This window comes from Natator depressus, chromosome 7 (genome assembly GCF_965152275.1).
Source record: "Natator depressus isolate rNatDep1 chromosome 7, rNatDep2.hap1, whole genome shotgun sequence".
In the NCBI taxonomy this organism is placed as follows: domain Eukaryota; kingdom Metazoa; phylum Chordata; order Testudines; family Cheloniidae; genus Natator; species Natator depressus.
In genome coordinates this window covers 49104068-49247162 of record NC_134240.1, presented here as the reverse complement: position 1 = coordinate 49247162, position 143095 = coordinate 49104068, and the positions used below count along the sequence as shown (strand labels likewise).

Genomic DNA, 143095 nt, shown 5'->3' with positions numbered 1-143095 from the left:
ACTTGCGGAACCTGAAATGTAATTACTGTGGCTAAAAAGGACACAAGGTGGTGCAATGCCTGAAGATGAAGGAAATGGCAGCCAAGCAGAACCCGCGGGGTGTCAACTGGGTGGAAGCCCACCCAGAGGGGGCACCGCCAGTCTAGGGATCCACAGTAAAGAGGGCTATGCCAGGGGGAGGGGACCGCCAGGCCAGGCCAGCAGGGGAAGGCGGGGCTCCAGGTCCAGAGTGCCCATACTCAATCTGCTGGATGAGTGTGGGACAGGCCCTGTGGGACAATTGCTACATCATCCCCATTGAGGTGGGGGGAAGGAGTGTCCAGGGATTCTCAGACACGGGCACAGAGGTGACACTGGCACAGCCCCAGGTGGTGGACCCAGACCAGCTAGTGACTAATGCATACAAAACCCTGAGGGGAGTGTTTGGGCCCCCCATCAAGGTGCCTGTAGCGAGGATACACCTGAAATGGGGGGCTAAGGAGGGACCCAAAGATGTTGGGGTGCACAATCACTTGCCTACCAAGGTGCTAATGGGTAATGACTTGGAGAACTGGTTGGATGGCACTCAGAGTGCCCTGGTCCTCACCCGGAGCCAGGGCCAGCGAAGGACGTGGGACCTCCGGAAGGGGGGACTGAAGCACAGAGGGTAGGGATTGACAGGGCGGGGCCAGATCATCCATCCCAAGGTGGGGAAACTGAGCCACCGCCAACCAGGACTGTACCGTCAAACCCAGCAGCTGAATTCCAGATGGAGCTGCAGGAGGATCCCTCCTTAGAGAAGCTAAGGTCTCTTGCTGGCCACAGCCGTGCAGGATCCCAGGGGGAGGACTGCCAGGAGAGATTCCTGTGGGAGAAGGGATTCCTGTACCGGGACCGGGTTGGTTTGGGGCAAACTGAACCTTGGAAAGCCAGGAGGCAGTTGGTGGTTCCCCAGAGGTACTGCCACAGACTGTAGTACTTGGCCCACAATATTACCCTTTCAGGGCATCAGGGCATCCGGCGCACCAGGCAGAGGCTGCTGCAGAACTTTACTGGCCCGGGATCTTTGACGCTGTCCTGCTGCTGTGTTTCTCCCTGCAGGACCGTTGTGGGTTCTGGCCCGGTGTGCGCGACCGGCACTGAAACAGCATGGCGTGGCACCAGGGGCTGTCGAACCCCATACTGGAGTTTCAGCTGACCTTGGAGGAGAACGCGGTGCCTCCCAGGTCGACAATGGCGGAACGGAAATGGAGGAGCCGTAGCATCCCAAGCCAGCCCGTGACATGGGGAGCAGTGAAAGCATTGGTCGCTGCGGCTCAACGAAGACTGGCAGCAAACCAACAGCCAGAGACTCCTGAGACTTTGTTTGTGGCAATTCTCGCCCAAATTACTGCTAATTCTGTATTGATTGTATGCCTTTTGTGTCTGCTATTTCCTGGAGGGGTTGACTCGGGAGCGCCTCCTCCTTTACGGGCCCAAATGACATATAACCTATGTGAAAGATTGTCTTCAATAGCAAATGTTACCCACTTTTGTTTATTTGATTTTGTAGCAGCTGAAGAATTGTTAGGTACGTGCCTTATTCCAGTATGTCATCACCCTGAGGAAATTGGGAATGAGATGATGCTCGCTGCTTACTCAAACCTCTCTTCCCAGTACTTTAGCATGGCTAATTGGGGCCCGGCCAATCACACTTTACCTTTTTAAGCTTATTTTTTGCTGTTGCTGTGTGCAATGTATTTCCTTTTTGTTAAGGCTTTGTCGAGACCCGCCCTGGCAGGCTCCACGAGTTATGACCTTGTCTGTCTGGGAGTTAATTGGCTTGCAAAAGCAAATTGATGGCTACCATGAGATGGCCGAGCACAAATAAACAAAAAAGGAGGGGATGTAGGATTCATACAAGGTTCATGCGCTTGGCAACATTCAGGGCACACCCGGAGTGTTGTGCAGGAGCTGCGCACACACAGCTCCTCTCAAGGGCATGAACCTTGGAATCTCGCCCAGATGACATGAACCGTGTGAAGCCTCCCAGGACTGGGCTCAAGGCCCGAGAGCAAGGAATGCGGTAGATAGAAATTGGTAAATAAGAATGTTAAACAAAGCCAGTGTATTCCTTTTATCTGTTGGAGAATGTAATGCGCGGGGGGAGAGAAAGAATAAAGGGGGAAGGTGGAAAGCTGACAGGCAGAAGTCGGTTAGCAGACCAGCCGCTTGCTTGCTAAAAGCTGTGTTCCGTCTTGTCATTGAACCGCAACACTGTCCAACAGTATTGCAGGTCCTGTGACTCCTGCCAGAGGGTGGAGAAGGCCCGGAATAAGTGTAACGCAGATCTGAGACCTTTGCCCGTCAGAGAGGAGTCTTTCCAGAAGGTTGCTATGGGCATAGTGTGGCCCCTCAGCAGGGTGACCTGGTCGGTGAAGAAATACATCCTGGTGGTGGTAGGTTTCACTATGAGCTACCCCGAGGCAGTGGTCTTGTCCTCTATTGAGGCAGACACCGTGGCAGACGTGCTGCTGACCATTTTCAACAGAGTGCGGTTCCCCAAAGAGGTCCTTGCAGACTAGGGCTCCAACTTCATCTCAACCCTGCTCCAATGCTTGTGGGAGAAGTGTGGTGTCCGACAAACCTGGACTTTGGCGTACCACCCTCAGTTCAATGGGCAGGTGGAGAGGTTCAATGAGACCCCAAAGATGATGCTGAAAAATTTATGGACCAGCACCTGCAGGACTAGGACAAGTATTTACCCCACCTGCTGTTCGCATTCAGGGAAGTACCCCAGGAATCCACACGGTTTTTCCCATTAGAGTTGCTGTATGTGAGGAGAGTGAGGGGACCCCTCAACTTGATGCGGGACGAGTGGGAGGAGAAGGCATCTCCTGATGGAAAATCATAAATGATCTGGAGGATGGTGTGGATTGCACTCTCAGCAAATTTGCAGATGATACTAAACTGGGAGGAGTGGTAGATACGCTGGAGGGGAGGGATAGGATACAGAAGGACCTAGACAAATTGGAGGATTGGGCCAAAAGAAATCTGATGAGGTTCAATAAGGATAAGTGCAGGGTCCTGCACTTAGGATGGAAGAATCCAATGCACCGCTACAGACTAGGGACCGAATGGCTAGGCAGCAGTTCTGCGGAAAAGGACCTAGGGGTGACAGTGGACGAGAAGCTGGATATGAGTCAACAGTGTGCCCTTGTTGCCAAGAAGGCCAATGGCATTTTGGGATGTATAAGTAGGGGCATAGCGAGCAGATCGAGGGATGTGATCGTTCCCCTCTATTCGACACTGGTGAGGCCTCATCTGGAGTATTGTGTCCAGTTTTGGGCCCCCCACTACAAGAAGGATGTGGATAAATTGGAGAGAGTCCAGCGAAGGGCAACAAAAATGATTAGGGGTCTAGAGCACATGACTTATGAAGAGAGGCTGAGGGAGCTGGGATTGTTTAGTCTGCAGAAGAGAAGAATGAGGGGGGATTTGATAGCTGCTTTCAACTACCTGAAAGGGGGTTCCAAAGAGGATGGCTCTAGACTGTTCTCAATGGTAGCAGATGACAGAACGAGGAGTAATGGTCTCAAGTTGCAATGGGGGAGGTTTAGATTGGATATTAGGAAAAACTTTTTCACTAAGAGGGTGGTGAAACACTGGAATGCGTTACCTAGGGAGGTGGTAGAATCTCCTTCCTTAGAGGTTTTTAAGGTCAGGCTTGACAAAGCCCTGGCTGGGATGATTTAACTGGGAATTGGTCCTGCTTTGAGCAGGGGGTTGGACTAGATGACCTTCTGGGGTCCCTTCCAACCCTGATATTCTATGATTCTATGATTCTATGAAAATCAGTGGTGGAGTATGTACAGACTGTAACAAAGCGGCCTCTGGTGGGACACTACTGAGAGGATCAATTCAGGACAAATTGCTTAGAGCAGGGTAGTCACAGCCCAAGGCTGGGTTTCCTTTACTATTAAGGCACACCAAACCAGCCAAACAGAGAAGACTTCACTTTTAAGCCACTGGCTATCAGAAGTCATACAAGCAATTCCCTCAGACACTCCAGTTTCCCGGTATCACCAGCTGCACCACTCCTTATGGGGATGAATGGTTATAAAAACCAATATCCCAGTAAAAGGAAAAAGGTTCTCCGGACCCCAAAGGACCAAACCCCAGACTCAGGTCAATATACAAGTTAGATCTTACCCACAAATCATGCTGTTGGCCATCCTTTAGAATCTAAAATCAAAAGGTTTATTCATAAAAAGAAAGAAATGTAGAGGAGAGTTAGAATTGGTTAAACGGAATCAAATACATACAACAATTGCTAAGTTCTTGGTTCAGGCTTGTAGCAGTGATGGAATAAGCTGCAGGCACAAATCAAGTCTCTGAAGTACATCCACAGCTGGGATAGGTCATTCAGTCCTTTGTTCAGAGCTTCAGTTTGTAGCAAAGTTCCTCCAAAGGTAAGAAGGTAAGAATCAGGATTGAAGAGAAGATGCAGCGCTATGCAGCCACAGAGAAGGAATGCCTGGCCATGGTATGGGTGTGACTTTGCACTCCACATGATTTTATGAAAATATGCTAATGAGTTTGACTATAATGTGACTGGAATATGCTTCATGCAAAAGATATCATTACAAAGTTTACAATCTACTGAGTGTGATCATCCTATTTGTATAAATGTATCATTCTTGTATCTGAAACTAGAAATGTATCATTCTTGTATCTGAAACTAGAAATATGAAATATAGCTCTGAGGTCCCATTGTAGGAAGGAGTCCAGTCTGTGAAAGAAGCTTATTGGAACATCTCTGAGAGTGAGATTTTATATGTATTCAGTTTTCTACTGTATTAGTCTTAGACACAGTAGCGGAGTCGAGCAGGATGTGTTCATAGCTGATTGCTTTGAGATACTGCTAGTGATTTTAAGTGAGTTTTAAGTGTGCTGGCTGGAGAACAGACAAAGTGGTTACTGGTTTGTTATTTTCTATTTGCTTATTTCGGGTAAAGGAATCAGGGACAGAAAAGTAAGCAAAATAAGTAGGAGTGAAGACCAGAAGAAGCTAGAACTCCACAGGTTACAAATTGCCCAGAAAGGCTGAACACTGGGCACTGGGAAAATCTCTGTTAACCAAGAAGCCCCTGAGCCGAGCGCATCTCAGTTTCAGTGAACTGCAGAGGGGTGTGGCCCAACCTCTGGGTCTGTGCTGAAGCTGACTGAAGTGTCTAACTCAGCAAGACAGGAGTGGAGGGGCGCCTGTTCTGGCAGGAGGGGGTTCTCAGTGGTATCCCAGCGCATTGAGTGACAGTCTCAAGGAGAGACAAATGGAAATTGATGCGCTATTTGCCTGGGAAAAGGCTGCCATGGAGGCAGAAGCAGCCAGACAAGGGGCTGCACACCAGCAAACCCTGACAAACCCAGACAAAGAAACTGAGGCCCAGAGACAAGCACAAATTGAGACCCAGAAGCATGAACTGGTTGTAATAGAGTGGAAGAGGTACACAGAGACATATATCCTGGAAGTGGAAGTTGGGGTCCTAGTGATTGCTGTGGTGGGAACAGACCCCAAGGACTCTGTAGCTGGAAGTATGCCCAACCTGAGTGAAGGGGGGGGGATTTTGCTGGCAATTAAAGGGTCTGTCATAGCTGGTAGCTGTGAGTCCACAGCTGGATCAGAATTGATCCTCAGAATTGATCCTCATTCCTTTTTGGGGGACACAGGAGTGTCTGCCCCAGAGGGGAGCCCAAAGAGGAATTTTAGGTATACTGCCTCTGCCATGGATAGTGTCGAAGTCTCTGGCAGTAAGTTCAGGAGGAGAGTGTGATGTTGTACTCCATATGATTTTATGAAAATATACTAATGAGTGTGAACATAATGTAACTGGAATATGCTTCATGCAAAAGGTCTCTTGTAAGGTATCATTACAAAGCTTATAATCTTCTGAGTGTGGTCATTCTATTTGTATAAATGTATCATTCTTGTATCTGAAACTAGAAATATGAAATATAACTCTGAAGTCCTATTGTAATTATTCAAAGTGTTGGCCATTAATGGTGGTTTGGAATCTTGATGGCTCCCATTAACCAGGACAATTGACTGTAGATGGCTCTGTTTACTTGCAAGCCTTCCTGTGACTCAGGCCATGAAGAATGAAGGCTAGGAGGTCTCACAGGACATGTGACCATGTCACCTGGTACTGAAATCCATCTTAAACCTAGTACTTTTCCATTTAGAAGAAGGGATGGGGACCCAGAGAGACAAAAGATTCATGCCTTATGCCAAAGCTGTAAAAGGGGGTGGAACAGAACAAAGGGGGCTGCAGTCATGAGAAATCCCTTAGCTACCACGTGAATTGGAACAAGGACTGTACCGGGGAAAGGATTGGGTCCAGACTAGGAAGGAGTTCAGTCTGTAAAGGAAGCTTATTGGACCATCTTTGAGGGTGAGATTTTATGTGTATTCACTTTCCTACTGTATTAGACTTAGAATTGCGTGTTTTATTTTATTTTGCTCGGTAACTAACTTTGTTCTGTCTGTTATTACTTGGAACCACTTAAATCCTGCTTTTTATATTTAATAAAATCACTTTTGCTTATTAATTGACCCAGAGTAAGTAAGTTATTCCTGGGGGAGAAAACAGCTGTGCATATCTCTCTATCAGTGTTATAGGGGGCGGACAATTTATGACTTTACCCTATATAAGCTTTATACAGAGTAAAATGGATTTATTTGGGGGTTTGGATCCCACTGGGAACTTGGTGTCTTGGCACTAGAGACAGGAGCACTTCTTAAGCTGTTTTCAGTTAAAACCTGCAGCTTTGGGGGACGTGGTTCAGACCTGGGCTTGTGTCTGGCTCAACAAGACAGGGTACTGAAGTCCCAAGCTGACAAGGAAAACGGACTCAGAGGTAGTCTCAGCACATCAGGTGGCAGTCCCAAGGGGGTGTCTGTGATCGAAACCATCACAGTGGGCCCTTAAAAAGCTGCAGCCATATCTATTTGGGTGGAGCGTCACTGTGTACACTGACCATTCACCCCTGTTGTGGCTGCACCAAATGAAAGGGGCTAATGCCAAGCTGCTGAGATGGAGCCTGCTTCTCGAAGATTATGACATGGAGGTGGTCCATATGAGGGGGAGTGCCAATGTTATAGCTGATGCTTTATCACGGGGTGGGGGCCTTGAACTTCCCCAGGTCACTGGCTAAGTGACCCCGCTCAGTTCAGACTCAAAGGGGGGAGATATCATAGAATCATAGAATATCAGGGTTGGAAGGGACCTCAGGAGGTCATCTAGTCCAACCCCCTGCTCAAAGCAGGACCAATCCCCAATTAAATCATCCCAGCCAGGGCTTTATCAAGCCTGACCTTAAAAATATCTAAGGAAGGAGATTCCACCACCTCCCTAGGTAACGCATTCCAGTGTTTCACCACCCTCCGAGTGAAAAAGTTTTTCCTAATATCCAACCTAAACCTCCCCCACTGCAACTTGAGACCATTACTCCTTGTTCTATCATCTGGTATCACTGAGAACAGTCTAGAGCCATCCTCTTTGGAACCCCCTTTCAGGTAGTTGAAAGCAGCTATCAAATCCCCCCTCATTCTTCTCTTCTGCAGACTAAATAATCCCAGTTCCCTCAGCCTCTCCTCATAAGTCATGTGCTCTAGACCCCTAATCATTTTTGTTGCCCTTCGCTGGACTCTCTCCAATTTATCCACATCCTTCTTTTAGTGGGGGGCCCAAAACTGGACACAGTACTCCAGATGAGGCCTCTCCAATGCCAAATAGAGGGGAATGATCACATCCCTTGATCTGCTGGCAATGCTGCTACTTATACAGCTCAAAATGCCATTAGCCTTCTTGGCAACAAGGGCACACTGTTGACTCATATCCAGCTTCTCGTCCACTGTAACCCTTTGTTCCTTTTCTGCAGAACTGCTGCCTAGCCACTCGGTCCCTAGTCTGTAGCGGTGCATGGGATTCTTCCTTCCTAAGTGCAGGACTCTGCACTTGTCCTTGTTGAACCTCTTCAGATTTCTTTTGGCCCAGTCCTCTAATTTGTGTAGGTCCCTCTGTAGCCTATCCCTACACTCCAGCATATCTACCACTCCTGCCAGTTTAGTGTCATCTGCAAACTTGCTGAGGGTGCAATCCACGCCATCCTCCAGATCATTCATGAAGATATTGAACAAAACCAGCCCCAGGATTGACCCTGGGGGCACTCTGCTTGATACCGCCTGCCAACTAGACATGGAGCCATTGATCACTACCTGTTGAGCCCGACGATCTAGCCAGCTTTCTCTCCATCTTATAGTCCATTCATCAAGCCCATACTTCTTCAACTTGCTGGCAAGAATACTATGGGAGACTGTATTAAAAACTTTGCTAAAGTCAAGGAATAACATGTCCACTGCTTTCCCTTCATCCACAGAGCCAGTGTGATAGATTTCTGTTACCAATCTGCCTGAGGCGTCAGGTGATCAGGCTGAGGCCACGGGATCATTGGGTGGCGGAGATGACGGAGCACATCAAGCAACTGAGTTTTAAAGCTTTATTGATAAAATAATAAAATAAGAGCAAAAAGAAAAGGAGTACTAGTGGCACCTTAGAGACTAACCAATTTATTTGAGCATAAGCTTTTGTGAGCTACAGCTCACTTCATGGGAGTGATAGGTGCTCCCCATGTCACTCAGAGGAAGGAAGAAAGCATTGTTGCCCGTAGCCCTAACCCACTTTCATACTCACACACGCACTACCCGAGGCTGGCCAGGCCTGGGTGTAACGTCGGAAGAAGAGGGGAAAGGGTGGATGGGAGTTCTGTCCTGTGCACCCAGGTCGTCCAGGGTCCGCTGCCAATCTCCAATTTGCTTCAGCTCTTGGGAGAGTTTTAAACCTTAGGGTCCTTTGGGGGCATCTCAATCTGGGAATTCTGCCCCCCCACCATGCTCTTTGTTCCAGTTCAAGCCTGCCTTTTCTGGCTTCTTTGGTTTTTCCAAAACATCCTGGCTTTAGGGACTCTACATCAGTTGTTTTCCCCCTCGTTGGCCTTTACTGTCTTCCTCGGTTTTGCAGCCATTGCAGGTTTATGCAGTGGAATCTTCTTTTCTCGCAGCTGGTCGGAGTTGGAATCCAGGCTCCCCTCCACCCCCCGTCTTTCTTGGCAGGCCACTGAGCATCGGTTGTGTGCTGTGGCCTTGAGCTGGAGCCAGCGTCTTATTTTCGGACCGAGCTAGCTGAACGTTGAGTTAATTCATTCTCTGCTCTCTTTCTCCTTCCCACTTTGGCCTCTTGCAGCCTGCAAAAGAATCTTCAACTCCCCACTCACACCTTTGACCCTTCCCAAATTGCTCTGCGATGCTTGCAACAGCGTTAGCAATATACAATACACATACAATGCTGATCTGCCTCCCCCAGGGGACCCTCTGGGGGGGCCCTTGGGGTGTGACAGTCCCCCCCTTGATGCTGAATCAACATTTTGTTGGGAGGGGTCACCACTTAGGTTTTTGTTTTTATTTTTTTGATATGGTGGCAACGGTTATTGTTAGTTTTTTATATAAACAGCAATATAGGATGCACAAAATTGTTAGGACCACAACAATTGCATACACTAGCCAATAATGGCTTTTGGCTTTATTAGTAACATAGCATAACATCTTCCCGTGTTGGCATAGATGCCCCATCCCTGTTGGCATAGATGCCCCATCCAAATCTTTCTCCAGATTAAACGTGTGCTGCAACATGGTAAAGGATGAGTCATTTAAGTTAGTCAGGCATGACTTGCCCTTGGTGAATCCATGTTGACTGTTCCTGATCATTTTCCTCTCCTTGAAGTGCTTTAAAATTGATTCCCTGAGGACCTGCTCCATGATTTTTCCAGGGACTGAGGTGAGGCTGACTGGCCTGTAGTTCCCCGGATCCTCCGTCTTCCCTTTTTTAAAGATGGGCACTGCATTAGCCTTTTTCTAGTCATCCGGGACCTCGCCTGATCACCATGAGTTTACAAACATCATGGCCAATGGCTCTGCAATCACATCTGCCAACTCCTTTAGCACCCTCGGATGCAGTGCATCCAGCCCCATGGACTTGTGCTCATCTAGCTTTTCTAAATAGTCCTGAACCACTTCTTTCTCCAGAGGGCTGGTAACCTCCTCCCTATACTGTGCTGCCCAGTGCAGTAGTCTGGGAGCTGACCTTGTTTGTGAAGACAGAGGCAAAAAAAGCATTGAGTACATTAGCTTTTCCACATTCTCTGTCACTAGGTTGCCTCCCCCATTCAGTAAGGGGCCCACACTTTCCTTGACTTTCTTCTTGTTGCTAACATACGTGAAGAAACCCTTCTTGTTACTCTTAACATCCCTTGCTAGCTGCAACTCCAAGTGTGATTTGGCCTTCCTGATTTCATTCCTGCATGCCTCAGCAATATTTTTATACTCCTTCCTGGTCATTTTTTCAAGCTTCCACTTCTTGTAAGCTTCTTTTTTGTGTTTAAGATCAGCAACGATTTCACTGTTAAGCCAAGCTGGTTGCCTGCCATATTTACTATTCTTTCTACACATTGGGATGGTTTGTTCCTGAAACCTCAATAAGGATTCTTTAAAATACAGCCAGCTCTCCTGCACTCCTTTCCCCCTCATGTTATTCTCCCAGGGGATCCTGCCCATCTGTTCCCTGAGGGAGTCAAAATCTGCTTTTCTGAAGTCCAGGGTCTGTATTCTGCTGCTCTCCTTTCTTCCTTTTGTCAGGCTCCTGAACTCGACTATCTCATGGTCACTGCCTCCCATGTTCCCATCCACTTTTGCTTCCCCTACTAATTCTTCCTGTTTGTGAGCATCACGTCAAGAAAAGCTCTGCCCCTAGTTGGTTCCTGCAGCATTTGCATCAGAAAATTGTTCCCTACACTTTCCAAAAGCTTCCTGGATTGTCTGTGCACTGCTGTATTGCTCTCCCAGCAGATATCAGGGTGATTGAAGTCCCGCATGAGAACCAGGGCCTGTGATCTAGTAACTTCTAGTTGCCTGAAGAAAGCATTGTACCTCATCCCCCTGGTTTGGTTGTCTATAGCAGATTCCCACCTCGACATCACTTTTGTTGCTCACACTTCTAAACTTAATCCAGAGACTCTCACGTTTTTCTGCAGTTTCATACCAGAGCTCTGAGCAGTCATACTGCTCTCTTACGTACAATGCAACTCCCCCACCTTTTCTGCCCTGCCTGGCCTTCCTGAACAGTTTATATCCATCCATCCATGACAGAACTCCAGTCATGTGAGTTATCCCACCAACAGTTATTCCAATCACATCATAATTCCTTGACTGTGCCAGGACTTCCAGTTCTCCCTGCTTGTTTCCCAGGCTTCTTGCATTTGTGTATAGGCACTTAAGATAACTTGCTGATCATCCTGCTTCCTCAGTATGAGGCAGGAGTCCTCCCCTCTTGCGCTCTCCTGCTCGTGTTTCCTCCTGGTATCCCACTTCCCCACTTACCTCAGGGCTTTGGTCTCCTTCCCCCAGTGAATCTAGTTTAAAGCCCTCCTCACTAGGTTAGCCAGCCTGCTTGCAAAGATGCTCTTCCCTCTCTTCGTTAGGTGGAGCCCGTCTCTGCCTAGCAATCCTTCTTCTTGGAACACCATCCCATGATCAAAGAATCCAAAGCCTTCTCTCCAACACCACCTGCGTAGCCATTCGTTGACTTCCATGATTTGATGGTCTCTACCCGGGCCTTTTCCTTCCACAGGGAGGATGGATGAGAACACCACTTGCACCTCAAACTCCTTTATCCTTCTTCCCAGATCCACGTAGACTGCAATGATCCACTCAAGGTCATTCTTGGCAGTATCATTAGTGCCCACGTGGAGAAGCAGGAAGGGGTAGCTATCCGAGGGCTTGATGAGTCTCAATAAACCCTCCTGTTTTACACTAGCTGAGAGTCTCTCCGGTCTAGAGTACGGGGTTGCATTATTTCCTAGGGGAGGGGGCCCAGGGCGAGAGACAGGTGTGCTAAGGCTCAGAGAAGTGCGGTTCCAGGAGGCAGAGGGGCTTAACCTCTGAGAGAGAGTGGACATCTGAGAAGCGCTGTCATACTGAAGAGGGTTCCCCCCAGCAACCGTACGGGCCAAGAGTGAGCAAGACTTGTGAGTCCGTGACACTGGGCACCCATGGATATGTCTCTAAGCACTTAGTGCTCACGGCTCTCTCTGTGGGTATAGGGCACATGCGGGTCTCTTTGTGGGTACTGGGTGACCACAGGTGTGCCTCTGGCTACTGGGTGCCTGTGGGTCTCCCTGTGGGTACTGGGTGCCTGCAGGTCTGTCTGTGGGTACTTGGTGCTCACAAGTAGGTCTGTAGGTACCTGGCACCTATGGATCTGTCTGTGGATACTGGGTGCTCGTGGGTCTCTCTTGGGGTACTGGGCACCTGTGGGTCTGTCTGTGGGAACTGAGTGCCAAGAGGTCTTTCTGAGGGTACTGGGTGCTGGCGGGTCTCTCTGTAGATACTGGGTGCCTGCGACTCTGTCTGTGGCTACTGGGTGCCCAAAGGTAAGTCTGTGGGTACTGGATGCTATGGGTCTCTCTGTGGGTACCAGCCATGCTCGTCTGTCTATGAGTACTGGGTGCCCACGGGTCTGCATGTGGATATTGGGCACCCACGGATCTGTTTGTGGTTACTGGCCTGTAATGAAGCGGCCTCCAGTGGGACACAACTGAGAGTATCAATTCAGGACAAATTGCTTAGAGCAGGGCAGTTACAGCCCAAAGCTGCCTTTCCTTTACTATTAAGGCACGCCAAACCAGCCAAACAGAGAAGACTTTGGTTTTACCCCACTGGCTAACCACAAGTCACACAAGCAATTCCCTTAGACACTCCAGTTTCCCAGTATCACCACCAGCAGCCACCCAATGGCCCAAAACAGAAAACCAATACCCCAGTAAAAGAAAAAACAATTCTCCCAATCCCAAAGGACCAAGCCCCAGACTCAGGTCAATATACAAATCAGATCTTACCCACAAATCACGTTGTTGCCAATCCTTTAGAATCTAAAATCTAAAGGTTTATTCATAAAAAGAAAGAAATATAGATGAGAGCTAAAATTGGTTAAATGGAATCAATTACATACAGTAATGACAAAATTCTTGGTTCAGGCTTATAGCAGTGATGGAATAAACTGCCGGTTCAAATCAAGTCTTTGGAGTACATCCACAGCTTGGATGTGTCATTCAGTCCTTTGTTCAGAGCTTCAGTGTAGCAAAGTTCCTCCAGAGGTAAGAAGCAGGATTGAAGACAAGATGGAGGAGATGCAGCTGCCTTTTATACTGTCTTGCCATGTGGCCTGTGCATCCTTTGTTCCAAAACAAGCTACCCAGCACATAGCATGGAAAAACCTTCTGTCCATAGGCATGTCCTTGCATGCCTTGCTGAGTCACAAGGTGTATCTGCCTTCTCTCAATAGGTCAGTTGTATAACTGATGGTCCTTAATGGGCCATCAAGCAGGCTAGGCAGTGCTGATGCCAAATTGTCTGGGGTGTCACTCAGAAGCATAGCATAAGTTTGAAATACAGAAAGTATAGAGCCAATACTTATAACTTTAAATACAATAATGATACATGCATACAGCTAGCATAATCATAACCAGCAAATCATAACCTTTTCATAGACACCTTACGTGACCTCCTTTGTACAAGATTTGGTGCCACTATAGGACCTTGGTTGTAACAATGATCTATACAGTCACAGTTCCTGTCAATAATGTCACACTCCCAACACAAAATTGCTGCAGGAAGGGATGACACAAACATCACTGACTGCATCCCAAGAGCTCCCCACCCTTGGTTCTGTCTTAGTACAGCTAATATTGGTGTACAACAGAAATGGTTTATTCAAGTCATGTTCAATAACATGATTGAAGCTCTTTACAAAACTTGGTTAGAACAACAGTGGATTGGATCTGCTCTTGCATCATGGTTCCTGTATGTCTCATGTGATCTTGCCAAGAGCTAAAGAACAAAGCTACTTTATTCATACAAGCTCTAGCAAATGTTTGGAACCCAATTAACATCAAGTTAATGTAGATATTAATGTTGTCCATACTACAGGAATCTTGGCATTTAGCCATGAAAGCAATATGGTAGTGTGCCTTAGTTTCCCTTTTCATACAGCACATTAGGTTTGGAATGTCTTTTCCTCTGTGAAAAGTTCCAAGACTGTTTACAGGCACTAACTGTGCACATCAGCATTATAAGGCCATTTAACATAAAGTGTGTTCTTATGTATCACTCTTACAATGTTCAAGGGATTTTCCAAAAGATTAGGCACATTGTACATTTTTACAATTCTTGGTAATAACAACACATTAGTTACAAAAATTACCATTAGCAATAACAACAAATTCATTGCAAGTGTCCATTCACAATCATGTTTGTCATGCCACACCTTTGGCTCAATACCATTGGGTTTTTGGCATTTTAGGGTTAACCTGTGGGTTCCTTTTGCAAAATTAAGTTCTCTCTTTCCTCCTTGTCCTGAAGGATCAAACCCTGATTTCTCTTGCTCAACAGAATCCATTGGCTTGGTGGTGGCAGCATAGGGTACAAGGACAAGGCAAAGTTTGTACCTTGAGGAAGTTTTTAACCTAAGCTGGTAAGAATAAGCTTAGGGGGTCTTTCATGCAGGTCCCCACATGTGTACTCTAGAGTTCACAGTGGGGAAGGAACCTTGACAGGAACAAAGAGTAAGAAGATAAATATATATAATGTGACAGGGTCGGGCCAGATGGCTACAGGAAGGTAATTTTTTTTGAAGCAGAAAAGAATTTTATTTGTGTAACACTTACAAGGAAATCACCAAAAAGGATCAAGCAAAACTGTGCAACAAAACAAAAGCAAATGCAGGGTATAACACAGCAGCCTTCAGGAGGGAGAAGTGTTCAGGCTAGCCTGGGCCCAGAGTGGGGGAGGCTTCCTCGACACTCATGGTCTTCCACCCTCCTGAGTTACCTGGTGGCCTAGAGCGGGGGGGCTTCCTCGACATTCGTGGTCTTCCACCCCCTCGAGTTACCTAGTGCCACGCCCAGTGTCACCGATTATCCCTCTCCTGAGAGTGCCCGGCAAGATGGGCACGGCTGAGGGGTGGGCGGTTTGGGGGTGGAGGGGTAGACACCCACGTATTATAGGACCCCTCCTAGATGACAGTAACGATGGTATCCACAGCGGCAACGGCTGGGGCTGGTGTCTCTCGCTCTTCCCCTCAATCAAAGGGTCAGACGGAGGGAACCGGACGGGGTGACCGAGCAGAGAACCCCGGACAGCGCCCACCGCTCTTTGAAGGTGTCAAGGGAGTCGGTGGACGCCGCCCAGAGGAACTCCGCCCGGATACGTGAATGTACTGAAGATTGGAAAAAGGCCCTACAATCGCAGGACGTTTCATGGGCCAACCTCCTCTCTCTGGTTTTATAAATGGCTGTTTTAGCCAAGGCTAGGAGGAGGTTAACCAAGAGATCCTGCGATTTTGTGGGGCCACGGATGGGAAGTGTATAGATAAAAAGGTGAGGGGAGAAATGAAGCCAAAAGCGCAATAGAATATTTGTGAGGAGCCGGAAAAGGGGCTGCAATCTGACACACTCTAAATATACGTGCTCCAGGGTTTCCCTCACATTACAAAAAGGGCGAGTATCCGGGATGGGGGTAAACCGTGTCAGAAACATGCCCGTGCTCACAGCTCCGTGAAGGAGCCGCCAGCTGATGTCCCCGACGGGCCTTGGGACCAAGGTGGAGTACAGGCTGGCCCACCGAGGTTGCTCACCCTCCAAAGGTGGCAGGAGGTCCCGCCACTTTGTATCGGGGCGGGACACCAGGGTGTGGGCGTGAAGGGTGTGAAGCGTGAGTGTGTATAAATATTTCCGTGGTGCAAGTTGAAAACTGACCGGCTGCAGTTCATGCAGCTGGCTTGCAGTGAAAGGGTGAGGGGTTTGTTGGGATCGGCAGGGTAGGTGTCCAATGGAAAGGTCCGGCGGGCCTGGGGTAGAGGATGGGCGGGGTGCGCCCTCACGCAAGGCTTGGTTGACATAAGCCCGAGCAGCGGGGGTCAAGGCGGCCTTCACCTCCTGAAGTACGCGCCGGGCAGTACGAGGGCTGGAGAGCCCCATGCTCTGAGCGAGCTTCAGGGGATCCAGCCAGTCTCTCCGGTCGTAGTCCAGGAGGTCTCTGACCCTCGTGACTTCCGCCAGGACCAACCTCTGGCGCACCGAGCGGGACTCTGCCACCTGCACACGGAGTTGGGGGTTGTGTAGCAGGGGCTCCGTGAGGAGATCTGCTCCCACGGTGGCCGCCACGGACCTGGTCGTTAGAAACAGTTTCCAGGTCCGGAGGAGGTCCTGGTAGAAGACCGGCAGCCTGGAGAGGTCTCGCGGAAAACCTCTCGGACAAAGATAAAAGAGCTGCCGGTCATATCGGAGCCCTTGGAAGCGTTGCAGGAAGGCGTGCGCCAGTATGCTCCACACTGGACTACCTGCACTGTAAAGGAGCCTCTGCAGGGCCTGGAGGCGGAAAATGCGGACCTGAATGTACAGACACTTCAGGCCCTGCCCTCCTTCCTTCAGGGGTAAATGAAGAACTCCGACAGGGGCCCAGTGCATTCCTGACCAAAAGAACTCTAGAATCAATCTCCGGAGGTGGGTCAGGAAACCCGGGGCCGGGGCCAGGGTGTTGAGCCGGTACCAGAGCGTGGACAGGACTAGTTGGTTAAGCACCAGTGCTCTCCCTCGGAGGGAGAGACATCGGAGTAGCCTCGTCCATTTCCGGATCCGCTCTATCACCCCGCCCTCTAAATTTTGCCAGTTCTCCAGGGGGGAAGGGTGCGTGGCGGAAAGGTAAACGCCGAGATAGAGCAGAGGACCCGCGCTCCACCAGATGGTCTGAAGCGCGGGTGGGAGGGAGCTTACCTGCCACCAGTCCCCCACCGCCAAGCCAGAGCTCTTGACCCAGTTGACTCAGGCGGAGGAGGCTGCCGAATAGATGGCCTGGCATGCCTCCTAGCGCCAGGTCGCCCGGGTCCTGGACCACGAGAAGTACGTCATCGGCGTACGCCGACAGGACCAGCTGCAGCTCCGGCTCCCGCAGCACCAACCCCGTCAACCTCCTGCGGAGGAGACAGAGGAAAGGCTCGATCGCAAGAGCGTACAGCTGGCCCGAGAGGGGGCACCCCTGTCGCACTCCTCGCCCGAAGCTGACCGGTTCGGTCAGGGTCCAGTTGAGCCTAACCAAACACTCCGCAGAGGCATACAGCACCCGGAGAAAACTCACAAACTGAGGTCCGAATCCAAATGCCTGCAGAGTGCTCAGGAGGTACCCATGGTCTACTCTATCGAACGCCTTCTCCTGATCAAGAGACAGGAGAGCGAACGACAGACCATCTCTCCGCCCGAGTTCCAAAAGGTCTCGGACTAGAAATAGGTTGTCAAAAATGCTGCGACCCGGGACAGTATAGGTCTGGTCTGGGTGGATCACGTCCGCCATCACGGACCCTAGCCACAGGGAAATTGCTTTCGCTATGATTTTGTAATCTGTGCTAAGGAGTGAGACGGGACGCCAGTTTCATAAATCGCGGAGGTCCCCCTTCTTCGGCAGCAAGGCGAGCACCGCTCGCCTGCACGACAGAGGGAGGACCCCGCCCTGCAAGGACTCAGCCCAGACAGTGACTAGGTCTGGGCCGAGGATGTCCCAGAACGCGTGGTAAAACTCCACAGTCAGCCCGTCCATGCCCGGAGATTTATTGGTGGGCATGCGGCGGAGGGCTTCCGAGAACTCGGCCAGGGTGAGAGGCAGCTCTAGCCGGTCTCAGTCGCCCACGCTGACCGTGGGGAGTTCCTCCCAGAGCACCCCGCAAGCGCCAGGATCGGTCGCATCCGGGGAGAAAAGGCTTGTGTAGAAGTCGCGGGCCCTCCCACACATCTCCTCCGGATCCGTGAGGGGGGTGCCGTCTTCCGCTAGGAGGCAGGTGACGTGTTTCTTGGCCCCCCTCGTTTTCTCCAGGGCATAGAAGAAGCGGGAGCCGCGGTCCATCTCCCGAAGGAGGCGGATGCGGGACCGGACGAAGGCACCTCGGGCCCGGTGGTCCTCGAGGGCCCGAAGCTCCTCCCGCTTCTCCCGGCACGCTCCGCAGAGGGACGGGTCCTCGGGGTTGGCGGCCAGGCGCCTCTCCATCTCTAAGACCATCTCTAAGACCATCTCTAAGACCTCCCGTTCCAACTGCTCTAGATAGCTTCCTGACGGCCTTTGAGAATGTCTGCAAGATGCACAGGGTTGACCCTGCAGACAGGCTCCAGTTCCTCACCCCCTTACTGGACCCCAAAGCCATGGAGGTGTACAGCCGAATGACAGGGGCGGAGGCAGGGGACTATGAACTGTTCAAACAGGCCCTGCTCCGTGAATTTGGGCTGACCCCCGAGATGTACCGGAGAAGGTTCCGGAGTCAGCGTAAAACGCCTGAGGTCACCTACCTACAACTGGTCAACCGGATGTAGGGATATGCCCGCAAGTGGACAGCGGGGGCCCAAGCTAAAGAGAACCTGCTTGACCTAATCGTACTGGAGCAACTGTATGAACAGTGCCCTTCCCACCTGAGGCTGTGGCTGGTGGACAGAAAGCTAGAGAACCCCCAGCACGCAGGGCAGCTGGCTGACGAGTTTGTGAACAGTCGGTCAGGGGGTAGCCGGGAGGAGTCCCAAAAGAACAGGCCCCCCCCGATGCAGAGAGAGAGTCACCATGGGGCCTCCCAGTGGGGAAATAGGGAGAACCCCCTCCAAAGGGGAACGCCTGGCGTCGGGCCCCTCCGACCCGCTCGAGGGGACCAACGTGACCTGAGCTGCTATCACTGTGGCCAGAGAGGCCACGTACGGACCCAGTGCCCCAGGCTCAGGGACAAACTGAGCAGACCCAACCTACCCAGAGTTAACTGGGTAGGGACTCAGCTGGACGAGGGGCAGACGACCCAGGAAAGGGGGGCTACCAGTTTACCACCTGCGCAGGAGGAAGGAGTACCCCAGGCCAGCTCCGCCAGAGGGCTGGAGGCTCTGGACTCAGGGTGCTCGGTTTACAGGGTGTGCGCGGGGCTGTCCCTCCGGAGAGAGTGTCTTGTTCCCCTGGAGGTGGATGGGAGGAAGGTCAATGGATACTGGGATATGGGCGCGGAGGTGATGCTGGCCCGGCCCGAGGCAGTGGCCCCAGATCGGGTGGTGCCCAACACCTACCTGACCCTGACAGGGGTGGGCGGGACCCCATTTAAGGTGCCCGTGGCAAGGGTACACCTGAAATGGGGGGCCAAGGAGGGCCCCAAAGATGTGGGGGTACACCACCATTTGCCCACTGAAGTTTTGATGGGGGGAGACCTAGAGGACTGGCCAAGCAAGCCCCAGACCGCCCTGGTTGTGACCCGTAGCCAGAGCCGGCGAGGGTCACTGCGCCCTGACCTTGGGGAGGGTACCACACCGGAGGCGCAGGACCCTACCCTGGTGGGGAGGGAGCGCCGAGGGGCACGGCTCAGAGAGGCGGAGGCCTCAGACCTGGCCACTGAGGGGGAACCGGGCCCCATCCCTTCCCCAGCCGCTGAGTTCCAGGCCGAGTTGAGGAAAGATCCCTCCTTGCGGAAGCTCAGGGACCTGGCTGACCTCAGGGTGGGACGGACCATGAGGAGAGGCTGCCAGGAGAGGTTTCTGTGGGAGAAGGGGTTCCTGTACCAAGAATGGGCTCCCACAAGGGAAGTAGAGTCCTGTGGGATCAGGAGGCAGCTGGTGGTCCCCCAGAAATATCGCCGCAAGCTCCTGTACCTGGCCCATGACATCCCCCTCGCAGGGCACCAGGGAATCTGGCGCACCCAGCAGAGGTTGCTACAGAACTTTTACTGGCCCGGGGTCTTTACCACCATCCGGCAGTATTGCCGATCCTGTGACCCCTGTCAGAGGGTGGGGAAGGCCCGGGACAAGGGGAAAGCGGCTTTGAGACCTTTGCCCATCATAGAGGAGCCTTTCCAGAAGGTGGCCATGGACATCGTGGGGCCTCTCAGCAAGACGACCCGGTCGGGGAAGAAATACATTCTGGTGGTGGTAGATTTTGCCACCCGCTACCCCGAGGCAGTGCCCTTAGCTTCCATTGAAGCAGACACCGTGGCAGATGCGCTCCTGACCATTTTCAGCCAAGTGGGGTTCCCCAAGGAAGTCTTGACAGACCAAGGCTCCAACTTCATGTAGGCCCTGCTCCGGTGCTTGTGGGAGAAATGTGGGGTCCGGCACGACTGGGCCTCAGCTTATCACCCCCAGTCCAATGGGCTGGTGGAGAGGTTTAACGGGACGCTAAAGATGATGCTGAAAACCTTTATGAACCAGCACCCGCAGGATTGGGACAAGTACTTACCTCACCTGCTGTTCGCGTACAGGGAGATGCCCCAGGAGTCTACTGGATTTTCGCCTTTCGAACTGTTATATGGAAGGAGGGTGAGGGGCCCCCTGGACCTGATGAGAGACGAGTGGGAGGGGAAGGCCACTCCCGATGGAGAGTCAGTGGTGGAGTATGTCCTGATCTTCTGAGAGAGACTGGCTGAACTCATGGGCCCGGCCAGGGAGAATCTGGCCAGAGCCCAGAAGAAGCAGAAGGTCTGGTATGACCGCACGGCGCGGGCCCGCGCCTACGCCACCGGGGATCAGGTGATGGTTCTCATCCCTGTGAGAAAGAACAAACTACAGGCCACCTGGGAGGGCCCTTTCAAGGTCATCAAGCAGCTCAATGAGGTAAACTATGTGGTGGAGCTGTCGAACCGGGCGCACCACCGCCGGGTGTACCATGTGAATATGATGAAGCCATATTATGCCAGGGGGAATGTGATGTTGGCCATGTGTGGACAGTGGGAGGAGCAGGGAGATGACCCTTTAGTAGATCTATTCCCTGGGACCAGAGCTGGTTCCCCCATGGAAACAATTCCCCTCTCGGATCAGCTAACCCCTGCCCAGCAAGCTGAGGTCAGGGGGGTGCTGCATCCGTACTGACAGCTGTTTTCCAACCAGCCTGGACGCACTAATCTGACTGTCCACTGGGTGCAGACGGGGTCACACCCGCCGATAAGATGCTCCCCCTTCCGAGTCACAGGGAAAACTGCTCAGGACCTGGAAAGAGAGGTCCGGGACATGCTGACTTTGGGGGTGATCCAGCCATCTGCCAGCCCTTGGGCCTCGCCGGTGGTGCTGGTCCCCAAAAAGGACGGGTCGGTCCGGTTCTGTGGGGACTATCGGAAGCTCAATGCCATCACTGTATCTGATGCCTACCCCATGCCCAGGCCGGACGAGCTCCTAGACAAGCTGGGAGGAGCTCGGTACCTCACCACCATGGACCTTACAAAGGGCTACTGGCAAGTGCCGCTGGATGCAGATGCCCGGCTGAAATCGGCCTTTATCACCCCTCTGGGGCTCTATGAGTTCCTGACCCTGCCTTTCGGCCTCAAGGGAGCGCCGGCCACCTTCCAGCGCCTAGTGGACCAGCTACTGAGGGGGATGGAGGGTTTTGCCGTGGCGTATATTGATGACATCTGTGTCTTTAGCCAGACCTGGGAGGACCATGTGTCCCAGGTTAGACAAGTGCTGGACCGACTCCAGGGGGCTGGGCTGACTGTAAAAGTGGAGAAGTGCAAGGTGGGGATGGCGGAAGTATCTTACCTAGGCCATCGGGTGGGGAGCGGCCGCCTAAAGCCGGAACCAGCCAAGGTGGAGGTGATCAGAGACTGGCCCGCTCCCCACACCAAAAAGCAGGTCCAAGCCTTTATTGGGATGGCAGGATACTACCGAAGATTTGTGCCCCACTTTAGCGCCATCACCACCCCCATCACTGAGCTATGCAAGAAGGGGAAGCCAGACAAGGTGGTCTGGACCGAGCAGTGCCAGGAGGCTTTCCGGGCGCTGAAGGAGGCTCTGGTCAGTGGCCCAGTTCTGGCAAACCCAGACTTTGACAAGCCCTTTGTGGTGTTCACCGACGCCTCAGACACGGGACTGGGGGTGGTGTTAATGCAGGAGGATGAAAAGGGGGAGAGACACCCCATCGTGTACCTGAGCAAGAAGTTGCTACCCCGGGAGCAACACTACACGGCCATCGAGAAGGAGTGCCTGGCCATGGTGTGGGCCCTCAAGAAACTAGAGCCCTATCTCTTCGGGCAACACTTCACCGTCTACACTGACCACTCTCCCCTGACCTGGCTGCACCAGATGAAAGGAGCCAACGCCAAGCTCCTGAGATGGAGCCTGCTCCTGCAGGATTATGACATGGACGTGGTCCATGTGAAGGGAAGTGCCAACCTGATAGCGGATGCGCTGTCCTGGAGAGGGGGCCCCGAACTTCCCCAGGTCACTGGTCACAGTGACCCTGCTCAGTTCAGTCTTGAAGGGGGGAGAGATGTGACGATGTGACGCAGCAGGGAGAGGGGAGTGTTGATCTGGGAATGTGCCCTGGAGATGGGAGACCTGAGAGCCTGTCACCTGAGCCAGGAGGGGGAGGGGGAGGTAACACCTCTGCCCAGGAATGTGGACAGAGGCTGCAGCAGGGAACCTGCTGAGTGGGTTTAGTTTCAGTTTGGGGCTGGGTGGAGGAACACAGGGAACCCCAGGGCTGGGGTCTAAGCTCCCTGCTCCCCGAGAAAGACTTGACGGAGGGGTCCTGGGTGTACCCACAAGCTCTGTTTTGGACTGTGTTCCTGTTGTCTAATAAACCTTCTGTTTTACTGGCTGGCTGAGAGTCTCAGTGAATCCCAGGAAGAGGGGTGCAGGGCCTGGACTCCCCCACACTCCGTGACAGATGTGCAGGTGAACGAGCCCTGATGGCGTGGCTAATGTGATTAGGTCTGTTATAAATATAAAGGGAAGAGTAACCACCTTCCTGTATACAGTGCTATAAAATCCCTCCTTGCCAGAGGCAAAACCCTTTCACCTGTAAAGGGTTAAGAAGCTAAGATAACCTCGCTGGCACCTGACCCAAAATGACCAACGAGGGGACAAGATACTTTCAAATCTGGAGCGGGGCGGGGAACAAAGGGTTTGTCTGTCTGTGTGATGCTTTTGCCGGGAACAGAACAGGAATGCAGCCTTACAACTCCTGTTAAGTTAGTAAGTAATCTAGCTAGAAATACATTAGATTTCCTTTTGTTTAATGGCTGGTAAAATAAGCTGTGCTGGATGGAATGTGTTTTTGTGTCTTTTTGTAATTTAAGGTTTTGCCTAGAGAGATTCTCTATGTTTTGAATCTGATTACCCTGTAAGGTATTTACCATCCTGATTTTACAGAGGTGATTCTTTTACCTTTTCTTTAATTAAAATTCTTCTTTTAAGAACCTGATTGATTTTTCATTGTTCTTAAGATCCAAGGGTTTGGGTCTGTGCTCACCTGTACAAATTGGTGAGGATTCTTATCAAGCCTTCCCCAGGAAAGGGGGTGTAGGGCTTGGGGGGATATTTGGGGGGGAAGACGTCTCCAAGTGGTCTCTTTCCCTGTTCTTTGTTTAAAATACTTGGTGGTGGCAGCATACGGTTCAAGAACAAGGCAAAGTTGTACCTTGGGGAACTTTTTAACCTAAGCTGGTAAGAATAAGCTTAGGGGGTCTTTCATGCAGGTCCCCACATCTGTACCCTAGAGTTCACAGTGGGGAAGGAACCTTGACAAGGTCCTATGATGGTGTCACTTGAATAAATATGTGGACAGAGTTGGCATCGGGCTTTGTTGCAAGGATAGGTTCCTGGGTTAGTGTTTTTGTTGTGTGGTGTGTGGTTGCAGGAGAGTATTTGCTTCAGGTTGGGGGGCTGTCTGTAAGCGAGGACTGGTCTGTCTCCCAAGATCTGTGAGAGTGAGGGATCATTTTTCAGGATAGGTTGTAGATCTTTGATGATGTGCTGGAGAGGTTTTAGTTGGGGGCTGAAGGTGACAGCTTGTGGCCTTCTGTTGTTTTCTTTGTTGGGCCTGTCCTGTAGTAGGTGACTTCTGGGTACTCTTCTGGCTCTGTCAATCTGTTTTTTCACTTCAGCAGGTGGGTATTGTAGTTGTAAGAATGCTTGATAGAGATCTTGTAGGTGTTTGTCTCTGTCTGAGGGATTGGAGCAAATGCGGTTGTATCTTAGAGCTTGGCAGTAGACAATGGATCATGTGGTGTGTCCTGCATGGAAGCTGGAGGCATATAGCAGTCAGTAGGTTTCCAGTATAGGGTGGTGGTCATGTGACCATCGCTTATTAGCACAGTAGTGTCCAGGAAATGGACTGCTTGTGTGGATTGGTCTAGGCTGAGGTTGATGGTAGGATGGAAATTGTTGAAATCATGGTGGAATTCCTCAAGGGCTTCTTTTCCATGGGTCCAGATGATGAAGATGTCATCAATGTAGTGCAAGTAGAGTAGGGGCATTAGGGGATGAGAGCTAAGGAAGCATTGTTCTAAGTCAGCCATAAAAATGTTGGCATACTGTGGGGCCATGTGGGTACCCATAGCAGTGCCGCTGACTTGAAGGTATACATTGTCCCCAAATGTGAAATAGTCGTGGGTAAGGACAAAGTCACAAAGGTCAGCCACCAGGTTTGCTGTGACATTATTGGGGATACTGTTCCTGATAGCTTGTAGTCCATCTTTGTGTGGAATGTTGGTGTAGAGGGCTTCTACATCCATAGTGGCCAGGATGGTGTTTTCTGGAAGATCACCGATGGATTATAGTTTCCTAAGGAAGTCAGTGATGTCTCAAAGATAGCTGGGAGTGCTGGTCTTTCTTCTCCCTGTCAGCCAGGTAATTTGCATCAACACAGACAGAAGCCTGTTCACTGGTTTTTAGATCCTTAACTGCTACCAATTCCAAGGCTGGACTCTGTCTTAAAGAGGTACCACAAAAATCCAAAGAGTCTGAGGGTGAGAGTTTGCTTGCTCTCCCCTGCATTCTTAAGCATTTAGCCATAAAACTGTTCTGTTCTGAAACACCAGTAACCAAATCTGTACTCAGACCCTGAAGCACAGACTGCTCACTTAAAGAATCAGCATGGAGACATTCCTTTCTCAACAACCTTGTCTCCCAAACAAAATGGTCAAAAACAGCCACTTGGTTATAGGGCTGTTTAACTTTCTTAACAGCTTTTACTCCGAGACCTTAAAGCTATCCACACTGGATCTTTCAAAAGGAAAGTCAGTGGATCCATTCACAACATAAAATTTCTGGCTGTTAGGAACTGAAACTTCCTTGATTAAATCACTTCCACACCCTTCAGTTGCAGCAAACTGCAAAAATTTTTTCTTCAGGAATCTTTCTAAGCACCAGTTCCTCTTTACCTTGCTCCACAGAAGCATTGCTCTGCTAAGCCACTACCAACTCCTGAGTTTCACTTACATCCAGAATCACCTCTGGCTTATCAGGAGGATTCCTACACAATCCCTTTTCAGGCAAACTGCTAGATTTCATAGTCAAAAGCTCAGAAGCATTCTCCTTCCCTTTGCCACACACAAGCTCAGGAATCTTTTCCTTCTTGCTACAAGTTTTCAAACTGTCAGTAGGTAACACAATCAAATCACCTTTATACTTTTCTTGTGCCATGGCTAGGGTATCACCCTGATCAGACAGAGTTGCTACACCCTTTCCCAGCAACACACTAACAACAGACAAAATACAAGCACCAGAATTGTCTGGTCTCTGGGATTTTGCTAGGACACTAACTGGACACAACCTAGTTATAGTGCCATTCTCCCTAGCAGACACAAACTTAGGACCATTCCCTTCCTGGGCTTTAGTTGAATCCAGAACCAACTCTGAGACAACTGCACTACCCTCAACCATCACAGGCTAAAAGGCACCTTCTGTCTGCTCCACTGACAAAGGACTGGAGACACATTCTCCTTTACCAGACACAGAGCTTGGGATCTTATTTCCCTTGTCCCAGCACACAGCGCTGTTCACAGACAACTGCTTGGAGACTGGGGTAGCTCCCTCCATGGGCAACTCATTACCCCAACTGACACAGGCACGTTTCCTTCACTGTCACAATTCTCCACACAGGTAACAGGTAAGGTGTAGGGACACTTGTCTTCCACTATTCTTGCCTTCCCAAACTGCTGACTAGCAGGACCGGATTAACTTTTTGTGGGCCCGGCACCAAACATATTTGTGGGCCCCCTGGGGAATGATTGTAAAAGGGTCTGGGGGCAAAAGCACAGTGGGGCGGGAGCTAGGGTTGGTCCCTGGAGCAAGGAGGGGACAGGGGTAAACTGCAAGTGCAGCAGGGCTGGGGAGGGGGTAAACAGAATCCCCCCACCCCACTCCTGCCCACATAGAGTGGGTACCTACCTGGTTCTAGCCCATTCTCTTAGTCTCTCTCTGCACTGAGCTGTCCCTCCTCCCGCAGGGCCATATCTGCTATACTGCCCAGGTAGCTTGGAGACTCTGGGGATCAGCTGACACAGTATCCCCAGCCCAGGTGACGTGACAGCCGGTGGTGGATTTAGAGTTAGTGGGGCCCCCTGGCCCTGTCCTCAGTTTCATTTTTGGGGCCCCTCCTTGGGACCCAGCCAAGAAAAAGAACATTCTCTCTTATCTCTCCTCACCCCCGTTTTTCATTCTTTTTTTCTTTAGCCTCCTCCTATAAGTAATAGCAAGTAAATGAAAATAAAGTGAGGTACCTTGATTGTTCTTGTAGTCTAACTTATTTTTCCACAGATCACTTGAAAATCGCGGAGGGTCTCGATGGACCACTTAATGATCTTTCCAAATATTGTAAAAAAAACATTGGAGTGCAGGGTCTGGCCAGGAGCCAAGGTAAGGGAGGGGGCTCAGGAGGTTGGGGTGTGGAGTGCTTACCTGGGGCAGCTCCTGTTTGGTGCAAGGTGTGCAGGTGGGAATGGGGGGGGGCGCGGTGCAGGAGCTCTGTTTGGTGCTCAGAATGGGGGTAGGGATGTGGGGGGGTGCAGGATTCAGGTCATCAGGTGTGGGGGGCTGGGTATGTGTGGGGGGTGCAGGAGTCAGGGCAGGGGGCTGGCAGTGTGTGAGGGGGAGCAGGGGTCAGGGTGGGCAGAGGGCTGGGGGTATGGCCTGGGTCGTGGGGGTGCTCACAGCAGGGGGCTGAAGGTGGTATGCCCCAATTCCAGCCCCTTCCCCAAGGTCCCGCCCCCGCCTCTTCTCCTCCTCCCTGGAGCGGCGAGCGTGCTGAGGCTCTGCTCTTCTCCCTCCTTCCTGCCGGCAAACAGCTGATTGGCGGCAGGGAGGGGGGAGGGGCGGGAAAGAAGCACGCTGGGGGAAGAGGCGGGGGAGGAGCTCGGCTGCCGGTGGAGCCTGCCCTGCTGCAGCAGGAGCCCCAGGAGCTGGCAGCATCAAGCTTCTGCCCCCTACAGGAGAAAGCGGGGGGCGGAGAAGAGTGGGCTGGGCCCTCTTAGGACCCTGGGCCCAGTGCCATGGTAAATCCAGTACTACTGACTAGACAAAGCCATCAGCTCAAAAGGCTGCCTAGGCTCATCCAAACTTTCCCTGCCTTCCTCTCCCTTGTCCCAGAACACAGGGCTGGTTACAGACAAGTACTGGGAGAGTGGGCAGCTTCCTTACCAGGTAAACTGCTGTTCTCCACACTACACTGAGCTACTTCCAGCAAATCACAGTTATCTTTTTCAGGTTCACTTTATAAGCTGTACTAGCCAACAATCCATCACGCATCAAAAATCTACCCTTTCCTTCCTCGGTTAGGGCTTTAACCTGACCATCCACTTTAATCTGCTCCCAAGAAACATTTTCCTGATCAAGGAGATCTTTCTGTGCTTGATCTAATTCCAGCTTCACTTCTGAGACATTAGACAGACATTCCAAAACTTCATTCCCGGACAAACTGCTTTTTTGCTCAGACAAACATCTATTTCCCACCAGGCTAGAGTCCCCCTCCCCCTGGTCATAGCATAATGGGTTAAACACAGAAAACTGCTTACAGTCATACAACATACCAACATTGTTATAAACAGGACTTCCAAGAGGATACAATTTCAGCTGTTCTTCCCTTGCTTTTTTGACTTTGAGCCTAAGTCTGGCAACCGTCTCCTCAGCAGCTATACACTCCATCTGCCTTTTATGAGCCATTTCCTCTATTTCAGCAGCTTCCTTCTGCGTTTCAGCAGCTTCTTTTTCCAATTCAGCCTTTCTTTCTTTAGGTTTCAGAGTAGCAGCCGCGTTAGTCTGTATTCGCAAAAAGAAAAGGAGTACTTGTGGCACCTTAGAGACTAACCAATTTATTTGAGCATAAGCTTTCATGAGCTACAACTCACTTATGCTCAAAAGCTTATGCTCAAATAAATTGGTTAGTCTCTGAGGTGCCATGAGTACTCCTATTCTTTCTTTAGCTTCTCTCTATCTTTCAGCAGCTTCTCTTTCTAATTCAGCATTCTTTCCTTAGCTTCTTTTTTCAGCTGGGCCAAGGCTTGCTTCTCTCTCATTCAAATCTCTGCCAGTTTTTGATTATGCTCAAATAGCAGGCTGTCTTTCAGGGCTTGCAGTTTCATTGTTTCTGCTGATGCTTTCTGGCTCATGGCCACTGATCTTTAACCCAACAAAACTCTCAATCCCAAAATTCAAATTTGGATAGCGAGGGGTTCTGATCCAAAGCTTAATTGACCTGGTTCTGTGGATCCTACGACTCTGTAACGATGCTGCCTTTGGTGGGACACTACTGAAGGTATCAATTCAGGACAAATTGCTTAGAGCAGGGCAGTCACAGACCAAGGCTGGGGATTCTTTGCACACCAAGGCAAACCAAACCAACCAAACAGAGAAGACTTTGGTTTCAACCCACTGGATAACCAGAAGTCATACAGGCAATTCCCTCAGACACTCTAGTTCCCAGTATCACCACCAGCAGTCACTTCTTATGGGGATTAATGGTTATGAAAACCAATACCCCTGTAAAAGAAAAAACAATTCTCCCAATCCCAAAAGACCGAGCCCCAGACACAGGTCAATATACAAGTCAGATTTTACCCACAAATCATGCTGTTGCCAATCCTTTAGAATCTAAAATCTAAAGGTTTATTCATAAAAAGAAAGAAATATAAATGAGAGCTAAATTTGGTTAAATGGAATCAATTATATACAGTAATGGCAAAGTTCTTTGTTCAGAGCTTCAGTGTAGCAAAGTTCTTCCAGAGGTAAGAAGCAGGATTAAAGACAAGATGGAGGAGATGCAACTGCCTTTTATACTCTCTTGCCATGCGGCCTGTGCTTCCTTTGTTCCAAAAACAAGCGACCCAGCACATAGCATGGAAAAACCTTCTGTCCATAGGCATGTCCCTGCATGCCTTGCTGAGTCACAAGGTGTATCTGCCTTCTCTCAATGGGTCAATTGTATAGCTAATGGTCCTTAATGGGCCATCAAGCAGGCTAGGTATTGCTGACACCAAATTGTCTGGGTTGTTACTCAGAAGCACAGCATAAGTTTGAGATACAGACAGTATAGAGCCAATACTTATAACTTTAAATACAAAAATGATACATGCATACAGTGCCCCAAGGGTTGGTCCTGGGGCCGGTTTTGTTCAATATCTTCATTAATGATTTGGAGGATGGCGTGGATTGCACCCTCAGCAAGTTTGCAGATGACACTAAACTGGGTACATACGCTGCAGGGTAGGGATAGGATGCAGAGGGACCTAGACAAATTAGAGGATTGGGCCAAAAGAAATCTGATGAGGTTCAACAAGAACAAGTGCAGAGTCTGCACTTAGGTAGGAAGAATCCTGTGCACTGCTACAGACTAGGGACCGGGTGGCTAGGCAGCAGTTCTGCAGAAAAGGACCTAGGGGTTACAGCGGAGAAGAAGCTGGATATGAGTCAACAGTGTGCCCTTGTTGCCAAGAAGGCCAATGGCATTTTGGGATGTATAAGTAGGGGCATAGCCAGCAGATCGAGGGACGTGATCGTTCCCCTCTATTCGGCATTGGTGAGGCCTCATCTGGAGTACTGTGTCCAGTTTTGGGCCCCACACTACAAGAAGGATGTGGAAAAATTGGAAAGAGTCCTGAGGAGGGCAACAAAAATGATTAGGGGGCTGGAGCACATGATTTATGATTAGGGGGCTGGAGCGGCTGTGATTGCAGAGCCATTGGCCATTATCTTTGAAAACTCGTGGCGAACGGGGGAAGTCCCAGATGACTGGAAAAAGGCTAATGTAGTGCCAATCTTTAAAAAAGGGAAGAAGGAGGATCCTGGGAACTACAGGCCAGTCAGCCTCACCTCAGTCCCCGGAAAAATCATGGAGCAGGTCCTCAAGGAATCAATTCTGAAGCACTTAGAGGAGAGGAAAGTGATCAGGAACAGTCAGCATGGATTCACCAAGGGTAGGTCATGCCTGACTAATCTAATCGCCTTCTATGATGAGATTACTGGTTCTGTGGATGAAGGGAAAGCAGTAGATGTATTGTTTCTTGACTTTAGCAAAGCTTTTGACACTGTCTCCCACAGTATTCTTGTCAGCAAGTTAAAGAAGTATGGGCTGTATGAATGCACTATAGGGTGGGTAGAAAGTTGGCTAGATTGTCGGGCTCAACGGGTAGTGATCAATGTCTCCATGTCTAGATGGCAGCCGGTGTCAAGTGGAGTGCCCCAGGGGTCGGTCCTGGGGCCGGTTTTGTTCAATATCTTCATAAATGATCTGGAGGATGGTGTGGATTGCACCCTCAGCAAATTTGCGGATGATACTAAACTGGGAGGAGTGGTAGATACGCTGGAGGGCAGGGATAGGATACAGAGGGACCTAGACAAATTGGAGGATTGGGCCAAAAGAAATCTGATGAGGTTCAATAAGGATAAGTGCAGGGTCCTGCACTTAGGACGGAAGAACCCAATGCACTGTTACAGACTAGGGACCGAATGGCTAGGCAGCAGTTCTGCGGAAAAGGACCTAGGGGTGACAGTGGAAAAGAAGCTGGATATGAGTCAGCAGTGTGCCCTTGTTGCCAAGAAGGCCAATGGCATTTTGGGATGTATAAGTAGGGGCATAGCGAGCAGATCGAGGGATGTGATCGTTCCCCTCTATTCGACATTGGTGAGGCCTCATCTGGAGTACTGTGTCCAGTTTTGGGCCCCACACTACAAGAAGGATGTGGATAAATTGGAAAGAGTCCAGCGAAGGGCAACAAAAATGATTAGGGGTCTGGAACACATGACTTATGAGGAGAGGCTGAGGGAACTGGGATTGTTTAGTCTGCAGAAGAGAAGAATGGGGGGGATTTGATAGCTGCTTTCAACTACCTGAGAGGTGGTTCCAGAGAGGATGGTTCTAGACTATTCTCAGTGGTAGAAGAGGACAGGACAAGGAGTAATGGTCTCAAGTTGCAGTGGGGGAGGTTTAGGTTGGATATTAGGAAAAACTTTTTCACTCGGAGGGTGGTGAAACACTGGAATGCGTTACCTAGGGAGGTGGTAGAATCTCCTTCCTTAGAAGTTTTTAAGGTCAGGCTTGACAAAGCCCTGGCTGGGATGATTTAATTGGGGATTGGTCCTGCTTTGAGCAGGGGGTTGGACTAGATGACCTCCTGAGGTCCCTTCCAACCCTGATATTCTATGATTCTATGATTCTATGATTTATGAGGAGAGGCTGAGGGGACTGGTATTGTTTAGTCTGCGGAAGAGAAGAAAGAGGGGGGATTTGATAGCTGCTTTCAACTACCTGAAAGGGGGTTCCAAAGAGGATGGATCTAGACTGTTCTCAGTGATACCAGATGATAGAACAAGGAGTAATGGTCTCAAGTTGCAGTGGGGGAGGTTTAGGTTGGATATTAGGAAAAACTTTTTCACTAGGAGGGTGGTGAAGCACTGGAACCAGTTTACTAGATAATATAGATGAGAGCTAGAATTGGTTAAATGGAATCAATTACATACAGTAATGGCAAAGTTCTTGGTTCAGACTTGTAGCAGGGATGGAATAAACTGCAGGTTCAAATCAAATCTCTAGAGTACATCCACAGCTTGGATGGGTCATTCAGTCCTTTGTTCAAAGCCTCAGTTTGTAGCAAAGTCCCTCCAGAGGTAAGAAGCAGGATTAAAGACAAGATGGAGATGAGGCAGCTGCCTTGTATCGTCTCTTCCAGGTGTAAGAACACCTCTTTGTTCTTACTGTGGAAAATTACCACAAAATGGAGTTTGGTGTCACATGGGCAAGTCACATGTCCATGCGTGACTTAGTTCAGGGGTGGCCAACTTGTGGCTCCGGTATAGGCACCGGGGCTGGAGCTACAGGTGCCAACTTTCCAATGTTCTGAGGGGTGCTCACCGCTCAACCCCCGGCTCTGCACCCACTTCACCCCTTCCTGCCCCCTCCCCTGAGCCTGCTATGCCCTCACTCCTCTCCCTTCCACTCCAAGCCTCCTGCATGCCATGAAACAGCTGATCAGGAGATGCTGATCAGCAGGGCTGCCGGAGGGTGGAAAGCTCTGGGAGCGGGGGGAGATGATGGGGGGGCTACTGACATATTACTGTGGCTCTTTGGCAATGTACATTGGTAAATTCTGGCTCCTTCTCAGGCTCAGCTTGGCACTTAATTTGCACATTTCTCTCTCAAGAATCTGACCAAATGCTTTACTAAGTCTACGTCAGAATCAAAACACATTTTGATATTCATAACTTCAACTACAAAAACTATACACAGACAGATAGCATAGTCATAATTAGCAAATCATAACCTTTCCATAGACACCTTACATGAAAACCTTTGTACAATATTTGCTGCAAATATATAACAGTGGTTGCAACAATGATCTATACGGTCACAGGTTATGTCAGTAACGTCACACCATTACAGACTGCAGTCTGCCCCAGGGAAAGGGGACTGGATGATGATTGGCAGTAGCCACTGAGGCAAGGTGGGTTTAGAGGGTTGGGAGTTCCCCAGGGAGGGGAAACCCAGAGTAAGGGGGTACTGCTGGGGGCAGAACCCAGAGGTAAACGGGCATCGTGGTCTGGGAGGGACACAGGGGGCCTAAGGCAGGTGAGACACCAGCCTACAGAGAGTGCTCCAGGCTGTACAAGAGCTAATTCCCAAGAGACCAGCAGGAGGCACCGCGCCTGTGAGTCTTTGCTTCGCTACAGTCGGTCTGTGGGTACAAGGTGCCAGAAGGTTGGTCTGTGGGCTCAGGTCGCCCGTGGATCGGTCTGTGGGTACTGGGCACCCTGGGATCTGTAGGTGGATACAGGGCACCGGCAGGTCTGACTGTGCATGCTGGGTGCTCTCAGGTCTGTCTGCAGATACAGGGCACCCACCAGTCTGTCAGTGGATACAGGGCACCCTCGGATGTGTCCGTGGGTACTGGGTTCCCGCTGGTCTCTCTGTGGGTACTGAGTTCCCGCGGGTCTCTCTGTGAGTACTGGGTTCCCGTCAGTCTCTCTGTAGGTACTGCTTGCCTGCGGGTGTTTCTGTGGGTATTGGGTTCCTGTGGGTCTGTCTCTGTGTACTAAGTGCCCACAGGACTGTCTGTAGGTTCTGGGCACCCATGGGTCTGTCTGTGGGTACTGGGCGCCCGCGGGTCAGTCTGTGGGTTCTGGATGCCTGCAGGTCGGTCTGTGGGTAGTAGGTGCTTGTGAGTCTGTCTGTGGCTACTGGGAGCCCACTGGTAAGTCTATGTGTAGTGGATGCTCACGGGTTTCTCTCTGGGTACTGGGTGCCCGCTGGTCTGTCTGTGGATACTGAACGCACGCGCGTCTCTCTGTGGGTACTGTGTGCCCGCGGGTCTCTCTGTGGGTTCTGGGCACTCACAGGTCTCTCTGTGGGTAGTAGGCGCCTGCGAGTCTGTCTATGGGTACAAGGCACCCACGGGTCTCTCTGTGGGTAATGGGTGTCCACAGGTCTGTCCATGGATACAGGCCACCCTCGGGTCTCTCTGTGGGTAATGGGTGTCCACAGGTCTGTCCATGGATACAGGCCACCCTCGGGTCTGTCTGTGGGTTCTGGGTGTCCCGGTCTCTCTGTGGGTACTGGGTTCCCACGAGTCTCTCTGTGTGTACTGCGTGCCTGTGGGTCTCTCTGTGTATACTGTGTGCCTGCAGGTATGTCTGTGGGTACGGGGCGCCCGTGGGTCGGTCTGTGGGTACTGGGTGCCGTCGGGTCTCTCTGCAGGTACTGGGTGCCCATGGGTCTGTCTGGTTACAGGGCTCCCACCTGTCTGTCTGTGGGTACTGGGTGCCCATGTGTCTGTCTGTGGGTACAGGGTGCCCATCAGTCTGTTGGTGAGTCCTGGGTGTCCACAGGTCTGTCTGTGGGTAAAGGGCAGCTGCAGTTCTGTCTGTGTGTACTGAGTGCCCGCTGGTCTGTCTGTGGATACTGAACACTCACGAGTCTGTCTGTGAGTACTGGGTGCCCATGGGTCTTTCTGGCTACAGGGCTCCCACGTGTCTGTTTGTGGGTACTGGGTGCCCATGTGTATGTCTGTGGGTACAGGGTGCCTGCAGGTCTGTTGGTGGGTACTGAGTGCCTGCAATTCTGTTGGTTGGCACTGGGTGCCCATGGTTCTGTCTGTGGATACTGGGCACTCATGGGTCTGTCTGTGGTTACTGGCTGCCCTCCGGTCAGTCTGTGAGTAATAGGTATTCTCGGGTCTGTCTGCTGGTACTGGGAGCCCACAGGTCTGTCTGTGGATACTGGGTGCTCGTGGGTCTGTCTCTGGGTACCATAGAATCATAGAATATTAGGGTTGGAAGAGACCTCAGGAGGTCATCTAGTCCAATCCCCTGCTCAAAGCAGGACCAACACCAACTAAATCATCCCAGCCAGGGCTTTGTCAAGCCGGGCTTTAAAAACCTCTGAGGATGGAGATTCCACCACTTCCCTAGGTAACCCATTTCAGTGCTTCTGTGACGTTATGAGTGTAATATAATATGTCATTGAAAGGGGACACAGGGCCAGAAAGAGTTAATTAACTCACAGACTGACATGACCCATGGCCGAATTTTAAAGACTTGTTAGGAAGATATGTAAATAAATAGAGCTTTGAAATCCAAGCCTGCATTGTTAGAGATAGAAGGGTAGATGTTTTCTCAGGTCTTGTGACCTAAGCAAACAAGTCTTGTCTATTTGTTTGTGGTTTTCTGTTTGCAGTTCACCCTAATTGAGTGACCTCAGCTGGCTCCCACGGGCAGTGTTACAGCTTCAACCCCTCCTAGTGAAATAGTGTTTCCTAATATCCAACCTAGACCCCTCCCCCACTGCAACTTGAGACCATTACTCCTTGTTCTGTCATCTGCCACCACTGAGAAAAGCCTAGCTCCATCCTCTTTGGAACCCCCCTTCAGGTAGTTGAAGGCTGCTATCAAATCCCTTTCTCTTCTCTTCCACAGACTAAATAACCCCAGTTCCCTCAGCCTTTCCTCGTAAGTCATGTGCCCCAGCCCCATGATCATTTTCGTTGCCCTCCGCTGGACTCTCTCCAATTTGTCCATAACCCTTCTGTAGTGGGGGGACCAAAACCTGCTCACAATACTCCAGGTGTGGCCTCACCAGTGCCAAATAGAGGGGAATAATCACTTCCCTCGATCTGCTGGCAATGCTCCGACTAATACAGCCCAATACGCCTTGGTCTTCTTGGCAACAAGGGCACACTGCTGACTTATATCCAGCTTCTCATCCACTGTAATCCCCAGGTCCTTTTCTGCAGAACTGCTGCTTAGCCAGTCGGTCCCCAGCCTATAGCAGTGCATGGGATTCCTCCTTCCTAAGTGAAGGACTCTTGAACCTCATCAGATTTCTTTTGGCCCAATCCTCCAATTTGTCTAGGTCACTCTGGACCCTATCCCTACCATCCAGTGTATCTACCTCTCGCCACAGCTTAGTGTCATCTGCGAACTTGCTGAGGGTACAATTCATCCCATCATCCAGATCATTAATAAAGATGTTGAACAAAACCGGCCCCAGGACCAACCCCTGGGGCCCTCCGCTTGATATTGGCTGCCAACTAGACATTGAGCCATTGATCACTTCCCGTTGAGCCCGACAATCTAGCCAGCTTTCTATCCACCTCATAGTTCATTCATCCAATCCATACTTCTTTAACTTGCTGGCAAGAATACTGTGGGAGACCACATCCATCAAAGCTTTGCTAAAGTCAAGATATATCACATCTACCACTTTCCCCATATCCACAGAGACAGTTATCTCATCATAGAAGGCAATCAGGTTGGTCAGGCATGACTTGCCCTTGGTGTATCCATGTTGACTGTTCCTGATCACCTTCCTCTCCTCCAAGTGCTTCAAAATGGTTTCCTTGAGGACCTGCTCCATGATTTTGCTGAGGACTGAAGTGAGGCTGACTGGTCTGTTGTTCCCCAGGTTCTGTTTCTTCCCTTTTTTAAATGTGGGCACTATATTTGCCTTTTTCCAATTGTCCGGGACCTCCCCTGATCACCACAAATTTTCAAAGATAATGGCCAATGGCTCTGCAATCACACCAGCCATCTCCTTCAGCACCTTTCGATGCATTAGATCTGGACCCATGGACTTGTGCCCAAGGACTAAACAGTCCTTAACCTGTTCTTTCACCACTGAGGGCTGCTCATCTCCTCCCCATACTGTGGTGCCCAATGCAGCAGTCTGGGAGTTGACCTTGTCTGTGAAGACTGAGGCAAAAAAAGCATTGAGTACTTCAGCTTTTTCCACATCACCTGTCACAAGGTTGCCTCCCCCATTCAGTGAGGGTCCCACACTTTCCCTGACACCTTCTTGTTGCTAACATACCTGTAGAAACCCTTCTTGTTACCCTTCACATCCCTTGCTAGCTGCAAGTCCAATTGTGCCTTGGCCTTCCTGATTACACCCCTGCATGCTCAAGCAATATATTTATACTCCTCCCTAGTCATCTGTCCAAATTTCCACTTCTTGTAAGCTTCCCTTTTGAGTTCAGACAAGCTGGTCACCTGCCATATTTGCTCTTCTTTCTGCACATCAGGATGACTTGTTCCTGCGCCCTTAATAAGACTTCTTTAAAATACAGCCAGCTCTCCTGGACTCCTTTTCCCCTCATATTAGCCTCCCAGGGATCCTGCCCATCAGTTCCCTAAGGGAGTCTAAGTCTGCTTTTCTGAAGTCCAGGGTCCATATTTTTCTACTATCCTTTCTTCCTTTTGTCAGGATCCTGAACTCAACAATCTCATGGTCACTGCTGCCTAGGTTGCAACCCACTTCTACTTCCCCTACCAATTCTTCTCTGTTTGTAAGCCGCAGGTCAAGAGGAGAACTGCCCCTGGTTGGTTCCTCCAACAGTTGCACCAGGAAGTTGTCCCCAACACTCTCCAAAAACTTCCTGGACTCTCTGTGCACTGCTGTATTGCTCTCCCAGCAGATGTCAGGATGATTGAAGTCCCCCATTAGAACCAGGGCCTGTGATCTGGAAACTTCAGTTAGTTGTCCAGAGAAAGCCTCATCTACTTCATCCTTCTGATCCGGTGGTCTATAGCACACGCCCACCATGACATCACCCTTGTTGTTCTTACCTCTAAACTTAACCCAAAGACTCTCAACAGGCTTTTCTCCAGTTTCATACTGGAGTTCTGAGCAATCATACTGCTCTCTTATATACAATGCAACTCCTCCTGTGCCTGTCCTTCCTGAACAGTTTATAGCCAATCATGACCCTGCTCCAGTCATGTGAACTGCCGCACCAAGTTTCTGTTATTCCAATCACATCATAGTTCCTTGACTGTGCCAAGACTTCCAATTCTTCCTGCGTGTTTCCCAGGCTTCTTGCATTACTGTACATATACCTAAGATAACTAGCCAATTTCCCTACTTACTCAGTATGAATGAGGAGGCTTCCCATTTTGTACCTTCCTCCTTGTGCTTCCTCCCAGTATCCCACTTCCCCACTTACCTCTGGGCTTAGGTCACCATCCCCCAGCGAACCTAGTTTAAAGCCCTCCTCACTAGGTTAGCAAGCCTGCCTGCGAAGATGCTCTTCCTTCTCTTCGTTAGGTTGATCCCATATCTTCCTAGCAATACTGGGTGCCCGCAGGTCTGTTTGTGGGTACTGGGTGCCTACAGGTCTGTCTGTGGGTACTGGGCAGTCATGGGTCTGTCTGTACGTACTTGGAACCCACAGGTCTGTATATGGGTATTGGGTGCCTGCTGGTCTGTCTGTGGATACTGGGCACTCGCGGGTCTGTCTGTGGATACAGGGCACCTGCAGGTGTATCTGTGGGTACTGGGCACCCATGGGTGTGTCTGTGGGTACTTGGCAGCCACGGGTCTGTCTGGGGATACTGGCTTGTGGGTCCGTCTGTCATACTGGGCACCTGAAGGTCTGTCTGTGGGTACTGTGTGCCCATGGGTATGTATGTGGGTACTGGGTGTCCATGGGTGTGTCTGTGGGTACAGGGTGCCCACGGGTCTCTCTGTGGGTACAGGATATTGTGACGGGGCAAGGCCAGATGGCTATAGAAAAGTAGTGGGAGATAGATATATTAGCTCTAGGCTAAACAAATCCCTGGTACCAGGTTAAGTGAAATGGAAGCTGCTCCAGGTCAATTAAGACACCTGGGGCCAATTAAGGACTTTCCAGAAGGCAGAGAGAATGCTAGGTTGATTGGGACACCTGAAGCCAATCAGGGGCTGGTTGAAACTAGTTAAAAGCCTCCCAGTCAGTCAGGTGGGTGTGCATGTCAGGAGCTGTGGAAGGAAGTTGTGCTGTTGGAGAGGCTGAGTAGTACACACCATATCAGGCACAAGGAAGGAGGCCCTGAGGTAAGGGTGAAGTGGAGCTTGAGGAAGTGAGGGCTGCTGTGGTGGAAGTAGCCCAGGGAATTGTACATGTCATGTTTCTAAAAGGTCAGCTACCATAGCTGATACTATTGGGGTCCCTGGGCTGGAGCCCGGAGTAGAGGGTGGGCCTGGGCTTCCCCCACCCCACCCCACCTTTGCCCCCTGATTAATCACTGAGACTGGGAGACAACAGAGACTATGCAAGGAAGGATAACTTCTCCTCACCTCCCTTGCTGGCTTATGATGAAAATGGCTCAATAGACTGTGACCCTTGTCTCGAGAGAAAGAAGGGTTACGTGGAGGGTCACAGTGAGCCTCTGAGGCTAGTGAAATCCGCCAGGAAACGCGGGACCCACGGAGGCAAGGACAGAGCTTTGTCACAGTATCCATGGGTCTGTCGGTACTTGGTGCCCATGGGTCTGTCTGTGGATTCTGGGTGCCCACAGTGCTGTCTGTAGGTACTGGGTGCTCACAGGTTTGTCTGTGGTAATGGGTGCCTGGGTGTCTGTCTGTGGGGTACAGGGCACCCGCATGTCTGTCTGTGGGTTCTCGATGCTGAGGGGCCTGGGTCTGTGGATACTGGTTCCCCATGGGTCTGTCTGTGGGTAGTGGGTGCCCATGGGTCTGTCTGTGGATACAGGGCCCCCGCGGGTCTGTCTGTAGGTACAGACCTTCAGTGCTCCAGTTTTCTGGCTGTCTTACTGTTTGCCTGGATCACCTCTTTGCCAGGGCAGCAAGCACCCTGCCTTTCCTCAGCCACATGCTCACTTCTGTTTTCTTGTTAGTCCACTGATAGAGTAAACCTTGCCAACCATGACCCAAGGGTGAATGCTGCCAAGACAGCTGCCTGAGTATGCAGAGAGCTTGGAACAGTCACTGTGAAACAATGCAAACAGCCCCGTTCATAGCCATAGTTTGTTAACCCTGGTGCCTAATTATGGTTAATTGAAAGTCGACATTGCTTTAGCAGAAACATCCTGCTAACCTGCTTCTGCCACAGTTCTCATGCCTGTCTGAGCCCCAAGATCTCTCCACCCGTCCCCTCCCCAGCAACCAGACAGCCAGCTCCCCCCAGGACTTTTGCAATGTAATTACTTGGAGTCAGTATAGAAGTCTGTGGCCCATTGAAAACTTGAGGATGGCACAAAACGGATGGCATTTAGCATGGTAAATGGTGCCAGGGCGCAGCCCCAGTCACAGTCATTCCAGCCAGGTTTAATTGTTCCTGGCTATACAAGGAGCTATCATGGATACTCTGGCAGGAAGCAGAAATGAGGGGAACTTGCTGCAGAGATGGTGGGCCTGGGATTGTGCTACTGGGATACCCATTTGCTGCCCCTCCCAATCCCACTGGGATCCTGACCCTTTGGCCTGCTGGTGCCACTCTGAGTTGTCAGCCACCTCCTGCCACCAGGACAGCTCGCTGATATCCAGCCCGGGACTGGCCGGCTGTTGGGTTGACACAGGACATGCACCAAAGCATTACAGCCTCCCTGAGGGGCTGGTAATGGATTTGCTCAGTGCAGCTATCGGTGGGAGGGAACGTGTTGCTCTAAGTGAAGTGTCCTGTTCGCTGAGAGTGGCCCCGAGCCACGAGGCGCCTGCTTTTCCAAATGAGCCACACAGCCATGCTCCTGGGACAGGCATCCTGGATCCCCTCAACCCGTTCCAGCAAGCAGGTCCTGATCGGCTGCTCGGCCAGAACCCTAGCTGCAGCAGGCAGTCAGTGCCAGTGCTACTGCTGGGGCGAGGGGCACCCATGGGGAAATAGGGCTACATGATGGAGCAAGGCCCCAAGTGTCCTTTTATGTCCTGGCCAGCCTCTAATGGTGGCAGCATTCCTCACGTGCAGTAGTCAAAGCACGACAGGCTGGGAACTACAACCCCTCAGGGCTGTGGTTGAGTCAGTGAGTGGGCCAGCTACACCCATGTACGCTGCCTGAGGAACAGGCCCACAGTGGGACATCACTAGCCCTTTCTCGTCTTGTTTCTGTGCAGCTAAAAGCCAGCGCTATGAGGCAGTGCAGCCTAGTGGATAGAGCACTGGGCCAGCAGACCTGAGTGTTAGTCCCAGCTCTGCCTCTGGGTGACCTTGGGCAGCTCACAGCACCGCCCCGTGCCTCAGTTTCCCCATCAGTAAAGTTGAGTTAACAACACCCGCCACCTTGGCATAGTGCCTTGAGCGCTGTGGATGGAAGGCACCAGGCAGTAGTAAGTTCTCCAGCCCTCCATAGAGCTCTCCAGCCAAAGCCGGAGACTGAATGTTTGCAATGGAAACAGCCAGCAGGATTTCTTCTTACATAGCTCCCCACCCCATCTGCAAGAAAAAATAAAGAGCGCTGCTGTGTGTTTGTTTGCTCCACCGTCTACCTTTAATGACAGTAAGTCTGGCTGCTTTCCTCATTTTGACCCTGCCCTCCCTCAACGGGCAACTGCCTACAGCTCCCCTCCATGCCCAGCTGTCATCCCCAGGCCTCACTGCTGTACTGGCCTAAAATCAAACCCCGCTGGGGACCCAACTGCCCTACGCTCTAGGATCACCCCACTGCAGAGTCCATCTAGTGCTGAGTGAGATGACAGGGGCAGTTCACACTTCCCAGAGCCGTTGCTTCAGACTCTTTGCAGACACAGACAGGTGTTGTTAGAGGCTTTTCATGGATTTGAGGTTCTCTTTCCCACCGTAAGGGCTGGAAGTGTAATTTTGTTAAAAAATGAACCCTGAGATTGTGGAGCATGAGTCTACAGTGTTGAATGAAATTCTGGGACAAATTACACACCAGGGGCCCTGATTCTAATCAGCCCTCTTGTATTGCATGAGTTCCTGACAGCAGAATCTACACCTGCCGCAGAACTATTCTCCAAAAGCTAAACTTTCATCTTGCTGGGTTATTTTTTTTTTTTAATTCTGTTTCTTACTTGCAAAGAAACCCTTCCATACAGGAGCTTAATCTAAAGTGATGATGCGGTGACATCTGTCGGCATCTGCCACCAGCCTGAAACAACAGCTATGAGAGGCAGAAGCTGCTCCTGTTAACTCAATGAAATGATGACTCCGAAACCTAATAATGAACACTGAAATGTCCACACTTCACTATTTCACCACTGACTGTTTTAATAGCAACATCCAACGACCCTGCTAGCATCCGACGATGTTGTGGAGAACTGAGGCTGGTGCCGCAGGAGAGTGGGGTATGTTCCAAGTGGGGTTGGGTTTAAGACCCACCCCTGCTGACACTTCCTGGGAGGGGGCTCAAACACTTAAAGGGACAGGACACCACACCAATGCCAAAACCCTACGCTGCTGCCTCGATGACCACTAGGTGCCAGATACCTCTGCCCTGCTAGCCAAAGCTGCCTCACCCCCCAAGACATTCTGCAGCACATTGAAGCAACATCAAACCCCTCAGTGTATGAACCCCACAACAGCAGGATTCCCATCTGTGGTTAATTCGAGAAAAGCTCCATTGGTGAGCTGTCCAAGCTCTGTCGCAGAAGGTCTGTTTGCCAACCCAGACTGCAACAGGAACAGAGCATGGGGATTGGAACCTTAGTGGTTCTAACAGTCCTGGAGCTACAAGTTCTGCCAGCAAAGCCAAGTGCAGCAACGCAGGAGGATCCCCGAGGGCTCATAGCAGGAGCCGCACAGAGCATTTGTTTGGGGCAGCAGTTGCCAGGAGCTGAGCCCTGATTTCTATGAAAGGATCTCTCTGAACTTTTCTACTTGGAGAAATTGACCCACATAGCAGGCTGGCTTCATGAGCGGACGAATGACTCAGGGATCAAGTGTCCATGTGGGGAGTGTGGGCTGGATCCCCTCTCATCTGCCACCCTCACCAGCCTGACCTCCCCAGCCCAGGATCCCCTCCCCCCACCCCCTTCCAGGAGTTTCAGCCCTCAAGAGAGCCCCCCTAGTGTTCCCTGATCCTGATCCTGCCTTGCTGGCAAGCCTTGGGTCTTTCCTTCCAGCTCCCCAGTCCCCAGTGGTGAGAAGAACAGGAGCCTCAGAGTGGATTGCACTATGCCAGGGTTTGTTTGTTTCCCACTGTAACTTACAAATAAGTTAGAAGTATTGTTTGCACCTTGCCAAGATGCGCTCTGGGGAGCTCCAAAACATGTCTCTTTCATCAGCAGAGGTTGGTCCAGTAAAAGACCCCCACATACACACCTTGTCTCCTGTAACTTATAAATGTCTTGTAAGTTACAAGGGGTGGAGGTACATTGCAACTGACAGCTGGCAAACCAGCAGAAAAACTGGCCAGGCCAATAAAAACTGGCCAAGTGGCAACCCGATGCCTGCACCTGGGACTGAAGCTACAGGAGAACATTCTCCTTGCCCTCTCCTGATCCCAGGCTCTCTCATGGAGCCTGAGCCTTCATCTGCATGCCGTAGCTGCTCCTCATCAGACCAAGTCACAGCATGACTCAGGCCCCCAAATCATGAGATCTGTAAGATTACATTGTGGTTTGGAAAAAAGAAAGAGTACTTGTGGCACCTTAGAGACTAACAATTTTTTTGCGAATACAGACTAACACGGCTGCTACTCTGAAACCTGTCATTGTGGTTTGGGTCTGTCGTTTCATTGTTGAACGCCTTCTCCCTCCCCCAGGCATGGAGGTGACAATTAGTGTCACCCACTCTCCCAACTGTATGGGGGAGGGGACTTTGGCCCCTGCTGCAGGAGCTCTCACCCCCACATCTGCACAGCAATGAATTCTAGTCCCCAGCCTCCAAATCCATCCTTTCCTCCCAGTCCCTGCATCAGGTCTGCCTCCACACAGCTTCCCTTCAGTTCAGCCCCTACCAGTTCATCCCTACAGCCTCTCCTCGACTCCTCCTGGGGCTCTTCACTCTCCTTCCCAGGCTGGGAGTAGGGGGGGAGGCTGCAGGGGCTCTTTATCCCCTCCTCTTTCCCAGGCCAGGTGTTGCGGACACAAATTACACTGATCTCACTTACATGGGAAATGCCATCTCCAGAGGCTGATATATTTCCTGTAAGGTGTCTCTGAGTTACAAGTGCTTTGGCAAGCAGAGCCAGTTCCCTAAAGGGAGAAAACTCAACAGGTGTACCATTACCATCACTCTCAAATGGCTCAGCCATGTAACTTTGAGCTCTCATGAGCTGATTGTGAGTCTTGTAATATTGGGGGGTGGGGTTGGAATTTTTATGCCAGTTTCACAATTTTGGGAGCCAGTCACATGATTCTTGAATTCTCAGGTTGGCCATACCACAAGACATTTAAAGAAAAATTCCTGTGTGGGCTGGAGCTGCACATGAACCATTACAGGTAAAGAGAAGCTCATTCAGCAAGCAAGAATGGATCAAACCCAGTTTCAGAGTGGGCTTGGTCTCCCAGATGAAGTGACAATCATTTTCCTCTTCTGCGAGGCTGCAGATGGAAGCTGCAACAGTCACATAGACTCTCGTGTACCTCCCAGGCGATCAGGAGCTTCAAGAACTAAAGGCTTTTGTCTCCCTCCTCGGTAAAAATAGCCCTGTGTGCTAGTTCTCACTGGCAGCTGGTGACTAAAGCAAGTGTGACGCTCCACAGGCAGGCTGGGCTGCAACAATGAATAGGCAGAAGGATGTAAGGGCAATCTTCACAAATGCCAAGATTTTCTTGTCTCAGAACTACAAAGCAGCTTGCCTGGATCAACTCAAATGGGGCAAAAATAACCTCCTTGGATAAAGATTTGTGCATGGAAAAATTTGGCCAAAGAGTTTATTTAAGATCTAAATTGTGGCCTGGGCAGAAAAGTGCCCTTTCCCAGGGATCTCAACACAACACTAGTGCCCGTGGATTGACTCTTCCTCAAGAATTAACTGAACAGAACCCAGGGCAGAGCAAACTTCCTCGCTGCTTCTTCTCCCCAGAGCTTTGTATAGCCCAAGGGACAACAAACATGTCTTCCCAAGCCTGAACATTTGCTCGCACACTACAAAAAAAAGAGCTTGGAAGATTCTGTAAGAGCACGATCTGGTGATGTCTTCCATAACAATTCTGGGCTGAAATAAAGAGGGTCAGAAAACAAAGAGTAGGAATAAGCAGCCAGGTCTCAACATGGCAAAAGTTTACAGCAGGTGTCTTGAGGAAGGTCCCATCCCAGGACCAGTGCTATTTAATATTATCGAGGCCCTGGAGATGACTCCAGAGTTGGGCTTAAAGCAGGATTAAAATCCCTCCAATTTACACTTTAACTCATGAATTTTGCTTCCAAATTTGGCTGATTAATTGCATTTTCTAGGTCATCTTCTGGATGAAATATGTCCTTACTTTAACAGAATAAACATTTTAAAAATCATCATTTTTTAAAACTTCAGCACTTAGTGCATCACTTTTTTTTTTTTTTTTTTTTTTTTTTTTGGTCCTGTGTGATCTTAATAATAGAGTATTGCAGACTCTGCAAACTCCCCAGAGAGTCACAACTCAGTGAAATAGCATGCGTAGGCTACATTTGAAGCAATTAGATTGTAATTAAGTGACGCTATTAACAACTGTTGGGCTGGCCCCTCAAGTGCTATAAATCCCTAGTGAAATCAGTGGAGCTCTGGTGCTTGAGGACCCAGCGTTGGCATGGTCAGAGCCAGGTCAGCAGCTTAAGTCATTGTGAAGTATGGGGTTCACTCAGGCCAGTAAGGAGTTTGGTCACCATCTGCCTTGTAACCCTGGCTGTCTTGGAGCTGTGCAGCTTTGGGCCAGGGCTCTTTGTTCAAGATGGTTTCTCTCACCCCAATCTCCTTTCCAACTTTTTGCTGGCCGGCCTGGCCAGGGCCCATCGCAGAGATCAAATTGCTTGGTTTCTTTGTCTCTCTCAAGGTGAAGGACAAAGACTGGATCTCTCTGTTCCTTATACCCCAAAGGGATGTCTTGGTCTTACAAGTCAAGAAGGACTCCCAGGGACTCAGCCTCCTGTGTCTCTCTGGGGTGCAGGAGCCCCATTAATTCTTTGTCTCTCGAGGTGAAGCTCGAACCCAGGAGTCACTCAATAGCTTTGTTTACAGCTAATATAGAAATTGAGGCAAAGCCCCCTTCCTTTGCTAATCCAGACCCATTGATCAACTTCCCCTAGGCTAGGCTGTCTGGTCTCCAGCATGTTCTGGTAACATCATACAGAGAATTCAGTCCCCCACATGTAATACTAACCGCTGCGTTTGGCAATGACATGATCAGCCAGTGGGTGCTTACCCCAAGTTTTTTCATAGATTCATAGATATTTAGGTCAGAAGGGACCATTATGATCATCTAGTCTGACCTCCTGCACAACGCAGGCAACAGAATTTCACCCACCACTCCTGCAAAAAACCTCACACCTATATCTGTGCTATTGAAGTCCTCAAATCGTAGTTTAAAGACTTCAAGGAGCAGAGAATCCTCCAGCAAGTGACCCGTGCCCCATGCTACAAAGGAAGGCGAAAAACCTCCAGGGCCTCTTCCAATCTGCCCTGGAGGAAAATTCCTTCCCGACCCCAAATATGGCAATCAGCTAAACCCTGAGCATATGGGCAAGATTCATCAGCCAGATACTACAGAAAATTCTTTCCTGGGTAACTCGGATCCCACCCCGTCTAATATCCCATCACAGGCCATTGGGCCTATTTACCATGAATATTTAATTACCAAAACCATGTTATCCCATCATACCATCTCCTCCATAAACTTATCGAGTTTAATCTTAAAGCCAGATAGATCTTTTGCCCCCACTGCTTCCCTTGGAAGGCTATTCCAAAACTTCACTCCTCTGATGGTTAGAAACCTTCGTCTAATTTCTAGTCTAAATTTCCTGGTGGCCAGTTTATATCCATTTGCTTTTGTGTCCACATTGGTACTGAGCTTAAATAATTCCTCTCCCTCTCCGGTGTTTATCCCTCTGATATATTTATAGAGAGCAATCATATCTCCCCTCAACCTTCTTTTAGTTAGGCTAAACAAGCCAAGCTCCTTGAGTCTCCTTTCATAAGATGAGTTTTCCATTCCTCAGATCATCCTAGTAGCCCTTCTCTGTACCTGTTCCAGTTTGAATTCATCCTTTTTAAATATGGGAGACCAGAATTGCACACAGTATTCCAGGTGAGGTCTCACCAGTGCCTTGTATAACGGTACTAAAACCTCCTTATCCCTACTGGAAATACCTCTCCTGATGCATCCCAAGACCGCATTAGCTTTTTTCACGGCCATATCACATTGGCAGCTCATAGTCATCCTATGATCAACCAATACTCCAAGGGCCTTTACCTCCTCCATTACTTCTAATTGATGCATCCCTAGCTTATAACTAAAATTCTTGTTATTAATCCCTAAATGCATGACCTTACACTTCTCACTATTAAATGTCATCCTATTACTATTACTCCAGTTTACAAGGTCATCCAGATCCTCCTGTATGATATCCTGGTCCTTCTCTAAATTGGCAATACCTCCCAGCTTTGTATCATCCTCAAACTTTATTAGCACTCTCCCACTTTTTGTGCCGAGGTCAGTAATAAAAAGATTAAATAAGATTGGTCCCAAAACCAATCCTTGAGGAACTCCACTGGTAACCTCCCTCCAGCCTGACAGTTCACTTTTCAGTAGGACCCGTTGTAGTCTCCCCTTTAACCAATTCCTTATCCACCTTTCAATTTTCCTATTGATCCCCATCTTATCCAATTTAACTAATAATTCCCCAAGTGGCACGGTATCAAATGCCTTACTAAAATCTAGGTAAATTAGATCCACTGCATTTCCTTTGTCTAAAAAATCTGTTACTTTCTCAAAGAAGGAGATCAGGTTGGTTTGGCACGATCTACCTTTTGTAAAACCATGTTGTATTTTGTCCCATTTACCATTGACTTCAATGTCCTTAACTACCTTCTCCTTCAAAATTTTTTCCAAGACCTTGCATACTACAGATGTCAAACTAACAGGCCTATAATTACCCGGATCACATTTTTCCCTTTCTTAAAAATAGGAACTATGTTAGCAATTCTCCAATCATACGGTACAACCCCTGAGTTTACAGATTCATTAAAAATTCTTGCTAATGGGCTTGCAATTTCATGTGCCAATTCCTTTAATATTCTTGGATGAAGATTATCTGGGCCCCCCGATTTAGTCCCATTAAGCTGTTTGAGTTTCGCTTCTACCTCAAATATGGTAATGTCTACCTCCATATCCTCATTCCCATTTGTCATGCTACCATTATCCCTAAGATCCTCTTTAGTCTTATTAAAGACTGAGGCAAAGTATTTGTTTAGATATTGGGCCATGCGTAGATTATCCTTGACCTCCACTCCATCCTCAGTGTTTAGCGGTCCCACTTCTTCTTTCTTTGTTTTCTTCTTATTTATATGACTATAGAACCTTTTACTATTGGTTTTAATTCCCTTTGCAAGGTCCAACTCTACTTGACTTTTAGCCTGTCTCACTTTATCCCTACATGTTCTGACCTCAATAAGGTAGCTTTCCTTGCTGATCCCTCCTTCTTCCACTCCCTGTATGCTTTCTGCTTTTTCTTAATCACTTCTTTGAGATGCCTGCTCATCCAGCTTGGTCTACAACTCCTGCCTATGAATTTTTTCCCCTTTCTTGGGATGCAGGCTTCCGATAGCTTCTGCAGCTTTGATTTAAAATAATCCCAGGGCTCCTCTACCTTTAGATCCATAAATTCTTCAGTCCAATCCACTTCCCTAACTAATTTCCTTAATTTTTGAAGGTCAGCCCTTTTGAAATCAAAAACCCTAGTTGCAGATTTATTTTTGTTAATCCTTCCGTTCAGTTTGAACTGAATTAGCTCATGATCACTTGAGCCAAGACTATCCCCTACAACCATTTCTTCTATGAGGTCCTCACTACTCACCAAAACCAAATCTAAAATGGCATCCCCTCTAGTCGGTTCAGCAACTACTTGGTGAAGGAATCCATCAGCTAGCGCATCTAGGAAAATCTGAGCCCTATTATTATTACTAGCACTCATCCTCCAGTCTATATCTGAGAAGTTAAAGTCTCCCATGATCACACAGTTTCCATTAGTATGTACTTTATTAAAAACATTAAAGAGGGCGTTACCTAGGGAGGTGGTAGAATCTCCTTCCTTAGAAGTTTTTAAGGTCAGGCTTGACAAAGCCCTGGCTGGGATGATTTAATTGGGGATTGGTCCTGCTTTGAGCAGGGGGTTGGACTAGATGACCTCCTGAGGTCCCTTCCAACCCTGATATTCTATGATTCTATGATTCTAGGGCTCTATCCATATCCAAATTAGATCCCGGGGGTCTATAGCACACCCCAAGCACTATCCCAGGGGAGGCTCTAGTAGTTTTCTTCTCCAGTGTAATTTTTGCCCAGACGGACTCAGTCATATCCATTTCATTGCTTCTTATTTCTTTACTTTCTACCTCATCATCGATATACAATGCTACTCCACCACCTTTACCTTTATTTCGGTCTTTCCTAAACAGCACATACCCCTCAATACCTGTAGTCCAGTCATGACTACTATTCCACCATGTTTCTGTTATCCCTATAATATCTGGTTTCACTTCCTGCACCAGTAGCTCTAGTTCCTCCATTTTGTTTCCTAGGCTCCTCGCATTAGTGTACAAACATCTTAATTTTTGCTGTTTGGCCTCGCTCACATTCTGTACCCTATTAGGCACGGTCATTCTACAGCCAGTATAACCTATTAGACTGGTATCTACACTGCCCTTCCTCCTACCCACGGCTGTATCCTTTCTTACTTCGTTTTCTTTCCTCTCAATGCTAAAATCCGGCGTGGAGATTACCTGGACATCTCCCAACCATCTCCCCCAAATTCCTAGTTTAAAACTCTCTTAATCAGTTGTGCCAGCCTCCATCCTAGAAGTTTATTTCCTTCCCTACTCAGATGAAGTCCATCCTGAGAGAACTGTCCTCTGTCCATGAATGCCTCCCAGTGGCCACACATTCCAAAGCCCTCCTTGTAGCACCACTGCCTAAGCCATCTGTTGATAGTCATAATCTTGTCACACCTTTGTTGCCCTTCTCTAGGAACAGGCAGAATCCCACTAAAGATCACCTGAGCCTCGATTTCCTTAAGTATCTTCCCCAGCCTAGCATAGTCTCCCTTAATACTTTCCAGCGAGAATCTAGCCGTATCATTTGTTCCCACATGAAGGATAATTAGGGGATTCTTTCCTGCTCTCTTTAGAATCCTTTTCAACCTCAGGTATTCAACCATCCCGTATCTTAGCACCTGGAAGACAGCACACCCTCCTATTCTCTGGATCAGCTCTGGTTACAGGCCTATCTATTTTTCTCAGTAAAGAGTCCCCGATCACATAGACCTGCCTTTTCCTAGTGACGGTGCTATCCCCTGTTCCCTCTGGCTGCAAGTTCTTTCCATTCCTATTCTCCCTTGTAATCCTCTTTAACCCATCCTGTATTCTCCTGGGGCTCATATTTGGTGTAATCTCCATTAACTCTTCCCCTTTTCCTATAGGACTAGCCGTTCTTTTCTTCTTCCTTGCCCTTCCACCTTCAGTGACTACCTGCTGAACCCCTTCTTCATTTTCCAACTCTGCAAACCTATTCTTGAGCTCTATTTCTCCTTTACTAGCCCATCTTTTCCTCTGCCTGGTTCTTTTAGTCACATGCTTCCACTGACCACTTTCCTCACCCAGTCTCCCCTCAGAATTCCCCAGCCCTGATTCCATCTGCAAGTCTGAGCTTTTCCCTTCAGATACCTCATGTCTTTGCTCCATAATCTGCTCAAACCCCTTCCTAAACTCTACCAGACTTTCCACCTGCATCTCCAAACCTCGGATCTTTTCCTCCATCAGCTCTATCAGACGGCATTTCATACAGACAAAACTCTTACCAGGTGCCCCCTCCAGGATCATGTACATACCACAGCTTCCACATCCAGTCATCCTCATTGTGTCTTCCGCTACATGGGTCACTCCCACTGCTGCCTCTGTATCTGTCATAGCCTTCCCACCTAAATCCTGTTAATCTGGGAAACACAAACCACACCCAAAACACCACCACCCACAGCAAAAAAAAAAAAAAAAAAAAAAAAAAACAAGCACCACAAGACAAACTCCCCTTACAAACTCCCACACAAACTCCCCTGTTTACAGCTCTGTTTGCTAGTTCCTGTGCCGCTGCAGCTGTCGTGCTACTTTGTGTGCATGGTGTGAATACAGGGGCTCACAGTCATCCTCAAGGAGCATCATTGTGACATGACTCAGTCAATCATCCCTCTTCCTCTCCAGCTAATTTGCATACTGCAGTTTGGATGATTGGAAAAAGGGTGTGGCAAGAGTTCTCATTGGCTGTGTGACCCTTCCCAGGAGTGCCTGGGGTTGTCACTTGCCCTTAGCATGAGGACGGCCTGTCTTTGCCCACTGCGGATCAGACGACTGGAAAAAGGCTAATGTAGTGCCCATCTTTAAAAAAAGAAAGAAGAAGGATCCTGGGAACTACAGGCCAGTCAGCCTCACCTCAGTCCCTGGAAAAATCATGGAGCAGGTTCTCAAGGAATCAATTCTGAAGCACTTAGAGGAGAGGAAAGTGATCAGGAACACTCAGCATGGATTCACCAAGGGCAAGTCATGCCTGACTAATCTAGTTGCCTTCTATGACGAGATAACTGGTTCTGTGGATGAAGGGAAAGCAGTGGACGTGTTGTTCCTTGACTTTAGCAAAGCTTTTGACACTGTCTCCCACAATATTCTTGCCAGCAAGTTAAAGAAGTATGGGCTGGATGAATGGACTATAAGGTGGATAGAAAGTTGGCTAGATTGTCAGGCTCAACGGGTAGTGATCAATGGCTCCATGTCTAGTTGGCAGCTGGTATCAAGTGGAGTGCCCCAAGGGTCGGTCCTGGGGCCGGTTTTGTTCAATATCTTCATAAATGATCTGGAGGATGGTGTGGATTGCACCCTCAGCAAGTTTGCAGATGACACTAAACTGGGAGGAGAGGTAGATATGCTGGAGGGTAGGGAGAGGATACAGAGGGCCCTAGACAAATTGGACCTAGACTTGGGCCAAAAGAAATCTGATGAGATTCAACAAGGACAAGTGCAGAGTCCTGCACTTAGGATGGAAGAATCCAATGCACTGCTACAGACTAGGGACCGAATGGCTAAGCAGCAGTTCTGCAGAAAAAGACCTAGGGGTGACAGTGGACGAGAAGCTGGATATGAGTCAACAGTGTGCCCTTGTTGCCAAGAAGGCCAATGGCATTTTGGGATGTATAAGTAGGGGCATTGCCAGCAGATCGAGGGACATGATCGTTCCCCTCTATTCGACACTGGTGAGGCCTCATCTGGAGTACTGTGTCCAGTTTTGGGCCCCACACTACAAGAAGGATGTGGAAAGAGTCCAGCGGAGGTCAACAAAAATGATTAGGGGACTGGAACACATGACTTATGAGGAGAGGCTGAGGGAACTGGGATTGTTTAGTCTGCAGAAGAGAAGAATGGGGGGGATTTGATAGCTGCTTTCAACTACCTGAGAGGTGGTTCCAGAGAGGATGGCTCTAGACTGTTCTCAGTGGTAGCAGATGACAGAACAAGGACTAATGGTCTCAACTTGCAGTGGGGGAGATTTAGGTTGGATATTAGGAAAAACTTTTTCACTAGGAGGGTGGTGAAACACTGGAATGTGTTACCTAGGGAGGTGGTGGAATCTCCTTCCTTAGATGTTTTTAAGGTCAGGCTTGACAAAGCCCTGGCTGGGATGATTTAGTTGGGGATCGGTCCTGCTTTGAGCAGGGGGTTGGACTAGATGACCTCCTGAGGTCCCTTCCAACCCTGATATTCTATGATTCTATGATTCCAATAGCCCCTGGCAGCGCCAGCACGGTCTCCCAGGCCTCGTGCCCTCGGTACAGGTTAGCAGTAGGCATACACCAACCCCTGAGTGTCCCCTGGAGGGCCCAGCCCCTGGTCCACTGAACAGCCCCAAATCACTCAGATTCACCACTCCCAAAGGCATAGCAAACTTCAGCTAGTGTTAACTCAGGGTCCCCACTCTACTCACTACCCAGCTATGTTTACAATGCAAACGAGAATACATTTATTATCAAGACCAGAGAGTGGAGGATAGTGAGAAAGAAGACTGGAAACAAATTGTTCCCTATCAAACACAGTTGTAACACGCTTATTAAAGCCTAAATTCATTCCCCTGCCTGCTACAGGAAAGCTTCCATCAATTCTTTGTCCCAGCGTTTTCAATCCAGACGTCTGAGATCTCCCTTTCATAAGATCAAGGTGGCTGGCGGCTTGGCCTAACAGACTGAAAAAGGCCAGGGTGTCTCTCTGCACCCCAAAATATACCAGACCAGACCTTTGAACTTCATCAGAAAGCAGGGGGCCCCCAACCTGCCCGCTGCTGTTTACCTCTTCCTGTTATTTTCCTTCTGATGCCCCTACAAGCACCTTGTTAGCCTTTGACTCAGGATGCTAATAGACCTGTTTGTGCTGTGAGACACACAACACACAATGGACCACCAGGAAGATGTGTCCAGGAGCAGCAAGTTATATGGGTCCATGGTGCAGAACCTCCAGCAAATTCAGAGCCTGGGGGGCCCGGCTCCACCAATGTTTGGGGCCGGGTCTCTCCCCTGGCCCTGCCTGCCACCCCCACACGCCTCCCCCAGAGCGTCCCATGGCCCTGACTGCAGCCGCTGTATGCCTCCCCCATGCTGCACTCCCTCCCCGGCCTGCACCAGAGGAGGAAGGCAGGGAGGAGGTGCATGGCAACCTCCCCCCCAGCAGGTGACTCTGAGTCAATTCCGGGGGGGGGAGGCTTTTCCTGGCTTGACCTCCTGAGCAGCAGCGTGGGGGGGCTTGGGTGAGTGTCGTGCCAGGGTGGGGGCAGGGAGGGCCCTCTCCCCCGGAGCTCGCTGCTGCCAGTGGGGAGAGGGCTGGGGGGAGTCCTCCTCTCTGGTCTCCCCCCCCCCACAGCCCCAAGGCAGCCATCCGGCTGCACCCCAAACTCCTCATCCCCAGCCCAGCCCCACGCCCTCCCCCCCACACACAGAAACCCTCTGTCCCAGCCCAGAGCCCGCACCCAGCACCCAAACCCCATCCCAGAGCCTGCACCCAGCACCGAAATCCCCTCCCGCTCCCCCTCCTGCACCCCAACCCCTGTCCCATCCCAGAGCTCCCTCCCTCCCAGAGCCTGCACCCCGCACTCCCTCCAGCACCCCAACCCACTGCCTCAGCCCAGAGCCCACACCCAGCACCCAAATTCCGCCCCAGAGTCCACACCCCTCCTGCACCCAAACTTCTTCCCAGAATCTTAAGTAGGTGAGGGGAGGGAGGGCGGGACTTGGACCCATTCTGGGCACCACCAAAAATTATACAAACCTGCCACTCCTGGATGTGTCTCTCCCAACTCCTGGCTGGAGGAGTTTGTCTTCCAGCCCACTGCCTGGGTGTGACCTGCCTATAACTACAGGACCTGGAGAAGGTAATGGTCAGTGTTGAGCCATAACGCTGTGTGATGAAGTGAGGATTTTCCCTTGTTATGTTGTATATGAGCCTATTTGAGTCTTACTCTTTTGCATGAATACTCTGTGTGTCTCAGTTTCCCTGTGTATTGCACCAATGTCTAGGTGGTGGGAATAAGGGTGTGTGACTTTTTCGGGAGTTGCTCCAGCTGTTTGCATGGATGCTATGGCCGCCCCTTTGTAACCTGAGACCCAGGAGGGGGATGCGACCAGGTGACTCTTGGCCCGGAAGCGAGGCAAAGGCTGGAGGAGGAGCAACAGGCAAGGCAGGGGCCAGGCAGCTGGAAGCGAATCAGCCTTGGCTGGCTTGGGGCACAGGGGGAGGATCAGAGCCCTGGCTCTGGCTCCCCTCCCCCCAAGATGGATGTGGCTGAAAGTCACTGATTTCTGTGCTAACACATTCTGTTCTATGCTGTGTTCCTGTTGACTAATAAACCTTCTGTTTTACCGGCTGGAGGAGAGTCACATCTGACTGCAGAGTTGGGGTGCAGGGCTCTCTGGCTTCCCCAGGAGCCCCACCCAGGCAGACTCACTGCAGGAAGTGCCCAGTGTGGAAGGGGAGGCTGAATGCGCCAAGGTCACACCCAGGAAGAAGCTGGGTAAGCTTCTTGCCCTGGAGACAGTTTGCTCAGAGAGAGGAGGCTTCCCCGGAGTCCTGACTGGCTTCGTAGGGAGTAGTTCCAGAGCATCGCCCCGGTGACTCCGTGACTCGCTGCACATGTTTTCCACACACACATCTTGCAATGATTACTCTGAGCAGTGGGATGTAGACTTTCATTAGAGACCTGCCCCAAGCCCCCCTGTGCCATTTGCCAGTTGGCATAAGAGGTCTTTGGGGCCCAGGCCAATGACCTGCTCGGCTGTGCACAGCCAGCACACCAGATTGACTCTAGGCTCCTGGGATGGAGGTTCCCAGGCCTTCACCTTCTCCCAGACACAGCCTGGCTCAGTGGTGCCCCCTCCGGGGTCACTGATGCTGCTGCAACTCTCCTGGAAGGGGGCGGTGTGGGGGCGAAGCTCCAATATCCTGCATGGGGGAGGCAAACAGCAGTGGAACTTCCCACCTTCACTAGGTGGCATCAAGCTCCCAGGTTCAGCAAGGACCCGAGCCAAGTGGGGTGTTGTGGAAGGAGGTCCTACCTGGCTGGGCGGGCAGGCTGCTGTGCTCTGAGCCAGCCGGAGTCCTGCATTTGGAAAAGCTGGACATGACACCCCATGGCCAGGTCTGAATCCAATGGGACTCCATGCGACAGCCAGGGGCTGCAGAATGGACAGCCAGACACCCAGACAGCCCTTTGGGGGTCCATCTTGGGGCAGGACAAGCTGACCAGCCAGAAGGGGGCAAATGCCCAGCCTGTGGAGAGGAGGACAGCTCCTGGGCACCTGTCATAACCATACAGCTAAGGGTAGCCTAGAATTCCTCCTTACCTATAAGGGGTTAAGAAGCTCAAATAACCTGGTTGGCACCTGACCAAAAACCAATGGAGAAAGAAGATACTTTCAAATCTTCAAAAAGAAAAGGAGTTCTTGTGGCACCTTAGAGACTAACAAATTTATTTGAGCATAAGCTTTAATGAGCTACAGCTCACTTCATTGGATGCGGGGAAGGCTTTGTTTTGTGTGTTCTCTTGGGAAGCAGAGAAGCATCAGGTCAGAAACCTCCTTCTCCTATAAACCATCCTAAAAGTCTTTCATATTACAAAAATTGTAAGTAAAAGCCAGGCAAGGCGTGTTAGATTATCTTTTGTTTTGCTTGTGAATTTTTCCTTTGCTGGAGGGAGATTTATTCCTGTTTTTTGTAACTTTGAAACTAAGCCTAGAGGAAGTTCTGCTGTGTTTTTGAATTTTTTGTTACCCTGTAAAGTTATTTTCCATCCTGATTTTACAGAGGTGATTTTTACCTTTTTTTTAAAATAAAATCCTTCTTTTAAGAACATGACTGATTTCTCTATTGTCCTAAGACCCAGGGGTTTGGGTCTGTGATCACTTTGTAACCAATTGGTTAGGATATTATTCTCAAGCCTCCCCAGGAAAGGGGGTGTAAGGGCTTGGGGGGGATATTTTGGGGGAATAGGAACTCCAAGTGGTCCTTTTCCTGATTCTTTGTTAAATCACTTGATGGTGGGAGTGTACCGTCCAAGGGCAAATAATTTGTGCCTTGGGAAAGTTTTAACCTAAGCTGGTAGAAATAAGCTTAGGGGGTCTTTCATGTGGGTCCCCACATCTGTACCCTAGAGTTCAGAGTGGGTAGGGAACCCTGACAGCACCGGCAGAAGAGGCTAGGCTGAGGGCTATTTTCGAATGAACTTGTCAATTAGCTGGCTTAGACCCAGGAGGCTGGGACCTGGAGGGAGTCGGTGTGGCTCCTGGCACTAAGTGAAGGTTCCTTCCAGGTTGGACAGACTAACGGACTAACAGAGGGTCCATGGCACAGGGTAGGTCTCCTCCCACACAGCCGGCACTGTGCCCAGCTCAGGAGAGTGAGCATTACCTCAGCATGGCGCTCTGGGAGAAGAAGAAGCTGTGAGCCCCATGACAAAGCCCTCAGGCTGGCGATCCTGCAGGAGGGCACTGTAGCACCTTGGGCTGCAGATGCTCTGAGAGGCTTTAGGAGGGGGCAAGCGGCAGGACCTGGGGCCCCTGTTTTGTATTCAGTCAGTCACTGTGTCCCCAGGAAAAGGGTCTGCAACACTGACCCTGGGGAGAGCTGCACTGAGGGCAAATTGGCCCGTTGGCTTATACCAGAGTGGGGAAGCTGAGGCAGAGTCCAGGATTTGCCCTGAAGGAAGCAGCAAGCAGTTACTCACCAACCTTCAGCCCAGCACTGAGGCCTCAGCCTGCCTTCTGCCCTGCTGGCAGCTCTCCCCATATGCCCCATGCCCCCTGACTCCCTGTGCCCCTCACTGCTCTCCCCTGCACTCCCAGGCTCCTGCCCCTCCCTTTCCTTGGCAGAGGACAGAATCCCTATTGGACAGAGCATGCATCTGGTCCCTGCGCCATTCAGCGACCCAAGGGGTGCACGCAGGCGTAGCCCAGTTCAGCTCTGCACTCCACAATGCCCCCTTCCTGCCAACTGTTCTCCCCCCCAGCACTATCTGTTGCATTACCAGAAAGAGGACTTGAAAGGACTCACTCACTGTCTTCCTCGCTCCCCACCGCACCCACAGAATCTCGCCCCCACCCCATCCCTGCCCCCCAAGCCCCTGGCAGGCCCCCTCCTCGAGAGGCAATGGGGCCAATTAGCTGGCAGGGCACCGAGCGCACACTCAGCCAATGTGAGTCAGGACCCCACTGCCAGCATGTATAATAGATGGTGCAGCTGTCTGAAAGCACAGCTCCCTGCCTCAATAATTGATGCACTACAGCTCCTCCCTTCAAAGGCTCCTGGGTGCCAGCCACAGCTGCAGCTGCACCACACTCACCGGTTCAGAGGGTCTGATTCGACAAGTGGAGTTAGGAGAGGGAAAACACACCGGGCAATAAATCCAGCTCACTAAAGAAAGCACTGAGAGTTCAGGCCAAAATGCTCCCACAGCCTGGTCCCTGTGCTCTTTGCTGCAGCCGCTCTCCGGCCAGCCCGGGAAGCAGAGTCTGTAGGGATGTGGCCCAGTGCTTTGCTGAGTGGTTGGCGCAAACGTAGCCATGAGAGGGTTTGGGGGAACGACTCCGGGGACAAGCGACTCTTGATTGGAATAGGCAGGGCCGGTGTAACAACTAGGCAGCTGCCTAGGGCGCCAAGATTTGGGGGCGCCAAAAAGGGCTCCAGGGGGATCAGCGATGATGAGCTGGCAGGTGGGAGGTGGCCAGGCGGAGACGGGGCAGGCTTGGGGTCACCCCCCGCACTGATCGCTGTCCCCCCGCCTCTCCCCTTGCAGGTGCCAGCCCCATGCCCAGTCCCGGCTCCCCTGGACCTGAGGAGGTGAGGTGGGCGGTGGGGAGGGAGTGCTGGATGCCCGGGCTGTGGGGGCGGGGTGAGGGGGAAGGCTCGGGCTGCCAGGGAGGGGGCTCCATGTGCTGCCCGAGGGGCTCTGCCCCGTGGGGGGGAGTGTGACGTTATTGACATAATCTGGGACTGTATAGATCATCGTTGCAACCAAGGTCCTGTAGTGGCACCAAATCTTATATAAAGGGGGTCAAATGAGGTATCTAAGACAAGGTTATGGTTTGCTTATTATGATTTTGCTATCTATATGTGAGTATCATTTTTGGAGTTGAAGTTATGCATATTGGCTCTATACTGTCTGTAGTTCAAACTTGTGCTATGCTTCTGGGTGACACCCCAGACAAGGTGGTGTCAGCTCTGCCTAGCCTGCTTGATGGCCCATTACGGACCATCAGCTATACAACTGACTCATTGAGAGAAGGCAGATACACCTTGGGACTCAGCAAGGCATGCAGGGACATGCCTATGGACAGAACTCTGAGGTTTTTTCCAGGCCATGTGATGGACAGCTTGTCTTTGGGACACAGAAAGAAAGACCACCTGGTGAGAGAATTTAAAGAGCTGCTGCAGCTCCTCCATCTTGTCTTCGACCCTGCTTCTTACGTGTGGAGGAACTTTGCTACACTGAAGCTCTGAACAAAGGACTGAATGACCCATCCCAGCTGTGGATGTACTCCAGAGACTTGATTTGAACCTGCAGTTTATTCCATCACTGCTACAAGCCTGAACCAAGAACTTTGCCATTACTGTATGTAATTGATTCCATTTAACCAATTCTAGCTCTCATCTATATCTTTTTCCTTTTACGAATAAACCTTTCGATTTTAGATTCTAAAGGATTGGCAACAGCGTGATTTGTGGGTAAGATCTGATTTGTATATTGACCTGGGTCTGGGGCTTGATCCTTTGGGATCGGGAGAACCTTTTTTCTTGTACTGGGGTATTGGTTTTCATAACCATTCATGTCCATAACGAGCGGCACTGGTGGTGATACTGGGAAACTGGGGTGTCTAAGGGAATTGCTTGTGTGACTTGTGGTTAGCCAGTGGGGTAAAACCAGTCTTCTCTGTTGGCTAGTTTGCTTTGCCTTGGTGTGCATAGAAACCCCAGCCTTGGGCTGTAACTTCCCTGCTTGAAGCCAGAACCAGCATTGTTACAGGGAGGCAGGGGCCTGCTGGTGCTGGGAGCTCGGGGGGGGGACCCTGTGTGCCAGGCTCTGGGGGGAGGGGCAGCGTGGCATGGCTGGCAGGGCTGGGGGTGGGGAAGAAGCAGCAGGGGGGAGGTTGTATGCCAAGCTCTGGAGCAGGGGGCAGGGTCCCGTGGGCTGGCCAGGCTGAGGCGAGGGCGAGCTGGGCCGGAGGGGGCTGTGTGCCATGCTCTGGAGATGGGAGCAGGACTCAGCCATGTGTCGGGCAGGGCTGGGGGGGCAGGTATGCTGTGTGCCAGGGGGGTGCTGTGTGCCGAGCAGGACTTACAGGGCAGAAGGTGGGGGGGGGGTGCTGTGTGCCAGGGGGGAGAAGGCGGAGGGGAGTCGAGGGGGACTGCATGTCTGGCTGGGCGCTGTGAAGGGGGGGCTATTTGTGTGCTGGGCTAGGCTTTCGGGGGGAGGTGGGGGTCCAGCGGCCGGGGAGGGGGCTGTGGAGAGAGGCGGAGTGCACTGGTCCGGGTTTTAGGGAGAGGTGAGGGGGACACTGAGTGCCTTGCCAGGCTCCAGGGGGAGGCAGGGGGGTTGTGTGCCAGGGGGCTCTGGGGAGGGCTGTGTTCCTGGGAGAGTGTCGGGGGTGGGTGGGACAAGCGTACTGCTTCATTATGGTACAAAGTGGCAATGATGTCATTTTCCTCGTCGCGTGCAGCCGGTACCCATTCTGACAGGCTGGTTATAGTGCTACATTTACTAGTTTTGGGAGGTTGTCGACTGAGGCTAACTATTTTTGTTGAGTTGTTTCAGATCTAAGACTCTAGCAATTGCTACTGTATCATTTTGCTAATACTTTGTGTCAATTGTGTGTGAGTCTGGGAGGAGAGAAGGGGGGAGGGGGGCGCAAGGTGGAAGTTTCGCCTAGGGTGCAAAATCTCCTTGCACCGGCCCTGGGAATAGGGGTGATGCTCAGGTAGGTTTCTGGAGCTTGCAGAGCCCAGTGAGAGTCCCAGTGGGCCTGCACTAAATTACCAAGCTGCAGGGGTCAGGCCAGGCCTGGGAGCCCTGATACCCAGCCCCTGCTCTCAAATGACCCCCTTGGAAAGTCACTTGGGCTGTGTCCACACTAGCAGATGTGGAGCCATCTCCATCACTGACCAGCTCGGGGCAGCTCTGCAGATGATAGCAATGCAGGACAGGGCCCTGACGCATCCACTCCCCAGTTGATGGGCCGGGCTGATGTGGGGAGACAATTGTACTGGGGCCCTGAGCTCGGGGCTCTCCCCAAAAGTCTGTAATTGTGGTTAAATAGGTGGGGGTGAGCATGATGTACCAGGGCCCTAATGGCTATTGACAGGCCTGCTTGTGGGGAACACACGCTGGCGCACTGTCTACACTAGGGCACCCACAGTGCGACCAATGGTGGTGCTGACCCAGGGCCAGCACAGTGCTGGAAGACAGATATAAACTCACCAGCCAATGGGTCTGTCAGGGTTCCTTCCCCACTCTGAACTCTAGGGCACAGATGTGGGGACCCGCATGAAAGACCCCCTAAGCTTATTCTTACCAGCTTAGGTTAAAAACTTCCCCAAGGTACAAACTTTGTGTTGTCCTGGAACAGTATGCTGCCACCACCAAGCGTTTTAAACAAAGAACAGGGAAAGAGCCCACTTGGAGACGTCTTCCCCCAAAATATCCCCCCAAGCCCTACACCCCCTTTCCTGGGGAAGGCTTGATAAGAATCCTCACCAATTTGCACAGGTGAACACGACCCAAACCCTTGGATCTTAAGAACAATGAAAAAGCAATCAGGTGCTTAAAAGAAGAATTTTAATTAAAGAAAAGGTAAAAGAATCACCTCTGTAAAATCAGGATGGAAAATACTTTACAGGGTATTCAGATTCAAAACACAAAGAATCCCCCTCTGGGCAAAACCTTAAAGTTACAGAAAACAGGACTAAACCTCCCTCTTAACACAGGGAAAATTCACAGAAAACAAAAGATAAACTAATCCGCCTTGCCTGGTTTACCTACACTGGTTGCAACACTGGAGACTTGGATTAGGATGGGTTGGAGAAGATGGATTTCTGTCTGGCCTCTCTCAGTCCCAAGAGAGAACAATCGCGTAAACAAAGAGCACAAACAAAATCCTTCCCCCCCCCAAGATTTGAAAGTATCTTGTTCCCTTATTGGTCCTTTGGGTCAGGTGCCAGCCAGGTTAGCTGAGCTTCTTAACCCTTTACAGGTAACAGGATGTTGCTTCTGGCCAGGAGGGATTTTATAGCACTGTATACAGAAAGGTTTATATTTATGACAGGGTCACATACTGAAAGGGCCCTGTAAGTCTGAATCCCTCCTGTTTCCGATGCCCATCGTTAGACCCTTGCTGGGGGTCTGACTGCTGAAGCTCCCATAGCAACCCAGTTTAGCGCATTGGAACATGTGGGCCTCCCGCTTCTGTGCCTCAGTTCCCCGTCCTGTACAATGGGGTTAAAGACCCCTACCTAACTCATATGGCAGAGGCAGCTCTGTAACTATAAGGCCAGGGTAAGTGTATAGCCCCTTTAAGAGAAAAACGTAGTCCTGGGTGCACATTCAAGATCACAGCTGCTGACGTGAGTCACACACACTGCACTCTCCCTCTGGAGATGCTTGATTGGTTCTTTCTTTGCTGTTTCCATGAATCCAAATTAAAAGTCTGCCCGACGAAAAGCAGAGTCTTGCTCTTTACAGATAAACACTCCACCTCATGGGGCTTGGATTAATTAGCCAATATTCGTACATGGCTCGGTCAGTGGGAAGTGGTATTGTTAGTCTCCTTCCTGATGCCTGTGCCTTAACAGTCAAAAAGCTAGGTAGGGAAGCCCTCAAGGGTGACAGTTGGCTGGCATGAATCAGTGTAGCTGCATTGCCTGTGATTTACACTGGCTCCAGCACTGGCCTGAATGTGCTAGAATTCATCCTGCTCATTGCAGGCCTGTTCTGCGTGTGCGTCTGGTTCTAGAACCCATGCAGCTGCAAGTTGGAGTTCTGAGTTCTAGAGCCCACATGGTGTTCTAGATTCCGAAACCCCCAGGGTGCGCCTGAGGTGGGGAATAGGGAGAATTGCTCCCTGGCAGTGGGGAGTGCATGCCAATGGGATGGACAGCAGGGGGCTTGGCCTTGAGGCTCATGTGGATATGGGGCAGGGGCAGTGCACTCGGAACAGCCCTGCAGGGTGAAGCTGTTCGCTGACAATGTGCTCATGACCCTGGACTTCAGGAAAGCAGACTTCGACTCCCTCAGGGAGCGGATGGGTAGGATCCCCTGGGGGACTAACATGAAGGGGAAAGGAGTCCAGGAGAGCTGGCTGTATTTCAAGGAATCCCTGTTGAGGTTACAGGGACAAACCATCCCGATGAGTCGAAAGAATAGTAAATATGGCAGGCGACCAGCTTGGCTTAATGGTGAAATCCTAGCGGATCTTAAACATAAAAAAGAAGCTTACAAGAAGTGGAAGGTTGGACATATGACCAGGGAAGAGTATAAAAATATTGCTCGGGCATGTAGGAATGAAATCAGGAGGGCCAAATCGCACCTGGAGCTGCAGCTAGCAAGAGATGTCAAGAGTAACAAGAAGGGTTTCTTCAGGTATGTTGGCAACAAGAAGAAAGCCAAGGAAAGTGTGGGCCCCTTACTGAATGAGGGAGGCAACCTAGTGACAGAGGATGTGGAAAAAGCTAATGTGCTCAATGCTTTTTTTGCCTCTGTCTTCACTAACAAGGACAGCTCCCAGACTGCTGCGCTGGGCATCGCAACATGGGGAGTAGATGGCCAGCCCTCTGTGGAGAAAGAGGTGGTTAGGGACTATTTAGAAAAGCTGGACGTGCACAAGTCCGTGGGGCCGAACGAGTTGCCCCGAGAGTGCTAAAGGAATTGGCGGATGTGATTGCAGAGCCATTGGCCATTATCTTTGAAAACTCGTGGCGAACGGGGGAGGTCCCAGATGACTGGAAAAAGGCTAACGTAGTGCCAATCTTTAAAAAAGGGAAGAAGGAGGATCCTGGGAACTACAGGCCAGTCAGCCTCACCTCAGTCCCCGGAAAAATCATGGAGCAGGTCCTCAAGGAATCAATCCTGAAGCACTTACATGAGAGAAAAGTGATCAGGAACAGTCAGCATGGATTCACCAAGGGAAGGTCATGCCTGACTAATCTAATCGCCTTCTATGATGAGATTACTGATTCTGTGGATGAAGGGAAAGCAGTGGATGTATTGTTTCTTGACTTTAGCAAAGCTTTTGACACGGTGTCCCACAGTATTCTTGTCAGCAAGTTAAAGAAGTATGGGCTGGATGAATGTACTATAAGGTGGGTAGAAAGTTGGCTAGATTGTCGGGCTCAACGGGTAGTGATCAATGTCTCCATGTCTAGTTGGCAGCCGGTGTCAAGTGGAGTGCCCCAGGGGTCGGTCCTGGGGCCGGTTTTGTTCAATATCTTCATAAATGATCTGGAGGATGGTGTGGATTGCACCCTCAGCAAATTTGCGGATGATACTAAACTGGGAGGAGTGGTAGATAGGATACAGAGGGACCTAGACAAATTGGAGGATTGGGCCAAAAGAAACCTGATGAGGTTCAATAAGGATAAGTGCAGGGTCCTGCACTTAGGACGGAAGAACCCAATGCACAGCTAAAGACTAGGGACCGAATGGCTAGGCAGCAGTTCTGCAGAAAAAGACCTAGGGGTTACAGTGGATGAGAAGCTGGATATGAGTCAGCAGTGTGCCCTTGTTGCCAAGAAGGCCAATGGCATTTTGGGATGTATAAATAGGGGCATAGCGAGCAGATCGAGGGACGTGATCGTTCCCCTCTATTCGACATTGGTGAGGCCTCATCTGGAGTACTGTGTCCAGTTTTGGGCCCCACACTACAAGAAGGATGTGGATAAATTGGAGAGAGTCCAGCGAAGGGCAACAAAAATGATTAGGGGTCTGGAACACATGACTTATGAGGAGAGGCTGAGGGAACTGGGATTGTTTAGTCTGCAGAAGAGAAGAATGAGGGGGGATTTGATAGCTGCTTTCAACTACCTGAGAGGTGGTTCCAGAGAGGATGGTTCTAGACTATTCTCAGTGGTAGAAGAGGACAGGACAAGGAGTAATGGTCTCAAGTTGCAGTGGGGGAGGTTTAGGTTGGATATTAGGAAAAACTTTTTCACTAGGAGGGTGGTGAAACACTGGAATGCGTTACCTAGGGAGGTGGTAGAATCTCCTTCCTTGGAAGTTTTTAAGGTCAGGCTTGACAAAGCCTTGGCTGGGATGATTTGATTGGGGATTGGTCCTGCTTTGAATCATAGAATATCAGGGTTGGAAGGGACCCCAGAAGGTCATCTAGTCCAACCCCCTGCTCGAAGCTTGAGCAGGGGGTTGGACTAGATGACCTCCTGAGGTCCCTTCCAACCCTGATATTCTATGATTCTATGATTCATCCACACCCAGCACCCCTAGATCAGGAGCCTCTCACCTCCCAGTTCCCATTCGGCCTGGGCTCAGCAGCGACTGGCCCCATGGGAAAGGGAGTGGGGGAGCTCAGCCAGGTTCCCAGGGGCACATCACAGAACTGCCAGCCAAGCCCCTGAGCCTGAGGCTGTTGATACTGACCACTGCCCCAGCTCCCCACTACTCCCTAGAGGTGGGGCCTCTGGGTAGGGTGAGGCATGTGGGTAGGCCACTGCCCGCTGGGTGTGGGGGTTGTTCTTTCCACTCAGCACACAGTGCAGATATTGGTGCCGTCTTCAGAGACCTTGCCTCCACTTTCTGTTCCCGCTTTCCACGGGGGAGCCAGCAGCGCCCCAAGCACCCCAGCAGTGCCCCAAGCACCCCAGCAGCACCCCAGCAGCACCCCAAGGAGCCTCAGACATTTCTTTGCCAAGCTTTCCCACCTGGAGCCCGCACCCAAACCCCCTCCCACATACAACCTCCTGCCCCAGCCTGGAGCCCCCTCCCAAACCCTGAACTCCTCATTTCTGGACCCACCCCAGAGCCCACACCCCCAGACAGAGTCTTCACCCCCTTCCGCACCCCAACCGCCTGCCCCAGTTGTGATGCTCTTACCTTGGGGGAACACCCTACACCCCCATGTTCATCTTTATAAAATGATTGTGTGGTATCCAATGCAAAGTTTGTCATGTTGGGTGTCTTCCGAAGGCTCAGGATGCACTGAGCATGGTTGTTATAGTAATGTTATAGTAATTGTTACAGTCAGGTTATAGGTTATAATTTCATGTATGTCGTTATGAGGCTGAAAATGTATCCTCATGGCTTAAAGCAAGTCCAGACAAAAACTCTCCAAGAGCAGAGAGGTAATTCACACCTCATCAGGGCAGGTATGGGATAAACTCAGCCCAGACTCACAGGAACAAAGGACAATGACCTAGGCAGCAACAAAAGAACCTGTTAGTCTCTTGAGTGAGTCACTCCCCTTCCTTTGGTCAGTTTGGAACTGCAATGAGATAATGCTCACCTGACTCTGAAAGCGGGGGGCAAAGCCAAGAGGAAAGAAAGGACATGATAAAAGGGAGAGACATTTGCCATGCTCTCTCTCTTTCACTTACATCTACAGACACCACTCCAAGCGACTGAAGTGCTGATCAAAGGGGAGAGCCTGGCTGAAGAGCAAGGAGCCAGCCTGTGGTGAGAAGCGTCTAAGTTTGTAAGGACACTGAAAATGTTAAGATCATCTTAGAATGCATTTTGCTTTTATTTCATTTGACCAAATCTGACTTGTTATGATTTGACTTATAATCACTTAAAATCTATCTTTTATAGTTAATAAATTCGTTTGTTTATTCTACCTGAAGCAGTGTGTTTGGTGCATGTCAGAGGCTCCCCTTGGGATAACAAGCCTGGTACATATTAATTTCTTTGTTAAATTGACAAACTCATATAAGCTTGCAGCATTCAGTGGGCATAACTGAACACTGCAAGATGGAGGTTCCTAAGGTTGTGTCTGGGACCAGAGATATTGGCTAGTGTCATTCGGTTGCACAATCCTAGGAGCAGCTTACATGCCAGAGGCTGTGCGTGAACAGCCCAGGAGTGGGGGTTTTCACAGCAGAGCTGGATAAGTCTGGCTCCCAGAGTCAAGGATTGGGGTGACCTAGCAGATCACCGGTCCAGATAACACCAGAGGGGAACATCACACCAGCCAAGTGAAAGTGAGTGAACATGTGGGAGAGCAAGCGACAGAGGGAGTGGGGATGGAGGGTTTGTGCTGTGCTTCCCATACATCCCGGGCAGTGATCTTAGCCCCGTGCGGTAAGAATGCCCAGGCCTCTCCGTCCAGTCGGCATGCAAAACAGCTACTTTTGTCATTGCCCCAGGTTTGCTCAGCTGGGGCAGAACGTGTCAGTGCCTTGAGCTGCAGGACAGTTGGGCGTGTCTTCCCCAGGCTGCTCAGCCCCTGGGCTGAGACAGCGGATTCCTGGAGACCTTGGAGGGACACAGCTTGGTCTCCCTAGGCCAGAGCCAAGGCCCATTGGTACCTGATGCACCCCGCCCAACATGCCGGGGGCTCCAGAATGGTGCCCCTCTTCCATGCCAGCCCGGCACTCTCCACCATGCCCGGGTGGGTGGTGGCAGGAGGTTGGAGCTCCCAGCTCTGCTTCCTTGGGAGTTGGTGGGGGTGGGGTCAAGGCTGGGGAGTGGCTGAGACTCTGAGATCCCCCCCAAGTAGGAGCAGGAAGCAACTGAGAAAGGCAGGTATGTGGGAAAGGAACAGCTGCCCCATGGCTGCTCTGCGCCCCTTGCCAGCCACCACGTTGCACAGCTGGCCCAGGGAGGATGAACTGGGGGGCTGGCAGCACTGACAGCTCTGCTCTCACTCCATGATTACCCTAATGGGAGCCTTCCCTGCCGGGAGATGTCTCTGACTCTGGTGCGCTCTCTCCCATCCCTAGGGGTCTGGCTGCATTCCTGGGTGCCTCGTGCAGCCACACCACGGAATCCAGCATACCAGGATGCACACGTCAGCCTCTCCCGCTCATCTCACTGGGCATGGCGCTCATAGGGGGCCTGCACAAAAGGGCAGCCTGTCGCAGGGTATCAACCTCCACTGTCCTGCCTGCTCTCATCTTGGGCTGCCAGGATAGCCCCAGCCACTCTGTGCTGACTCACCAGCACCAGAGCCAGTAGGGCCTGCCTCCCACCCCAGGAGTGTGATTATGGCTGCACAGCAGCAGATCCATCACAGCAGACAGGCCTGGGGGACTGGGGGCCCTTGATCATATGCGGCCTCCTTAGCTCTCCTTGCTTAGAGCCCTCTGCAACCGTTAAGTGCCAGCCCTGGCTAGCTCATGTACCCTGCTTTACAGAGGGGCAGGGAAAAGCAGGCATGACACCGGCGTCACTATCCCCCATTATAGGTGGGGAAACTGAGGCAGGTCGCGGGCTAGTGACCTGCCCCAGGAGTGAGTCAGTGGCAGATCTGGGAATGGCGCCCTCCCTGCTCCCAGCCCCGGGCTCCTGCCCCCAGGCTGGCAGCCTCCCCTCAGTATTCACAGTGTCTGCCTGCCTGCTGCTCCGCTCACTGTGAGTGGCCTACCTGACTCTCTGTGCTGACAGGGTGCTGGGGAGCTTCTATGACCCTGCTCTTGCTGGCACAGAGCACTTGCCTTGCTCAGAATTGGAGCGATAAAGCTGAAGGCTTGCTTGGGGCCTTAACAACACTGTACAAACCAGCAGCCCTTGAGGTGTCCATGCCACTGCTAAAAGGCCCATCATCACAATGGCTGGGCAAGAAGAGAATGACAAGCAAACACCTGGGCTGCCCAGAGCAGGGAGTCAACGCAGGTGGCATCGGAGGAGGTGAGGAGAGGGGCAAAGGAGCGTGCCTGACCAACCAGCCCTACAACAATGCTGCCGATCCCATCCATTCAGAAATCACAGCTCGGGCCTGCAAACTGTAAGAGCTCACTTAACTGTAAGCAACTGTAAGAGCTGCAAGTGCCGGTTGTGCCACTGCCCCTCTGGGGACCAGTAGCAGCCCGGCTCCAAGGCCAGAACTTCTGAGGTGCCCAACTGGGTGCAGTGCTGACAGCAGGGCATGGCCATGTGTGTGGCCAGCAATCACGGCACTAACACACACTCCTCTCCCAATGCAGCTGAGGTCCTGTGGGGATTCTCTCCCCATCCTGGGAATGCTTTTAGACCAATGGTTTTCGACCTGTGCTCCGTGGGGCCCTGGGGGTCCGCAGACTACGGCTCAGATCTCCAAAGGGCTCTGCACCTCCCTTCAAAATTGTTTAGGGCCCACCCATGAAAAAAGGTTGAAACCCACTGGTTTAGCTCATTGTTACCAGAGCTGTTCATCCCATGGGACATGCCAACGTATCCCCCTGGTCCCAGGACAAAAAACAAGTTGAATGAAGAGTACAAAAAATCAAATGTCTGTTTGGAAATGTCAAAGCAGAGGGCTCAGACAGGTTTGAGTTCTTAGATTGGAAGTAACATGGGGCAGGGACCCACCTTTTGGTTCTGTTTGTACAGCGCCTGGCACAATGGGGGCCCTTGCTGGAAGCGGGGCTCCATGGTGCCAGGACACTCATTACTAACAAAATGAACAAATAATAAAACAAAGTGGTTGGACCTTCAGAAATGACTGTTTCCACGGCGATGACCCCACTGCCATTCAGCACGACGTTCTGTGTCGACCTGGCCATTTGAATAGAAACTTTTCGGCAGAACTGTCTCAACAAAACACCAACAATTTTCACCCAGCACATTTTCAGCCAGGAACATTTGTCACTCGAAGGATTTTGCCTCGCTCTGATTCTTAGGAATTCTGTGTGTTGTGCTGGCATCTAGAGGCCCTTGGCCACATGACACTCAGCCAGCCCCCGCCACACAGCAATGGCTAGCCAGTGTTTCCAAGCAGTCACGCCTGTGATGAATCACTCTGAATTAAGTACTAGTACTGACCCCTAGTTCTTACCCCCCGCTGATCACAAAGCGCTTTACGGAGGAGGTCAGCATCATTATCCCCGTTTTACAGATGGAGAAACTGGGCAGAGCAGTGGCACAGGAGCCTGCGGCTCTGCAACATAAGGCTGGCTGTTTGTAACCCAGCTAATCAGCTGGGGGAGGGAGGGACTGAGATGGCAGGGGCTAACGGGGGTGCATTGCAAAAACACGCACAGCTTTGGAGTTGAATTGGCAATGTTCAATTCAAGCCACTTCTTTACTCGGTGCAACGAATGTGGGAATTTTGGGGATTTTTTTTCGATCTAGGTGCACGTCTCAGTTTCCCTCTGTGCTTTGTACTGTGATGCACTGAATGTAAAGGAAAGGGATGAGGTGCTTGGCTCCAGTCTGCCTGACTGGAGACCAGAATTATTAACAAGCCCAACAGAGCCTCCGAATCTGAACGGAGGATCCGTAAGAGACACTGGAAACCCCATTGACTGACAATTCACACCTGGCTGCAGAGGCAACTGAAACACACCGGACAGAGCTCCCGGCGGAGGACGGCTGGAGCCCAGAGGCTCAGTCTCAGAGGCTTTGAGGCCGCATGGCCTACCCTGAATGAAGAGGGGGATCCCTGGGGATCTGGTGCACTGACAGGCCCTCCCAAGGGTCTGGTTACAGGCCGGGGCATAGCACAGATCCGGTCATCGGTGACCATGCTATTTCTGCAGGAATTCAAGTGGCTGACTCAGCCCTCTAGCCCTGCTGATGCTTCTCGCAGATGCCATATGCTGCTGCAGCTTGAATGTCGACACAGAATTTTGGAAGCACAGAGGAACAAAAAGCAGCGAACCCCACGGGCTGGGTAGCTGGAGACAGTTCTTGCCAGCCGCAGCATGCCAACGCACAATCCCTGGCAGGCTCTCTGCGTTCGACAGCCAGCATGTTAGCAAATTGGCAGCACCAGCCCCGTTTGCAGACTGGGAGCCAAAGGCAACATATCAGGGCTCCCCTAGTGCAGGAGTGCCCACTGCTGGCATAGCTCTCCCCCACTGCAGACCTGTAGGACACAGGGAAGGATGTGACCAGAGCCCCCTGCAATCCAATTCCCAGGCTGCCAAATCTGCTGTGAATTAGAGCCATGCCTGGGCCATGCCCGGCTCTGGATCAGCCCACAATGTGGGGGGCACAAAGGTGGCATAGGGCCCCCTGGACTGCACTGCTCAGAATTGGAGCGATAAAGCTGAAGGCTTGCTTGGGGCATTAACAACACTGTACAAACCAGCAGCCCTTGAGGTGTCCATGCCACTGCTAAAAGGCCCATCATCACAATGGCTGGGCAAGAAGAGAATGACAAGCAAACATCTGGGCTGCCCAGAGCAGGGAGTCAACGCAGGTGGCATCGGAGGAGGTGAGGGGCAAAGGAGCGTGCCTGACCAACCAGCCCTACAACAGTGCTGCCGATCCCATCCATTCAGAAATCACAGCTCAGGCCTGAAAACTGTAAGAGCTGCTTAAAAGTAGCTAATGACGTATGCTAAATGATCTGTTCTGCCTTGCATTTTTCTGGGACGCTGGGAGGGCCTTTCTGTGGCCAGCTCTGTGTAAGCTCATCTCTCTCACCAACAAATGTTGAGCCAATAAGAGCTATTACAGTACCCACCTGGTTTCTCGAAAAATCACGTGAGGGTTTATTAAGTGTTGGGGTCTGCTATTTGCTGCCTGGCTCTTGAGCCTGTTTTCCAGCTTTCTTCTGCAGCCAGAAGGGTAGAAATGTACTTTGTGTGAAAGGAAAGGTGAGGCTCTCAGGCAACCACGGGACTCCAGGAGCTGAAAACTCACCAACTATCACAAGGCTCCTACTAAAATCACACTAGTTGGCTCCGGGACTATGGAAGCCATTCCTGGGTCAGCTGTAAAGCCGTTCATTTCTAGAGTGAAGGCTGGGAGCTTTCTGCTTCTCTGTTCAGGGCGGGTGTGATACACTGTACCTCAAAGTAGTCCCCTGTAACCTGCATATTCATTGTTCATATGTGGTTGTGATATTTCATACAAATTATGCCATGTAAGGTATCATATGAAAGCTCATGATCTCCTGAAACCCACTGTTCTGTCAAAATATGTATATTGTTAGTGTGTATGACATTATTAGATTTTGCTGTGTGGTTGTTATTGAAATGTTGTGAGTTTAGGAGTCTCCCATTGCTTGTAACAACAAAGGAGGTGATCCACACCCAGGCAGGCTTTAAACGACCACTAATCAGCAGAGGAGTTATAAACAAAGGATTTACAGTTCTGTAAGAAAGTTGCCCAAGCACCACACAATGGGGATTGCTCATCTCTGTGAATCAGCAAGGCCCACCAGGACACATATGGGTTAGTATTTCCCAGGCACATGAACAGAGGGTATAACAGAAAAGACAGTGACATCATGCTTTTACTTTTCTCCTCCCCCACCTACGCTGAAGGCAACAAGGATGCTGGGAAGACAAAGACTTGAACTGAGGGTACTGGTCCCAGGCTTAAATGGAAAGTCTGTGTATTAAGGACTGTAACCTACCCGCAACATCCAGTGGGGTGAGAAAAACTGCTTGATCCAAATACTTCTTGGTCTAATAAAGTTTAAGATTTAGACTGGGCACTTACTTTTTATTTATTTATATTTTTTGATAACTTTCTTTTATGCTTATCACTTATAATCACTTACAATCTATCTTTCTGTAGTTAATAAACTTATTTTAATGCTTTATCTTAACCAGTGAGTTTGTCTGAAGTGCTTGGGGGAATCTGCTCAGGTTACAAAGGATGGTGTATGTCCACTATGCTTTGATGAAGTGGTGAACTAGTTAATAAACTTGCACTGCTAAAGAGAAGGGCTTGAGCAGTGCAAGATGGTATATTCCTGGGATGCAAGGCTGGGGACTTGGGAGATTTGCTGGTGTTTCCCTGTGTATTCATGCAGCTTAGCTGGGTTTGCCTCTGCATTCTGGTGACTGAGTGATAACAGTACCTGGAGGGGGTTGGCTGCTTGTCCCTGGCAAAGCCTTGTGAGAAACAGCCAAGGCTGGTGAGTTAAGGGGGCACAGCAGTACTCCAGTTCCAGGTTGTACCCCAAGGATCCCGTCATAGTGCACAGACCCTGACATTGTGGCAACAAGCTGATTTCTCTACAGACTAAAAACTCTGCCACCTTCCTCTCCCTGCGCTGACATGCACCAGCAATTGCCTGGTTGTCACTCCCTGTCAGTGCTTTGTCTAGGGGTCCCGTTTCTGAGCAGTGACCCCCCACTACACCCACAGCTCCATGGAGCCGGCAGATGGCCCAGGGCCAACTCATGGCAGATGATCTGATCTCACTGGACAGGGGACGCCAGCCCTGTGGGGACGCCAGCCTTTCCCCCAAACAATGGGGCTTTCTGGACTCCCCCTAATTGTGAACTCTGGATTCTTGGGGATGCTCTAGTGGTGTGGAGGAGGGAGAGGCTCTGAACTGGACACGTGGCTCAGCAAAATTGGGGGGGTGGGCACCTAGGAGCTCTTCTTTAGCCACTTCACCAAGATGCTCATCTCGAGGACTCTGGCCCAGCAGGGCTGAGCAGCCAGCATGGGATGTCCCAAGCAGAGCCGGCGTCCTGCTCTGCTCCCCAGAGAGGCAGCCTGTTGGGGGCATTCTCCAGCTTCTACTGCCAGCTTGCTACCTAGCTCCATGGCCTGTCCCGACCTTCCCAAAGACATGGCTTACCCTTTCTGGGAGTTTCCACTGCCTAGAGCAGAAGAGCTTCTGGGGAGAGCCTCTTCCATCCCCCCTGCTCAGCAAGGAAGAGGCTGATAGGAATGGGAGGCCATTTCCTGCTCAGCAGCTTCAGCACACCATGGCTGCCCAATTCAGGACCACGCTGAGCCCTGAGCGTGCATGACCGTGTGGGAAACAGCAGCTCGTCACACCCTGTAACCACCAAATATTTCCTCACACAAATACATTTCCCAGAATTCCTTTATCCGCAGACCAGGGCTCCCAGGGATAAAAGTCCAAGCTCTGGGTATGTCCCAGCCCAGACAGCACCTACTCTTCCAGCTTCCCAGGGTGCTATGAAGAGGCTCCTTCCATCACATGAGCCACACAGCATGAGCTTCCCCATCTCCTCTTTGTAGCTAAGTTCCTTTAAAGCCGTGCGACCATGCAGCACCTATTAAGCATTGTTAGGATATAGATATTCAGGCCTGTCTGTAAAGGCCTGTACTTTAAGAATTTAGGGGTATTCTTATCACTTGGCTAGTTCTAGAAGTATAAAAGAAAGAATCAAAATCACTGTCTGCTGGTGTAAGGGCCTTCTCTTACTGTGACAGTTTGAGGCCCTGTTCTTAGGCTAAGGCCTTTGGCTAAGCAGCAGAGGCAGCCATAAGCTAGGAAGCGACAGGTCACATCCTCACATTCCAAACTAGTCACATTGAAAGAAGGTGCTATTGGGCTGTTAGGAATACAATCCTGTCCTGATAATGCCTATCACCTCCAGAAAAAGGGAAGTGCCTAGAAAATGTAAAAGGAAACAGCATCCTGTCTGGCAAGAACTCACTTATCAATACTGGGATGTGAAATCCTCACTTCTGTATTGTTTTGTCATTATAGTTCCCACTTTGCTATTGTTTGTCTGTATAATCTCTGTCTGGTTCTGTGATTGTTCCTGTCTGCTGTATAATTAATTTTGCTGGGTGTAAACTAATTAAGGTGGTGGGATATAATTGGTTACATAATCATGTTACAATATGTTAGGATTGGTTAGTTAAATTTCAGGAAAATGATTGGTTAAGGTATAGCTAAGCAGAACTGAAGTTTTACTATCTAATCTGTAGTCAATGAGGAAGTGAGTGGGCCTTGGTGGGAGGGGGTGGGTGTGTGTAAAGGGGGAAATGGGAACAGGGAATGGGGGTAAGGAAATTGGAACCATGTTTTTCTAAAGGGGGAAATGGGAACAGGGAATGGGAGTAAGGAAATTGGAATAATGTTTGGCTAAGGGCAGGAATGGGAACAGGGACACAGGTGTAAGGCTCTGTGGTGTCAGAGCTGGGAAGGAGGATACTAAGGAAGGAAACTGGAATCATGCTTGCTGGAAGTTCACCCCAATAAACATCGAATTGTTTGCACCTTTGGACTTCGGGTATTGTTGCTCTCTGTTCATGCGAGAAGGACCAGGGAAGTGAGTGGGTGAAGGAATAAGCCCCCTAACAAGCATCACGCCGGCACTCAGGCTGCGATGGGGAGAGAAGCCTCTCCCTCAGCCCCAGACCTGCCGCATCTCCCCGCTGGCCCCAGCCCAGCCCAGCCCCACACTTGCTGCAGCTGGGGGAGAGGCGCCCCTTCCCCGGCTCCAACCCAGCCCCGGCCCGAACCTGCCACAGCTGGGGGAGAGACGCCCATCCTACAGCCCCAGCCCAGGTGCTGCTGCGGGGAGAGAGAGCTGGGGGGGGGGAGGTCCTCTCTCCCCACCATAGCCCCAGGACAGCTTGCACATCAGACCCCTCACTCCCCCACACCCCAACCCTTTGCCCAGCACTGAGCCCCTCATCCCTGGCCCCACCCCAGAGCCTGCACCCCCAGCCAGAACCCTCACCACCCCCTGCATCCCAACCCTCTGCTCTAGCCTTGAGTCCACTCCCACACTCCGAACCCCTCAGCCCCACCCCACCACATGAATTTTGTTATGTGCACCTGTCAAGGTTCCTTCCCCACTATGAACTCTAGGGTACAAATGTGGGGACCTACATAAAAGACCCCCAAAGCTTATTTCTACCAGCTTAGGTTAAAACTTCCACAAGGCACAAATTCTTTGCCCTTGGATTAGGTAAAACGCTGCCACCACCAAGTGTTTTAGACAAAACAGAGAAAGGACCACTTGGAGTTCCTATTTCCCCAAAATATCCCCCCAAGCCCTTACACCCCCTTTCCTAGGGAGGCTTGAGAATAAACATGATGAGCACAAACCCCTTTGATTTTTAAAACCCAAAAAACCCAATCAGATTCTTAAAAATCAGAACTTTATTAGAAGAACAAAAAAAGATAAGAGAACAACTCTGTAAGATCAGAATGGAAGATAATCTAACAGGCAGTCAGATTCAAAACATAGAGAATCCCTCTAGGCAAAACCTTAAGTTACAAAAAGACACAAAAACAGGAATAAATGTTTCCTCCAGCACAGCAAATTTACAAGCCAAAAAACAAAGAAAACCTAACACATTTTCTAGCTAGATTACTTACTAACTCTACAGGAGTTGGAGGGCTTGCATCCTTGACCTGTTCCCGGCAAAGGTATCACACAGACAGACAGACAAAAGCCTTTTTCCCCCCCTCCAGATTTGAAAGTATCTTGTCCCCTCATTAATCATTTTGGGTCAGGTGCCAGCGAGGTTACCTTAGCTTCTTAACCCTTTACAGGTGAAAGGATTTTGCCTCTGGCCAGGAGGGATTTTATAGCACTGTATACAGAAAGGTGGTTACCCTTCCCTTTATATTTATGACATGCCACCCAAATCACAGATAGGGTGAAACACTGCCTGTGATTTCTTCCTGGAGCTCTAGGAGAAAAGAGAGTTAATAAGACACATGCATCTCTAAATATACTACTAACTGTATAAAGACTAACAATATTTTCCACATCTCAAGGACGATTTTAATCAGTTGATTCTGGGAAACTTTCATGGGAGAGTGCATCAGCCACTTCGTTAGAAGCTCCTGAAATGTGTTGTATGTCGAAATCAAAATCTTGGAGAGCTAAACTTCACCAAAGAAGTTTTTTGTTATTTCCCTTGGCGGTATGAAGCCACTGTAGCGCAGCATGGTCGGTTTGCAGGTGGAAATGCCATCCCCAAATGTATGGGCGTAGCTTTTCCAAAGCGTAGAAACATTCCTTTTCACTGATTGACCAGTGGCTTTCCCTCTCAGACAGCTTCTTGCTGAGAAACACGACAGGATGGAATTCTTGATTTGGTCCTTCCTGCATTAAGACTACTCCCACACCACGCTCGGATGGATCTTTGGTTACTAGGAACGGTTTGGGGCCCTTCGCACAGGGTCAGACATGAGTGTCGCTTTAAGCTGGTTAAAGGCCTTGTGACACTCTTCAGTCCACTGAACTGCATTTGGCTGTTTCTTTTTGGTTAGGTCCGTCAGTATGGCGGCCATTTGGCTGTATTGCGGTACAAATCGCCTGTAATATCCAGCCAAGCCTAAGAAGGATTGGACCTGTTTCTTTGACTTTGGGACAGGCCACTTTTGGATAGCATCCACTTTGGCCTGTAGGGGGTTGATAATTCCTTGACCCACCTGGTGTCCAAGGTAAGTCACTCTGTTTAGGCCTATTTGACACTTCTTAGCCGTAACAGTTAGTCCTGCCTCCCTTATGCGCTTGAAGACTTTTCGTAGATGTTCCAGGTGTTCTGCCCATGAGTCAGAAAATATGGCCACATCGTCAAGGTAGGCAACTGCATATTCTCCCAATCCCACTAGGACACCATCTACAAGTTTTTGGAAGGTGGTGGGTGCATTCCGCAGCCTGAAAGGGAGCACATTAAATTCATACAGCCTGACATATGTGATGAAGGTTGACCTTTCCTTGGCGGATTCATCTAGCGGTACCTGCCAGCACTCCTTGGTTAACTCCAAGGTAGAGATGAACTGGGCCCGTCCCAGTTTCTCCAATTATTACTCTGTGAGTGGCACTGGATAGTTGTCTGGGCGAGTTACAGCATTTAGCTTACAGTAGTCCATGCAAAAACGTATCTCCCCATCTGGTTTGGGGACTGGAGATGCCCATGCACTGCCAGAGGGGCGGATTACACCCACCTGTAGCATATCCTGGATCTCCCGTTCTATAGCAGTTTTAGCTTGAGGAGACACCCGGTAAGGTTGGGCTCTAATTGGGTGAGCATTACCTGTGTCAATGGAGTGGTATGCCCGTTCAGTCAGTCCTGGGGTGGCCGAGAACATCAGCGCGTAGCTAGTGCACAGCTCCTTGATCTGCTGTTGCTGCATATGCCCAAGGGTCATGGAGAGGTTCACCTCTTTCACGCCACCATCACCTTTCCCTTCGTAGCAGACATCTTCAGGCCACTCCACGTCATCTCCTCTCTGGGCTGTAAACTGACAAACCTTTAATTCTCTGGAATAAAAGGGCTTTAGAGAATTAATATGGTACACCTTAGGCTTTCGGTTTGAGGTGGGGAATGCTATGAGATAATTAACAGCTCCCAGGTGCTCTTGGACCGTGAATGACCCTTTCCATCACGCTTCCATTTTGTGGGCCTGGAGCACCTTTAAGACCATGACCTGGTCCCCTACGTTGAAGGAAAGCTCTCTGGCATGTTTATCATACCAGGCTTTTTGCTCTTTTTAAGCATCTTTTAGGTTTTCTTTAGCAACGGCTAAAGAGGTTCAGAGGGAGAACAATTAAAGAGTTTACCCTGAATAAGATTTATACAGGGTAAAACGGATTTATCTGGGGTTTGGATCCCATTGGGAGCTGGACATCTGAGTGTTAGAGACAGGAACACTTCTTAAGCTGTTTTCAGTTTAGCCTGCAGCTGTTGGAGGATGTGGTTCAGACCTGGGTCTGGGTTTGTAACAGACTAGCATGTCTGGCTCAAACTGGCAAGGTTCTGGAGTCCCAAGCCGGCAGGGAAAATGGGTTAGAAGTACTCTCAGCACATCTGTTGGCAGTTCCCAAGGGGTTTTCTGTGACCCAAACCATCACAGAGGTGACCAGCCCTCTGTGGAGAAAGAAGTGGTTCAGGACTATTTAGAAAAGCTGGATGAGCACAAGTCCATGGGGCTGGATGCGCTGCATCCGAGGGTGTTAAAGGAGTTGGCGGATGTGATTGTAGAGCCATTGGCTATTATCTTTGAAAACTCATGGTGATTGGAGGAGGTTCCAGATGACTGGAAAAAGGCTAATGTAGTGCCCATCTTTAAAAAAGGGAAGAAGGTTGATCCAGGAAACTACAGGCCAGCCAGCCTTACCTCAGTCCCTGGAAAAATCATGGAGCAGGTCCTCAGAGAATTAATTGTGAAGCACTTAGAGGAGAGGAAAGTGATCAGGAACAGTCAGCATGGATTCACCAAGGGAAAGTCATGCCTGACTAACCTAATTGCCTTCTATGATGAGATAACTGGCTCTGTGGATGAGGGGAAAGCAGTGGACATGTTGTTCCTTGACTTTAGCAAAGCTTTTGATATGGTCTCCCACAGTATTCTTGCCAGCAAGTTAAAGAAGTATGGGCTGGATGAATGGATTACAAGGTGGAGAGAAAGCTGGCTAGATAATCGGGCTCAACGGGTAGTGATCAATGGCTCCATGTCTAGTTGGCAGCTGGTATCAAGCGGAGTGCCCCAAAGGTCAGTCCTGGGGCCAGTTTTGTTCAATATCTTCATTAATGATCTGAAGGATGGCCTGGATTGCACCCTCAGCACGTTTGCAGATGACACTAAATTGGCAGGAGTGGTAGATATGCTGGAGGGTAGGGATAGGATACAGAGGGCCTTAGACAAATTAGAGGATTGGGCCAGAAGAAATCTGATGAGGTTCTACATATTTGGGGTCGGGAAGGAATTTTCCTCCAGGGTAGATTGGAAGAGGCCCTGGAGGTTTTTCGCCTTCCTCTGTAGCATGGGGCACAGGTCGCTTGCTGGAGGATTCTCGGCTCCTTGAAGACTTTAAACCACGATTTGAGGACTTCAATAGCTCAGACATAGGTGAGAGGTTTTTCGCAGGAGTGGGTGGGTGAGATTCTGTGGCCTGCGTTGTGCAGGAGGTCAGATTAGATGATCATAATGGTCCCTTCTGACCGTAATATCTATGAATCTATGAAGGACAAGTGCAGAGTCCTGCACTTAGGATGGAAGAATCCCATTCACTGCTACAGACTAGGGACCGAGTGGTTAGGCAGCAGTTCTACAGAAAAGGACCTAGGGGTTACAATGGACAAGAAGCTGGATATGAGTCAACAGTGTGCCCTTGTTGCCAAGAAGGTTAACAGCATTTTGGCATTGCCAGCAGGTCGAGGGACGTGATCATTCCCCTCTATTCGGCATTGGTGAGGCCTCATCTGGAGTACCGTGTCCAGTTTTGGGCCCCACACTATAAGAAGGATGTCGAAAAATTGGAAAGAGTCCTGCAGAAGGGAACAAAAATGATTAGGGGGCTGGAGCACATGACTTATGAGGAGAGGCTGAGGGGACTGGTATTGTTTAGTCTGCAGAAGAGAAGAATGATGGGGGATTTGATAGCTGTTTTCAACTACCTGAAAGGGGGTTCCAAAGAGGATGGCTCTAGACTGTTCTCAGTGGTAGCAGATAACAGAACAAGGAGTAATGGTCTCAGGTTGCACTGTGGGAGATTTAGGTTGGATATTAGGAAAAACTTGTTTTCTAGGAGGGTGGTGAAGCAGTGGAATGGGTTACCTAGGGAGGTGGTGGAACCTCCTTCCTTAGTGGTTTTTAAGGTCAGGCTTGACAAAGCCCTGGCTGGGATGATTTAGTTGGGGATTGGTCCTGCTTTGAGCAGGGGGTTGGACTTGATGACCTCCTGAGGTTCCTTCCAACCCTGACATTCTATGATTCTAAGCCATAACTGATTGGTTGGGGAGCTGCCCCTCTGGGGCAGCTAAGAGGGCTATTCGTCACAGCTGAGAGCCACATGTGCACCTTCTCCCCCTTGTGATACATGTGCAGTTGCTTCTAGGAGGAAGTGCTGGACGGGGCAGCCTTCAGGCAGGTCCAGCTTGGGGGGCCGTCGCTGCTGGGTGCCAACTTCCAGGGGGCACGTGTCACTGCACTGCTTTCCTTTTTTTTTCCCCCTCTGCTGACTGGCCAGCAGGAGGGCTGGATTTGGTTTGCTTGGGTGGCTCTTTGCTCGGAGAAGGGTGGGGGCACTGAAAACATTTTTTCACCTGGGCATCGAAACAGCGAGGGCCACTACTGCCATCAGCCCCTCCATAAGCTTCAGGGCTCGTTACATTAATGAGGTTGTTTGTGCTTCCTGTCCTGAGTACATTGCATTAGGCCAATGCACTGGCGAAGGAAGCTGGTTACAACCCTGTCCCTAGCAGATAGAGTATTGTTCACAGGGCTGGAGGGTTTTAGCAGCCCAGAGATCATTAAATCCCAGCAATGTAGAACTGACTGGTCAGGGGTTCCCACATGCCATCTGACTGTAGAGCTCGCCCTGCACCCCCCTTCCCACTCAACCCTCAGGCCCTTGCGGTAATGACAAACAGGGATGAGGGGTGAAGCAACCAAGTAGGGGAGTTAGCATCTTCAGCCGCACCCTGCTGTGATGTTACTGATATAAGTTGTGACCGTATAGATCATTGTTGCAACCACTGTTATATATTTGCAGCAAATATTGTATAAAAGTTGTCGTGTGAGGTGTCTATGAAAAGGTTATGATTTGCTGGTTATGATTATGCTATTGGTATTCATGTATCATTTTTGTATTTAAAGTTATAAGTATTGGCTCTATCCTGTCTGTATTTCAAACTAGTGCTATGCTTCTCGGTGACACCCCAGACAATGTGGCGTCAGCACTGCCTAGGCTGCTTGATGGCCCATTAAGGACCATCAGCTATACAACTGACCCATAGAGAGAAGGCAGATGCACCTTGTGACTCAGCAAGGCATTCAGCCGTACCCTGCTCTAACCATGGAGGTGGGCAGGTTCCCAGCCAACCAACCCTGCAGCCTGAGCTTCCTGCCTGGCTGGTAGAGCAGCTAGTGAGAATCCTGCCACTCAGCAGCACTGGGAGAGGAACCAGACCTGGATTCCCGAGCCCCAGGAATGGGCTCTGGATTCAGGCCCAGGGAGGGAAAGGACCGGCCTGGATTCTCAGGAGGTAGGTGCCAGGCTGCTGCCCATGCCCTGCCCCCAAAGTGCCATGCCCAGCTGTGTTGTTCCAATCCCTCTCCCCACGCCAGCAGTGACCTTGGTGCCCCTCGCTGGAGTGAGCTCTTGTGTGCAGCCAGCTCTGCCAAGCACAGCTCACTTCAGAGCCCCCACTTAGCACTAGCGAGGAGCAGCACAGGATTGCAGGCCTCCCTTTTCACACCGGGCCTGTCTGACTCCTGTGCACCAGACAGAAGAGTCCCTGCATCACATTGTTTGTCCTTATTTCCTGTCGCAACACCAGGGCTCAGAATAAAACCCGTTAGCAGGACAAAGCAGGCTCCAGGCCCCTGCATGCTCTTGCCTCGCAGCCGTCCTCCAAGCAAACCATCAGCTCCTCCCTTCGCTTACAAGATGATTCCAGTAGCCTCAGCTTGCTGGGAGCAGCATCCGCAGGGCTCCTGTAGCATGAACAAGCTTCACAGCCTTAGCCTAACAGCGCATTCAGAAGCCTACCTATTCCTGTGTCCGTGCACCAGATGCTCACCCTCTAGCCCTGTCTCTCCCTCATAGAATCATAGACTATTAGGGTTGGAAGGGACCTCAGGAGGTCATCTAGTCCAACCCCCTGCTCAAAGCAGGACCAACCCCAACTAAATCATCCCATGCAGAGCTTTGTCAAGCCGGGCCTTAAAAACCTCTAAGGAAGGAGATTCCACCACCTCCCTAGGTAACACATTCCAGTGTTTCACCACCCTCAGTTTGCTCCCCCCCCCGCCCCCCGGCTTAGCACTTCCCACCAATGTTCAGCACCTCTGCAGGGAACTGCCCACTGCGGATCGGCCCAAGCGGCTCAGTGAGCCCTTAGGAAATGGGTGCGGCAGGGAGCAGCCAATGCAGGAGAGACAAGCAGCAGCTCAGGGGCCTGAACTACAGGAGAGCTCCTTCTGCTGGTAGCAGTGGAATAGCTCTGAGCATCCGTGTAGGGCTGGCCAGTAGGTGGTGCCATCCAATACACAAGGCCCGTATGGTAGAGTGCAGCACACAGAAACTCTAGCTCCCAGAGTGCCCTGCCCAGCCAGGCTCTGCAGGGACGGCTGTGAGCATTGACTGCTCTGCTGCAATCTGTGCCCTTCTAATACCCAGGCAGCCCATCTGCTCCCTGCCCGGTCAGGGGCTGCCTTCCCTTGCCCCTGCAGAGTCGCTCACCTGCCCCTCTTTCAACGGCACAATCCAGTATTGGGGAGCCCTGCCAGCTGCTCCTGATTCCCCACCCCACTGCACTGTCACACTGGGCCCTCCCACCCCAGCCCATGTAGTGCTCTGGGTGCCTGCTCCAGCCTTCAGCCACACAATGTGCCCCCTTGTAACACCACCTGTCTGGACACTTTAGAGTTTATGTAGGCCAGGACCCCCAGACAGACCCCTGGCCTCCCCACTCAGGCCAGACTCCCCCCAACCACGCCCCTGGCCTCCCCACTCTAGCCAGACCCTCTGTGACGTTATTGACATAAACTGTGACCATATAGATCATTGTTGCAACCACTGTTATATAATTGCAGCAAATATTGTACAAAGGTGGTCGTGTGAGGTGTCCATGAAAAGGTTATGATTTGCTGGTTATGATTATGCTATCTGTATGTATGTACCATTTTTGTAGTTGAAGTTAGGAATGGTTTCAGAGTAGCAGCCGTGTTAGTCTGTATTCACAAAAAGAAAAGGAGTACTTGTGGCACCTTAGAGACTAACCAATTTATTTGAGCATGAGCTTTCGTGAGCTAGTGAGCTGTAGCTCACGAAAGCTCATGCTCAAATAAATTGGTTAGTCTCTAAGGTGCCACAAGTACTCCTTTTCTTTTTGCGAAGTTATGAATATTGGCTATGTACTTGTATCTCAATGTGTTTTGATTCTAAGTAGCCTCAATAAAGCATTTGGTCAGCTTCTTGAGAAAGAACCATTCTCAGTAAGTGCCCAAACAAGAAACACTTAACTGACAATGAACATTGGGAGATGCCAATCCACATCTCAGCTTTCCTGGGAACATGTAAACAATGGAGTCAGCCTGTAAAGAATTGAGTCATGCATGGACATGTGACTTGCCCATATGACTCCAGGCTCCATCTTGCTGCTGTGATTTCCACAGGAAGAACCGAGGGGTGTCCTTCCGCATGAAGAGGATATAAAAGGCCCTGGAAACCCCTCCATTGGTCTTCAATCTTGCTTCTTGCCTCTGGACGAACTTTGATACAAACTGAAGCTCTGAACCAAAGACTGAATGACCGATCCCAGCAGTGGATGTGCTCCAGAGACTTGATTTGAACCTGCAGTTTATTCTATCACTGCTACAAGCCTGAACCAAGAACTTTGCCATTACTGTATGTAATTGATTCCATTTAACCAGTTCTAGCTCTCATCTATATCTTTTTCCTTTTATGAATAAAGCTTTAGATTTTAGATTCTAAAGGATTGGCAACAGTGTAATTTGTGGGTAAGATCTGATTTGTATATTGACCTGGGTCTGGGGCTTGGTCCTTTGGGATCGAGAGAACCTTTTTTCTTTTACTAGGGTATTGGTTTTCATTACCATTCGTCCCCATGAGTGGCATTGGTGGTGATACTGGGAAATTGGAGTGTCCAAGGGAATTGCTTGTGTGACTTATGGTTAGCCAGTGGGGTAAACCAAAGTCCTCTCTGTCTGGTTGGTTTGGTGTGCCTTAAAGGTGGAGAAACCCCAGCCTTGAGCTGTAACTGCCCTGCTATAAGCAATTTGTTCTGAATAGGTACTCTCATTTGTGTCCCACCAAGGGCAGCATCGTTACAGTGGTGTAGTCGTGCTTGGATCCACAGATCCAGGTCAATTAAGCTATGGATCAAAACCCCACACTATCCAAATTTTGAATTTTGGTATTGAGAGTTTGGTTGGTTAAAAAGCAGTTACAATGGGTGAGCAAAGAGCATATGAGGAGGGCCTTGACAAAAAAGCCCTGGAAGATTTGTGTTCAGAAAAGGCGATAAGCTTTAAAAAGAAAGCTACAAATCAAGAACTGAGAGATCTGTAAATGGCCAGTAATCAGAAGGCAGGAGCACAGCCCTTACCTGATATGAATTTACTGTTGTCACCGACTCACACGTCTTGCCCACTCTTGGCCCCATGCGGTCCTTGGGGGGAACCCCCTTCAGTGTGACAGACCTTCTCGGGGGTCCACTCTCTCTCAGGGGTTAAGCCCCTCCGCCTCCTGGAACCGCACCTCTCAGAGCCTTTAGCATGCCTGTCTCTCGCGGTGGGCCCCCTCAGGGAGTCCACTCCCTCTGGACCCCCAGAGCCTCCACTCCCAGAGGGAATAATGCAACCCTGATCTCTAGACCAGAGCAACTCTCAGTCAGCATGAAAGAGGAGGGTTTATTGCAGCATCGGAAACTCTCAGGGCCCTCAGGCCTGGCCTCCCTCAGCACAGTATGTCTAAATCTCTCCTGCATCCAGGTGGGCTCTGCTTGCTCTCTCTCTCTCCAGTCCTGAGCCCTCCATGCTTTCCAGCTGGGTATCTGATATCACCTACCCCAAGTCCCGCCTCTGTCCATGGGCCTCCTCTCCTCTCTTCTGTCCCCCTCTGGCTGGAACTGACTGGTCAGGTCACCGGGATCCTCTCTTCACAGCCCATTGTCCTTGCACTGGCCAGAACCAGCTGTGACTTCCAAGCTGGGCCTCCCAGTCTCCAGTTGCTGGGGTATTCATTCTCCAGGCCATTGGCTGGGGTCCCAAGTCCCATTGCCAGTCCTAACAACAACTCCCTCTCCCATCACCTCGTTAAACCAGTAACACCCATGGACACTGAGTCCCACCCCTTTTGCATGCAAACCATTGAAAAAAACAAGGAAAAACCAAGGAAACCCTCACTTCGTCACAACTGTAAGTATGCTTTTAGCCAGACTCCATCTTGAATGGAATGGTACTAAGCATGATGTAATGGTACATAGCTGGTGTAAGGAAGTTATTGCCTAAGGATCTTTTGATTGGGGAAGATATTAAAGTTTTGTTCAGTCCAGGTAGCCGGTCACAGGAAAGGAATGATCTTAAACCTATTATGTCTATTATGGGCAATGATTTGCCCGGGGAGGGTTTCGCCAAATGTTTGTCTGAGGGAAAGAGCTGTTTGTCTGTGAATGAAGTTTCTAAATGTCTCTCTAATGTCTCAGAAGTGAATCTGGAATTAGATCAAGCACAGGAAAAGCTCACGAAAGCTTATGCTCAAATAAATTTGTTAGTCTCTAAGGTGCCACAAGTCCTCCTTTTCTTTTTGCGAATACAGACTAACATGGCTGCTACTCTGAAACTTGATCAGGAAAATGTTTCTCAGGAGCAGATTAAAGTGGATGGTCAGGTTAAAGCCCTAACTGAGGAAGGAAAGGGTAGATTTTTTGATGGGTGATGGATTATTGGCAAGTACAGCTTGTAAAAGTGAATCTGAAAAAGGTAACACTGATTTGCTGGAAGTAGCTCAATGTAGTGAGAAGAGCAGCAGTTTGTGTGTTGGGAGTAGCAATGTGCCTGGTAAAAAAGCTGCCCCACTATCCCAGTATTTGTCTGTAACCAGCCCTGTGTGGTGGGACAAGGGAGACAAAGGCAGGGAAAGTTTGGATAAGCTCACAAGGCTGCCTAGGCTGAGGGCTTTATCTAGTCAGCCGTTTGGGAAGGCAAGGATAGTGGAAAATGAGTGTCCTATACCTTACCTGTTACCTGTGTGGAGAACTGTGAAAGTAAAGGAAATGTACCTGTGTCTGTTAGGAGTAATGACTTGCCCATGGAGGGAGTTACCCCGGTCTCCAAGCAGTTGTCTGTGAACAGCCCTGTGTGCTGGGACAAGGAAAATGAGATCCCAAGCTGTGTGTCTGTAAAAGGGGAAGGTTTCTCCAGCTCTTCTTTGTCAGTGGAGCAGACAAAAGGTGTCTTTCAGCCTGTGATGGTTGAGGGTAGTGCAGTTGTCTCAGAGGTGGTTCTGGATTCAACTAAAGCCCAGGAAGGGAATGGTCCTACGTTTGTGTCTGCTAGAAAGAATGGTACTGTAACTAGGTTGCATCCAGTTAGTGTCCTAGCAAAATAGCATAAAGGTGATTTGATTGTGTTACTTACGGACGGTGTGGAAACTTGTAGCAAGGAAAAGATTCCTGAATGTGTGTGTGGCAAAGGGAAGAAGAATGCTTCTAACCTTTTATCTAGTGAGTCTATAAGTTTGCCTGAAAGGGGATTGTGTAAGAATCCGCCTGATGGGCCAGAGGTGATTCTGGATGTAAGTGAATCTCAGAAGCTGGTAGTGGCTCAGCAGAGCAATGCTTCTGTGGAGCAAGGTAAAGGTACATTGGTGCTTAGAAAGATTCCTGAAGAGAAAAATTTTCAGGGTAGTCTTTGTAAGCAGTTTGCTGTAGCTAAAGGGCGTGGAAGTGATTTAATCAAGGAAGTTTCAGTTCCTGATAGCCAGAAATTTTCTGCTAGGAAGGAATTCATTGACTTTGCTTTGGAAAGATCCAGTGTGGATAGCTCCAAGAAGGCTTCAGATGGCATAAAAATTGTTAGGAAATTTGGACAGCCCTATAATCAAGTGGCTGTGCTTAACCAGTTTGTTGGAAAGACAACGCTGTTGGAACAGGAAGGTCTCCATGCTAATTCTTTAAGTGAGCAGTCTGTGCTTCAGGGTGTGAGGACAGATTTGGTTACTGGTGTTTCAGAGCAGAACCATTTTATGGCTGAATGCTCAAGGAGGCCGGGAAGCAAACTCTCACTCTTAGGTACTTTGAATTGGTTTGGTATCGCTTTAAAACAGAATCCAGTCTCTAAGTTGCTGGGAGTCACAAGCAAGCAGGCAGAAGATCATCTGTGTAGATGTTCAAAGCACAGAGGGTCTGCAGTTGGTAAACACGCCTAGTCAGCATGCATCCGATGAAGTGAGCTGTAGCTCATGAAAGCTTATGCTCAAATAAATTTGTTAGTCTCTAAAGGTGCCACAAGTACTCCTTTTCTTCTAGCCAGCAAAGGAATTCCTGTAAGCAGGAAGTTTCAGTTTTCAACCTTCTAGAAAAAAGGTGTGTGTGTGTGGGGGGGGGGGGGGGGAGGAACCCAATCCTGCTGAAGGGGAAAATGAGTGTCCAGCCTTGAAATTGGTAGCAGCTGAGAATTTAAAAGCTAGTGTTTGCATTGATGCAAATTACCTGACTGACTGGGGGAAGAAAGATTTGCTGATAGCTATTAGCAAAGAGAGCACAGCCAATCAGCCAGTGAATTCTGTTAAGCAAGAAGGATCAAGGTTTGATCCTTCAGGACAAGGAAGGGAAAAAGAACTTGATTTTGCAGAGGGAAGACACACGGTAACCCTAAAAGGCCCAAACCCCAATTTTTATTAAGCCAAAGGCGTGGCATGACAAAAATGGACACTTGCAATGAATTTGTTATTGCTAATGGTAATTTTTGTAACTAATGTGTTGCTATTACCAAGAACTGTAAAAATGTACAATGTGCCTAATCTTTGGAAAAAACCCTTGAACATGTTAAAAGGAATACACTTTATGTTAAAAGCCCTTGTTATACTGAAGTTTCACAGTTAATACCTGTAAACAGCATTGGAACTTTTCACAGGGGAAAAGACATTCCAGACCAGCTATACTGTATGAAAAGGGAAACTAAGGCACACTACCATATTGCTTTCACAGCTAAATGCCAAGATTCCTATACTATGAATAACGTTAATATCTACATTGTCTTGATATTAAATGGGTTCCAAACATTTGCCAGAGCTTGTATGGATAAAGTAGCTATGTACTTTAGCTCTTGGAAAAATCATACAAAACATACAGGAACCATGCTGCAAGAGCAGATCCAATCCACGATTGTTCTAACCAAGTTTTGCCTTGAGTTCGTAAAGAGATTCAATCATGTTATTGAACAGAACTTGAATAAACCATTTCTGTTATACACGAATACTAGCTGTAGTAAGGCAGAACCAAGGATGGGGAACTCTTGGGATGCAGTCAGTGACGTTTGCATCATCCCTTCCTGCATCAATTGTGCATTGGGGGTGTGACGTTATTGACATAAACTGTGACTGTACAGATCATTGTTGCAACCACTGTTGCTCTACCCTGGGCACAAACCCCTGTAGGTGGGGGCCCTGCTGTCCACCCTTCCCATCTGCCCCAACAGTGCCCTCTGCAGGCCTGAGCCCTGGCCATGTGGGCGAGAGGGGCCATGGGCCAGAGCCGGAGCAGCAGGCAGAGGCAGCTCAAGATAAAGCTGCCTCCCTAGACAGCATGGCCATGGGCTGCCCCTGCGCTGCTCAGATTTGGCCCAGCTGGGCAGATCTGCCACCCTAGGCACTGCATGGCATTCCCAGCGCTAGGGGCTGCTAGCTGTAGGGCTCACCACTGGAGTGTTGGCTGGGGGCAGCCCCATCGTGCCAGCTCTGAGAGTCGCGACTGCAGGAGAGTCTGAGAAACAACGGACTGCGTGGCACTTGCCGCTTCGCCGCAGGCTCCCCCCCAGCATGGCCTGGCTCTGAGGGTGGGGCACCACCTGTGCTGCAGTGGCTGCGAGTGGACCTGGCACTCAGGGTGGGGGAACAGTGCCCGCCCCCTTCCCTGTGGCCCCAGCTGAGGGCTCCAGAACGTGAAGATCCGGTCCCTGGCACAGGATTGGGTTGGGCCCTGGGAGAGGGGGAGGAAAATCCAATCTCTGGCACAGCACCGGGTAGAAGCCCAGGGTGGGTGTGTGCATGTGTGTGACTGGTAGCATCCTTGGGCCCTGTCCGGCCAGCCCATCTCCTGCACTGAACAGCTGGCTGCCCCTTCAATCCTTCAGTTACTGCAGGCCAGTTCTCTCTCCCTCACACCCCTAGCAGGCCAATGGAGGGGGGGGGGCCCTCTGGGACAGGGCAGGTGGCCAGCGCCCCCCGCACTGTGCCAGGGAGGAGGCTGGGTGCTGAGGAGCAACCCTGCTGGGACAGGGGCTGCAGGGCAGAGCATGTGGCCTCACTGTCCACCCCCCTGTGCCTGTGGGAATAACAACACCCCACAGCCAGCGCGGTCTCACACTTCTGGAGATAGGGCCCCTCCCTCCTGCCCCACAGGCCAATGCAAACCCAGAGCAGGCTGGGGCTGCCCAAGGGGCTGGGTGCCAGCAGCAAGAGGGCGATGCGTCATTGCCACGACATCACGCTGCTGCCAGGTGTGCAGGTAGAGTCTGGGCCGGCCAGTTCCCTCTCTAGGGCCTGAGCCCTGCCCCCTGCGAAGCCAGCCCCAGCCCAGCGCTGTGGAAAGGTGGGTCCCGTGTAGTGGCTGGTGAGGAGTTGAGCAAGGGGTTGTCCCTGCCTGGCACTCCCTAGGGATGTTACCCCTGCCGGCTTGCCCCTGGCTCCAGGAGGAGATCAGGGGCGAGGAACCTCGAGCTCTGGGACATAGTTCCCCTGCCGCAGCCCCTCTCTGGGCACCACGGGGATACCGCTGGCATTTGAGGGACATGCCCTAGAAAGGGGAGGATGTATATGGTCCAACAGTGTCCTGGCACCCAGCTTTGCTCAGCATTGTGTTGCCTCTGCCCCTGCCCTCATACTGCCACCTCGGTGCCATTGCCACGATCTCAGGGAAAGCCCCAGGGCCAGGCCAGGCTGGACAAACTGGCCATGGACACTGAATTCCCCTCTGCTCCGGAGGGTGCCCACCAGGGCAGGGCTGGGGCAGGGGATGAGACAGCGGAAGGGACGTCCAGTCCTTGAGCCGGCAGGGCCATGAACCCAGCTGGGTGCAGGCGGGCAGTTTCTGCCAGGGTTGTGTGTGAGAGGTCATGCCCTGTGCCCCAGGGCCCTGCCCCACACACGCCTGGCTCCTAGTGGGGGCAGAGAGCTTTCCAGCACCAGGGCGTGCCCCGCTGGTGCCAGCCCCTATCGCCGCACCCCTAGCCACCGGGCCCTCCCCTCAGCCCAGACAGCACCAGTAGCCGTGTGGGGCACCAGGTCTAGAACCAGGACAAACAATTCCAATATCCCCAGACTCAGTCACAGGATACTCCTAGGCCCTGGCTCCGTGTGGCCTGTGGGTGGCACTGGGAGGGAGGGTTGCCCGCACTTCTGCGCCCTGCTGAGGACGCAGCGTGACAACCAGGCCCAGCTGCCCCTCCGCCATGTGGGAGCCGAATTTCCATCCACCCCTTTGGACAAGCCCCCATGGAATCAGGACAAAGAGCCAAAATTCCAAAGCTTCCCCCAAATCAAAACTTTGTGATTCAAGCCCCAGAACTGGTTGGTTTTGACGTTTCCTTTGTATTAAAATAGTCCCTGTATCTCTTCGCTACACAATAAATATCAGGTAGAAAAACAACAGTGGTCAACATCCCCCTTCCAACACCCGAGCCGGGCAGTGCCAATGGGAGCCCAGCCGGGTGCTGGCACCTCTTCCCATCGCGTCGACACAGCCCCCTGACATGCTGCCCAGCCCAGGTCTCCCCAGCCAGCTCTGACTGTGTTCGTGGTGCCCCACGGGGCGGAGAGTGCCCCCTAACATGTGGCAGCTGCTTCACCCTCCTCCCCGCTGGAGGCCAGCTCGTCCTCGGAGTCAGGCACCGGCGGGCTGGATGGGGCGGGCTCCAGGTTGACGTAGGCGGCGCTCAGGTTGATGTAGTGCTCGCCCTTCAGGGAGGCCATGATGCACTCCACCTCCCCGATCAGGGTGAAGAAGGTGGGGCGCTCCTCGGGGCTTGGAGCCCAGCAGCTCAGCATCACCGCATACCTGCCCCGACAAGAGAGCCCGTTAGAGTCGGGACAGGCCCAGGGGCAGGGAGCTCAGTCGGACACCAGCACTGGACCACCTCCCGCTCCCCCACCTGATCCCCACATGCCAAACCCTCCCAAATTCCCCCATGCTGGGCCCCCGGCACCCCACATACCAGGGAAGGGGAGCTCAAAGGGGATGTCCTGCATGAGGGGATGAGGAGGCTCTGGGGGGCGCCGGGCCGGGCACTGCTCACTGGGGGGGCTGGCAGGCAGAAGTTTGGGAGCTGGGATATGTGGGGTTGATGTGGGGGATGCAGGAGGGAGCAGGGTTGTGGGGGGAGAAGGTCCCCAAGGGGCCCTGGGCCACCCCCCGTGAGGAGGAGGAGGGCACGACACTCACAGCGAGTCCGGGCAGTACTCGGGTTGCGGCAGGCGCCGGCCGCTCAGCAGGTAGGACGTTATGTCGTAGGGATCCACCTCAGGGTACGGTGAGGCCCCACGTGTCAGCAGCTCCCACAGGAGGACCCCGAAGGACCACTGTGCCAGAGAGAACGGGGGTCATTCTAGCAGCACCGTGCATGCGGCAGGGCCGGAAATGCTTGGCGTCCTCTAGGCCAGTGGCACACAACCACCCCACACGGTCCCCCAGAGTCTCCCACCGCACATGTGAGCACTGCCTGAGGGGACCCAGCCCGGGGGCCTGGCCTGGGCAGTGCCCGCAGCAGCAGGTGTGGGAGAATCTGCCCTATCAGGTGTCTGGTCTCCACCAGCAAGGGGACAGCTTCATCCCCGCTCCTCTCCCAGCTCTTTAACTCTGGCTACCCAACCTGCCGGAGAGCCATGTTTTGAGGCCCCACGTAGGCCCAGCATGGGCCAGCGAGGACATGGACCTGCCTGGGTCAGCAACATCTGACGCCCAGGCCACGCTCTCCCTGGGCCACACTCTCCCCTGCCGGGCTCTGACCCCTAGGAATGGGCTCTGCCTGGGCTGGGCTCTCCCCTCCCTCACACAGTGGTAGGAGACACCGAGACCCCTGTAGTGCAGCCAAGGAAGCTCAGCTGGAGGCCAAGTGCTCAGCAAGTGCTGCTTTGTGCCAGTCACGCTGGCTGGCAGGGTTCTGCTCACTTGGCACAGCACAGCCAGGGGGCAGGCTGCTGGGAAAGGGAAAGCCACACGTAACGGGTCTAAACTTCCAAAGCCCCATGTGCCAAGGTGGGCATGTAACACCATGTACGGGCCAGCCACTAACCCTGGTTCCGTCAGCCATGCGCCCGGGGTGCCTGGTGGGGGGTAGGTGGGAGGCAGGGTCCAGCCGGGGGCGGATTACCTAGGGAGGTGGTGGAATCTCCTTTCATAGAGGTTTTTAAGGTCAGGCTTGACAAAGCCCTGGCTGGGATGATTTAGTTGGGGATTGGTCCTGCTTGAGCAGGGGGTTGGACTAGATGACCTCCTGAGGTCCCTTCCAACCCTGATATTCTATGAAGAGGAGAGCAGAGCTCTTTCCTGGAGTTGGAGCAGCTGGGAGCCAGTTAGGGCCGTTCTGCGATCACTTGCCATAGCCACCCAGCTCCTGGGTGCCCCCCAGTGGGCGTGGCATGGGCACAGGCAATGCACTAGCCCCCCACACAGCCAACTCCTCCCCCGCACTAACCACATCCGACTTGGTGGTGAATTTCTGGATCTGCAGGCTCTCAAGCGCCATCCACTTGACGGGCAGCTTGGCCTGGCGGTGCTGCCGGATACTGTAATACTCCTTATCAAAGACATCCCGGGCCAGGCCGAAATCCGCCACCTTCACCGTGAACGTCTGGTCCAGCCTGCAAGGCACGAACAAGGAATGCCAGCTGAGCTGGTGGCACAGCTCCAGGAGCCTGGCGTTCAGAGCCACTTTATCTCCAGCCCCCAGACATCTGGGCCCAAATCCATGGGGTGGGCACTCAGGGACCACTGGCACACAGATTGGCAGGTCTCAGAGCAGCCCCCAGGGCAACGCGTCCACCCTCCCAGCTGGCAAAGTGACTGCTCCTGGGCCACAAACCCCATTCTCCTAATAGCAGAGTTCCCTCTGAGGCAGTTTGATTGACACTCGCCCTGCTGCTGCCCAAGCTCAGCCAGCACCGAGCGGGCATGCCAGGTCCCTGTACCCACCAGTCCCGGGCTCAGCTGGCACAGAGGGAGCAGTGCCAGGCTCTGGTACCCACCAGCCCCGGGCTCAGCTGTCACCAAGGGGGCAGTGCCAGGCCCCTGTACCCACTGGCCCAAGGCTCAGCCAGCACAGAGGGGGCAGTGCCAGGCCCCATAACCCTCTATCCCCAGCAGCCAGCCCCGGGCTCGCCAGCTGCACTCAAAGGAAAGGGTGCCGTGCCTTGAGCTCCCGAGGCCAGTGTGCCTGGGCAGAGCACCCTGTTGGGAAGCGTCTTGCGGTGAAGAGGATGCTGAGGAGTGAGCTTGGGAGTGCTCCAGGCTAGCAAGGCAGCCCCAGCACCTCCCAGCCGGGCACGCAGGCCCCGGACACCCGCCCGCCACACTCACATGCAATTCCTGGCGGCCAGGTCCCTGTGCACAAACTTCATGTGGGCCAGATAGTCCATGCCCTGCGCCACCTGCAGCCCGAAACCGATCAGATCCTTCACCGTCGGGTTCTGGGGAGACAAGAGCAGGGAGACGTACAGCCCATCCCTCGTGCCTGGGCACAGCTCAGCTCTTACCCGGCACTGCCATGGCTGGAGCCCTGCGACCACCAGCTCCCCCAGTCCCCCTGCATCTGTAGCCAGGAGACCAGGGCAGAGCGCTGGGCAGGGCAGCACCCACGGCCAGCTGTCGGGAGACACCGCTAGAACGCTGCTCAGAGCGTCTCCATGGCAACCCCTACAGGACACAGGCATGGGGCACAGGAGCATGGCCCTCTGCTGAGCCTGCCCCTGGCCATGGCTGGGGGCTGCTCGGGCAGAGATGAGTAGGGGGCGCAGGAAGGGAATAGCTGGGGGCTGCAGGGCAGTGTGGAGGGGCAGTGGCAGAGGCAGAGCCCGAGCCCGGGGCGGGGCAGTGGCAGAGCTGTGAAGGAGGGAAATAGCCGAGGGTGGGGAGACTGGAGTATGGTGTGGATAGGCAGCAGTAGAGCTGCAGGGGAATAGCTGGGGGGCTGGAGGGCAGCATAGAGGGGCAGTGGCAGAACAGGGGGGCTGGAGGGCAGCACAAAGGAGCAGTGGCAGAGCTAGGGGAGGAGAATGCAGGGCACCCTCTGCTAGCCAGGTGAGCCCCTTGCCTTCCCAGCGCGAAGTGGCCCTGCCGGCCAGAGAACCTGGGGAGAACAGCGTGAGGACACGGGCGGGGCTCAACCCTGGTGCCCTCAGGACTCACTGCCCCGGCTCCCGGCCTCCTCAGGGCCGGGGAGACTTGGTGGCTGGCTGGCAGGAGGGGCAGCTGGGCTCTCCTGGGTGTCCATTAGCCCCCATCTCACCTTCCTGCCCATTCGACAGGCAGCACAACCCCCCGCCCCAGACCCAGGCACCCCCTATCCCACTGGGGCCCTAGGATCTGGAACGCCCCCTGCCCCTGCAGCAGCTTCAGCCCAGCTGACATGTCTGGCAGCTCCTGGAAACCTAATGGCCATGGTGCTGCCTGGCCCCATCTGCTGGCCCCTGCCCGCTGCGGCCAGGGTAGGGCGCCTGGGCCCGTACAGAGAGCACAGGCTGGCTAGGCAGGGAGCTGCATGGGGCCTGGCTCTGGGAGCGGGGGTTACCCCTTCTCCTCTAGGCTGCAGGCAGGGAGCCCCAAGCCAGTGTGACCCTGCCTTTGCCCAGCCCCTGAGCAGGGAGGGCGGCTGGCCTGCGCTTACCTGTTTGTTGGAGCGGATGAAGTGCCGGAGGTCTCCGTGCTTCATGTAGGGCAGCACGACCAGGGGCAATCCTTGGCACGGCAGGCAGACACCCACCAGCGACAGGATGTGGGGGTGATGGAAGCTCTTCATGAGAATCCCCTCCTTCAGGAATTCCTCCACCTCCTCCACATCGGTGATCCCTGGGACGGAGCACAGCCATGGGGCTGGGGCGCTAACCAGCCCAGGAGCCACAGTGCTGGGATGGGCCCCAGGGGATGGGGCAACCTGGGCTGTCAGAGCCCAGTGAGGAAAAGCAGAGGTGGAGAGCAGTGGCTACATCACAGAGGGGTTACGCCCAGTGATGAGCTGCCAAAATCTTAACAACCGGTTCCCTCCTCACCCCACAAGGGGGTCATGGCCCGCGCCTGCCCGCCAGGACCCCTGCCCCATCCAACCCTCCGCGTTCCTTGACAGCCCCCCCTTGGAACCCCTGCCCCATCCACCCCCCTCCTCTGTCCCCTGACTGCCCCCGGAACCAGGTAGGAGGGTCTCGTGGGCCACCGTAGTGGGCGCCCACCGCGCCCCGCCCCGCCCCGCCCCTAAGAGCCAGAGGGACCTGCCTGGGGGCGAGGTGGGGAGTCCCGGTGGTGCTTACCTGGGGCGGCTCCCAGGAAGCATCCGGCAGGTCCCTCTGGCTCCTAGGGGCGGGGTAGCAAAACTGGGGGTAGGGGCGGAGCGGCTGCTCCCCCCAATGATCACATCAAAAGTGGCGCCTTAGGCGCCGACTCCCTGGGTGCTCCAGGGCTGGAGCACCCACGGGGAAAATTTGGTGGGTGCAGAGCACCCACTGGCAGCTCCCCGCCCCGCGCCCGGCCCCAGCTCACCTCCGCTCCGCCTCCGCCCCTGAATGTGCCGCCCTGCTCTGCTTCTCCGCCCACCCCCCCTCCCCCCCCGGCTTCCCACGAATCAGCTGTTCATGCGGGAAGCCTGGGAGGGCTGAGAAGCAGGTGGCGGCTTCACACTCAGGCCCAGGGAGGCGGAGGCGAGCTGGGGCGGGGAGCGATTCCCCTGCACCTCCCCCGCGCACCCCCCCCAGGTTACCTGCTGCTGCACGGGCGGCCCTCCTTGCGCCCCCCCTCGCCCCCGTCTCCCTGGGCCTGAGGGCGAAGCTGCCGCCTGCTTCTCGGCCCTCCCAGGCTTCCCGTGCAAACAGCTGATTGGTGGGTTGGGGGGTGGCGGAGAAGCAGAGCGGGGTGGAGCGTAACTCGGGGCGGAAGAGGAGCGGAGGTGAGCTTGGGCCAGGCGCGGGGCGAGGCAGGGAGCTGCCAGTAGCACCCTCAAAATTTTCCCTGTGGGTGCTCCAGGAGTCGGCGCCTAAGGCGCCACTTTTGGCCAGTTGTTAAATTTAGAAGCCCTTTTAGAACTGGTTGTCCCTCGTGGGACAACCGGTTCTAAAAGGGCTTCTAAATTTAACAACCGGTTCCAGCGAAGCGGTGCAAACCGGCTCCAGCTCACCACTGGTTATGCCCACTCCATGAGACACCACATCCAGCCACCAGCCAGGCACAGCAGGGGCTGGGCACACACACGCTTCCTGGCCCCTGGCATTGGCAGCTGCACAGGAGGAATGCCTGAAGACACCCAAGAGTCAGGCATAGCCCAGATAGGTGGGGTGCCCGTTCCATTCACCTCCTGCTCCTTGGCCAACAGCCTGGCACGAGTGAAGGGCCAGCGCAGGAAGCAGGCAGGGCTCAGAGGCACCCTAAAGGGGATGGGGATTAGGGACCCCCTAGAGCATGGCAGAAGCAACCCCTGCAGGAGAACAGGCCAGGAGCCAGAGGGAAGAGCACTCACGGTTCAGGGATTTGACAGCACAGTGGATCTCCCTCTCTGCCAGATCTCTGTACATGCCATGGTACACGCTCCCGAAATGCCCTGGCCGGGAAAACACAGGCACCCTGAACAGAGCCGCCATGCAGCAAGGAATGCCCCGAGCTTCCCTTTGCTCCAGACCCCAGCCGACATGCCGCAGGCAGGGCAAACACCTAGAGTCCAAGGAGATGGGCTGGAAGATGGCAGAGGGGCTGCAGGAGAGTCAATGCTGCAGGGCCCGGATGGGCACCAGATACAGCAGGGGGGCTGGGACCACGTTACTGCTGAGAGGCACCCATAGATACTGGATACAGTCAAGGGGACATGGCCATGTTGGTGCTGCAAGGCCCAGACCGACACCAGATACAGCCAAGGGGACGGAGCCATATTGGTGCCACAGTGCCCAGATGGGTACCAAATACAGCCAATGGGATGGGGCCATGTTGGCGCCACAGGGCCCGGACGGACACCAGGTATGGCTAAGGGGATGGGGTCATGTTGGTGTTTCAGGGCCTAGATGGACACTAGATATGGCCAAGTGGACGGGGCCATTTTGGCACTGCAGGGCCCAGACAGGCACCAGATACAGCCCTGACCTATTGTGGGGCCTCCAGGCCGGCCCGACAGGCTCCCCTGCAGGGCTGTTCTGCGCTGGGCCGGGAACCTCATCAGGTTCAGAGAGGCGACCTAGCTGGGCAACAGCCACAGGCATGCACCTGGCACTAAGGGGAACGGGCTGAGCTTGGTGCTGCCAAACTGCAGTGCTGCTCAGCCCAAACCCTGGGCAGGGACCTGCCCCTCTGACCAGGGGAGCAGCAGGGGCCAGGCAGCGAGGCTGCGGCGGGTATGGACTCCCCACCCGTGCCCAACCCCTCATGCCATGCCATGGATGAATGCCATCTGTGCTGGATCAGCATCACATGGGGGCTCTCGTTAGTACTGAGCTTCTCTGGGGTGGGACCTTGACACAGAGGGAATGCCAGGCAGGCCCAGTCTAACCCAGCTATGGCTCAGTGCTCACTGTGCCAGGCTGTACGTGCCACGCAGGCCCAGCCAGAGCCATCTATGGCTCAGTGCTCACTGTGCCTCGCTGGTGGTGCCATGCAGGCCCAACCCGACCCAGCTAAGGCTCAGCACTCACTGTGCTGGTCTGCATGTTCCATGCAGGCCCAGCCCAGCACTCACTGTGCCAGGCTGCATGTGCTACATGGGCCCAGCCCAACCCAGCTACGGCTCAGCACTCCTTGTGCCAGTCAGTGCATGCCACACAGGTCCAGCCTGACTCAGCTACGGTTTGGCACTCACTGTGCCAGGCTGCGGGTGCCACGCAGGCCCAACACAGCCGCAATTCATAGATACTAAGGTTGGAAGGGACCATTATGATCATCTAGTCTGACCTCCTGCACAACGCAGGCCACCGAATCTCACCCACCCACTCCTGAAAAACCTCACCTATGTCTGAGCTATTGAAGTCCTCAAATCGTGGTTTAAAGACTTCAAGGAGCAGAGAATCCTCCAGCAAGTGACCTGTGCCCCATGCTACAGAGGAAGGCGAAAAACCTCCAGGGCCTCTTCCAATCTGCCCTGGAGAAAAATTCCTTCCCAACCCCAAATATGGTGATCAACTAAACCCTGAGCACAGGGGCAAGATTCACCAGCCAGATACTACAGAAAATTCTTTCCTGGGTAACTCGGATCCCACCCCATCTAACATCCCATCACAGGCCATTAGGCCTATTTACCATGAATATTTAAAGATCAATTAGTTACCAAAATCATGTTATCCCATCATACCATCTCCTCCATAAACTTATCGAGTTTAATCTTGAAGCCAGATAGATCTTTTGCTCCCACTACTTCCCTTCGAAGTCTATTCCAAAACTTCACTCCTCTGATGGTTAGAAACCTTCGTCTAATTTCAAATCTAAACTTCCTGGTGGCCAGTTTATATCCATTTGTTCTTGTGTCCACATTGGTACTGAGCTTAAATAATTCCTCTCCCTCTCCGGTATTTATCCCTCTGATATATTTATAGGGAGCAATCATATCTCCCCTCAACCTTCTTTTAGTTAGGCTAAACAAGCCAAGCTCCTTCAGTCTCCTTTCATAAGACAAAAAGAAAAGGAGTACTTGCGGCACCTTAGAGACTAACCAATTTATTTGAGCATAAGCTTTCATGAGCTACAGCTCATTTCATCGGATGCATACTGTGGAAAGTGTAGAAGATCTTTTATACATACAAAGCATGAAAAAATACCTCCCCCCACCCCACTCTCCTGCTGGCAATAGCTTATCTAAAGTGATCACTCTCCTTACAATGTGGGCCATTTCCAGCACAAATCCAGGGTTTAACAAGAACGTCGGGGGGGGGGGGGGGGGGTATCTACTACCCAAGATCCATAAACCTGGAAATCCTGGGCGCCCCATCATCTCAGGCATTGGCACCCTGACAGCAGGATTGTCTGGCTATGTAGACTCCCTCCTCAGGCCCTATGCTACCAGCACTCCCAGCTACCTTCGAGACACCACTGACTTCCTGAGGAAACTACAATCCATCGGTGATCTTCCTGATAACACCATCCTGGCCACTATGGATGTAGAAGCCCTCTACACCAACATTCCACACAAAGATGGACTACAAGCCATCAAGAACACTATCCCCGATAATGTCACAGCTAACCTGGTGGCTGAACTTTGTGACTTTGTCCTTACCCATAACTATTTTACATTTGGGGACAATGTATACCTTCAGATCAGCGGCACTGCTATGGGTACCCGCATGGCCCCACAGTATGCCAACATTTTTATGGCTGACTTAGAACAACGCTTCCTCAGCTCTCATCTCATCTCATCTCAAGCCCTACTCTACTTGCGCTATATTGATGACATCTTCATCATCTGGACCCATGGAAAAGAAGCCCTTGAGGAATTCCACCATGATTTCAACAATTTCCATCCCACCATCAACCTCAGCCTGGTCCAGTCCACACAAGAGATCCACTTCCTGGACACTACAGTGCTAATAAACGATGGTCACATAAACACCACCCTATACCGGAAACCTACTGACAGCTATTCCTACCTACATGCCTCCAGCTTTCACCCTCACCACACCACACGATCCATCGTCTACAGCCAAGCTCTGCGATACAACCGCATTTGCTCCAACCCCTCAGACAGAGGCAGACACCTGCAAGATCTCTATCAAGCATTTTTACAACTATAATACCCACCTGCGGAAGTGAAGAAACAGATTGATAGAGCCAGAAGAGTTCCCAGAAGTCACCTACTACAGGACAGGCCTAACAAAGAAAATAACAGAACGCCACTAGCCATCACCTTCAGCCCCCAACTAAAACCCCTCCAACGCATTATTAAGGATCTACAACCTATCCTGAAGGATGACCCAACACTCTCACAAATCCTGGGAGACAGGCCAGTCCTTGCCTACAGACAGCCCCCCAACCTGAAGCAAATACTCACCAGCAACCACATACCACTCAACAGAACCACTAACCCAGGAACCTATCCTTGCAACAAAGCCCGTTGCCAACTGTGCCCCATATCTATTCAGGGGACACCATCACAGGGCCTAATAACATCAGCCACGCTATCAGAGGCTTGTTCACCTGCACATCCACCAATGTGATATATGCCATCATGTGCCAGCAATGCCCCTCTGCCATGTACATTGGTCAAACTGGACAGTCTCTACGTAAAAGAGTAAATGGACACAAATCAGATGTCAAGAATTATAACATTCATAAACCAGTCGGAGAACACTTCAATCTCTCACGCGATTACAGACATGAAAGTTGCAATTCTTCAACAAAAAAACTTCAAATCCAGACTCCAGCGAGAAACTGTTGAATTGGAATTCATTTGCAAATTGGATACAATTAACTTAGGCTTGAATAGAGACTGGGAGTGGCTAAGTCATTATGCAAGGTAACCTATTTCCCCTTGTTTTTTCCTAACCCCCTCCCCCCCGCCCTTCAGACATTCTTGTTAAACCCTGGATTTGTGCTGGAAATGGCCCACCTTGATTATCATACACATTGTAAGGAGAGTGGTCACTTTAGATAAGCTATTGCCAGCAGGAGAGTGGGGTGGGGGGAGGTATTTTTTCATGCTTTGTGTGTATAAAAGATCTTATACACTTTCCACAGTATGCATCCGATGAAGTGAGCTGTAGCTCACGAAAGCTTATGCTCAAATAATTTGGTTAGTCTCTAAGGTGCAACAAGTACTCCTTTTCTTTTTGCGAATATAGACTAACACGGCTGTTACTCTGAAACCTTTCATAAGACAAGTTTTCCATTCCTCAGATCATCCTAGAAGCCCTTCTCTGTACCTGTTCCAGTTTGAATTCATCCTTTTTAAACATGGGAGACCAAAACTGCACACAGTATTCCAGATAAGGTCTCACCAGTGCCTTGTATAAATGGTACTAAAACCTCCTTATCTCTACTGGAAATATCTCTCCTGATGCATCCCAAGACCGCATTAGCTTTTTTCACGGCCCTATCACATTGGCGGCTCATAGTCATCCTATGATCAACCAATACTCCAAGGTCCTTGTCCTCCTCCATTACTTCTAATTGATGCGTCCCCAGCTTATAACTAAAATTCTTGTTATTAATCCCTAAATGCATGACCTTACACTTCTCACTATTAAATTCCATCCTATTACTATTACTCCAGTTTACAAGGTCATCCAGATCCTCCTGTATGATATCCTGGTCCTTCTCTAAATTGGCAATACCTCCCAGCTTTGTATCATCCGCAAACTTTATTAGCACACTCCCACTTTTTGTGCCGAAGTCAGTAATAAAAAGATTAAATAAGATTGGTCCCAAAACCAATCCTTGAGGAACTCCACTAGTAACCTCTCTCCAGCCTGACAGTTCACCTTTCAGTAGGACCCGTTGTAGTCTCCCCTTTAACCAATTCCTTATCCACCTTTCAATGTTCATATTGATCACCATCTTTTCCAATTTAACTAATAATTCCCCAGGTGGCACGGTATCAAACGCCTTACTGAAATCTAGGTAAATTAGATCCACTGCATTTCCTTTGTCTAAAAAATCTGTTACTTTCTCAAAGAAGGAGATCAGGTTGGTTTGGCATGATCTACCTTTTGTAAAACCATGTTGTATTTTGTCCCATTTACCATTGACTTCAATGTCCTTAACTACTTTCTCCTTCAAAATTTTTTCCAAGACCTTGCATACTACAGAGCTCACTGTACCACGCTTTGGGTGCCAGGTGGGCCCAGCCCAGCCCAACACTCACCTTTGCCAATGATCCGGTCCCGGTGTGTTAGCAGCCGCTCCTCTGGGATCAGGACATCCTTCACCTCCTCCAGCAGCTCGGGACGGAGGTTTTCGATGCAGCAGGATGGCATCCTCACGAGCGGCATGGCAGAGCTGTCACTACTGCCCATGTAGGAGGCATCTCGGAAGCGCCTGCTGGCAAAGCCACCACTGGGAGTGGCGGCTAGGAACCGGACAGAGAAAGGAAAGTCACAGTGAGACCCTGGCAAAACCCTTCTTCTCTGCCAGATCAGCCTGTGTGCCCTGCCACCTGCTCCCCACTGGGGGAGAGGGATGAACTGCCCCTCGGAACATCCCCAGGGTCTTCCAATCAATGCCCACCAGCCCGGCGAGGGCCCCCAGGCATTGCAGAGCTGGGAGCTTATGGGCGGGGGTCCCACGGCCGGCAAGGGCCAGCGGGCAGGAGCTGCACATAGCCATGGCCAAGACCCGCCCACTGGGGAGGAACAGAAAGGAGCAGACTGATGTGCTGGGGCAGCTCTAACACGGGCAGGGCTGCCCTAAGCTGGGCCGGCCTTTCCCGGCCGGGGTTGAGGGGGTCTGCTGCAAGGACGGTGACTCAACCCTGGCCCCACAGGCTGCAGGCACAGTGAGCAGTGCCCCCTGGCATGCCAGTTCCTTACCCTGCACATCCCGGTAGTCCATGGAGGAGGGTAGTAGGGCGAATCTGGGGGTATTCCCATTGGGATTCACCAGCATCTCCAAATTCTCGGTCCCTGCAGACATGGAAAAGAAAGCCGTTCAGAGCCTCAAGAGCCAATGCTGACCTCATGGCCTGGCCCACTTCTGCTGGGCACCGGCATCACTCAGACCCCTGCCACACTGAGAGGACGGGAGGCCCAGGCCTACTCGGCGCCAGCACCCTAAGGACTGGCACAGAATCAGTAACAATGTGGGGTGGGGGGCCATTTCTTGGTGCCTAGATAGCAGGGTGATGGGCACATTGCCCATAATGCCAGAAGACACCTCCTCCATGGTCGTGGGGCACAGTCCCATTCACCCAGGAAAGGCATATGCCACCCAGCTGGGGGCCCAGAACAGGAGTGGACGTTGCCAGAGCAGAGGGCATGTGACACAAAGGTCAGTGCCTGTGGGAATGGGGCCATGGCAGGCTCAGGGCTGCGATGCCCTGTGTGAGGGAGGGGAGTTACCCATCTTCCTCCTGCGTCTGCATTTCAGCACCAGGAATGCCAGGAGGCAGCCGAACATGAAGGTGGTGATGGTGCCCAAGAGGATGCCAGTCAGGGGGTCCGGGGAGATGGTGGCCACCACCCAGCCCAGGTCCTGACAGGCACCATTCACACAGATCTGGGGAAGGAGAGGGCAGGCAGTCAGTGTCCCGGCAGCCAGCAGGCAGAGAATGGATCCCTAAGCCATCTGCAGGATTGGGGGGACTTGCCCGTACCCCCCTCCTATGACCACCACCCCAGCTCTTATCTAGTACTTTCACCCAGCAATTTCAATGTGCTCTGCCAAGGTCAGTGCTGTTAGCCCAGTTTTGCAGATGGGGAAACCGAGGCACGGGGCATGGCCATGACTTGCCCAGGTCTCCTGAGTCCCAGACCAGTACTCTATGCACCATGCCACTCTGCCTCCCTGAAGCACTGGCGCTCCTGCCCAGGTTCTCCAGAGGGCTGGGGCTGGCATGAAGGGAGCTCCTCTCCACACAGGTCTCCTGGATACCAAGGGATGCAGCGCCCAGGGCTGGTGGGACAACAGAGGGCCCAGGAGCAGGCAGCGCATGTGCCACATGACCAGCCCCAACCCACGCTCCCCTGGCAGGGCAGGCACCGTCGCCTGATGGACCAGAGGACATTTCCCATCCCTGGGCCCATGGAGCTACACCCCTCTGTTACAGGGCTGCTCCGAGCATGCATGTCAGGTACCCCAGCCCCTGCGCTCTGCCCCCTCCCAGCCCTGCCCAGCAGCACCCCTGCAAAGCCTGGCACTTACTCATCTTGGCAGTGAGCACTGGGTGGGGCAGGTAGGGCAGGACATGGGCATCAGAGATGCCACCCCAGCACATGCCATGGCGCAGAGACGCCAGGGGAAAGAGACTGACAGGGTCACCACATGGGCTCAGCTGGCAGGAATAACGGCTCCAGCGGGGACCCCCCGGCCACCCCTTTGCACCCAGGGCAGAAAACAAGCAGCTGGCACAGCCTGTAGCTGCATGCTGGGCTGGACGCTGCTTCCCGTGCCCTCCTCACTGCGTGCCAGGCAGCAGAACCAGGAGTGAAGCCCAGCAGCTGGCTGGCAGAGGGGCAGCCGGTCTCCACAGGCCTGGTGCCCTCCAGAGACCGGGGAAGCCTTCCCCAGGCAGCTGCACTCAGGGCATGTTCAGCCCTGAGCACTGTCCAAAGGAGAAGGGCAGGGAGAGGGGGTGGCAGGCTGCAGGCCAGAGCCCCCAGGGCAGAGGGCCAGTCTAGGCAGTGCTGCCACAGCCCAGAGCCAGGCTGGATCTCCCTGGGCTCTGCACCAGCAGGGAGAAGGGGGGCAAAGCCACTGGGAGCCCAGCTTAGGGCGGGCGCTGCCCTCCCCCAAGCTCGGCTCTACCTGCACAGGGGCTCCCTCCAGGGGGAGGCTCAGGTTCCTGGGGATCCGGCAGGTCACCTCGTTCTTCAGCACACTGGGGTGGCAGTCCCGGCCCGCCACCGTCACGGTGATTCTCATGCAGCCCACCAACGCGTCCAGCCCGATTTGCTGTGCACACAGCCACCGTCATGGGGATCCCCTGACGCTAGCTAGAGAACTCCCCATCCTGAACCGCCCCACCTCCGCCAGGTCCCCCTGGCCAGAGTTGCCCCACCTCCCCTGGGAACTCCCCAGCCTCTCCCTGGAACCCCTCCCCCCACCTGAGCCGCCCCCCAGCCCCCAGGTTGCCTTCCCGGCCTGAGCTGACCTGCCTCCCCCGGGAACCACCCCGTCTGAGCCCCCCCGCCTTCCCCAGGAACCCCCAGGCCCACCCCTCCCGAGGGCATCCCACCATCCCAACCTCAGTTCCAGCTGCCAAGCCTCTCCCCTGGGCTACCATTCCTGGGCTCTCGCCCTAACCAGGGTCCCTGTCCTTCAGGGCCAGGCATTCGTCCCCCTGCAGGTCCTCAGCCCACTGACCATGGCCCCAGGCCCTCCCGCACCAGCCATTGCCCGGCCCCAGGCCCTCCCGCACTGGCCATCCCTCCATGACCTGGGCCCTCCCCTATCCCATCCCCACCAGCCATCATCCCATGCCCTGGGCCCTCATCTCTCTGCCCCCCAGTTCTCTCTGGCATTGTTCTGGCCCCCAGCCCACCAATGCAGGGCTGGTCTGGCTCCCTCAGTCCCACCCCTGCCTGGGTTCCCCGCCTCTCCCAGCCCCATCCGTACATGGATCTCAATCTCGTGGTCACCAGACTTGAGGTGGTAAGTGTCGTCGTCGTGCTCGAAGGGCAGGATCTGGGGCGGGGGGTAGTAACGCACGCGGAAGGCCCTGCGTCCGGGGGAGCCATCTAGCAGCACGGTCAGGTTGCCCTGGGCGCTCTCCACCCTGTTAGCGAAGGGGTAGGCTGGGCTCTGGCACACCAGCTGCTCGGGGGAGCGTGGCCCCATGCACACCTGAGGGGACAGGGCGTGTTGGAAGGAGCGTCCCCGGGAGCAGAGCTCACAGCGGTGAGGGGACCCGGTGCTCCTCGGACATGGCCCGGAACTGGCTCCCAGGCACCACGTCAGGCCCAGGCCCGCGCCGCCCTTCGCTCTGCCGGCTGCACGCTACGGACCCAGCCCAGGCCTCTCGCCATCCCCTCAACCCCGCTACATGCACACTACGTCTGCAGGGAGCCCGGGGCTGCCGCACCAAGTTAACGCGCCCACTTGGACAACTGGAGACCAGAGCCACCAGTGACATGACTGTGTGAGCTCTCAGTCGCCTCCTGGTGAATGCACAACCCCCTGTGACTGGCACAGCCTGGGCCCAAGAGGGGGACAGCAGGGCCTGCGGGCCGGCACTGAGCAAAGCCCAGGGCTGGGCTAGCAGGGGCTGCGGGTCAGGATTGAGGGGCACCAGCAGAGCTGGGGAGGAGCCCAGGACTGGGCTAGCAGGGCTTGTGGGGTGGGACTGGGGGGCACTGGCAGACTGGGTGGAATCTCCTACAGCGCCTGCCTGCACCAGGCCCGACCAGCATTTCAAGTCCGTTTTTCTCTCCCCCTTCAGCACATCACGCCCAGCTCCCTGACCGTGATTCCCCAGCCTCAGCCGGCCCTGGCCCACGATGCCGGCCCTGCCCCACCCCTCACACTCACCTTGGCCTCCGTCGCCACACTGGCATCCACAAACTGGATTCTGGGGTAATACACGGAGTCCAGGCTGGTGCCGTGGATGGTGAGGGCCGAACCCCTACAGAAGGTCATAGGTCACTGCCACACGGAGCGTGAAGCACAGCCCTGAGCCTGGGGCCGGGGGAGACCCGGCCAAAGCACACTGGGGGCCTACCAGCTGGGGGGAGCCCCTGGCTGGGGCACGCTGGGGACCCCGGGGCCAGCAGAGCCCTGGACGGGATGCACTGGGGACCCCGGGGCCAGCAAAGCCCTGGACGGGATGCGCTGGGGACCCCGGGGCCAAGCCAACCTCCAGTGTTGGGCACACTGGGGACCATGGGGCTGGGGGGAACCCCATACGGGATGCGCTGGGGACCCAGGGGCCGGGGGAATCCCAACTGGGGTACACTGGCTAGACACGCTGCCTGGAGCCTCTGGTGCCCACAAGGGGAGCTGTGCCCCCTGTTCCTAACCCCCCATGCTGTGAACTCCCACATGTCATGGGCTTGCAGGAGGAGGCTGAGGCTGCCCCATCCCCAGCCTGGAGGGGAGATGCCTTGGCTCTCAGAAGGGGGCCCCCAGCCTGGTGAAATGGGCCAAGCTGCTGGGCACAGAGTGCTAGGCTCTTCACCGTTCCCTGCAGGGAGGAGGCCATGCAAGCTGGGGGTGGGGGAGGGAGGCTGTGATCCGGGGAGGTTGGAGAGAAGGGTTGGCGGGGGAGGGTGACGTTATTGACATGAACTGTGACCATATAGATCATTGTTGCAACCACTGTTATATATTTGCAGCAAATATTGTACAAGGTTGTTGAGTGAGGTGTCTATGAAAAGGTTATGATTTGCTGGTTATGATTATGTTATCTGTATGCATGTATCATTTTTGTATTTAAAGTTATAAGTATTGACTCTATATTGTCTGTATTTCAAACTTGTGCTATGCTTCTGGGTGACAGAAGTCCTCTCTGTTTGGCTGGTTTGGCGTGCCTTAATAGTAAAGGAACTCCAGCTTTGGGCTATAACTGCCCTGCTCTAAGCAATTTGTCCTGAACTGATACTCGGTTGTGTCCCGCCAGAGACCGCATTGTTACAGGGGGACTGTGACCTGAGGGGTTAGATGTGGAGGGCTGTGATCAGAGGGGCTGTGATCCGGAGGGGTTGGAGTGGGGCTGTGATTGGGAAGGGTTGGAGTGGGGATGATGTGACCTGTGGAGTTGGAGTGGCTGTGAACGGGAGAAGGGGGGTTGGAGGGAGAGGAGGAGGGGGGCTGTGACCAGGGGGTTGGAGTAGCTGTGACCGGAGGGATGGAGTGGGGGACTGTGACCAGGGAAGGGGGGGCTCCAGGGGCCAGGGGACTCACTCATAGGCGCAGGTGGGGGAGATGTCATGGAGGACGGGGTCTGGGCGGTACTGGAATGGCTCCGGGGCAGGGAACTGCTGCCCATCTATCCACACGTCCACGGGGACAGAGTGCAGGTTGCTGGCTGCAGGGCTGATGCAGCGGATCTCGGTGGGGCTGGGGACAGAGGACAGCACAACATGGAGACAAACAGACCCCTGGCTGGGTTGCAGGCTGCCCCGCAACCCACCCTGACCCAACCCCACTCCCTGCAGTGACCCGCCTGGACCAGCACAGCCAACACCCCCACACTGGCCATCCCATGGCTGGGAGCGCACCCGGCCCCATCCGTGCCCCAACAGGCCTTGGCAGTCCTGGGGCAGGAGCTCCCCCCGAGGGCTCTGCCCCCCAGATGGACCCCGGGCACTGCAGACAGATGTGGGCTCTAACACACTGCAGAGGGTCCGTGGCACCAGACACCATCCAAAGGACCCCACATGGGTGTTTATGTATAAACATGACCTCCGTGGAGCATACACACCCATACAGAGCTGGCAGCACCCGGCCACACTAACCCAGCTGCTCAGCCACACTGACCCGGCCACTCCACACCCGGCCACGCCGACCCAGCCACGCCCGGACACGCCGGCCCAGCCAGAGCGACCCAGCCACCCCCAGCCAGAGCGACCCAGCCACACCCGGTGACAATGACCCAGCCACACCGATCCAGCTGCATCCAGTCATGCCGACCCAGCCACACCCGGATATGCCGACCTGGCCACGCTGGCCCGGCCACATTCGGCCACGCCAACCCTGCCCGTTCAGCCACACCTGGCCATGCTGACCCATGCCGACCAGAGCAACACCAGCTGAGAGTCCAATTCAGGCAAAGTAGCCCCCAGGCCATTCTGACCTAACCCTTCCCAGCTGGGCCGCCCACCGTCTGGCTGTCGAACACGAAGGCTTTAGCTCCACTGACCTAGAGCCAATGGCCCAAGCCTAGCCCCCCAAGCCAACGCAGCACTGAGAGCTCCATGCTTGCTGTACCTCTGCTGCCCCGCCACAGGGCACTCCACCCCAGCGAGCGTCACTCTCCAGCTGCTGCCCACGGTCAGGTTTCGGCCCCGGATGGAGAGCTGGGTCCCACCGGCCAGCGGGCCATATGCAGGGTGGATGGCAGTGATGTTCGGCACCTGTGGAGCCACAGAGGGCACGGGGCCTTTACCAAGGGAAGTGGGGGGCAGGGCATCCCCAGAGGAGAACCTCTCCAGCATGCTGCCCGCCAGCCAGACGCCTCCCTGCCGGACACAAAGCACGGCCCAGGGAGAGGGCGAGCTCCTGGGGAGGGCCCTGCCCCTCTGACACAAAACGGGAAGCCAGGGCAGGGCAGCCCATGGCTGCCGCAGCAGAGCTGTCTCCATTGCACATGCTGGAGCTGCCCAGCGGCTGCCGTAGGAGCTCCATCAGGGAGGAAGCTGGCCGGAGGCTCAGCCCGGCCTCCAGTGAGGGAGGGGTAGTGATGAGATGCTGCGATGCCTGGCACCACTGATGCCCCTCCCAGTGCCCAGGGGTGTGCTGTGTACACTGGGGGGGGGGGGTCCCAGCTGGGCACCTGGCCCTGCTTACAGAGGGGCCGGGCCCGACACATGATAAGAATGAGCCACTGGCTGGAGAGCAGGCGAGGCACTCTGCCAACCCTGCTCCGGGGGCTGCCGTCCCCAGGGTCCCAGCTGGCACTGACGGGCAGCTTTCCCAGGCAGGCTCCATTGCTGACCCCTGGCTCCGGCTGCTGGGGGCAGCTCTCCTCTGGGGCTGTCCCTGCAGCTGGGTGGCAGGCAGGGGAAAGGACGTACCACGAAGACGAAGCCACTGAGGGATGAGGAGCCACTGACATAGAAGGGCGGGTCCCTCGTCTGCTCCTCGATGGTGAGCTGAACCGTGACGGGCACCGCTACCGCCTGGGTGCTGTTCAGCTCCAGCTCGCATACCAGCACGTCCACAGCGGCCTTGGTGCGGGGCAGCACGGGGGGCCTGCGGGACACAGCAGGGAGCACTGGGGCACGGGGGCAGGCCCAACCCCCCACCCCAGCCAGAGAGGACAACAGCAGGGCCCAGGTGCCTCTGCTTCTCCTTCCGCACACCTCTCGTCTCCTATCCCCACCCGCAGAGCAAGGGCACCAGCTGGGGAGCCGCGGCTCCGAGAGGGAAAGTCACTGGACTCTGTCACCAAAACCACCCTGGCAATCGGTGAACACCTCTCGTACAAACCCCAGTGGGTGCCACCAGCTGCCCGTGCTCTAGGTCTGATGGCAAACCAGCTGGTGCCCCTCACTCCCAACCCACAGCGCCTCCTGCCCATACTACTTCAGCTCCCTGCTAAAAGGCCCAGTTGCTTGGGGCAGTGGCTGCATGGCATGGGGCAGAACTCGCTGGGGTGGCAGCACTGGTGACTCGGGCCGTAGGGAAAGGCCAGTGGCTGCGTGCCTGGAGGAGCTGAGCCCAGCCTGCACTGCCAGCCCATTTCCACTCAAGAAAGCTGCCAGCTTCTGGCACCAGTACGTGGAGGGGCCTCACCTGGGGAGATGCTGTGGTCAAATGCAGACAGAGCAGGGGCCGGGCCATACTACAGAGAGAGGCCCACCGGGCATGGCGGACAAGGGGGAGAGGCAGCTGACCCAAGAACCACCCCATTCTGCCTTCTCCCTGCTACCTAAACTGGGGGAGGTAGGGGGTGTGTGCCCCAAGCACCCCGCATGCTGAATAGGGAAGGTGCCTCTTCCCCCTCCCCACCCATTTTCTGAGCTGCTGCTGGCCAGGAAGGAAGGCCCACCCCCAGGCAAGCCAGCAGGAGACACCTCTATCCCCAGGTCAGTGGCAGCCCCAACAGCAGACCCGGAGCCCCTCCGCCGCCCCCTACCTCCTGTCCAGGCTCTTCTCAGGCAGCACGGTGCAGGTCCTCTGCCCCACCGTCACCCAGTAGGTGCTGCCGGCCACGGGGGACCCAACGGCGGTGGCAAAGTGCGGGCGCGACTGGAAGCCCATCCCGCAGAGCGTCACCCGGGTGCGGCCATGCAAGGGGGCGCTTCGGGGGTAGAACTGAGGGGAAACAAGGCAGTGTCACATCCCCGGCCCACCCCAGTCCCCCCGACATCCTGGCTCTTCGCCCTTGGACCCCCAACAGCAGCACAGGGCTCTCCCACCCAGCCCACGGGCAGCAGGTGGGGAAGGGAGGGTGCAGGCCAGAGGCTGGCCCCGTGACAAAGCCTCTTGGTGAGCCCTGGGCCATGGCAGGAGGCACATCCAATGGCAGGCTGAGGGGACCCCAGCGCACTGACAGGGCATGACTCCCTCGTGGGGGCGGGGGGGCAGCAGTGGATGGCACTGGGTGCCGTGCCCACCCTCCCCCTTGTCCAAACCCAAGTGATGTCCCTGCGGCCACTGCAGCCAGTGCTGACGTGATGGACCCAGCGTGGCTCACACCCCAGGGACCGAACCACCAGCCTCCAGAGCCCCAGGCAGGAGCTGCAACAGCTCAAGCTGAAGAGCTCCCCAGCACCGAGGGGACTTGTGATGGCCCCCATGCAGTGGGCTGTCCCTAGGGGGCCTCTAACAGCTCCCTGTCCCGCAGGCTGCCCTGAGGGGGCCCGTGACAGCTCCCCGACCGGCAGCACAACCCAAGGGGACCCATGACAGCTCTCTGCCCAGCTGGACGCCCCAAGGAAACTCACGTCAGCTCCCCACCCAGCAGGACGCCCTGAGGGGGCCCATGGCAGCTCCCTGGCAGGCAGCAGTCCTGTGGAAGGGCAATGCTGGGAAAACAACCTCTTCCAGTACTGAGGTTTATAACTTTTTCTAATGCAACTTAGCAGCTGGGCATGAGGAGGAGATGTCTGCGAGTGCTGCACGGATTCCAGCCAAGTGAGGAGGGCTTTAAACTAGGTTCACCGGGGGAAGGAGACCAAAGCCCTGAGGTAAGTGGGGAAGTGGGATACCGGGAGGAACCACGAGCAGAAGCGTGCGAGAGGGGAGGGCTCCTGCCTCATACGGAGAAAGAGGGACGATCAGCAAGTTATCTCAAGTGCCTATACACAAATGCAAGAAGCCTGGGAAACAAGCAGGGAGAACTGGAAGTCCTGGCACAGTCAAGCAATTATGATGTGATTGGAATAACCGAGACTTGGTGGGATAACTCACATGATTGGAGTACTGTCATGGATGGATATAAACTGTTCAGGAAGGACAGGCAGGGCAGAAAAGAGGGGGGGAGGGGGGAGTTGCATTGTACGTAAGAGAGCAGTATGGCTGCTCAGAGCTCCGGTATGAAACTGCAGAAAAAACTGAGTCTCTGGATTAAGCTTAGAAGTGTGAGCAACAAGGGTGATGTCATGGTGGAAGTCTGCTATAGACCACCAGACCAGGGGGATGAGGCTTTCTTCCGGCAACTAACGGAAGTTACTAGATCGCAGGCTCTGGTTCCTATGGGAGACTTCAATCACCCTGATATCTGCTGGGAGAGCAATACAGCGGTGCACAGACAATCCAGGAAGTTTTTGGAAAGTGTAGGGGACAATTTCCTGGTGCAAGTGCTGGAGGAACCAACTAGGGGCAGAGCTCTTCTTGACCTGCTGCTCACAAAACGGGAAGAATTAGTAGGGAAAGCAAAAGTGGATGGGAACCTGGGAGGCAGTGACCATGAGATGGTCGAGTTCAGGATCCTGACACAGGGAAGAAAGGAGAGCAGCAGAATATGGACCCTGGACTTCAGAAAAGCAGACTTTGACTCCCTCAGGGAACTGACATGCAGGATACCTTGGGAGAATGACATGAGGGGGAAAGGAGTCCAGGAGAGCTGGCTGTATTTTAAAGAATCCTTATTGAGGTTACAGGGACAAATCATCCCGATGTGTAGAAAGAATACTAAATATGGCAGGCAACCAGCTTGGCTTAACAGTGAAATCCTTGCTGATCTTAAACACAAAAAAGAAGCTTACAAGAAGTGGAAGATTGGACAAATGACCAGGGAAGAGTATAAAAATATTGCTCAGACTATGCAGGAGTGAAATCAGGAAGGCCAAATCACACCTGGAATTTCAGCTAGCAAGAGATGTTAAGAGTAACAAGAAGGGTTTCTTCAGGTATGTTAGCAACAAGAAGTCAGTCAAGGAAAGTGTGGGCCCCTTACTGAATGAGGGAGGCAACCTAGTGACAGAGGAGGTGGAAAAAGCTAATGTACTCCGTGCCTTTTTTGCCTCTATCTTCACGAACAAGGTCAGCTCCCAGACTACTGCACTGGGCAGCACAGCATGGGGAGGAGGTGACCAGCCCTCTGTGGAGAAAGAAGTGGTTCGGGACTATTTAGAAAAGCTGGACGAGCACAAGTCCATGGGGCTGGATGCGCTGCATCCGAGAGTGCTAAAGGAGTTGGCGGATGTGATTGCAGAGCCATTGGCCATTATCTTTGAAAACTCATGGCGATCGGGGGAAGTCCCGGACGACTGGAAAAAGGCTAATGTAGTGCCCATCTTTAAAAAAGGGAAGAAGGAGGATCCTACAGGCCAGTCAGCCTCACCTCAGTCCCTGGAAAAATCATGGAGCAGGTCCTCAAGGAATCAATTCTGAAGCACTTAGAGGAGAGGAAAGTGATCAGGAACAGTCAGCATGGATTCACCAAGGGCAAGTCATGCCTGACTAATCTAATTGCCTTCTATGACGAGATAACTGGCTCTGTGGATGAGGGGAAAGCAGTGGACAAGTTGTTCCTTGATTTTAGCAAAGCTTTTGACACGGTCTCCCACATTATTCTCGCCAGTAAGTTAAAGAAGTATGGGCTGGATGAATGGACTATAAGGTGGATAGGAAGTTGGCTAGATTGTCGGGCTCAATGGGTAATGATCAATGGCTCCATGTCTAGTTGGCAGCCGGTATCAAGTGGAGTGCCCCAAGGGTTGGTCCTCGGGCCGGTTTTGTTCAATATCTTCATAAATGATCTGAAGGATGGTGTGGATTGCACCCTCAGCAAGTTTGCAGATGACACTAAACTGGGAGGAGAGGTAGATATGCTGGAGGGTAGGGATAGGATACAGAGGGCCCCAGACAAATTAGAGGATTGAGCCAAAAGAAATCTGATGAGGTTCAACAAGGACAAGTGCAGAGTCCTGCACTTAGGAAGGAAGAATCCCATGCACCGCTACAGACTAGGGATCAAATGGCTAGGCAGCAATTCTGCAGAAAAGGACGTAGGGGTTACACTGGACGAGAAGCTGGATATGAGTCAACAGCGTGCCCTTGTTGCCAGGAAGGCCAATGGCATTTTGGGATTTATAAGTAGGGGCATTGCCAGCAGATCGAGGGACGTGATCGTTCCCCTCTATTCGACATTGGTGAGGCCTCATCTGGAGTACTATGTCCAGTTTTGGGCCCCACACTACAAGAAGGATGTGGAAAAATTGGAAAACGTCCAGCGGAGGGCAACAAAAATGATTAGGGGACTGGAACACATGACTTATGAGGAGAGGCTGAGGGAACTGGGGTTGTTTAGTCTGCAGAAGAGAAGAATGAGGGGGGATTTGATAGCTGCTTTCAACTACCTGAAAGGGGGTTCCAAAGACGATGGATCTAGACTGTTCTCAGTGGTAGCAGATGACAGAACAAGGAGTAATGGTCTCAAGTTGCAGTGGGGGAGGTTTAGGTTGGATATTAGGAAAAACTTTTTCACTAGGAGGGTGGTGAAACACTGGAATGTGTTACCTAGGGAGGTGGTGGAATCTCCTTCCTTAGAAGTTTTTAAGGTCAGGCTTGACAAAGCCCTGGCTGGGATTATTAAGTTGGGGATTTGTCCTGCTTTGAGCAGGGGGTTGGACTAGATGACCTCCTGAGGTCCTTCCAACCCTGATATTCTATGATTCTATGACCAGCCATCCAGGGGCTCAGATGAGGGGGAAAGGAGGCATTTCCCCATGTTAACAGAGAGATGTTTTTAAACCACTTGCTGCCATCTCATGGGTCACTCTGCTGGTGAGTTTGAGGCCTTTCCCCTCCCTGCGTCTCTCTGCTCTGTTTGGACTGTCAGCTGATCAGGACAGCTATCTGTTACCCTGGGTGTGTACAGTGCCAAGCACAATGGAGCCCTTATCCTCACATTCTGCAGCAATACTGAGCCCTCGGTGTAACCAGCCCTTGCCGGGGAGCTGGCCTTTGGCAAGGTTTGAGGGGAAGCTGAACTAACAAGGCTATGGTGACTGGAAAAACAATTCTGACGTATAAGCACGCTCAGAAGCGGCTGCTAACCCGGCCCCTCTGCCCTGTCTGAGTCTCTGCAGGAGGGAGGTGGTGGGAGAGGAAGTTTGTTGTTGCAGAGGACCACGTGTGGCCTCGCCTAGCAGTGGGGACCCCGGAAAACTGCCTGGAGATGGGGGACCCTAGCGACCAGTGACCTGGTGACCAGGAGGCCAAGCCCAGCTTGGCACTCAGCCGGTTCTGGGCAGTGGAAGGACAAAGGGCTGAGGAGAGAGGACCCCGGAGACCTGACCCACCAGTTTAGGCCAGTGGGCAACAAAGGATGGAAGAGAGGAGCCCCAGGCACCTGTTTACCTGGGAGGGAAGACAAAGGACAGGGGAGGAGCTGTTGTGGGAGATGATATAGGATGATCGGCTGGAAGGAGGGGGCTTCTGGACTGGGGAGAGAGAGCAACCAGAGCCCACCTGGATGCAGGAGAGACCTAGATGTACAGTGCTGAGGGTTGCTAGGCCTGAGGGCCTAGAGAGTTTCCTGTGCTGTGTTCAGATGCTCAATAAACCCTCCTGTTTTACACTGGCTGAGAGTCACTCCAGTCTAGAGATCAGGGTTGCATCATTCCCTCTGGGGGTGGAGGCCCTGGGGGTCCAGAGCAAGTGGACTCCCTGAGGGGGCCCATGGGAAGAGACAGACATGCTGAAGGGTCAGAGAGGTGCGGTTCCGGGGGGACTATGGCTTACCCCCCGAGAGAGAGCAGACCCCTGAGAAGGGCTGTTGCACTGAAGGCGGTTCCTCCCAGGGACTGTATGGAGCGGAGAAAGAGCACACGTTCTGAGACTCTGTGACATAGGTCAGTTACGTTAGACCCGAATGAGAGGGCACATGAGAAATGGCAATAAAATATTGCCTGATCTAGGGAAGGGAGGACGGGGGCATCTGTTCTCCCTGTCTCGTAGCACAAGGGCAGAGGACAAACAATGACATTAAAAGATGGGACATTCAAACCAATAAAAGGCAATACTTCTACACACCACATGTGGGCAGACTGTGGAACTCACTGCCACCAGAAGCTGCAGAGGCCAGGAACTCAACACAATGCAAAAAGGGATTGGACGTGGGCACGGACAACGAGAATAGCCAGAGCTGTCATAATTAATAATAAATCTGGCAGGATATTGAACCTTCTGCCTCAGAGCTTAAACCAACCTGTTAGAGACCAAGAGGAGACCTGCGTGTGGAGGGCTGACACGTCTGAAACATCAGCGCTGGCCCTTGGGAGGCTGGGCTGGACAGATCTCCACTCTGACCCAGTCTGGCAATGCCCATTTTCCTCTGATAGGCGACAAACCCTGCCCTCTCCCCCCAGCCTGGCACAAAGCCAGTCCCAGCCAAGAGCAGCATGTCCCCTGCCAGCCCCCCTGGGGGGAGGGAAATGCCCAGGTTACTGCAGAGCTAGGAAAGTGGATCGGGGGTGAGCATAAAGGAAAGGCTGGATCAGCGCAGCAGCCAGGAGGTACCACTCCCTCCAGGGCAGGGTCGGCAGCAGGTGGGTTTTGGGTCCGGCGCCCTAGGGGCTGCATGTAGCAGGGGGACGTATCAAGCTGCACCAGAGAAAGCGAAGTGCAAAGCGAGGGCCCCATGGCAGGGCACGAGCCAGCACAGCGTCCGAGGAGGAACAGGAGGGACAGAGCGGGGGGGTGGTTCAAGGGCCTACATCAGTGAGGACAGGAGGGCAGCTCTTCTCGGTCCATAGTGCCGCGCAGTCCTTCTGCCGAGTGCACGTCCCCCCGCACCAGCCGCACTGCATGAGGCGCTCCGCCCGCAGGCAGCGCTGGCATGTCAGAAAGTGGTGGCAGCCCGGGCCAGTGAGGGCAACTTGAGACACCTTCAGGAGAAAGGGAGAACGTCAGTGCACAGGGCTGAGGCTCGCGGAGATCTCAGGGCAGCCACAAAGCACCCGCTGAACGGGGACCCCCACACACCCCTCAGCGCCAGGAGGGCAGGACACAGCCTTCCTGCAGTTGGCATGCCCTTGGGCACAGCCATTGCTGCCTCCCAGCCACGGGTCAGGGGCAGCAATGAACCCTGCGGCCCACCCAGCACATCTCCCCAAGACAGACCAGCTGGTGGCCCAGGGCTCCGATCCCATTTGGGGCCAGGGCAGAGAGTGGCTTCCCGACCCAGGCAAAGGGGGAGACCCCAGCCCAGCGAGGTTGGGGTAAACACTCGTCTGTCTCACCTTGTTTCCAGTGGCGAAGAACAGAGAGTCCTCCAGCCGACCAACCTCCCGCAGCACCGGCAGCTCCTTGCCCAGGGAGAAATTAGCCAAGGTGACAGTGTAGGAGCTGGATCGCTGAAGCACCACCTGAGGGGGGGCAGTGACCGCATTCAGAGAGCTAGCAACTCCAGGGAAAGCCGGGGGCATGGCCCAGCCGACCCCCGCAGGAGGAGAGCAGCGCTGCCCTTGGTGGGGACCGTGCCCCCGCCCCGTGCAATCCCAGGGAAGTGGGGGTCTACGGTGTCCGCACGGTCCTCCAGTGCTGCCCAGGCCCAGCCAGTGGCCTGACCACACGGCTGGATGGAGGCAGCTGCCTCCTCCAGGCCCAGCCAGTGGCACGGATAGGCTACACTAGTGGCAGCATGGCAATAGCACCAGGGCAAGGAATGGAGGTGCTTTGGATTGGGCACAGTCCAGTCAGCCTCACGGGTCATTGTAACTGGCAATCAGCCACAGAGCCCCAAGTCCAGGCACGATTCACCCCATTTCGTCCGGCCCGTGTCAGTTCCACGGGATGGACGCCCTGTGTGGGCTTTGGAAACCGTTGGAGCATCCCAGGGCGTGTCGCCCCCTGCTGAAGGGGCTGGCATTGCAGCCCCCCTGGGAATGGAGACAGGGCACAGCTGCGGAGCCAACCTGCATGATGCGCCCCTCCGCCGTGCCCAGGTGGGCGACCGTCACATTGCCCTGGGCCTCCACGAAGATGGAGGTGAGCAGAACTCCGACCATGTGCCCATTGAACAGATCCACCTTGTAGGGGGCCGTGGTGACCAGGGTGGGCTTGTTCCAGCAGCTGGTATCCACCACCAGAGACGAGAGGTTGACCTGGGACATCACACAGTATTAGCTCCCTGCAGCACCTCCCCCGCCCCCCCATCTTCCTCCCCCCACGGCTGCCCGGTGTCACACATGGACTTGCCAGTGCTCCCACTGCATCTGGGGCCGCTGCCCCCGTCCTGCCACTCGCTGCTCCCTCTGCCAGCCACCCATGAGGAGGGAGCAGCTGGGGAGAAAGGGGACAAAGCGGACAGGGAACCCACTGCTGGCCCCAGCCTCTTCCAGCTACCCCCTGCCCGGCTTCCTCCCACCACCACCAGCAGTCAGCTCCACATTCCCACCCATACACCCCAACCCCCAGGTACCACCCAGCCCCCCAGTACCACCTATACACCCCCAACCCCCCAGCACCCACCCATACACCCCAATCCCCCAACATCCTAGTACCACCCATATACCCCCAACTCCCCAGTACCACTCAACCCCTCCATACACTCCCGTGCACCCCCTGCACCACCCAGTGCTCCAGCACCCATCTATACATCCCCCAACTCCAAAGCACCCATCCATACACCCCCTAACCTCCTTCCCCACCCCCATACATCCCACCTTCCACTACGGGGTGCATTGCCCAGGAGCTGAAGTTGATACAATCGACAAATACAAAATGAACTAAGTAACTGATTGGCCCAGAACATCCCCCATGGAGCTACACAGAACTTGGCACCTGCGGGTGTGGGTAGCTTTTGGACTTGGCACTGGCTGGGCGAAGAGCAGGGGATTCCCCTGATCTCCAGCTTCCATTTCTGCAGAAGCCTGGGCCAGCCGGGGATCACCAGCAGCTAGGGAGACCTGGCCACAGGTCCAGCTGTTAAGCTGAGGACAAGAGATCCTGCAAGGGAACAGATACTGCCGGCAGCTGCAGGGGAAGCAGCAGCTGCTGGGCATTTGGATGAATGTTGCGGCGGCGGCTGCTGGGCAATTTTAGAGCCATTTCCCCTGCAGGGAAGTCTCTCTTGGGATAACAGGCAAACTCCCTGCCTTGATCCCAGAGTTTCCCAGCCCGGGAAACTTGTGACACACACACTGCTGGATGGAGACCTCCTGCCCTGGGCCCTGCAGCCAGAGAACCGAACCTGAGCTGCCAGCGCCAAGGGCTCCCAAAGGAAGCTGATGATCAGGGCGTAGGACAGACAGGGAGGAGAAGGACAAATGTCCTCAATGTTCCGGGTCACATAGCAGCGCCCTCGGAAACCCGTCTCCATCGCCTGGCCCAGAGCCACATCCATGGGCCTGGCACGGATGGCCCCACAGGGAGGCTCCATGGGATCTGATGCAGGCCATACCTGGGGGTGAGGCCACTACTGCTAGGGCCCTGCTAGCTAGTCACCCCAGGGGCAGGTGGGACCGCTGGCACCAGCACTACCTCAGCAGGTGGGTCAGAACACACCGGTGAAGATTACAATCGGAGCAGGGTGGCACATTAAGCCTGTGATGGGACATTCAGGACCGGGGTCATAGGAAGCAAAGCCCCCTCTGGTTACAGCCAGAGGTCCCGGAGATGAGGATGCAGTGCTTCTGTCCTGCCTCACGTTGGCTGTGTACCATTTGCTATCCCGCTGTAGAGTCCTCGGACAGCTCCTAACTTAAGGCCTGTTTGCCTCTAGCTTGCGCGACTCAGCTGTCTTGCCCTGGAGTCATAACACCCACCCCTTCCTTCATGTGCATTAGCACCCGACCCGGCGGAAGCAGGCAGCCCAATTTCCCTGCCTTTGGGACTCGCACAGCTCCAGGCAGCTGCTGCGGAAGAGGAGGGCGGCCGACTGTAAGCAGAGCGTGAGCTCATGCCAGGCGCTTTTGGGAAATGGACGAGACATCTGGCAAGAGCTCAGACTCAGTGTCCTCCCACTCCTGAAGCAGGGGCTTGAGGCAAAGGGCTTGGCCTGACCCTGCAACGCACAATAGTGGAAGGAAGGAGACGAAGCTGGACCGAAAGGCCACAGCAGCCTCTGTGTCTGTGGAGGGAGGATTTTCCGTCACACTCCCAGGAAACGTGGTGGGTTCCCATTCCCTCCAGAGCAGAACTCCCAGGAGATGAAACCGGGGAAGGGCAAGGAATCCAGCTGAGATCAGGGCTCGGTACACAGCCTCAGGCAGGGCTACTCTTAAAAATCCGATTGTCCCAGCGACGGCACTTGGCTGGGAAAACGTCACCCCAAGCACTGTAGTTTTGCTGGCCTAACCCCCAGTGCAGACACAGCTAGGCCAACAGAATTCTCCCTTTACCTAGCTACCACCTTTCGGAGAGCTGGATTCACTCCAGCCATGGGAAAACCCCTTAGCTGGCATAGGAAGTGTCTAGGCTGCAGCTCTACCGGGGCACAGCCACAGCACCGTAGCTGTGCGGCTGCAGACACATTCCAGCCCACCCCTCTCCTCTACCAAGTCACGGGGCAAAGGGCTGCCCTGCTGCGCCCTATCCCAGACAGCCTCCACCTCCCCTCATCACCGCCCTCCACGCCCCAGCCACCTGCGGCATTTCACAGCCTCCAGGGGCTGAAGTTCACCGCCATTGATTCTTCTGGCACAGGGAGCTTCCCCCTGCACATCTGCACCTGCTTGGACAAAATCCAGCTGTGCTCTGCTATTGGCAGACACAGAGTCCCACTGGGGGGAGCAGTAAGAGCACGGCTGCAGGAGGGGCTCCCGACAGGACTCCAGTTGCCAGCACTTCCCATCTTTGCAGCGCAGCACACGACAAACCATGGCACAGGAACACCAGGGAGGTTACACAGCCCGGCCCTCAGACATTAGGAAACAGGACATTAAAGGGCGCCCGTGGACCTTGAATTCGGCCCCTGGGGTGACTGCATTACGGTGCAGTCTTTAATTACAGGACCACTGTCCGGCTTCCCCACGGGTGAGCGTGTCACAGCTGTGCCCTAACGCACGTACACAAGGGGCCAAAGGCTTTCAGATGGGTCACCAGCAGGGTTGGGACTGTTAGACGCACTGCACAGACCTCTGCCCCTGGAGCTACCCACATCAGTAGTAGGTTGTCATCCTCTCCCGGGTCAGGAAGATGAGACACACGCTTTGCTGGGGGCTCCCAGTTAGCTGCTGGTGGTAGAGGAATGGTGAGATGCAGGGATCTCTGCTTCCTTTCCTGGGCTTGGAGGGGAGCCCAGACATTTCTGACATTTTTCCCAAGCTGTCCCATCCGCTCCAACCTGTCCCAGTCCTGTCTCTTCCCCACCCCGGCTCCTTGCCTACCCAGGCTGTCTCCAGTCCTCAGGCTTCTCATCCCAGTCCCTGTCTCCTTGTCCAGCCAGTCCCAGTCCCTCCTCCAGCTACTTGTCCAATCTGTCTCTCTCCTATCCCCAGGGCTGGTGCCCTAGATCCCTTCCCAGGTTCCTTAGCTAACCTGTCTCCAGTGAATCCCGTCGCCAGCCCCATGGCCCAGTCTCTTGGCCTAGCCAGTCCCAGTTCTCTTCTTGTACCTAGCTCCTTGTCAGATCTGTCTCTATCCCACCCCCGATTCTCCTTGTCCAACCAGCCCCAATCCTCCAGACCCTCATCTGATCCGAATGCCTCCCTCAGTGGCTCTCAGTCCTCATCTCCTTGCCCAAGCAGTCTCAGTCTCCCCACCCCAGCTCCCAGCCCCAGTTTCCCCCACACGCATTCCAGGCCCAGTCTCCCCACGCTAGTCTCAGACTCCTGGTCCCAGGTTACTCCTTCCCCTGCTCCCCAGGACTGGCTCTTGCCTCTCTGCATTCGACTCAGCTTCCTGCTCCCCAGGACCTGGACCTCCCCAGGAGCTGGTTGCCGGCACGGGGGCTCTGAGAGCACCCGAGAGCCCAGCTCCTGCCCTTGATCCCTGTGCCCGGCTGGGGCCAGGAACAGCTCTGCCCACCCCCTGTAGCCTGGGCTGGAGCATCAGATGTTCAGTAGGAAGGTGGCTGCGCAGACTGGGAGCTCTGGGGCGATGGAACATGCTCAGTGAGGGAGAATCTCTGGCCACCACTGCGGAAGTCTTCACTGAGCACGTGTGAACTGTAATGTTAAAACTCTTTGAACTTAGCCAAGTGTGGGAGGATTTTCCTGGGGACAACAAAAGGCACCTCCCTGACACAGGGCGACCCCGTGTCACGTCCCTGCTCCAAAGCATGGGGCCACTAGAGCTGGCCATGCAAAAGGTCACATGCAAAACCTCAACCTGACCACACAGAAACAGGGGCTGCTCCAGCTACAAGCAAACTAGCCAGCTGCCTAGGATTTCTGGGAGACACACCGCGGACCCGTCTACTGGGGGAGGGAGGGAGGAGGTGAGCTGCAGAGCACTAACAGCCCCGTAGAAACCCTGATGTGCTAATAAACAATTCACAACCCCCACAAACTGCTCCATGGTGGACTGCAGACAAGCCCTATGGGGCATGGGGCGGGAAGGCCCCTGGCACAATGGCCATAGACAGCGAGGGGAGAGGCCTGGTCCCTCCAGTGGGAGGAGAGGGGAGGCCCTGGAGAGTGCAGTTTCTCCCGTGGGAGGAGAAGGGGGAAGGTCCTGGCCCCCCTCTTTAAATGCCACTCCGCCACCCCTGGGCAACACAGCATGTATTTCCCCAGCCTCGTTCTTGGAAACAGCTTGATCATTTTGGCTGGAAATTCCTAACAAAATTCAGGCTGCGGAAGACACAGGGCATGGAAAATTAAGCCCAAACGGTTAAAATTTGGCAAAGTTATAAGTAACTGACAATGGGGTCTTATAATAGGAAATGCTGGGTAGCCTTCCCAATAGGCCAGACTGCCAGCCCTGGCTCTGAGCACTGGGGTCGCAGAACAACGTCCCTCCCCTGCTGCCAGCCCTGGCTCTGAGCACTCGTTGCAGAGCCACGTCGATCCCATGCTGCCTGCCCCCAGACCAGCTCCCAAGCATGACAAGGATCAGTCCCAGGAACGCACATGGAGACCACAGCAACCCTCCAGATCAGCCACACCACACAACCCCTGGGGCTGCACCATACCAGCTTCCATGGAGACACCGCCCAGCCCTGAGCTAAAGACCAACCAAGACGACCCGTCTCGAGCTGCTTGGAGTGTGGGACCAACAGCACCACACAGCTCCTGACCCGGCAGCTCCACAGCTTAGAACAGGACCCTGTGTTTTTAAATCTGGCGCAGTCAGCTGTGGGGTGACTTAGGCCTCACCTTTCTTCTCTGGCAAGCCTGAGGAATGTGCACAAACCCCCTGGCAGTGTCCCACACCCACACAGAAGCCTCTCCACTGCCTGGGGCCCTGGAAGCGAATCCATGATGGGGCTTGGCCTGGAATCCAGGAGACTAGCTTGCGCGCGCACGCACACGTGCGCACACACACGCACACCCTTCCCAAGCCCAAGGTCACCTGACACCACCAAACATTTCCTCCTGGGGCTCCAAGGAGAACAAAGCCATTCACACTGCCATAGCCCCGTGGCTCTGAAACAGCCTCCCGACACTTAGCACCTGTGCAAGCCGGAGCGCTACTGGATAGACTGATCTCCCCGAGCTGCCCCAGCACCACGCCAGACATGGGTATCAGCTCCAGATGAGGGAGAAGAGCAGCACACTGCCTAGGGAGGAACCTGGACTTGTACAAGGCACTTGCTGCCCAGTGCACTCAGACGACAACATGCTGCCCTCCGGAGAAGATCCCAAGGTTTCAAAGGGTTGGGCTCAGCTGCATTTGTGTCACACAAGTTCCACTGTCAGAGCTCCATCGCAGCAGCCCCAGGGGTGGTCTCCCCATACAGCAGTGCCATGGGATGGCTAGCGAGAGTTGTCCTGGCCACAGAATGCTGAATGCACATGGGCTGAGCTCCAAGTCAAGACCCCTGCATGGCACCATCACTGCAGTCAGGGGATGTGTTCCATGCTCTCGGCCCTTCCCCATCAGCAGCTCCGGGTGCCCCAGATCTGCAGCACAGAGATGGGATTGCTGCGACATGCTACCCAGTGAGGGTAGCAGCTACTGAGGGAGGAGAACATAGCCACAAGGCACCTTCACCCTGGGGGCCTGCACTCAGCCACTCTCACAAGGAGGGGCCTGCAGGTTCCACGCCACACACTACTCCCAGCTCCAAAGTCAGGGTCAGTCAGTACCCGGGCACGGGGGCAGCGGGACACAGCCTGCAAACTGACCTCTGCACCATCTCTGAGACAGAGCTGGGAAGGGCCAGAGGCAACAGAGGTAAAGAGGTTGCAATGCTGGCAGACCACAGGGTGGAGCATCCCAGACCCAACACAAAATCCACACCTGCCAACACAACCCAAAACGTGGAAGCTTTTTACTGCCAATGAACAGAACTGAAAATAGCCTCCTAGCCCACCAAGGCAAGCCCAGAGACTTCCCATCCCCAGGCCTCACTCCAGTGCGGTGTGGCTTAGGGCATGTTTAATGCTCTGGGGTCACATCCACAGGGACCAGCGCTGGGCAGCTCTCTCAGCTCTCCTATTAAATATTAACATTAACCAGCCCCTGGGGAGTTGTTCCTTCCATTGCTTAGGAGCAGCTGGGCTAGGAATGGAGCATGGGACACGCCCACCCAACCTGGAACTCTAGGCAGGGAATGTAAGCAAGCTGCAGCCAGTTAGCTGAATGCTAGCACAGGCCAGATCCCTAACCACAGCTCCAGGAGAGCACTGATGTGGGCTGTCTGAGACACGCCCGCAGGGCTGGGGCACAGCAGAGTGAAACTCAGGGCTCACCCTCCCTGGCTGTATCTCCCTAGAAAAGCTGGCACTAATTCCCCTCGTATTTCTGTACCCACAAACACAATCTCCAGGGTGCTCCCCTCCCCAACCCTCTTTGCAGCCCCAATTCCCCTGCTGCCCAAGACCCCGGGCGCAGACAGAAGGTCTCTGAGGCCCTGATTGCAGAATGTGATTATGCTGCACCCAGCAGCAATATGGCCTTGTGGCGGGCAGGACATGGGGGTATTTGAGCTCTCTGAGGATCCAGAGGAGCGAGTCAGATTACAGGGCAATTAGCAGCCGCAAGCGGAACCCTAAATCAGAAGCACCTCTTGCACCTGTGTGCGCTCAGCCTACAGCTAGGAGAGCCCCAGACCTGGCACTGTTGTCCCTGACTTAACAAGGCCAATGCACCAAACACAAGGTTACAAATCCCCTGTGACTAACTGTGCCAAGTGTCGCCCGGTGCACTTGCTGAGAGGCCTGCGGTAGGAACATCCAGATGGGGCAGTTCCCAGGTGCAGCAGTGAGAGCTAATCAGAGACAGCAAACATGCAGCAGGCTACACACCCTGTCTGCGTCTGCACCAGGTGAGTTGCAGGCAACCGGCCTCTCTCCATGCCTGCTCTGTCCCTGCTCCCTGGAGCTCAGCACTGGCTCGATCCTGGGTTTTCATATCCCGCAGCTCACTCTCCGAGTGGCTTAGGACACTGCCACCAGTCTGCAAGGATGGTGCCGATGCCCCCAGTGCTGCAGCAACAGAGCATGGTGATGCCAGGCGGTACCGCCAAGAAGTGCAAGTGCAGTCAGGCCAGAGAGGCATTACATGGGTAGGGAGCCACCTCCCCGTCCTAGCCACTGTGGCAATGCTGAGGCCCCTGGCCACACGCCAGCACTTGTTACCTTCCCCCATGGTACAGCCTCCCTGGGCATGTCTGGCAGAGCCCTAGCAATTCTTGTTCATCCTGCACTGGACAGGAGACAGCTTCTCTCTCTGAGTCACAGGCCCAGACACCTCCTTGCACCCCCACTAGGGAATCGATTTTCCCCTCAGGCCACAGCAAAGGCTGAACCGAAGATCCCGGCTGGGAGTGTGAAGATCCAGGCCAAGCCAGAAATGCAGCGAGGGGCCAGCTGGGAACTGACCCCGCTGGAGTCGCTGGGGAGAATTGAGTGTCCTACTCTGGGGAGCTTGCTTTTCCCCTTACTCTGGGCTTGCCTTGGTCGTCAGCCCCTCCATGCAGCCCAGCTCTCTAACGGGCACTCGGGCTGGGCCTTTGGGAGGCCAGGTTCTGCCCCGCCCCCCGGCAGCTGGATGACTCACTGCCTCTCTTCAGTCATCTGCTTGTTTCCGAACAGGGAGAGAGAGGAGATTTAGGGATCAGGACGATAACAAGCTAATGGCGTGAGCCACCTGCCTCCTGCACTCAGCTCTGCTGGCACTGCTCAGTCCTGACCTGCAGCCCCATTGCTGCCCCAGCCAAGGTCAGAGACAGGATAATGCTGATGGTGCCCTGCCCACTCCTCGACCTGGGACAAGGCTTGGGTTCGGTTTGAGACCCAGGCAGCCCACTGAAGCATGGCTGGATCTGAGAGAGTGCTGGGGCTCCAAAGATCAACCCAAGGGCTGGAGTCACTATTCCATCTGAGGTGGCACTCCCAAGAGAGAAGGGGTAGGAGAGCTGGGTATAGGTCTGAGATTTGACCAACGTACATGGCAGAGGGGCATTGCTGGCACATGATGGCATATATCACATTGGTAGATGTGCAGGTGAACGAGCCTCTGATGGTGTGGCTGATGTGATTAGGCCCTATGATGGTGTCCCCTGAATAGATATGTGGACACAGTTGGCAACGGGCTTTGTTGCAAGGATAGGTTCCTGGTTTAGTGGTTCTGTTGTGTATATGCCATCATGTGCCAGCAATGCCCCTCTGCCATATACATTGGTCAAACTGGACAGTCTCTATGTACAAGAATAAATGGACACAAATCAGACGTCAAGAATTATAACGCTTAAAAACCAGTTGGAGAACACTTCAATCTCTCTGGTCACTCAATTATAGACCTAAAAGTGGCAATACTTCAACAAAAAAACTTCAGAAACAGACTCCAGCGAGAGACTGCTGAATTGGAATTAATTTGCAAACTGGATACAATTAACTTAGGCTTGAATAGAGACTGGGAGTGGATGGGTCATTACACAAAGTAAAACTATTTCCCCATGTTTGTCCCCCCCCACCCCCCCACTGTTCCTCAGACGTTCTTGTCAACTGCTGGAAATGGCCCACCTTGATTATCACTACAAAAGGTCCCCCCCACCCCCCCACCCCGCTCTCCTGCTGGTAATAGCTCACCTTAAGTGATCACTCTGGTTACAGTGTGAATGGTAACACCCATTGTTTCATGTTTTCTATGTATATAAATCTCCCCACTGTATTTTCCACTGAATGCATATGATGAAGTGAGCTGTAGCTCACGAAAACTTATGCTCAAATAAATTTGTTAGCTCTAAGGTGCCACAAGTACTCCTTTTCTTTTTACAGAAGATCTTAAGTTACAATTTGGGCATAAGAGATAAAATATAAAGAGTTGAGCAGGGAGGAGAAAACATAGGTGCCAGTGCATGATTGGTTAAATTTTGTTACCTAGGAGTACTAAGTTAAAGGAGGTAGCTAGTTTTACCTATATAATGTAACAAAAAACAATGCTCTTTGGGAACCATCTCCAGACAGGAATTTAACATCAAATTTTATCTCTCATGCACAAATGCAAGAAGCCTGGGAAACAAGCAGGGAGAAATGGAAGTCCTGGCACAGTCAAGCAATTATGATGTGATTGGAATAACAGAGACTTGGTGGGATAACTCACATGACTGGAGTACTATCATGGATGGATGGATATAAACTGTTCAGGAAGGACAGGAAGGGCAGAAAAGGTGGGGGAGTTGCACTGTATGTAAGAGAGCAGTATGACTGCTACGAGCTCCGGTATGAAACTGCAGAAAAACCTCTGGATTAAGTTTAGAAGTGTGAGCAACAAGGGTGATGTCATGGTGGGTGTCTGCTATAGACCACCAGACCAGGGGGATGAGGTGGAAGAGGCTTTCTTCCGGCAACTAACAGAAGTTACTAGATCACGGGCCCTGGTTCTCATGGGGGACTTCAATCACCCTGATATCTGCTGGGAGAGCAATACAGCAGTGCACAGAAAATCCAGGAAGTTTTTGGAAAGTGTAGGGGACAATTTCCTGGTGCAAGAGCTGGAGGAACCAACAAGGGGCGGAGCTCTTCTTGACCTGCTGCTCACAAAACGGGAAGAATTAGTAGGGGAAGCAAAAGTGGATGGGAACCTGGGAGGCAGTGACCATGAGATGGTCGAGTTCAGGATCCTGACAAAAGGAAGGAAGGAGAGCAGCAGAATACGTACCCTGGACTCCAGACTTTGACTCCCTCGGGGAACTGATGGGCAGGATCCCCTGGGAGAATAACATGAGGGGGAAAGGAGTGCAGGAGAGCTGGCTGTATTTTAAAGAATCCTTATTGAGGTTGCAGGAACAAACCATCCCGATGTGTAGAAAGAATAGTAAATATGGCAGGCGACCAGGTTGGCTTAACAGTGAAATCCTTGCTAATTAAACACAAAAAAGAAGCTTACGAGAAGTGGAAGCTTGGACAAATGACCAGGGAGGAGTATAAAAATATTGCTCAGGCACGCAGGAGTGAAATCAGGAAGGCCAAATCACACTTGGAGTTGCAACTAGTAAGGAACGTTAAGAGTAACAAGAAGGGTTTCTACAGGTATATTAGCTACAAGAAGAAGGTCAAGGAAAGTGTGGGCCCCTTACTGAATGTGGGAGGCAACCTAGTGACAGAGGATGTGGAAAAAGCTAATGTACTCAATGTTCTTATTGCCTCTGTCTTCACGAACAAGGTCAGCTCCCAGACTACTGCACTGGGCAGCACAGCATGGGGAGGAGGTGACCAGCTCTCTGTGGAGTAAGAAGAGGTTCAGGACTATTTAGAAGAGCTGAATAAGCATAAGTCCATGGGGCCGGATGCACTGCATCCAATGGTGCTAAAGGAGTTGGCGGATGTGATTGCAGACTCATTGGCCATTATCTTTCAAAACTCATGGCGATCGAGGGACATCCCAGATGACTGGAAACAGGCTAATGCAGTGCCCATCTTTAAAAACGATCCGGTAAGGAGGATCCAGGGAACTAAAGGCCAGTCAGACTCACCTCAGTCCCTGGAAAAATCATGGAGCAGGTCCTCAAGGAATCAATTTTGAAGCACTTAGAGGAGAGGAAAGTGATCAGGAAGAGTCAATATGGATTCACCAAGGGCAAGTCATGCCTGACTAATCTAATTGCCTTCTATGAGGAGATAACTGGCTCTGTGGATGAGGGGATAACAGTGGACGTTTTATTCCTTGACTTTAGCAAAGCTTTTGATATGGTCTCCCACAGTATTCTTGCCAGCAAGTTAAAGTAGTATGGGCTGGATGAATGGACTATAAGGTGGATAGAAAGCTGTCGAGATCGTCAGGCTCAACAGGTAGTGATCAATGGCTCCATGTCTAGTTGGCAGCCGGTATCAAGTGGAGTGCCCCAAGGGTCGGTCCTGGGGCGGGTTTTGTTCAATATCTTAATGAATGATCTGGAGGATGGCGTGGATTGCGCCCTCAGCAAGTTTGCAGATGACACTAAACTGGGAGGAGTCGTAGAAACGCTGGAGGGTAGGGATAGGATACAGAGGGACCTGGACAAATTAGAGGATTGGGCCAAAAGAAATCTGATGAAGTTCAACAAGGAGAAGTGCAGAGTCCTGCATTTAGGACAGAAGAATCCCATGCACTACTACAGACCAGGGACCTAGTGGCTAGGCAGCAATTCTGCAGAAAAGGACCTAGGGGTTACAGTGGACGAGAAGCTGGATATGAGTCAACAGTGTGCCCTTGTTGCCAAGAAGGCTAAAGGCATTTTGGGCTGTATAAGTAGGAGCATTACCAGCAGATCGAGGGACGTGATCGTTCCCCTTTATTTGGCATTGGTGAGGCCTCATCTGGAGTACTGTGTCCAGTTTTGGGCCCCACACTACAAGAAGGATGTAGAAAAACTGGAAAGAGTCCAGTGGAGGGCAACAAAAAGGGTTAGGGGGCTGGAGCGCATGACTTATGAGGAGAGGCTGAGGGAACTGGGATTATTTAGTCTGCAAAAGAGAAGAATGAGGGGGGATTTGATATATGCTTTCAACTATCTGAAAGGGGGTTCCAAAGAGGATGGATCTAGACTGTTCTCAGTGGTAGCGGATGACAGAACAAGAAGTAATGGTCTCATGTTGCAGTGGGGAAGGTTTAGGTTGGATATTAGGAAAAACTTGTTCTCTAGGAGGGTGGTGAAGCAGTGGAATGGGTTACCTAGGGAGGTAGTGGAATCTCCTGCCTTAGAGGTTTTCACGGTCAGGCTTGACAAAGCCCTGGCTGGGATGATTTAGTTGGGGATTGGTCCTGCTTTGAGCAGGGGGTTGGACTAGATGACCTCCTGAGGTCCCTTCCAACCCTGATATTCTATGATTCTATGATCAAGCTGCTACAACTCTGACCCATCTGCAAGACCGTGACGTGCAGAGGCGTTGCCGGAACCCCCAGACGAGAGGATCCTGACTGGCCATCGGGTGAATTATGTCTGTATAGTGGGAGTGTTGAGCATAAGAGATTTGCTTGGTATATGTATTCTCTGTGTGTTGCTAAGAAATAGATGTTCAGAGCACAGTTGTATAAGGCTCTCTCACTGGGAAAAAGTCCTGCAGACCCATAGGGCCCTGAGCACCAAGGGAAAGGGCAGGTACTTAAATTGACCAAGTTTCCTCCTGAGCCCTGTGGGTAAGAATAGGTGCCTTACACCCTGAGCCCTCGGAAGGGAAAGGATGGGGGTGCCTAAATTGATTGGATATAGGCGAGGTGCCCTGGATTTTTGGTGGGTAACATGGGGGACAGCACCGGGGGCACCCCCTACAGCGCTGTGCTAGGAACAAGCCCTTACCTTGAGCCCAGGGTATAGCACCCCCACCAGGGCTCTGCTGGGTTTGAGCAGGGATGCAGACATAGAGGAGAGACATCACGGCCCACCTTAGCCACAGGATGGGGCTGTTCCCGCAGACCCCTGGACATGCAGGTCTTTGGCCAGGCTGCCAGTGCACAGGGGACACAGGTGAGCCCGTTTGACCAGAGCCCAGGTGCCCAGGCTGACTCCTCGTTTGAATAACACAGTGCAGATGGGCACCAGCCTCCTCTTTACAGCAGGTGCTGTCCACTGAGGCAGCGCCATCTAGATCCAAGGGCAGCGCGGTGGGGGGGAGGGGGAAAGCAAAGCTGCTGGAATAGGACGGAGGGTCCCATCACAGGTCAAGGACAGAACTGGCCACCTGCATGCCCTGGGGCGGCATGTTCCCAAGGAACTCCTGTAACACCCTTTGGCTGGCTTCCCCACTGCAGGCGGAGAACTCACACTCTCCAGCCTGACAGAGCAAGCCTAGAGCCAGGCCATGCTGTGCCCACTCCCCCAGCCCAGGCCTGAGTCTCTCCCACCATGTCCCATCCTATTATTTAAGAGTGGATTGGGCTGGGCTTGAATGAGAGATAAACCCAGCCTCTGCGGTGCCCCGCCCCCCACAGCCCCTATTCCTAGGCACAGCATCTGGCTTCAACTGGTAACTAAGTCCACATTCAGAAGTGACAGCCGCTACTTCCCTAGCACTGCCTCAAGGGCTTGACACACGCTCAGGACACAGCCGAGTTCCCACCAGATGGAAGGACAAAACTGGGATCCAGAAACAGAGCTGCTACCAAGGCCTCACCCTTTACTCTTCCTAACCACCAGGAATGCATGGGCTGCCTGTGTGCCGGAGTGAGGGGCTTTCCTAGGTGGATTGCTCATCACCCCTTCCTGCCACTGTAGAAATCTTCCCGCAGCCAGAGATCATGTAGCGACAGAGAGGGGGAATGAGTCAGGATTATTACACAATCCAGCAGAGCAGGCAGTCGTCGGATTCCAGAGGCAGCAACATCCCTTCAGCTGCCAACACGCTGTTTGTTTTGCTTGTGCAAACTAAGTCGGCTGCCTGCACAGGCCGCACTATCAGTTTCCAACTGGCCTATGGGCCCATTTCACACCAGAAACCTCCCAAGCTTCCAAACCCCCTCTCTGCAAGGTGCCAGGCTCTCCTGCCGTTTGCCAGCATGGCACAGCCCAGTGTTAAACTGCAAGTTGCCCCGGAACCAAGACCCTGGCCCCCCCACCGCCCCAAGGTGAGCTTGCTCCTCATCTCGCGGGACGCTGCCGAGGAACGTATCCACACGGAGGGGCTGGCCACCTTGGGTGAGCGCTGCCCAGGCTCTGAGCCACGGGGACACCACAGAAGTCAGGTTGCAAACACCTCCCTTCAACACTCTGCAAACAAAACAGGCAGCGTGTTCCCAATTCCTGGAGCTGGGGGCCCCAAGGAAGGGGGCACCAACTTGTTCTGCTCCAGGAAGAACACAAGGCTGAGAGAAAAGGGGAAAAGCAAACAGCCACACAGTGCAAGGAACGGGAAGGACAGCAAACAGCAGCCAATTAGTAAGAATAGGAGAAGGCCAAATCAGACCAGACTTTCACCTTATGCAGAGATTGCTAGCCACATGTTATCACTGTTATTACTCATGCCTATTGCGGCAGGGCCTAAGGACGACCACACAGTGCCAGGCACTGTAAGACACCCCATAGCTATGGCAGTGTGAGGCCGGCCAGGAGCGCGGTACCACCCACTAACACAGCTGGGTGGCACAGGATTAGCTTTGCCCACAGCAGTGCTTGCTGCCCAGAGAAATTTTTGTGGATGGTCATTTTCTACAGTCCTGAGATAACAAGTTTGGAGTCAAGCAGAAGCTCAAAGTGCCAGTGAGTAGCAAAAAGTTGGCATAGCCCTTTTTTCCCCTCTCTGCCTCCCTTGCTGCCAATAACCATGTCTGTCTGTATCCCACCACTCAGAAAACACGGGCTCAAGTGCAGATCACAGGGTTGAGAGTCAGGAAGGCCCAAGTTCTCACGCTGGGTCTGACATGGTTTTTCTGCAGGACTCTGGACCAGCCCCGTCCCCTCCCTTCTGCCTCACTTTCCCCATCTGGCAAACGCAGGGGAAGCAAATGTTTCCTTGGGACTTTGTGAGGCTCCATTCATATTTGCACAGCACTTTAAGCAGAGGAAGTGCTATTTGCTAAGCCCATGGGCCACACCCTCTTGAAGGAACGGAAGCAGAAGACAGAGCAGGGCACTTGGATCAACTCATGTGCTGCTAAGAAGTAATCAGGCTGCTGATAAATGTGTGTCATCGGGGCTTATATATAATTCATGGGGTAGAAAAGCAATTAAACCAAACCTCACTGGCTGGGGGGCGGGGCAGCGGGAAGAGAAGCTTTTAGAGTTTGGGGGACAGAAAACAAGGCCGCTATAACTGATCGTGAACTACAGCCCCACTAGTCCCACCCTCAAGGTGACATACGACACAACTAGCTCTGCTCGGAGCAAGGTCAGCAATATGCAAACTGCAAAGAGCCTGGAGCTGCAGCTTGGGCAGCGATCCCCGGCCCTAACCATATAAACACGGATCCTCACCCACCAGGGCACTCCGCAAGGATGGGGCTCCCCTCAGATGGATCTCAGCTATTGCAGCTGCTAAAGGTCATCTCAACACCCCCCAAACCAGGAAGCACAAAGGCCCAGCTAGCACAGGTAAGGGTGAGGAACAGGATGACATTAAACAAACTTTGAGCCTCAATAACTGAGGTTCAATGTGGAATGAGAGGACTGGGGGCAGCTGGGCCGCACTTTCCTTTTATCCCAACCAACTGGCCCACCCCAGAGAAACCGCTATGGACAGAAAGCGCTGCATGCCCCCTGCTCCCCTGGCAAGGGGGAAGGTGGTGTGTGCAGGGGACTCACGTTGTGGGGGCAGTACTCAACGGCCTGGAAGAAGCTGAGCCCTCGCAGCAGCTCACGCTGGGCAACACCACAGCACTTGGACATCCCATCCTCAATGGCCTGGTTGATCTGGTGCACAGGGAAGGCGCACACCGCCGAGTACCAGCGCGGCACGGAACTCTCTGCCTCACTCTCAGCGAACGCACCGAACAGGACCAGGTCAGTGTTGTTGACGCTGATTTCCTGGGCCAGCTTTGGGCCCGGCCTGGCCACATGGGCTGCCTGCAGCACGTTGAAAGCCACATCGCGCTTGTGCTCCCCGTCCAAGCTTTGCCTCCGCCTGCGCTTGGACTCGAAGCGGCAATCCAGGACCAGCTCGCGGTACTGATGCATGTCATGCTCCTCGGCACTCAGCCGCGCCAGCCGCGTGTGGTACGATCCGGACATGGGGCTCTCCTTTTGGACAGTCAGGAAGTACACAAAGTCCTGGGCACTGAAGGAATACACGTAGTCAATGGGGTAGGAGTCCTGGAACTCTGACAGCACGTTGAGGGAACGGGAAACATGGGAGAACCCATCCAAGGTAGCCTTCGGTCTCCGAATAGACACCGATTCCGGGCTGTACCTCGCAGCTATACTGCTATTGATGGTAGAGGCAATGTAGAAGTAAGAAACATGGCTGGTTTCAGTCACCAGGACCCTCGTCCCCAGGGGGCTGGCCACGCAGTCTGGGCACTCAGCAGGACTGTTGTCCGCTGAATACAAACAGTAGGTGGCACTAACCACCACCAGGCTGTCTTGGATTTCCAATTCGTGCAGGAAACACCGGCCATGCTGGGAAGTGCCACAGCTGTATAGCCACGGCTCAGATGGGTCCAGCACCAGAACCACGTTATCTGTGTCTTCAGGCTTCCGGACGGCTCCCAGCTCCTGGCACTGGGCACAGATCTCGCACTGGGCACTGCCCACGGGGCCGGTCACGATGATAGATGAGTTTGCTAGTGCTTGGGTCACCACATAGATCTTGTTCCGCACCGCCACAAAGAGGGCGGCTGCTCCGCTCGAATCCTTGTAGGTGACAATGTTCTGGATGGGGCCATCCGCGGTGAAGCTGGGCAGCTCGTACTTGACGGTGAAGTCCCTGGTAGCATTATAGGGAATCCGTGGGCACTGCCAAGTGCTGAAAGAAACTCCAGTGAGCATGAACCCCAGGGAGAGGCAAACCAGGAATGAAAGCCCCATGCTAGGGGAGGAAACGCTGCTCCAGGATCCTTGACTCCAAAGGTCACCTGAGCTCCTCAGCTCTGAGCAGGTCTGGGATCCATCGAGTGTGAGCTACCATCCTACTACAGCTGAAATACCAGCAGGAAAGAGCATGTTAGTCTCAGCATTGAAGAGATGTCACACCCCACTTGAGTACCCACCGGGAGCACACCACCTCCCCATCCCCCAGGGCAGGCACCGGGTCTCCCCCCAGAGTGCAGAGGGGATCAGGCCCCCCATGCTGGCTGGATCTCTCCAGCATGTCCACAGCACCTCCCAGCTGGACAGACCCAGAAAAGCGCTGGTCCATCTCATTCACTGGAGGAAAGAAGTGGATTTGTATTGATGGGTCTTGAAGCATACTGCCCTGATGCTGCACTGCCGTGTCAGCCAGTCGCTTGCACAGTCAAGCATCTGGTAACCTCAGTGAGGGCTCACCCAAACCAGGCAAGCCAATACACCCTGCATGCACTGCCCTGGATACACACGGGGGCTGAGGCACATCGGATGGTGAACAGAACGAAGAAGCCTGGCTTGGTTTTAACCAGCTATGACATTTGGATCCCTAAAGACTGGAGGCTGCATGGCTCTGGGGCCCGCTCCAGTTGGGATCTGCAAGTAGACAACACTTCTTTCCCCAGAATCCCCTCACCTCTCATGGGTAGCCCAAGCTGTTTGGAAGAGGTAGCACCTGGCAGCCCCTCCTCCATCTGGCCTCCGCACTGCCATGAGATGGAGACAGGAAGGGCTGGGGAGGGGGGAGATCCCTCTCCCTCACTCAGGCACCTGCTGCAGAGCCAGGGACTGAGCATCAAAGGTGAGTCTGGCTACCATCTCAGCCTACATCTAGCTAGGATGGGAACATAGGCGGCGAGTCCTATGGGCCTGTGGTGCCTGGGCACCAGGAATATTCCTGGCCCAGGGCCCGGCTCCAGCAATGTCTGAGGCTGGGTCTCTCCCTCGGCCCCACCTTCCGCCCTGGGCACCCTTGTGCCATGTGTCCCCTGGGCCGTTTAAAACAGCCCGGGGCCTCCACTCACCACCGGCAGCACAGCGGAACTGAGCGGCTTCCTGCCTGCTCGCTCCACGTGACTGCCGACACCTTCCTGCGGCCCCTGGGTGGGGTAGGTCTGTGTCCTGCCCCAAGTGCCCCTGCGGGGGCGGTGCCTGGAGGTAGCAGCACATGGAGACGCCCACCTGCCCTGCCTAGGAGTCCCAGATAAGCACTGCACACACACCCCTCCCAGAGCCTGCACCCCCTCATTTAGCCCTCAAACTCCCTCCCAGTGCCTGCATCCCCACCCCCAGCTCAGAGCCAGCATTCAAACTCTGTCCCAGAGCCTGCACCCCTCACCCCCTCCTGCACACCCACCCCCTGCCCTAGCCTGGAGCCTGCACCCAGCACCCAAACTCCGTCCCAGTGCCTGCATCCCCACCCCCTTCCCACACACCCTCTCCTGCCCCCAAACTCCCTCCCAGAGCCTGCACTCCAGCCCTCCGCACTCCCTCCTAGAGCCTGCAACCAAACTCCTTCCCAGAGCCTGCACCCCTCACCCCCTCCTGCACCCCCAGAGCCTGCACCCAGCACCCAAACTCCATCCCAGAGCCTGCACCCCAGACCCCCTCCCCCACCCAAACTCCCTCCCAGAGCCTTAGGCAGGTGGGGGGCAGAGTTGGGGGGGGCAGGTTCTGGGCACCACCAAAATTGCTACAAACCTGCCACCCCTAGATGGGAATGAAGGGCCTTATTGACAGCCCGCCTCTACCGTTCCCAAAACCATCTGGGTAGGAGCCTTTGTCAGGAAGGTTGAAAGGAGCACTGAAACTCAGAACAGGGCCCCAGTCAGGTTGTCTGCTAACAAGAGAGGCCTCGGGACTGCACTCACTTCCCTACAGAGCAAAAATTGCAACGGATCAAGAGGCAAAACTCCTGGCCCCAAATCATCTCCATCCATAGCGAGCCCAAGTCTGTTCCAGCTTTATAGAACTCCTGCCTCGCTGGATCTGCCCATCTCTGGAAATGAGTTCCACTGGATTTCAGATGCTGGGTCCCTGGAGTAAGCGAAGTTGATAAGGTTTGGCTTCTGTTTGGTTTATTATTATACATGGCTAAAGCCTCAGGGGTACATTTTCCTAACCTTCATAAGCGCATGTGGAGGTGCCCTCAAGCGCAGGAAGTGCATCCGCAACTGGCTGGTTATGTTGCTAAACTGCCACTGTTGAGTGGGCACTTAGGCCTTGTCTACATGGGAAAGTTTTACTAGTTAAACCACTATAGTTATATCAGTATAATCCCCCCCTCCCTCTGCATCCACCCTCTGCCATGCACAAGCTTTATTCCACTATAAGAGACCATTTTTCTGGGTTAGTTTAAACTTCTTCCCAAGCAACATCCGCTAAACCAAACAAGCCACCTTTCTCCTGGCAAGTATCCCCATGGAGCATGGCAGCACCTCTCGATTAGTTTAATTACACACTTCAGCTTACAAATAAGGAAATTTTGCCTTTTAAACAAGGTGGCTTTGGAGTGGGGAACTTCCTCCTCTCATTCTGTCTAGGGCTGCTAGCTGCAGACACACACACCCTGATCACTGCAGTGATTCAGGAAACTCGCCTGCACTGTCTCACACCTCCTCTGCTCCACCACAACATGCCAGAAGAAGGCAGAGGTGGGGAGAATATGGATAAGGAGAGCCAGCCACTCCCTCTACCCCACACCCACCCACCAGCTGGGCATGCTGGGGGGTGGGAGGGGATGAAAGTGGGGAAAGACACCTAGAAGCCAGGAGAACAGTGGGGTTTCCAGCAAGGCAGGAAGCATGGTAGGTGGAGATGCCCTCCGCATGCCACAAAAACCATGGGACAGGAACGGTTATGACTGACAAGGGCAGATTTGAAGCAGTGACCTGGTGGTGGCAGGTCCTGCTGTGCCTCATGCCTAGTGCTGCAGGTGATGGGCCCTGTGCCCCACTCCCTATCAGATCAGATGCCCGGGCGGTTCTCCCATGCCAGGTGGCACTCTGTCCTGAACACCCCCATTGAGTCTCATTAATACGCTCCCAATGGTTAGAAACTGGCCCTAGGAAACTGTGCCAGGCACAGGCAGAGATCTGTCCCTGGGACCAGCATACAGGCACCCACTGAGAGGCAACCCAATGGTCTCAGAGCCTCTCCCTGCCCCTGCCCTTCCCCCCTGGGCAGGGATCCCAACGGCCGGCCTGGGACCCTCTCTGCACCACCCCCGGGGATCTGCCCTGGGAACAGGGAAACCTGGCACCAGTGAGTATAAAATCGGTATTCACCCCCCACGACCCCATCTCAGAGACACCCCCTGCCCGGCCCTGCTGCCCCAGACACCCCCACCCCAGAGACACCCCTTCCCTGTATCCTCCCTCCCGCCCCAGACGCACCCCCTGCCCGGCCCTGCTGCCCCAGACACCCCCACCCCAGAGACACCCCTTCCCTGTATCCTCCCTCCCGCCCCCGACGCACCCCCTGCCTGGCTCCTGCTGCCCCAGACGCCCCCACCCCAGACACACGCAGTCTGGCCCCCGCCTCCTTGGAGACCCCACTCTCCCAAGCCGGAACCCACCGCAGACGCCGGCCGCTGAGCCGAGCCGGGCCGGGCCGGGTCGGGCCACCCCGTGTGCGCTCGACCTGGGCGCTCCGCTCACCTGGCCGGGCACCTCCGGGGCGGGGCGAGCTGAGCCGTGGGAAGGACGCGCCAGCTCCCGCCCTGGGGCCAGCACGACGGGCGGGCTCCTGCCAGCGGGTCCGCCCGCAGTCTGGTTGGAGCCCCTCGGCAGCGCGGGTTGTGACGTGCGCGAGAGCCCGGGAGCTGTGAGTGCCCAGCTAGCCGGGCTGTCATCCCCGGACAGACACACACATTTACACACACCTCGGACAGACACACACACACAAGCACACCCAGGACACACACACACACACACCCTGGACAGACAGACACACACACACACAGGAGTAATGGTCTCAAGTTGCAGAGGTTTAGGGGAGGTTTAGGTTGGATATTAGGAAACACTATTTCACTAGGAGGGTGGTGAAACACTGGAATGCGTTACCTAGGGAGGTGGTAGAATCTCCTTCCTTAGAGGTTTTTAAGGTCAGGCTTGACAAAGCCCTGGCTGGGATGATTTAGTTGGGGATTGGTCCTGCTTTGAGCAGGGGGTTGGACTAGATGACCTCCTGAGGTCCCTTCCAACCCTGATATTCTATGATCCCAGACACACATACACATTCACACACACCCCGGACAGACACACACACCAGACGCACAGACACATACTGGACAGACACAAACATTCACACACACCCCAGACAAACACACGTACACCCTGGACACAAACACACCACAGACAGACAGACAGACACACACAAACCTGAGACGGGGACACACACACTCCAGACAGACAGACATACACCCCGGACGGATGGACACACATACCTGACAGACACACACATACACCCCTCCCCCCCACACACACACACCAGACAGACAGGCACATACACACTGACTGGCCAGACACAGACACACACACTGGACAGACAGACATACCCCCCGGACACACACGGACAGACAGGCATACACCATGAACACAAAAACACATTGCACGCACACACACACACACACCCCATACACACACAGCCTGTACAAGTACACACACTCCCATACATACACCCTGTATAAACACACATGCACACTTTGCAGACAAACACATCCTGTACTGACACACACATACACCTGTACACTCGCACACACGTACACTCACACCCGATACAGACACACATACATTCACATCCCAATACAGACAGACACATACATGTACACACACACACTGGTACACTCATACACACACACCCCATACAGACACACATATGTACACTCATACACACACCCTATACAGATACACATAAATGTACATTCACACACACACATATACTCACAGCTTGTACAAAAAGAAAAGGAGTACTTATGGCACCTTAGAGACTAACCAATTTATTTGAGCATGAGCTTTCGTGAGCTACAGCTCACTTCATCGGATGCATACATACAAACCCAGACATGCACACCCATGCACTGACACACACATACCCTGTATATACACACACACCTTCATACACTCACACCCCGTACAGACATATACACACCCGTACATTGTCTCACACACTCCCATACCCTCACACCCCATACACACACACAACCCCATACACTCACTCATACACAGTCACACATGCTCCTGTACACTCACACATGCATACATAGATACACACACCCCTGTACACTCACACATAGATACACACAGATACACACTGAAACATGGACACACACACACATGTACACTCACATGTGCAAACACACAGAGATAGGCACATGCACCCTGTACACTCACATGTGCATACACCCAGAAATACGCACATACAGATACATGCACTCTGTGCACTCACGTGCATACACACAGAGATACACACTCATCCCTGTACACTCACACATGCATACACATGTAGATACACATAATTGTGTGCATGCACACACACACACACATATATACCTGTACATGTATACACACACACATATTCACAGATACGTGCGTGAGCACTAACACACCCATATACACACATACATAACTGAATGCAGCTACTCACAAACATACATATACATCGATTAGGCACCTTGGCAATCTTTTTGAAACACAGTCAGTAAACACCCAGAGCCGCCTGTAGCGCCGCAAGGCCTGTGCTAATAATGGAGGCCGGTGGGGCCTGCTTTCATTATGCGGTCAGCGTGGGAAAGTGGCTCATGGCTGTGACGTGCTCCAAGCAGGTATACCATGGAATGGGGATGTGGAAAGGTGCAAACAGGAGACAGATTCAATTAGTCCAAACAAAGAGGCTGTTGATGAGTCAGGGACTCTGTTCAAATCTGGTCTGATAAACCAGAGATGTGGGGACCTGAAAATTAACGGCCCACAACTGGGGTGTAGGAAATGAGGCCTAATTGGCTATCACAATGATGAGGGGCTGGGCAACCCCACCCCTCTGTTTTTGGGGGTTCTTAAAAAAAAAGACTTTGGGGGGAAATTAACAACTGCTGGCTGGGAGATAGGCAAAGCAAAGAGGGAAAGCACCTCCAGCCTGGTTCCCGCCCCCACCATCTCTAGAGAACCCAGGATCCGCCGGGACACAACTGGGCTTCCATCAGCCTGATAAATGTCCTGAGAAGGCCAGGCTAGAGCAAGGGGACCCCACCAGCTCTGGCTAACTCATGAGCAGCACCTGGGATGTGAGACTTTGTCATACACCCCCCACTCATGCATCCTGCTACAGGATAAGAGGGAAGGTGCTCTCATGGACTGATAAATGGTTAAAAGATAGGAAATAAAGGGTAGGTATAAATGGTCAGTTTTCAGAATGGAGAGAGGTAAATAGTGGTGTCCCCCAGGGCTCTGTTCTGGGACCAGTCCTGTCATAACCATACCACTAAGAGTAGCCTAGAATTCCTCCTTACCTGTAAAGGGTTAAGAAGCTCAAATAACCTGGTTGGCGCCTGACCAAAAGGACCAATGGGGAAAGAAGATACTTTCAAATCTGGGGGAAAGGCTTTGTTTGTGCTCTTTGTGTGTTCTCTTGGGAAGCAGAGAAGCACCAGGTCAGAAAACTCCTTCTCCTATAAACCATCCTAAAGTGAGTCTCAATATTGCAAAAAGAGTAAGTAAATAAGGCAGGGTGCATTAGATTAACTTTTGTTTTCAACTTGTGAATTTTCCCTGTGCTAAGAGGGAGGTTTATCCCTGTTTTTTGTAACTTTAAAGTTTTGCCTAGAAGGGAATCCTCTGTGTTTTGAATCTGATTACCCTATAAAGTTACCTTTCATCCTGATTTTTCAGAGGTGCTTCTTTTACTTTTTTTTTTTTTCTTTAAAAGAAAAGTTCTGTTTTTTAAGAATCTGGTTTACCTATTTGGTTGGTATATTATTCTCAAGCCTTCCCAGGAAGGGGGTGTAGGGCTTGGGGGGGATATTTTGGGGGGAATAGGAATTCCAAGTGGTCCTTTCCCTGATTCTTTGTCTAAATCACTAGGTGGTGGCAGCGTACCGTCCAAGGACAAAGAATTTGTACCTTGGGGAAGTTTTTAACCTAAGCTGGTAGAAATAAGCTTAGGGGGCTTCCATGCGGGTCCCCACATCTGTACCCTAGAGTTCAGAGTGGGGAGGGAACCCTGACAAGTCCTATTCAACATATTCATAAATGATCTGGAAAAAGGGGTAAACAGTGAGGTGGAAAAATTTGCAGATGATACAAAATTACTAAAGATAGTTAAGACCCAGGCAGACTGCGAAGAGCTACAAAAAGATCTCTCAAAACTGAGTGACTGGGCAACAAAATGGCAGATGAAATTTAATGTTGATAAATGCAAAGTAATGAACATTGGAAAGCATAATCCCAACTATACATATAAAATGATGGGATCTAAATTAGCTGTTAAACCCTCAATAAAGAGATCTTGGAGTCATTGTGGATAGTTCTCTGAAAACATCCACTCAATGTGCAGCAGCAGTCAAAAAAGCAAACAGAATGCTGGGAATAATTAAGAAAGGGATAGATAATAGGACAGAAAATATCATGTTGCCTCTATATAAATCCGTGGTACGCCCACATCTTTAATACTGTGTGCAGATGTGGTCACTCCATCTCAAAAAAGATATATTGAAATTGGAAAAGGTTCAGAAAAAGGCAACAAAAATGGTTAGGGGTATGGAACAGCTCTCTATATGAGGAGAGATTAATAAGACTGGGACTTTTCAGCTTGGAAAAGAGATTAAGGGGAGATATGATTGAGGTTTATAAAATCATGACTGGTGTAGAGAAAGTAGATAAGGAAGTTTTGTTTACTACTTCTCATAACACAAGAACTAGGGATCACCAAATGAAATTAATAGGCAGCAGGTTTAAAACAAATAAAAGGAAGTATTTCTTCACACAATGCACAGTCAACCTGTGGAACTCCTTGACAGAGGATGTTGTGAAGCCAAGACCATAACAAGATTCAAAAAAGAACTAGATAAATTCCTGGAGGATAGGTCCATCAATGGGTATTAGCCAGGATGAGCAGGAATGGTGTCCCTAGCCTCTGTTTGCCAGAAGCTGGGAATAAGCAACAGGGGGTGGATCACTTGATGATTACCTGTTCTGTTCATTCCCTCTGGGGCACCTGGCACTGGCCACTGTTGGAAGACAGGATACTGGGCTAGATGGACCTTTGGTCTGACCCAGTAGGGCCATTCGTATGTTCTTATGTTCCTTTTCCTTCCCAACCTTCTTGCTTCTCCTTCCTATTGCTCTCCTTTTCCCTTC

The 143095-nt window shown here is 52.7% G+C and overlaps 1 protein-coding gene across 1 annotated transcript; it reads right to left on the bottom strand.

Annotated features, from left to right (window-relative positions):
• Window positions 1-90346: 90346 nt before the first annotated feature.
• On the bottom strand, window positions 90347-138502 carry MST1R (macrophage stimulating 1 receptor). Its single transcript, XM_074959870.1, has 21 exons — window positions 138401-138502; window positions 133485-134815; window positions 117634-117822; window positions 116959-117084; window positions 116434-116604; window positions 110403-110581; window positions 109339-109516; window positions 108533-108678; window positions 107507-107662; window positions 106136-106229; window positions 105224-105451; window positions 104414-104560; window positions 103009-103165; window positions 102481-102573; window positions 101817-102020; window positions 96504-96584; window positions 94668-94849; window positions 93362-93471; window positions 92481-92646; window positions 91229-91365; window positions 90347-90844 (listed from the first exon to the last, which is right to left on the bottom strand). Exons 2-21 carry the CDS (start codon window positions 134703-134705, stop codon window positions 90613-90615), a joined length of 4197 nt encoding a protein of 1398 aa, XP_074815971.1. The 5' UTR covers window positions 134706-134815; window positions 138401-138502; the 3' UTR covers window positions 90347-90612.
• Window positions 138503-143095: the final 4593 nt, after the last annotated feature.

Coding starts and splice junctions, on each gene's coding strand:
- MST1R (XM_074959870.1), bottom strand. CDS start 134,705: ATGGGGCTTTCATTCCTGGTTTGCCTCTCCCTGGGGTTCATGCTCACT. Junction 116,605..116,958: donor TCTTCGCCACTGGAAACAAG/GTGAGACAGACG, acceptor TTTCTCCTGAAG/GTGTCTCAAGTTGCCCTCAC. Junction 107,663..108,532: donor CCTGTGGCGGGGCAGCAGAG/GTACAGCAAGCA, acceptor CTCTGTCCCCAG/CCCCACCGAGATCCGCTGCA.